A 139,016-nucleotide genomic window follows, 5' to 3' on the forward strand; every position below is an offset into this window, starting at 1 on the left:
TTAATTGAGTATTCATGCTGAGATTAATAATTAAAGATAGCTAATAGTAATTTGTTAATCGAAAATCAATGCTTTAGCTGCAAAATATATGGTTCATTAGTTTAATTAATTCTAATAACAAGGCAAAGAAAAAAAACATTAAAATTTTCGGTTTATTAGTGATTTTTTATGAAACAAAAGGAATTGTAAAAATGTGTTATGCAAACTTATTTGAGTTTTCATGCTTTATAAAAACAAATGTACAAACGGGTAATTAATCGCCTTTAGCGGTAAAAAATTAGAAACAGTGAAACACATTTTTAAAAAAATCCTAAAACATTCATAAATAAACTTAACCCCCGATTACAATTTACCTCACTTTTTCCGAGTTTAATGTTTCTACTTATTTTATTAAAGATAGTTAATAGTAGTTTGCTAATCAAAAATCAACGTTTTGGCTACAAAATGCATGGTTCTGTAGGTTTTTTTCGAACAACAAAAAAAAATATTAAAGTTTTAAAGTTCATTAATCATTTTTATAAAACAAAAGAAATTGTAAAAATGTGTTGTACACAACCTTAATTGAATTTTCATGCTTTATTTTAAAAACTGTACGAAAGGATAATAGTTGACTTTAGAAGGAAAAAGTTAGAATCTATAAAACGCATCAAAAAAATGCTAGAATATTCATAAATAAATTCAAACTGATTACACTTTACATCTCCTTTTTAGAGATCAATTTTATTAATGTGTATAGAGATTAAATTAATGTTATACTAGTTATAACTAAAATATAGATATATTTATAGATACATTTATAATAATTAAAATAAAGAGATTAATACTATTATTCTTGAAAGGAAAAATAAATGACTTGCATTTTTCATGCTGTTTTTGGTCTATGTATCTGATACGTTTATTCAAATGGCTATTGCTTTTCTGAATAATGTAATTAAGTGAAATCAAAGTTGAATGACAAACATAATGTAATTTTTGTTAAATTGAGCTATACACTCAAAATTTAAAGCATGGATTTTGATAGTAACTGGAGTGCGTAATCAGCGGTTTTATGACATGCGTGACTAACTTCAATTCATGAAGGAAATCTGAATATAATGTTATATAAAATACTTTTTTTGATCATGTAAGAACTTTTATGAATTTTGTATGTTTTACATTTTTAAAGCTTTAAATGTCATGAAGTGAGCTGTAAATGCAATTTATTAGATTTCGTTTTTTTTAAAAAATGGGATAAATGCCTGAACAGAATTTTTAATTCATTGAATGTTGATTTTATATTTCGTTTGACGTTCCTAAAAATGCTATCTTTGGCCTTCTTGCATATTCAGAAAAGTTTTAAAAACAATCATAATTAAGCATTAGTGATTGAAAAAATTATGTAAAAAATCATTAAATCTTTTTTTTTTTTTTCAATGTGCTCATCATTTTATTGTGCGACCTCAAAATGTTAAGTTTTCTTAATTTTAAATAATGATTGTTGCTTACAAAACATTTTATTTCTATGTCGTATTCTTAGCGATTCATGTAGATTTCAATGGCCAAACAACTATAAGCAAGTAATGTCAGCCTTGAAAATAAGAGAACTTCATCACATCAGCACTATAATTAGTATTTTAAAAATACTTTTCCACCATTTTCATTCCTCTATTTCGGTCGAATTAAAAAATACTGAAATGCCTGGAATTTAAAAAATGATCAATGTTTTTAATAAATTAAAAAGAAAAATAACTATGAATATAATTTTTTTCGCTGGGTTTATGGTGAAAAGTCAATCAAAAATATATTTTTGCTAATTTGCCAAAAGAAATTTTTAATGACTTAATTTTTGCCTGTAAAACATTCTTTCAAATAGTATGCAAGATTCAGAAATAATTTGTTTGATGAGCTATTTATTACAGTGGTTCGAAAAAATCGATTTTTTTATATTGGAATTGCGTTGTCTCTTAAAAGTTGTAGTTTGTTACAGTTCTAACCAGGGAATCAGACCAATAGGGTAACAATGCAAAAAGTTTTTTAAAAAAGTCGCAATCTAAAAAACATCTTGAGACACATTTTTGACGCAAAAAATATTTGCCCTCATCCGCATGGAAAAAGAGGTATAAAATCCTAAAGTCTGCCGAAATTTTAAGAAAAGCGCCAAACTTGAAAACTTGGCGAGAAATTGATCCCGCAATCTCACCGTCTGCATCCATCTACGAATCGTGTGCAAGACGCCTTCCATTTTGTAGAACAAAGTAAAATTAATTCTACCTTTTGGGAGAAGTCTGCCCTATTAAAACTGGCCATCCGTGCTTCTTCTACCTTATGGTAAAATATGTAGTATTTTTAAAAAATTATCCAAAACGGTCCAATCCGCGTAACGAATCTTCTGAATTCTTAAGCAAATGAAAGTGTATATTTTTCATGTAAATAAGAATATGCGACATTTTATATAAATGTGCTATTACTTTTTTTTTTTTTTTTTTGCATATATGGTTCCTGATACGTCATTCGGAGAAGATTCAGGTGTAGGTGAATGACGAAAAGAGAGGGTGAGCCCCAGTGATGGGGCGTCACCGCCATCGGTGATTTTCTAGCTCGGCACGCAAATCTCTAATCACTGAGCAGCATTTATAACCACGCGACATACATCATCCCGATGCTAAGTGGAGAAAAAAGAAGGCGGAAAACTCTCCAGAATGTGCCCATGAATATTTAGGAGACATGATTGCGGCCATTTTGACTTCAGCTTTTATTCGCCGCGAAATCAACTTTTTATTCCTTTTGAGCGGATTTACTGAAGGTATTTAATATTTAAGACGACTATCAGTTTTCAGAACATGTGTGTGTGTTTTTATGTGTGCATCTGCTAGTGTTTGCTTGTGTGTATATATGCTTTTGTGTGGGCGTCTGCATAGTGTGTGTGTTATTGCATGTACGTCTGCTAGTGGGTACATGTGTGTATTTGCATGAGCGTCTGCCGTATTACCCCGCATTATCCGGCATGCGGCAAAATTCGGAGGTCACCAGATTTTCAATAACACTTGCCTGGTCCTTTTCGGCATGCCGGAAAAATCGAGGTTAGGAACAAAATTAATACTATAAAATATATATGTTCAGTTTAAAAATGAATATCAGTTCTATACATATCCTTTTAGTATTAATAAACAGAGTCATTTTGTAAAAATATTTACTAACAATGTCATTTGTTATTTTAACAAGAAAAATATTGTTTGATAATGAAGAATTTTATAAAAATTAAATTAACACTAAGTAAGCAAACATTAAAGCAGTAAGTACCTAAAATAATTTATTTAAAAAAATATGAACAAATCGCAGTAACGATGATTGCTGCTGAATTGATTATTTTATTGGCATATCATTAGATCCATTAATAATGATCTACCATAATTAACAAGCACATATTATATGACATACTCATTTTATTTTGATAGAAGGTTATTTTCGGGATTTTTTTTTTCTCCTTCACAGTGGTTTGCTTTTTGATTGGAACTGAATGGGGAAATTTAATTTAGTTTTGTAGCAAAATAAACCTGGAAATTTCCGGCATGCTGGTCAACCTCGCTTCTTTACGGCATGCCGGATAATGCGTGGTAATACGGTACTAATGTGTGTGAGAGAGAGAGAGAGAGAGTGTGTGTGTGTGTGTGTGTGAGAGTGTGTGGGTCTGCTAGTATGTGTGTGTTTTTGTGTGTGTGTGTGTCTGCCAGTATGTGTATGTGCATCAGCTACTGTTTGTGTGTGTGTTTCTGCTAGTGTATATATGTGTGTATGTATGTGTATGCCTGTATTTATATATCGTTTATCTGTATATATATGGCAGAACTGTCCTCAGGAACCCTTGAAACTGGTAAACCCTAAAGTGGTAAGTACGGGGGATCCTAAAAATTATAACATTGTGTGAGAATGTGCGAGTGTGTGTGTGCCTAAATACACAGTGCGAAATATTTTCCTTTAAGTTCAAAAATTTAAGTAAAGTGCTCCTGATAAGCTACAATTTTCGTGCATTACTGTCGAAGAGGAACATTTTCTATATGAACAAGAAATATTATGACGCTTAGAATGTATCTTGAGAAACTTTAGATTTTTAAAACGGAATTAGATTGTTCATTAGGCTTACAGCAGGACGTTCATATAGTTTGAACGACGTCATATCTCCAAAATGGTTTAATTTTGCTTTGTATTTACGATTTGTTGAACATGATACTATCTTGAACTAATCAGATCTATATTGTGGTAACATAACCCATCAGGACACAAATTTTCAATGAAAATTTGCAGTTTTTCCTTCCTGTTAACGATTGCCATCAGGGGAACCACAGAAATAGTGTTTTAATGAAAAAGATTAAGGGGGTCCGGGACACATTTTGAAAAAATTTTATTGAACAAATTAGAGTTTTGAATTTTTTGCACTGATTCACCATTTATTTAATAAGCAAAATCATAACATAAATATTTAAAAAAAACGATTTAAATTAAATCAATTTTTTTAAAAAAAGAGGAGGGATAATTTAAATCGCTAAAATTCAAAATATTCTTGGTTAATTTTCAAATTATTTTCAAAATATTATGCAAAAATATCTAAGCTTTAATTTTAATTCGGAGAATCAAAAAATGATAATTCAGTTAAAAAAATATTTGAAAAAAAATTTTGAAAAATTCAAAAATACTTTTTTTAAACAACAAATCACATTTTTTGCAGTAAACGCTTTTTTTTTTTTTCTTTTTCAAATTTTCCGAACAAAAATTGAAGTAAACTGTTTGAAAGAGATATGCTCCAAATTTCATTCCTTTATCTCTATTAGTTCTTGACTTATAAGAAATTGAATGCAAAAAATTTTGAAAAATTGCATCATGGAGAAAAACGTGTTTAAAGTTTTAAAGTTAAATATAATATTAGTAAAATGCATGCAACGAAAATAATTATATCTTTCGTTCTAATTAAGATCGAAAAATATTCAAACGTCCTTTTAAGCAGAAAAAAAGAGAAGTTTTTTAAATGATTTTTAAAAAATTGCCGAATTTTTGTGTTTTGGACCCCTTTAAAATAGGGGAGGGTGGCCCAAAACAGATAGGTCGCACAAAACGGGTAGGCCTTCGTATGCCCCCCCCCCCTCCTCCATGGTGTGCAAACGAGATTGCCTACGCATGTCGTGTTTACATGAACACCCACGTGTTTTAATCAGTTCCAGCGAAGCAACATGGCTCAACCATGCTTAAAATAAAAGATACATTTCTTTAAAAAATGTAGTTTTTTGACTTGTGATTAGTCGAAGACCCGCCTAGTTTTTTTTTTTTTTTTTAAATTTATTGTCAATAAAATTACGTTATTGTGACATCATCCACCTACAAACTACGATAGTCATTTCGTTTGTTTCTTTTTTTTTAATTCAAGATTATAATTATTGAAATAAAAAACGTGCCTCCGGACAAATCGGGTATTGGATTTATTAATATATTTTTTTATAATTTCATGACTCGTGTGCTAACTTAGATTTTCTATTTCAATAGGATGAGTATAACTTTAAAAAGTTATGTTTAGGATGGCGATTAATTAGTCTATTAATTAAATCAGTTATTTCTTTATGTTTTATAAACAAATGTGCTGACTTGAAATTGGATAAGAATAACTTTTTATATATATATTTTTTAATAATGGCAGGTAGCTAGTCAATTACTTTAATCATTTATATCTTCATATTTCATTGGCAAATGTACCAAATCACAATTAGTTAAGCTTACCCGCTTTAGGCTCCCTGTTAGAGCAAAGCAGGCTTTTCAAATGTTTGTAAAGTTTGATAATAATTAAATATTGGGTTTGAAATAATACAAAAATCACTTTTTATTTTGTAGTTCAAGAGCCCTACTAGGAAATAAACCCAAAATTGTTGCGAAAATAATCCAAAAATTGCAGTTTTTGAGCGTTCTTCGAAAACCTACTCGCTTTGGGCCACCCTTCCCAAGGTGTCAATCGAAAGAGTAGTTTGAGATATTTTCTAACACAAAAATTATATGCCCCCGTGCTCTCATTATCGAGATTTAAAGTCTTAAATTCAGTCGAAATTTTAAGAAAAGCGCCAAATATTAAGACTTGGCGAGAAATTGAAGGTACCCGCGATTTCACCGTATGCATGTGAAAGAAATCTTTCTCACCTAAACTTTCTAAATTTGGAAACTTTTTTTTTAATTCTGGCTGAGTGAAATGTCTCATATTTGGGTAATGGGGACACGAAACCAAATAATTGATGCGCGCAAAAATATGTATTAATGTGTTTTTTTTTTTCTGCTACTTTTCATATTTTTTTTAATTGCTATACTATCGTATGCTTTGCTGGTCAAGTTAATGTCTCAGAAAAGCTTTTACTTAGTGTTTTAAGCTGGAGGCACTTAACAAAAAGTACATTATTAACTCACCTCTTATCACTGCACTGTAGAATAGCTCTATATTATTGAATCACGTTAACTGGTACTCAATAAGTGGAACGCTTCTTGAATCGGTAAAGAGAACACTAATTACATTTTTTATGTCAAAGTTCAAGAGAATGTCTCAACTTCAAAGAAGGGACATAATACGTATAATCTTTATTCTAGATAAAATACTGTACATAATGTAGATTTATATAGTAACAATGATCTCACACAGAACATGGTATAATTTCACGAAATTATTTATTCCTTTACGTGCATAACAAATACTACTTGCTTAGCATTAATTTTAATGTTTATTTCAATTTCTTCTCATTATTCATTGTGCGTGTTTTTCTAAGTGCACTAAATATTGAGCTTTTACTTTTTATTTAAGAAAAAAATATCTTTATGGCGCCTTAAAGAAAGTTTTTGTTAATTACAATCTATTTACAATTAAATTATGTGCTATATTCTCAAGAATATATTAACTGCTGAACTGCACGATAACACACGTTAAATACAGTTTTGAGTTTACTTACTGATTTTATAAATAGATTTAAGTGCACTTAAGGCATTAAAACATTTTAGACACTTTCTCTGTATTTTCATTGGGAGGTAAGAATAAAAAAGTATTTTTGGAAATACAGTTTTTTTTTTTTTTTTTAATAAGTGCGGCTTTTTTCTGTTTACTAAAAGATGTTTTCTGCTTACATGTTACTTAAAATATTTATAATTTCAGTAAAAAATTCAATAGTGATAAAGTGCTTCTATCCAAACATTTAATAAGTTGAAGTAATAAAATCTGAAACTATGAAATAACGCATACTCCAGAAGTCTGACTCTCTTCACAAACTGACTGTCTTTTCGAGCAGGCAGCAGAAGCAGTTACTTTTGCCACCATCTTAAAACTAACGGCAGTTCTACAGGACCTGACATTACCATCGCATCGACTCGGTAGATGCTTAAGTTTCGCTTTTGCGTCTTCATTGGATGAATCAGCCAATGCCAAGACGACAAAACTTCCGTCCACCCCTCCGACGACCACCGACAAGCCATCATGAGTGGTTGTCAAATCGCTTGCTTCAGCTGCCATTTTATAATTACCTATCATCTTGCAATCAGACATGCGAAAGAGTCGGATGGTGACTTTGCCACCATGATAGTATACGACGTAATCATTCGTACGGTTGAACCTCGCGGCCACAGCGAAGACACCTTCGCTTACAGGTGGTATGAGAATTTTAACTGTCTTCCCATTTCGAAGTTCAATGACTTCTAAGCCTCCTTGATTCGGTGCCACTAATCCGTACTTTCCATCAGTAGTGCAGATTCCATTCCAGCCTTTAAAAGCTCGAACTATTCTTTTCGTTTCGATGTCAATGATGCAAGATGCTTCTGAGCAAATCAATATAACAGCTGATGCCCTACCAGGGAACGATGCGATTCCACTGTAGCCTAGCATTGACACGTTCAGCAGGGGAATCTTGAACATGAAGCTGCCCTTCTTGAAATTGTGAACGAGGACAACTTTTTGGTTGGAATCCAAGCCCACTAGGGCTAGGTACACGTTGTTCTTCGTGATGCCTGCTGGTGCTGAGACATCGCAAGGGAAGTTGAAGGTATAAGCTAGGTCGCCGGAAGGAATTTGTCGAACGGTGCATTGGGATTCTTTATCGCTTTCGGCAGTGATGATGACGACGCACCTGTCGTCGCTCCCCAGCAGCAGTTGTTTGACATTTGGATGTCGCTCCCGAAAGGTGACGCATGCCTGTAAAAAAGTTTCAGTGATTTCATCATTTATTGATATTATTTTTTGAATGTTGAAAAATGACTTCATGCTATATGTTCATTGGTAAAGAATTGCTTCGCGTAACCTCAATTGAAGAATTGTATTAATGGTTTTAGTCAAACAAAATAATTAATTAAACATATTGTCTGCCCACGGTTGCTGTGGAATTGGCAGACGTCCAGTTAAGAAGAGTCTATCTGAATAAGAGGGAAAAGAAAAAAAAATTATGCGCGTGTTTCGCTCATTTTAATGTGGATCTGCTTGACTTAGAGGCTAACACAAAAGCTGATATGCCTGAAAACTAATAGATGCGTCCACTTCCGCCTGTGAACTGGAAGTTAGCATTTCCATCTCATCGATGGACTGTATCTTGTTCTATACGAAATGCCCATTGAAGTTACAAGAGAATTTTCAAATCCAAACCTATGTATATTATTGAGATAAAATGGAAATAGTAAAAACCGCATTTCTGTACTTGGACGTAAGAGGTAAAGGGGACTAAGTAAAAAAAAAAAAAAGTTAGCCCAGATAGGAGTTCAAAGTTTTACTTTAAGAAGTTTTTCTATAGTAAAAAAAAAAAAAAATTCTCAGTTACGCACTGACGAAGGGGACTATTGCCCTCGAAACATGTGTGCCCATTCTAACTGCTTTTATTTCCGCCTGTTGCACTTATCTTAACCTTTTCAGCGCGAAAAATTTTATTTTAACTTCAGTGAAAATCATACTTTCTGTAGATTCCACACGAGAAAATTTCCAGACTCTGAGCTGAGGACGTGTCTTCCATCCGCAGTAATAATCGCATGCGTCACAATGGCTCCCACCGGAGAATCAACCAGTTTGCTCCACAGTTTTCCAGACGACACGCTCCAAACGCCAACGCTGCTCCTAGTGACGGTCACGGCCAGCTCGTCATCGGCAGAAATCGACACCGAGTCGATAGCCATTTCCATACGATCGATTACGTACACTTTTTCAAAAATATTCTTCACGTTCCACACCTATAGAATATAGAACAAAATTTAAATCGTAAATGATTGCTCACTCAACCACTTATGCATCTTTAACAAAACTGCCGTGGACAGGTAAAAGCCAGTAACCGTAAATATTTCATTTTGTATTTTTGTCATCTGTTGTGCGTTAACGTTATTGTAAAAGCATGCTCATTTGGTTTCCGCTGAAAACAAAGGCGGGAAAAGTTGTCTAATTCCAACATTTCCCTTTTGTTAGCATTAATTCCAACACACATTTCTTCAAATATCTCGAAAAATCATTTCTGCAGATACTGCTGTTTGCCTGCCCACGTCAGAAAAGCCTTCCTAACTAAGCAAATTTCCATCAGCTCTTCGAAAATACTAATCGAACAAAAATAATTCGTTGAAAATTCAACATTTAATACTTTATTGCATTCAGAGAGAAGTGATAGCGGAAGTAAGCAAAGAGGTTTGCTGTTCGGTGCCAACATGTGCCACTTTCATGAATTACTTGTTATATTATCCATTCTGTTCATGAAAAACATTTCGCTTATGGGTCATTCCATGCGAAATGAGCAAATCAGCTGTGGCTGACATGTCACAGATTTCAATGAAAATTTTTATTTAGGTAAACCATGCATATCTATGAGGAAATGCAAAATATGGAAGTTTAAAAACTGTTTGTTGCTTTGTTATTGACATTAGAAGTTGATGCTTATGCTAAGCCTAAATTTTCGGAGTTCATTGCTGCCAGTCTGTGACTCAATAACTCCATATGTTATAAACGTACACTTAAAAAATAAATATTTCCGCATTCTACAAACAAATCTCTATTGAAAAAAAAGCAAAGTAAAATTTATTCGGATCTTTTTTTGAATCTGAGATACTAACAAATATTGAAATTTTGCCAATTTACTTCAGATTTCAAATCACTCTTCTAGTTCTTTTAATGAAAATATAAGAGTAAAAATGATTCAGATTGAAAAACTATCTATAACTAACTATCTGCTCTAATTTAGTTATTGTTTATGAATTTCTTGATGACGAAATCGTACTTTAAAAAATCGAAAATTTCATTTTTTCCTCTATTTCAGATTTTTTTTGAAGATGAGGGAATGCTCTAAATTTACTCAAGTTTTTTTATGTAATTTTTTGAAGTATCTTTTAGATGCTATTAAATTTTAATCATTGGTATCAGCGTATTTTTGTTACTAGAGTAATTTGAACTTAGGCAAAATTTCATTAGTTAGTTCTTTTAATTGTAAGTTTAGCAAAACTAACCATTTCTTTCGTATTTCATTTTATCAAAAGCATGTTTATGAAGTATTTGCTAAAATGTACATTTTTTTAAAATCGAAATAAATGTTAGATATACTTACTTTTGCATCATTGAGTCGTTTATCTAGTGTTTTGAATTCTCGTAATTTCACATAAGAGTCAATCCATACAGGTTCCATACAGTATAAACTATTCATTCATGTTCAAATAGTTCTAAGTTATAAAATTAAAATAATTATTTTGAAAATTACAATATGTTTTTTCAGTATAATGTATTATATAGGGCACAATATACGTAATTTAAGAAGGTGCTATGAAGTTTTCACACTTTTTATTTCTGTTTTAGTGTGTGAATTGACTAGCAAAATTGCTCAATTTCAAAGACCTGTATGTTTTTTACAAATCAAATACAAAAAACAATATGTATAACATGCATAGTACTTGAATGGAATATTCAATTGGCCACGAAATTTTATTTTGAATTCCATCCCCTTTTGGTTTACAGGAGTCTAAAAATGTCATTTTTGTCATTTTTCCGATTTTTGAGGGGCTGTAATCTATAAAGGGTGCACAAACACACAGCAACAGTTACATGTTCTTTTTAGCATAGTTCCAGTGATTTGTTTTTGCCGTATTTCATTTTGTGTTTCCGTCCCCTACGCGAGTTATCTCCCTTTGAAATGAGTAAAATTTTTACATTAGATCCTGAACTTTAACCTGCTGCCGTTATTTTAATTATTAACTTACAGCTACGTAACTCAGCATGTAAGACTATCAATTTATGCACTTTAACATCAAAGCGTTAAAGTAATTGTCATAAATGTAATTCAAATAGATTTTGGCCAAAATGCAAAGATCTAAAAGTACCATTTTTGACTACGACAAATCACTTTTGGTGACCTCTAAAAAATCAAAGGTCCAGTTGAGAGGAAAAATAAAAGTGGTTTTAAACATTTTTCATATCCAGCTTTTAGGGATATGAATTTCAAAAAAATTAAAAATGGTTGAGCGCACAAATCCATCAAACCTGTATGGATTGACCCATAAAACACAAAGAAAATGCTATTTTTCTGAATTTTATTTTACGTTTGGAAATCAAAAACCAATTTCGAGTTTCTTCAAGCAAATAGTAGAAATACAGCTCTATATTCTTGTAAAATTTTGAAGCTGTCTGAATTTTCCCTCATTTGAATTTTTGTGTGTATGTGAAGGGGAAAATCATCATTTTACAAAATGGCACTAAGTTTAAAACTGATTTTGAAGACAAAGGAGTTAAAATACAACTTCAAAAGTAAGGTATTTATTTTATGATACTTTAGCACATTATTGGGTATTAATTTCATCAAAGCTAATGCATTCCTTAAAGATTGAGATTAAAAAATAAAATGCTTGATAATGAGAAAATTGAAATATTTTCAGTTTTTGAAACTCGGTTAAAAGTTAACTATAATAACTTCGAAAATTTTACTGACATCAGATTAATTACCATACTCCATAGATTGCAACAACATATAACTTTTATGTTTTCATTAAATAGTTAATAAGATACAAGCCTTCAAAAATGCAACATTTAGCATTTATGAGAATGCTGTTCAATTTGACCAATTTTCAATCGCATGTAACTATTAAAATAAAAAATTTTAAGCAAAAATATTTTAGGTATTTTTATATAGGCATAAAAGGAACCTTTACCAAATTTCATAAAAATCTGTTACCATGTGGCCACCACTTTTTTGCGAATTTTGCTCATTTCGTATGGAATGACCCTTATGTGATGGGCGCTGTTTTTAAGATCCTCTTGCAAAGCAGACAACGGTATCGCCAAGTGTCACGTTGCTTTGTTTACTTCCGCAGTCGCTTCGCAATTAATGCACTATAGGACTAAAATTGAATAGACATTTTCTGAACATATTCCTGACATAAACGTTTCAGTTGAGTAGGCATCTCTTTTTTTATGAAGGTGGTAGCAGATTAAAAGTACATGAACACTTAAAAACTCAGAAACATTTTAGGGTAAATATTATCGTAAAATGAAGTGGGAACAAAACAGAGGAAATTTTAGAGCAAAAGGTATCAGAAAATGTATAGTGCATAATTAAACATATGCTTCGTGATTAAAAATTAAAATTTTGAATTACATGCATGAAAATTTTAATGTTTTGTAGCCTCTGCATATTCGTTTGAGGCGGCTGCCACTCAGCATGGTATTGGTAAAATTCGCTTCTGGATGAGATTTGATTTCTAAATTAAAATACAATACTTATTGAGTTTTTTCTACGAAAATTAACAAACTAATAGGAAAAAAATGCTGCCCAATTTGAACATTTTTTTTTTAAATAATTTAATATTTTGGCACAAAAGTGAAAAGTTTGAAGAGCGAATCTTCAATAAAAAAGAATTTTACACACAAGAAAATGTCTTACCTTTATGGTCTTATCTATGGATGAGGAGACAATTCCGTTGAAATCTTCAACGAACAATGACCTTATTTTCATAATTCGAGCAATATGAGCATCCACTTCTTTCAGGAGACGTCCATCTCTCATGTTCCAAATATACAAAGATTTTCTAACTCCACCGACGCCATATTGGTTGTGCTTCGTAAGTGCAAATGAGCTCTGCGAAGTAAATGGTTTTGTGGATATATTTTTCACATTATTCGGTAACAGAAGACAGACTTCCTTGTGATTATTCAAGCTCCAAACAGAAAATCCAGCTTGAGTGATTCCGATCAAATGCTGTCCATCTTGTGAGATTTCAAGGGACATTATTCTCGTCTGCTTGTGCCCGAATTCAGCAATTTTCGACCAATCATCGGTACTTGCTTTGAACAGACCCAATAGGTATCCATTATCACATAACTGAGTAACGAAAATTTCTTTAGTTTCTTTTATTACACAAAGCGCACTGTCGATGCTGAAGTCCGGCAACGAAAGGTTGTTTTGAACCATTCTAAATATGTGATGATCTCTCAGATTCTCCTTCCCTTTCTTATAGCTTGATAGTGATATCGCATAGTTGCTGTCGTCAAAATATTGAACATAGGAAATGAAATATTCAGGTTCGTCCACGGAATTAATGGATAACCTCACTCCATTAACAATCTTAAAAGTTACCCATTGTTTTGGCGTCCACGCTATGCCTATATCATCCGATATGGAGATACCAGATATGGGTCTAGATTCCAGTAAATCCCTAATAATCTCTGCATCCCCAGATAAAGCATTTAACAGGATAATCTCGTTGTGGTTCGTATAACTAATAGCGTATTTGTCATCTGAACTGAGCTCCAGAGCTTGCATGATTCCTGGTATGTCTGGGCTTACGTCGCACGTAATTTCTCCAGTCATCAAATCAAACATGAGAAACTTGTTAGAAACTGTAAGGACAAATCTTTGATCAGAAGTGAGGCAGAATCCAAATATTGCAAAAGGGTGCCCTTCTAAAGAATATTTTAGTGGGCCTCCTGGCGTATGTAGTATGTGAAATGCTGGAACTAATGCGCAGTGTTGAATACCTAGTTCGTCACACTGATCAATTAGACCTTTCACTCTTGGATAAATGTCTTTAACAGGCAACAGTCTTCCTGTAACTTGGGATGCAAGCATATCAGGATGCTGGGCCAAGACAACGCCGCCTAAACGCATTCCATCAGCTACAATGTTTAGTTGCTTGATAAGTTCACTGTCAGAAAGATGTGTTACCGCGTCTTCAAAGTCGGCAAGTATCGTCTGCAGAGGACAGCTACAGACTTTGCTATGTAGCCACATGTAATTGAAAAGGACGTTTTCAAAAAGATCTTCGAAGCGCTCTGAGCGAATTAGATGGAAAGGGAGCTCCCCGAATTTTCGTTTATTGTATCCTGCCACTCGACCATCGTTTGAATAAAATACCAATGGCTGCAAAGGAACTTTGCGATCAGCTGTTCCTTCTGCGTTTTTCAACCCAAATCGATACCGTTGCACTTCGGTGTATTTGAACGGCTTTGGTATCCCTCCTCCCCATGTTCCCAAATAGTATTCCGCTATTGAAGAATGGAAATACTTAACAAGTTCCGGTTTGACGAAATAACGCTCGATTGCCGCTTCTCTAAACTGCCTGTGATACCAATTTGCAACACTTAATCCATCTGCTTCACGTTCAGATAAATAATTTGGTAAATCTCTTCTTATTCTAGTCCACAACAATGGGGGTATTCGCCGTACTGGTGGCATATGATATTGATATACGTCATCAAGAACTATGTCATCTAAAGAAATCAAGTCCTCTAATTCGGTTTCACTTAAACCACTTTTAGAACAAGTTACATACGACAAAGCATGAGCTACTAAAGTACGACCATGCTTTTTTTCAATACGACCAAAAAGTTTCATAATGCTGTCCATTACGGTGTATGCTAAAACCGTGTCTGCTGCTTTTGAGTATGATTTCCACCTCATCACTTCAGCAAATATAAGCTTTATGAATATAGGCAAAGTGCATCTGTTAATGGCTTTTAGTACTACATTCCACTGATATTTGGTGCAGTCCCTACCATTCATTTCCAGCCATCGTCTGATAGTAATTTCTGCCAATTCTTCACCAAGTGGATGAACTTCAACGAACTGATTTTCATTGCCCAGTATTCTTTGTAATAACGTGTATTCTTTGGCCTCACCTTCTGACGTTGTTGAAATGACAATTTTCACATTGTTTGGAATCCTGTTCGGCAGCCAACTAAGCTTGTTAACATCGCTCAATTCATCAACAGAATCTAAGAACAAGTAAACGGGTTGTTCTTTCGTTATCTTGGTTAGTAATCTCTTTGTGAATGCAATCAGAGGGATCAAATCATCCGGTATACCTTCCCAGGGCATCATGTAATTATACATAATTTGATAGCATATGCTGGTCAGCATTGGGGCGACACTGGAACTATCTGGTGTAGTTCCTAGAAATCGAAGAATAAGTATTGGTTTGCTTCCCTTCGGACACCAAGCGCCTCCTATTATAACCATGCTGGCTGCTTTAGCCAATAGTGAGGTCTTTCCTGATCCTCCTTTGCCATGAAGAACAAAAGGCTGCACAGAATCGGATTGTATGTAGTGTTTTATCTTACTCAACTCTTCTTCTCGACCTTGGAACGTCGAAACAGAGCTTTTTCCTGCCTGTAGATGCTGTAAAATTTCAGTGACAATCTGACCTTGACTACTTAGATCTTCTTTTCTCATAGCTCTATCTATTAATTTGGTGATGTATTTATAGAAATGGGCAGTGAACTCCTTCAGATATTCTTCGTGATACTTTACAGCTAATCCTTCTTTTCCTGTCCAGTTTATCGTGTACCTTAATTAAAAAATAAACATCTAAATAAATGGTAATATGAGTTTGTAATAAACGTTTAAAACTCAATGTAAACATCTCTAGCTACTAAAAAACTAAATCACTTTGCCCTTTAAGTCTTTATATTAGTACAAAATCATTCAGATTTCTAATTGTACTGTTATGTATTATTCCCAAATTTGGTTTTAATGTTCCTGAGTTAATGTACTTATCTAGTCTTTTTTTACATACTGGGAAACCGCTGGAAAAATTTTTTAGTAAAAGCTATTTCGGTTACTTTACTTTTGTGGATTCAATTTTAACACATATGTGAAATAAATTGGCGTTTTTTTTCCCCTGCACAAGTGGTTTTAATTATTGAAAAAAAAATTCAAAAATGACAACAACTTATAAACAAATCAACAACTTTCGAACGCTGCTTTTTCTCTCACAAAAAGCTCGAAGAATCAATGAACAGAAAGCAATCTTTACACATAATAAAATAAGAAGTTCATATGTTTTAAGTTTATGGCACGCTTCTCGGTAAAACAATAATATATCGTAACATATAATTTCATACATTTACCGAAAAATGCATATTTTCAATGCCAAATGGTTTCTTCCAGCATCTTAGTTCCATTCCTAAACTAAATATTTCAGATCAGTAAACTAAATGGAAATAGATTTAAAAATCAAGTTTTCTTTTGATCACGAAAAATTGTCCCAGAATTACGAAGACTTAAAATTAAATATCCTGGAAAATGCTCGGTACATTGGCTGTAAACGTTACAATTCTAACATTATAAAGCATGAAAAGAGCAATGGTTTGTTCTTTAAAAAAATGCAAAAAAAAGTGAAAAATAATTTCTACATTTGCAACCTTCTCTTAAAGATACTCATCTTCATACTTTCTTCTATGTTCGAAGTGTTTATAAAGCCTTGCGTTCATAAAGAAAATTCATTAAGAAGAAAATAATTTGGACTTAAACAAAACATTCTGCTTTTTTCTGATCCTCATCTCAAAAAGCCATATTTTTACAACTAAATAACAAAACCAAATATATATATATACAGTGACTCCCAAAAGTGTTCGTACACTTTGAAATTTTTTAGTAAAACCAAAATAACGCGAAACTGAATTCGAATATGAAGTTCAATATTTTTTCACATCATTCCTATGTCATTCTAAATACAATCCAGTAGTTTTTTTTTTTTTTTTTTTTTTTTTTTTTTTAAATATTGACGTATCTTCTTTTTGAAATGGGTCAAAAAACGAAGAGATAGAGAAATAACACGCCACAAAAGTCATCGTACACTCAAATATTTTCGAATAAATTCATGATTAAAAGTATCATATGCTGTTTACTTAATATTTTGCAGTGTTGACCCTTAAAAGTCATTTGGCTTTAATTTTTTGTTTATTTATTCCTTAATACTGTGCTTATTACTTTAAAATGGCTGGTATTCGTAAAAAACAACAAACACCATTCGAAATTTGATTTTTTTCCACACGGTAGCGGTAAATTGGTTTAAAATATCTCAAAATTAGATAATGTATACCATTCCATAGTAAAGTGCTTGATAAAATGCTTTAAAGAAAAGAATCGGACCGAGAACAAGGTAAGAAAAGGTCAACTGGCAAAGTTAACAAAGCGTGATCGGAGGTTTAAAGTTAAAAAAAATTATGAAAAATGCACATTTCAGGGCTGTAAATGTTTCTGCAGAGTTAAATGAAAATTTTTACATTTAATTTTCATCTAAAATTGTTCACCAAGTTCTCTGATTAGCTGGATTAAATGGGACCTCTTCTCGCTGAAAATTTCTTGGTCGTGCGAAAAACAGAAAGCTTACGCTTTTCGTCGCAAAGTCAATGATAAATAAGCTCAAAACGTTTTACAATTACGTCTTACTTACAGATTAAAATGAATTCAACATTTTTGGTTAAAGTGTTGTATAATTGTAAGTAGAAGAAAAAATTTGGAACATAATCTTAAAAACTTAGTTGGATCAGTTAATCAGGACGGTGGAGGTGTTATAGTGTGAGGGTGCATATAACCATCAGGACTTGGTAGTTTGGAATTTTTTGATGAAATAATGAATCATGCCGTTCCTTTAAATATTTTAAAACCGAATTTTGAACTCTTAGCCAAAAATTTGGTTGTTGGAAACAACTTTGTTTTTTATCAAAACAACAATAAGAAGCACACGGTATCCAACGTTTGCGTATAGTGCCTCGAAAGTTGTCCTAAAGTTTAGAAAATACCACCTCAATCTCCAGATTTGAACTTAATGCAACATATTTAGAGATATTTGGTGGCTAGATTACGAAAATACGGCTTTGAAACGAAATTAGAGCTAGAAACAGTAAGACTCTAAGTGTTGTTAACACTTACTCAGAAATTACGCAAAAAAAGAAAGAAAAAAGAATGAAATTTATTCCTAGGCGTTTAAAAGGTGTTGTTGATACTGCATAATATTCTACTAAATAATAACTTAGTAAAAAGTTAGATTATTCAATAATATATAGACATTTTTTAAAGTGTACAAAGACTTTTGTGAAATAAAATTTCCGGCACTTTTTGTTTTTTTATTTTTAAAAAATTAAGTTTTAATATTTTTTAAAAACTTTCCATGTAGTTTTCTTAAAAATGGATCATAGATCTTATAATTAAATACCTGTTACGAAATAGTAATTCTAACCAATGGATAGGAGCCAATTTCGCTGAAAGTCGTAGGTGTACGAAGACTTTTGGGAGCCACTGTATATATATATATATATATATATATTAGGGTGCATCATTTGCCCGACTAGTCTAAAATTGTTTTGTCCCTAATTTAAAAATGTTCTCATACCACTCGATAGTATTCCTGTGAATTTTTATGAAAATCACAATTGATTTAGGTATCCCACCTCAAGCAAGAAGTTTCTTTTCTAAGGTAAATGATCAATTATAACATCAAAAGTGACTCAAAGTGCAATAATGGGAAATAATTTTTAAATTATTTAATTTACATTGTACCAGTATTAAATCCAACTCTGTTATCATTTTTTCAGTAACTTTCCATAACATCTTATGTAACTGTAAGTTTAGGTTCACTATTTGTTTTCAACTGTCTACCATTTTCTTCTATCATACAACTGCTAACGCCAGTTCTTTACGTTTTCTTCTTGTTATTCTATGCATATGTGTTGTAAACCACTTAAATAAGTTGATCTATACTATTTTAATTCATAAGGTCCATGAATTTTCAAAAGTAACATATTTTGAAATTTTTCAGTAAACATGAGTAAATCAGCTGCTGTTGAATCAGTGACATTTTCTCCACAAACAAAACCTTGTTCATCTGTACAAAAGGTAAAAGTCAAAACCAGACAATCTTCAATGTTATTTGGACTTGGAACAACTCAAGAGGACTCGGAATTTAAGGGCTCACGTTTACCCACTAGCTTGCAAGTGCTTCGCTGCTTGATGTATCATATTGAGAAAAGTGCCGACAGAATCTTACCGAATGGGAGTCTTCAAAACTTGTTTTGTCAAAAATATTTGATTTCTATGCAAAAGCAAACATCCCAATGATTACTGAAAGTAAAGCCTGTGAGAAATACTAAAACTTCATGAAGACAACACAAAATTAAAAGCAATTCCTCTTTAAAGAAGAAATACAACAAATTCCATTAATAAAGTAAAGAAAATGGAAGATTTAGCTAAAACATTTTCATTATGGCCTAAAAATGTAGAATGCCTTATAAAAAATCCAGAAGATTTAGCTTTTCTTCAATCTATAAAAAGTGATCATCTAGCAATCTTTGGCTCACACGATTAAATATTACACTGAAACATTAAGTGTCACGAAAATGAGTGAAATATCAAAAGCAGCATTTTGTGAAAAAATAGCCAAGGAAACAAGGAACATCAATACAAGTTTTAATTCAGCTATTATTGATGAAATTGGAAGAGATGAAAATAGTGATGTAAGCGATACAAGTGATGAGACATATCAGAGAGATCAGATTTATAATGCTCATAATACCAGAAATCATCACCGTACAATACGAACTGGTACATATGCTTTTATTCCACATTATATTATAAAACGACCTGATGTTATATCATTAGCAACACGTTTAAAATGACACCAGCACAGCAAGCTTCATACACTAAATTTCAGCATCATATGCAACAACAGACAGAGCAAGACGATCAAGTGTCAGAGACATTGTCAAAGCTTGTAAGGATCAATGGAATGGTTATGATTTTGCAACTTTGCACTGGGATTCTTAACTCTTACCAACTTTAACAAATCAAAATATTGAAGAAGAAAGGCTTGCAATTATAGTGCCTATATGTTGCTATTATAATATAGCATAATTCATATGAAGTTAAGCTTCTTGGTATACCAGCATATCTAATAGGAACAGGCAAAAAAAAAAAAAAAAAAAAAAAACGGAGATATCATTGCTAATTTAACAACTGATTTGCTAAATTCATGGAACTATTCTGTCTCAATAGTTAATAAGTCGTTTGTCACAACTGCTTCTAATACAGGACATATAACTGCAGCATATGTAGCTATTCAAGAGCGTTTGGGTAAAGCTCTCCTGTAGTCAGCTTGCCGTCACCACATTGGAGAAATTATATTGTCTCAAGTGTTTGACGATTTAAAAATTGAAGTATCGAATCCAAGAACTACCAACTGGAACAATGACTACACATCAACAAGTTTTAAAATGTAGAAATTTTGTTAGTTCTGTCACTTTGGTATATAGTTCATGGTGGATGATGTGTACTTCTGTCTTGGATGCACCATGGAATGACTTGCAATTCTTTCATTTACTTATAAAATATAGCATTATTAATTCAGAAATTTCAATGTGCAATTAATGCTTTTAAAAATCACCTTTGGTATCTGACAGAAGAAACTACCTCTAGCACTTTGGAGTGATTAAGTGCCTGAAGCAGACTGACGTGCTCTTGCTGACAGTATGTTAGCCGTTAGACCAGCTAATCTTTCTAATCCAAAACACAGATTTGGTATGGGATTTGGAAAACCAGTTTCCAACAGAAATTCATTTTTCTTCAACACTGTCTGATTTTGTTGGCATTGATTCCTGGTTTTTATTTTTAATTTTGAAGTTAGATTCAGAATTCATGGTGAAAGATGTTAAACATTGGCCAAATTGTATTTCATATCAGACTACTAATTGAAAGGAATAAATGTAGTAAACGATTGTGCTGAGCGAGGAATAAAGCTGACCAAGGACTTTTTAATATCAGCCAAAACTGAAGATACTTAGCAGAATATATTACAAGTAGTTGAGCATGATCGAAAACAACTGTTAAATCTTTGCAAAAGGAGGAAAATTGATTAAAAACTAACTTTTAAGCCAAACTTTAATATTTAACAAAGTAATATTTTGAAATATATAATAAATTAGTTTCAATAAATCAAATAATTCTTTCAATAATTAAATAAATGTAAAAAATTGTTTAGTGTGTTATTTTTCTGAGTTTTCATAACTTTCAATTGTCAGGTGGCACACATAGATATTGTTCAAAGTGGAAAAAATTTCACATAAATTATTAATTTTGTATGTAGAATAAAAGTAGCTAAGGGACAAAGCATTTGTAAACGAAAAAAAAATTGATGGGGCGTATGATGCACCCTAATATATATATATATATATATATATATATATATATATATATATATATATATATATATATATATATATATATATATATATATATATATATATATATATATATATATATATATATATACAGTGGCTCCCAATATATTGTACAAAATTGGGGGAGGAAGAGACTTAAAGAGAAAACGATCAAAATATAAAACGAATCATTCTATCTTAAATAAGTTCAATTAAATTTCCTTCATCATTTAAGACATTATATTTTTAAGCACCCTGTAGTTCTTTGCAATATTTTTATTTTTAGTCTTGGTTTAGTTAACTAAGAAAAGCTAAGAGTGTGAACTTCAACTAAGCAGGAAAATACTAACTTGACAAAATTGGACGCTTCGATTTTTGCCGGCAATCGAACATCTCTAAGATCAGTGAGAAGTCTCTGGGCCTCTATATCAACAGTTCTTCCAATAGTGTCGATGAACTTGCTGACTTCTTTAAGATTTGTCATGTCTACTGCATTTATTTGCCGAACGTATGCCAAGCAGTGATTTTTCGTATTCGGCACATTGAGGATTCCGTTTATAACTTCTCTTTCTGTCACTAGATGGCAACACAAAAAAAATATTCCATAGATAACTTGATGAGACTTTCGAATAAATAGATCCATATCACACATGCAGTAAATATTATTTAATTGTAATCAAGACCAAAAAAAAAAGTAACAATTCAACTTCCAAACTTTTCGTACCAATTTTTTAAAAAGTTTCAAATGGAAAGTAAATTTTTTTCAGTATATACACGACATTCATACATAGAAATAAAACTACAGAAAAAAAAATCATATTTTATGTCTCATCATTCAATTCTTTTCTCCCATCTCCACATAAAAATCATATCAATAAAAATCATATTTTATGTCTCATCATTCAATTCTTTTCTCCCATCTCCACATTCATCAATGACACAAGTCTACGATTTTTCTTTTTTTTTTTTACCGCTTGATGAAAAATACCTAATCTTTGTGTAAACTGATACGCTGAATTCAAATATATTGTTACAAATTCTTTAAATAGTAATTATTTTTATGATTAATTTGTTGTAATTTGGCTAAATTTGGCGTTTATTCCATTATTCTTCAAATTATTGTAGTAACTTAACCTGGAAACAGTTTCTTATAATGAATATACAACCCCTTTACATTCGAATGAAGTATACGATCTTCCCATTACTGAACGATAAGATTTATGAATAGTATAAAAAGAAAGTATGAGAAATTTGTAGAACTTTGTAGGATTTTCTAGATATTTCTTCGCTCGGTATAAAACGCCGGACGTCTTGTGAATCTGGCAGTCTGTTTGTTTTCTAACTGTAGAGTCTCGTTTTCAGCGTTCCGCTGGAAGTGTGTATTCGCCTTTGCGCTGCGTTTTTGCGTATTTTGATGTGAATACGTGTGAGACCGTTGAGTTTACGGTGTTAATTGATATTTGCCTATTTGCTATGGTTAATTTAGCAGTTGCTAAGGATATTTCTTGTACATAGTTGTAAATAAATTTCCTAAGTTTTCTCAAAAACTGTGTCGTCATTAAAGAATTTCTTGAAGTGGCTGAACTAATAGCAATACAAAGTTTTTCTCCGTCGATAAAGATTCTTTGTGACATGCAATTGAAGCTTGAAAGAAATGTATAATTTACAAACATGATTAATACAAAAAAAAAAACATTCAATAAAAATTGCGATTGTATATTTTTTTTCCTCTATTTGGCATTAGGAATATCCCTCTTAAATATACAACAATAACGCAGGCCTGCAATCAAAAAAAAAAAAGATTACAAATCAATAGCTCATTCTGATAGATTTTTGGACTTTGATTTAATGAAAAACAGTCAAAAAACTTCATCACACACCAATTTTTCCGAAATTGCAAATTTAGATTTTCGTTGCCCCACCAATAAATAGTGTCATGAAAGGGATCGGCATATAGTGTCATAAGCTGTTATATTGGCGAACGCTAAAGATTTTTCTTTCTCTGGGACGAAAAAAAAACGAAAAGATAAGCGATTTTTAAGTTAATTAATATGTCCAAAGAAGCTTTATGTCAACAGATTTGGGTTAACATAGCTCTAATTTGTGGAGCGAATATGTTAAATATCCTAATCAAAATTCGGGTTTTATCATTAAAGAAGAATTTCATAAGAATGGGTTCGACTGGAAATGACGACTCTTATACTTGAAGAATGATCCGGGAATCCCGCGGGATTGGCTCTTTACAATCCTGAAACCCCGTGGGATTCAATTCAGCTCGAGATTGGAAATCCTCTCAATTACAGAACAAAATAATTACAAATATATTGGCAGGTAAAAGGCAGCTAAGCGCTCAGCAAAATATTATTCAGTAGTTGTGGACTTAAAAAGAAAAAACTACTTATTTAAAAGACTTGTATCTACAGCCACTATATTAGACAGGCCGACGACGCATCAACTTAAGTTTTGCCATATTGGATCGGATTTTTCTTTGCTGCGGTGTTAGGGTTACCAGAGCAAAGTTTCCGGTTTTGCCAAATTGGTCATTAAAAATATTTTATTTAATCAAAAAGTCACGTGCATCAAAAATAGCTCGGAGTGAAAAATCACCGAACGCGTAGGGGCTTTAGTTGCATCCATTTTCTGCGTAGCTCGCAGGACATACCACGTGCGTAAAATTACTTCATTCGATGATTCTTTAACAAATAGAAATCTTTCAACGAATTGCTGCAAAGAGAAATCCAAAAACAGGCCTTGAAATCAAAATTATATTTCCTTTGCTTGAGTTGTTCGTATCGTAAGATACTATTACAAAAGCAGATGATGTGTATGATCCTTACCAGACATCAGGTAGTTATGCATGGCATCGTGGTCCATTCTTTTCTGGGCATATAAAGTACTGGCTGCTTTACGTAACATTTTCTGAAGCTTCTCCAGCGTGTCCCACCATGTAGCTTGGTCGACCTGTTGCAGCTTCGGCGCTCTCTAATCAAAAGTGAATGAAATATTTTTAAAAGATTATTTAATTGTAAAATTTAAGGTTTATATACAGTGAAATCCCGTTACAACGAACTTCAAGGGACCGAAAATTTTGTTCGTTGTAACGGGAATTTCGTTGTAATGGAATTCAAATAACGTAATGGGAGTTATATAGGGACTGAAAATGTAGTTCGTTGAAACGGAAATTTCGTTGTATTGGTATTCGTTGTAACGGAATTTCACTGTAGAATATATTCCATTTTTGTTATGAGCAAAATTTCAAATATTTCTGCATACTGTTACCGTAGAAATAGAAAAGAGTGGATAGATCTCCTTCCAACAATACACTACATTACTTTTCTGAGCATTTTCAAATAAGATAGCTTGGTAAGAAAATTAGTTGTTGCTCCAAATTTCGATCAGCTTCAAACTGAAAAGCAACAAAGAATTGAGATTCTATATTTATCTAGTTTTTGCACACAGATGAAGGTATGCTGGTTGGTTGAACTTCTATAAACTCCTTCCAGCAAATTATCATATTGCTTGCCACCAAATTTCGTCTATGGATAAAATACACTCAACACACATCAAGTTTAGCGACAATATGCTTATCATAACCGTTAATTAAAAGTTAAAAAAAAAAAAAAAAAACGAAAATGGACAAGACGCAATAATATCCGCCAGGTAGCTCTTTGAACAAAAATGCTGAAAACTTGACAAAAAAATGAATCACCCTATTATAGTCATAGGAATTAGGCTATTCATTTTGTTTCCCTTTAGCCACTAGTGTCAAGAACTTACCTTATTGTTAAAATTAACCAAAATGGTACTGATAGACTGCAATATGTAGACAGAAGGAACAGCGTTAGTGTCCTCTCTATACCAACGATCCATTAAAGAGTTGTCCAAGGATAATGCAGCCAGACAATCTCGAATCATGCGGTATTCTTTACCGTCAATGACTGTTGGGATCGGTCTGTATCCGTACTTCTGTCCAAGAAATGTCTGAAATAGAAATCAAGTTTATTTTACAAATGGATCAGTCAAACGATATCCCGTAGCAACAACTGACTCCACTCTACTTCTTTGAAAGCCTTTTCAGGAATTGAAGTTCTTAAAAAAACTTAATGCATTAGCCGTGTCAGAAACGGGCAATTGTTACCGCGAATTGCGTTGTTATATTTCTAATACCCGTGTGAGACCCGTTCCAGTAAAAATAAATAACATCTTCTTTACAATAAATGATGCTATTTATGCAGCACTTTACTTGTGTAAACTAGAACCCCTATAACTGGAGAGGCTGACGCATCCGCCGTTTTGTAGCAAGCGTACAACAGAGAAAGCTACCTTTATTGGCAATCATCCGCCAAATAGGGAACGAGAGAGTCAGAGAGCGAAGGTGAATATTGGCGAAATTTTGGAAACAGTTGGCGTCGTTTCCAGGCTACCAGTCACTTTGCGGGCTATTAATTATCCATTTATTTTTTCTTTCTGCATCTGCTGGATATCTAAAGAGCTGAAATCCTTTCTTGGAGCTGTTTGCACAATTAACAGTCGAACAAACACCCATTTGACTCAATTTAACACATGCTAAAGAAACGTAAACATCAGCAGCAATGCTATTGCTACGAAGCACAAGCACTGGGTTAAATTAGCTCCAAAATGGCGGATGCGTCGGCTCCTCCACTATAGGGTGTATTAAGGATGTTGGATGATACACTATTTAAATATAGAAGCCGTGGATTCTAAAAAAACTAAAAGATTAAGACAACATTGAGAGAGGTATCAACTTCGCATTTTGCCGTGTAAACCACGTCGTGCATTTGGATGGTATGCCATAAGCTTGTTGGGAATCCTTTGTTAATAAAGCAGTCACTTGGATTGTAAAAAGTAAGACGTATATCCAGTTTCATTGAATTTTTACCCATTGTATGCTTGTAAGCAGTGGCGGGTCTAACGGTACGCAAACTAAGCGGCCGCAGGGGGCCCCGTGATGCTGCAGGGCCCCGAAATTCAGCGATACAATAGGGACCAAAGCTCGACTGGAAACTGTTAAGCTCGAACAAATTGATTTCAAATATTACCAACTGTAACTAAACGAATGAGTTATTTTACAGTCGAGGCTTGGTTTATCAAAAGGCCCATTATAACTGGTTTAGGGGCCCCCACCCAAATTTTTGTTACCAACATTTTGAATTACGATGCCAATGCCATAGGGCCTCGAAGTTCGGCAAGAATCTAAAGCTCGAATACGTTGGTTTTAGAGTAAGTTCGAATACGTTGGTTTTAGATTTTACCAACTGAAACTGAATGAACGAGTTTTTTTTACAGCCGGGGCCTGATTTACCAATAGGCACATGAGTTCTACTTTACGGGCCTCCAAAATATGCTCTTTTTATGTCAAAAAATGACTCCCGAAATGACCCCTCTTTAACCAGATGCTGGATCTGCCCTTGACCAACAGGTCCGTGAGTCCCGATTAAGGGGCCCTAAAATTTTCTCCACTATGCCATAGGACCCCGAAATTTAAATGGAATGCAAAGGTCGAATATGTTGGTTTCAAATATTACTAACTGTAATTAAACGAACGGCCCGTGCAGATATGTCGAAACGAAAGTACTGTCCCAAACTTATTTTTATTTCGTGTGCGAACCATTCCCTAAATTTAATGGGAAAGTTCGATGCAGAAAGTTGTAGCACTGCAATGAAATATTTTATGTTTGTGCAGAAGCTGTTTACATTTTTCTCTGCATCAACTCATCGATGGAGCATTTTGGCTTCCAAGTGTACACAAAGAGTCAATCAGTTTCTGTAAAAAGAGTTTCTGACACAAGGTGGTCAGCTAGAGCAGATGCGGTATTGGCTATAAAACTTGGATTCTCACACATAATAGAGGCTGTGCAAGAAATTGGTACTGCAAAAGAAGAGAAAAAAGCGACAGTTCTAGAGGCGACAGCACTCTTAAAGAAGATGGTAAAATATGAAACTGCCTTAATGACTGTGATTTGGAATACTATTTTGCAATGAATAAATACAGTTAGCAAATCATTGCAATCAATAGAATGTGAATTCTTAAAAGGGTTCCGTTTAATGAAATCGCTAGAAAATTTCCTCATTAATTTTCGAAAAGAATTCGAAAGAGTAGAACAAGAAGCAACTGATATTTCAGTGTTAGCATTTAGTGAAGAGGATGTGCAAACTAGTAGACGTCGAAAGAGGAACTATTTTTTTGATGAAAATAAAGAACCAGAACACAAGTTCCCAACCAGAAACGATTTTAAAGTTAATTCTTTTTCTGTGATAAGTGAAAGCATAAACGCACAGTTATCTATTGTAAGAGCTCAGAAATATGAAGTTGCCTTTGAGCCATTTCGGATCTTCTTTGATCGAAGCATGTCTACAGAAGGAATAAAAGCATCACTCAAAAGTTTGAAGGAAATTTACAGAAATGATATTGATTTTTGCACTTTAGAAGATGAATTTTATCACTTTATTATGTTCTTAAAAGAAAACGCCTCTGAAACAACACCAGAAAATCCAGACACATTAGACTCACTTCCAGACTCTTGTTATCACATTTATCATGCAGCGAAAGAAATGTCTTACTGTACATTTCTGAACATGGAAACATTGCTGAAATTTTTTTTAACTATTCCATTGTCGAATGCGTCTGGCGAACGATCTTTTTCTGTTTTGAAGAGAGTGAAAAATTATTTAAGGAATAAAATGGGATTAGATAGATTAAATAACTTGACGATTTTATACATAGAGGAAGATATGTTAAATCGCATCGACACTAAAAGAATAATTGACGATTTTGCTGCCAGTAAAGCACGCCGAAAATTTATATAAGTTAGATACAAAAAATAAAAATTATTGTGTAACGATATTACTTAAAATTTTTGTTTATACCTTATTTTTATTTTTTTGGAACTTCTTTTTTTTTTACTTAAGAGGGGGCCCCAAAATTTTTACCGCTTAGGGCCCCCCTTTCAATTGATCCGCCTCTGCTTGTAAGTATGGCAGTTTGATTTAATTTAATTTTAATATTTTGCGAAATAAACATGTAATCGAATCGTTTACACATTGTTTATATACCATTTATTTAAAATTAACTGTTACCTCAACTCCTTAGTCACCCTCCTCCCCACACAACTGAAATTGCAAAAAATAAGTTACGAGTACACTATACATATATCGGTATTTATTTTCTGTCGAAAAAAATAGATCACTTTTTGACAATTTTTCCGAAAAAAATTCGTGCCTATCGCCTAGGAGTCAATCATTTTTTCAAACAATGGGTGCTTGTTGTATGACCCATATACGCACATTAAAAGTAATACTTCTTAATTTTATTTTTTCGTTACTTTCTTATCAGTTATTAAAAGTATGGCAAACATACAGAATGACACTTTCAATATAAAGAATTGTGATCTGAAATTGAGTTCACAAAAATTACTTGGAGCGTACAAACATCGTCGCCTTAGAGCAACAGTAAGGTATCTTAGTATTATTTCTGGGATTAGATATCTTACTGTTGCTCTGAGGCGATGACATATCTTAAATAGTGTCTTAAAGTGAACAAAAAACATTTTAGTATATAAAAAGACTTTTACATGGATATCGTTATGAATTTTCTGATCCTTACCACAAAATTCGGCCCCATGGACAAGCGCTGACAGTTTTGTATCTCCGTCATGCACAATTCTGTTGTGAGATGGTCATCTGTTGCTTCATCTGTCACACCCCACCGCATGTCAACCACCTGAAATGGATTTTAAATTAATTTTCTGTTGACGCGAGTACATTTATATCATAAATGCTGAAAGTAAATTACTTATAAAAATCATATTCAGTAAAAAAAAAAAAAAGATTCATTTTAAGTATTTATGCGGAATTGTGCATTGCATCAACAACAAACGATTCTTGATTAGATACATAAGCAGGAGCTCAATTTAAAAAAAAAAAAAAAAAAAAAACATTCATTCTACACCAATGGTGTCACAACTTTTTTTTTTTTACCCGAGGACCGCATCTGATGCTAAGATGAATCTCGCGGCCAGAACAAATATAAAATTAAAATTTGTTTTAAATACTTTTTCTAGATAACTGAAAAACGTGGAAAATGAAAAAAAATTACAAAATTCAACCAAAAACTATTGGTGTCATTACTACGTTTATGCATTAGGGTGTATCGAAAAAAAAAGTTTTTGATATCAAATTTCCAATAGTGCGGAAAAGTTGCCTTATGTTATTGTTAGTATGTATGAAAATTTTTATTGATCTGAGTTAATATCTTCAGTTGCCTCTGGGACCGTTCATTATGCAAAATTCACTAATTTTTATGTTTTTTTAATATTTTTTTTAAAAAACTAAGAGATTAATTTTTTAAGTTCCAAAAGTGCCAAATAATTGCCATATTACATCTTTAGAGCGTGTGCAAATTTTTATTAGCCTACTTTCCCAGTAAAAGTCAGAAAAAGGAGAAAAAAGCATGAAAGAAGGCTTAATGCATCTTAAAAATATCGTGAAAAACAAAAAAAAGTCAAAAATAAATAAAATAATTAAATAAATATTGAAAAATTAAAAATTGGAAAGTAGGGTATTGAGATGGGGAAAAATGTCTGTCGGTCTGTCTGTCGGTCTGTCTGTCTGTCTGTCTGTCGGTCTGTCTGTCTGTCCCCCCTAATAACTTTTGAATGAATAGTCCGATTCGAACAAACTTTTTTTGTTCGAAAGATCTCGGCGAGGACACCTCATTCCCATATTTCACTTTTTGATTTGAACTATTTTTTGTTCAATTTTGAACAGTTCAAAAAAACTTAACATTAGCGCCTACGGGGAAATTCAAAGCAATTCCGAACTGTGAGGCGAATTTGCTTCAAACAAGCTTTGTAGGAAAAAGTTTTTGATGAAAAACTTGTATATAAAATATCTTTTTGATTTGAACAATTTTCCGTTTAATTTTGAACAGTTCAAATCCCTTAACAATAGTGCCTACGGGGAAACTGAAAGTCAATGAAGATTCCGTACTTGAAGGCGGATTTACTTCAAACAAATTTTGTTGGAAATAACTCTTGACGTCAAACTCCAGACTTCGACTCCGAGAATTTAGGGGCACTTGACTCCGACTCCGACTCCTGTGCCCGACAATTAATCGGACTCCGACTCCCCGACTTTGACTCTGACTTCGTAGTTTTGGCAAAAATTTATACACGGTGGACAAATGACTGACTCCGATTCTTAAATATTCGACTCCGACTCCTTTATCTCAAAATGAGATTGACTCCGACTCCGCAGCTATGGTTTTAACTGTGAAATAATTATTGTTGATATGACTTGTTTTTATTTTACGCTAAAGTTTCAATTTAGGTACTCAGTTTTTGGCGAATAAACTCGAAGTCATTTATGTTTCTACATAAAGATATGCGCAGACGATTTTTTTTTTTTTTTTTTTTTTTTTTTTTTTGACAAAGAAAATTATTTCTTTAAGTTGACATTTTATTGTTTTTTTTTTTTTTTTTTGGTGCATTAATTCATTTAAAAAAATGTTTTTTGGCAACAGGGGAAAAGAAACGATTTTTTTTTGATATGATGTATTTATTTTAATGAGCTGATTAATTTTAATTATTATTTTCTCGTTTTGAAAGCTGTTAAAGATTTTTTTTTAATGGAAAAAAGTGTATTAGCTGCTTTGTTTAAAAGTTGCTGCTTTTTTTTTTTTTACGCATAAATTTTTTTTAGATGAGTGGGGATTATTTTATTCCTAGAAATCAGCTTAAAGTATTTTTAAAATATGTTTGAAAAAATTTGCGATTTTAGCTATTTTTGAGAATATTGATCAGGTACTAGAAAGTAGTATGGGTATACGGGAAAGTAGGCTCATCTAGTTCTAGACAGAACTTCTTGTTGATGATGGTTAATTGCTTCAGTTGCCTCTAGGGGTTGCTTATCTGGCCAAATTCGCTCATTTCAATGATTTTCCTTCAACACTTCTACGACTGTAATTCTTTTAATTAAGGTTATTTATTTTAGCATTTTTTTGGTCGAACAAATTGTAAAAATGTGCAACGCGTACATAATGAAACAGAATCCACAATTACTAATTTAACAAGTGTTTAATTAAAATGCAAACAATAGAATACAACTGAAGTATGTATCAAATACAGTTTAAAATGCATTCCCTTTAGTCTTGCTGAGTGTTATAATCAGATTTGGTATTGAAACTGGGTATTAGTTTCCGAGATGCTAGTTTAGATTGAATATAACCATCTCTAGTTTCAGTACTACACACCGCAGAGGATGCCTCTGTAACCAGTTTAATGTGTCTCTCTACCGTCTGAGTATGACATGGAAATTTTCAAACTCCATGAAGTTCACCTGTTTCAACCATGTTCTTTAGAGCTTCTTTAGAAATTTTTTTTTTTTTTTTTTTGTAATTGGTGGTTCAGTCAGCTTGCACGTTTGCCAATCTATCATATCTATGTAATCAGATGAATCAAAGTTTAGTAAAGGGATCTTGAATTTACGGATTTCTTCAGTGGATGAATTGGACTTCATTCCTCTAGCTTTCATTATACGAAGAATGCCTAGTTTCCTCACATGCGGACGTTTTTCAGAGATCATTGATAAAATAATATTCTCATGATGACCGTAAAAGCCGTTTCTCTGAAGTATTGGGTCAATAACTGCCTTAAGTTCGCTGGAGAGATAACGTGACAACTTTATTGTGTTTCACAAGTGGCGAGCACCATCTGTGCACAACGACTCAACTTTTATCTTAAACCACATTTTACAGTAGACTCTCATTATGTACTCTACTAATATTCGCAAATTTTCCGTTGGCTCACTACATCCCACATAGTAGCGTAATATTCTGTTGGCTGTGGTTAACCAACGTGCATGGGATAATTTTCCTGGATTCATTCTTGCCAAAGATTGGGAATAATTTCCGCTTGCTACTGCTTCGCATATATTAATCAGATACTTTTGATCAGTGCTAAGGCAGGCTGAGCGGTGCTCTTTGTCAACTTCGGGTAATTCCACTTCCACAGGAGTAAACTTTACTACCTCGAAATTCTCACAGAATTTTAATTGTTTTCCATTCGGACCAGTGAATCCATGAGATTCCTGAAGTCGGTCCGTCCAGGTGCTCAATCAGGTGTCGAAGAGGTAGTTCGTTGGAATGTAATAGACAAATTAACCATTGGACCTATCAAGTTCCTTTTCAATTAGAGCAATAACTCCATTACTTGCCCCAACGTTAACATTACTCCCATCGCATCCCACTGCTACAAGTTCTGAAGTTGATATGTCTTTGGAGTTCAGCCAACTGATAATGCTCGACTTAATAACGTGACCGTGCCCAGATGCAGGACTAATGTGTCTCATGTAACTTGAGCCCGGCTCACTTATTAAAACCACATGTTCTTCTTTTATAGTGCTTTTGCTACATTTGCCTTTGACTTTATCCATCACGATTGTGGTGTCTTTACGACCATCAAAGTACAAACCTTCAAGTACTGATGCTTTTTCTTTTTCTTGTACATTGATCTCTAATCGAAGTTTTTTCTTTTCTCTTTGTATTTTAGTTTTGTCTATTACTTTTGACTTATCTTCTTTTGTGATGATTTTTAAATCCTCCAAAACAGCGCTTGCTAATATTGCAGCCCCTCTGTTCGAAACCCCTGTCCTGTCACAGGAGATTGCTAATGACGGCAAAGATAGCCTCATTTGTTTTGAGTTAGCGTTATTCTTCCGTTTTCGGCTATGACGTACCTTGAGAAAATTTGGATCTTCAACTACACTTGTATCTGTAGCATAGTCGGCTTCAGAATCATCCGATTGCGAGGATGTTGTTAAGTTTTCCAGTTGCTCAAAATTTTGTTTATGTAAAGCAGCAGCACCGATTTCTTCGCCTTTAGAACAAATTACTTTGCTCTTTCTCTGTTCTCGTGCCTGGAGTTGTAGACCTGTTTTAATATCAATAGCACTGATGTACATTTTCCTGATGGTTCTCTGGTCTGTTAGACATTCCTGCTCATTTATAGGTATCTTTTTAATTTTCGGACAAATACGTCCAATAAAATCGGAACATTTACACGTAGAAATATCAAAAAGGGTTTTGGCTGCATTTTCTTTGAAAGCCTCTACCTTAGCTTTGAACACATCTGTCATCTTTGGTTTCATTTTTTTTACAAGGTTTCTATATTTACTGTGATAATCGTGAAACATTTTACGAATCCGCTCGTGAGACACACTGGGAATGGAAGCCTTTTTTCATAAGTCTTCAATATTTATTGATAACATTTCTGATATTTCTTTTAAAGAGGGTTGTTTGCCATTGTTATTTTCTCTAAACTTTTGCATAAAATAAAGGTAACACTTCATAACGTCCTGGTATGTTGGCAAGACATTACTTTTCAAGTCATTTGGAAATCCAAAGATAGGACAAGTAGACAGTTTTCTTGTCTTCCTTATGGTTTTGCTTGCCATTACTGTAAAGTCAAAATGGTACAGTAAGTTAAGGCAAATAATGCATATAGTATTATGAAATGTAGGGTAGGTAGTAGGAACCATTTCAGTCATGGCTCAGGCTACGCTTCGATCTTAGCAAAAAGGCAGCGGGCGAACACAAAGCACGTGGTCCCTATTGAAGCCGCCATCTTGAAACAACAAAATAGCTAAGAATAGAATCATTATAAAAAGTACTTACTTTGAATCTTTGCAATCTTTAGGATCCTTGTAATCTTTTGAATATTCGTCTATAATAACCATGAACGTTAATTTACAAGTTTTGACAACATAAATTCTTGGTCTGCTACACGAATACGAAGACAGCCAAACAACAACAAAAGTGGTGGTTTCCTAGCAGCGTAGCTGCACAGCACAGCGACATCTGATGACGATATTTTTAACAAATATTGAAAAAACGATAAAATTAGTGAATTTTGCATAATTAATGGTCCCAGAGGCAACTGAAAATATTACTTCAGATCAACAAAATTTTGCACACATACTAACAATAACATAAGGTAACTTTTCCGCTCTATTGGAAGTAAAGATTCCTATTTCTTTTTTTTTTTTAACAAACACTGAAAAAACGATATAATTGATGAATTTTGTATGATGAACGGCCCCAGAGGCAACTGAAGATATTAACTCAGATCAACAAAATTTTGCACACATACTAACAATAAACATAAGACAACTTCCCCGCACTATTGGAAATTCAGATTTAAAAAAAAAATTTAATTCGGCCTTTTTCGATATACCCTAATATGCATATTTTATTAATACGAAGTTTTGAAGTTGTCATCTGTTTTTAGAAACTAATTTCTAGCTATTTGGCTTCAAATTTGCAACAATCATTCGTAATACTGAATGGTGTCCCCTACTTTTGGTGACATTTGAAATTTCCTCCCCCCTATTTTTCAGTTTCAACTTCACCTTTTGATATATTTGAAGAGGGAGGAAATTTTAAAAGTCGAAGAAATGTAGGGTGAACCGAATGAAGATCATTTGTTATTTTGGAAAGTTTAAACGTAGTGAACGTAACAACGGGCCTCAAAGATCGGCTTCGCGGGCCATCTGCCTACACAGACGAAAAATATCTCACTCATATATCCCAAGCTCATAAAGAAGTTGAACGATCTATGTTTCAATAAAAATCTTTTTAATGGCGAGTGCAACCTTTATGCGATGCTTCTGTATGTGACAAATGTCTAACCCCCAAACTGGCTCTCATCGCTTGTATAAAACATTTTCTTAAAAATGTTGCACTGAAAACTTCATCTGTGTGCTTTCTGGGGAAAAAAATTACCTTCCCCAAAAACTGACAAGAAAGGATCTTGCAAGTACTGCCAAACTACGCTTGCCACAGAAAAGTGGTAATACAGCCAGTTCAGGCGAGTCCCTATGAATGGGTCCAACAAGGGAAAAGAAGAAACTTAATTCGCGTATTTCGTTCATTTCAAAGTGTTTCTTCTTCAAAGTCAATAAACTGGCTTCCCTGCAAGCTAATCTGTGTGTACATTTCTCACTATAAACCGAATGCTTCGCCCCCTTCTTGCCATCTGCGACGGCAGCTCGCCTGCTCCAACTGCAGTGGATTACTGTTCTAGTCCGTTTCCACGAAGTAACGAAGTATCGAATTATACCGTATAGTAAAGCGGCTCGTACGAGAAATGAGTGGTAACTTCACATTAGCCAAAACGCGATTTCCTACGAAGAAAGGAGGGAGAAAAAGGATTATATTAATATCTCCACTAATTAAAGTCGCAAAAAAACAAAACCTGCCTAAACATAATGTTCGAAAAATTAAGATTCTATCCATACCGGATTAGATTCTCAATTCTCCGGCGTTCTAGAGGAGTTCGGATGGCCAACATGCATGCATACATAGTACATACATACATGCATAGATAATATCGAATTTTAATATATGTTATAGATATGATGAGAAAGAACAACGAGGTATCGACAAGTTCACCAACTTTGTGACCCCGATCCAACTTGCATCTTTTTTTAACTTTTGGGCTACTTAGCGGCTATCGAAGTATAAATAAAGCTTCACAAAAATTTTACAGTGAAGCACTAGCTTGTAGAAAATCACATATGATATTTTAGCTTATAACCTTATTTTTCTGATGACAAACAATTTGAATGTGAATGCGGGGTTACACATTGCTTTTGAATTGTCGTGAGAGTCTCGTGCGAAACAATTATTTCTACTTATTTTTTAAATTCCTGGAAATGTTAATGTTGTGTTTCTATGTTACCAAAGTTTCATAGCCCGAACCGGCGACTGCACAAATTGTTTTGCTTCTGTGCTACGGCATGGTTACCTTAAAATAGACTTAGATGAGTTTAACATGCATTTTGAGTGAGAAAGTACAGTGGCATAAAAGTTGACGCATTCATTTATGCAACTTTGCCACATAAAAAAACCACCACGCCCTATACTTTAGCTGCGTTTTTTTTTAGCCATGGGATATTCCGTTTCTGAGATGTGTAATTATCTTGGGTAAAATTCCGGTCTCATTGTCTCAAATAAAATGGAAGATGCCCTTAAAAATCACCAAAAAGGCGCACTTGACGGTAAAACATGTTTTACTTGCGTTGCACTTACTTGAAACTCAAGACCGTGTTTTTCTCTGCAAAAGTCTTTTATTCTCGGATAAACTTCTTCCATTAGTGCATTTCTCTCCATCGACATATCTGAAATTGAGCACATAACATTTTACTTTTACTACAGAAATACTGCTAAAAGAAGTGCTGTAGTTGAGGGAACGCAGGAGGACGTCAGGAATATTTGATTTTATTTTGTAAAAAAAAAAAGTGTTGTGTGTGTGTGTGTTTCCCATTTTTCAAAAATATTTTTTTTTCTCTGATAGAGCATGGTCAAAAACAATGGGTGAGTTACTTGTTTTCTCAATTTTGACTTATTTTCTCTCTCAAACAAAACGACGTTCAGTCGTTGCTTTCATTTTTGCTGCTAACGTCACAAGTGATCAAGTCACTAGCGTTACCAAAATAAAGTTTCAGGACACTGTCAAACTTCGCCAAATGAATATTTTATTTAACTAACAGTTTTCGTTCTGCTAATAATTGCTGGCATTGAAATCATTGATACACGATATCTTGATAGAAAAGACAACCACGCGCTCTAATTCAAGATGGATTTCTTTACTTGTGACGTTGAAGTGAAGTTCTGGAAATAGAGTGATACATCAGACAGAGCAAGGTGTTTTTCTGTTTCTCTCATATTTAATTTTTTAACTAACTTTTTTAAAAGAAAAATAAAACTACTATTATTGAATAATAGCGATTGAAAATCCCTATTAACTGGTTTCCAGGGTAATCGCCATTCTTTATTCATTGCAGGACAAAATTTTCTCATGAATGACAAATAGTATTTCAAGCTCATTTTTTCATGCTTATCTGAAAGAACACTATCGGAAGAAGAACTATTTTTATAGGAAAAAATATATGTTCTTTGTAATGGCACCACTGAAAAAAAGTTGCAAGAAACTTGAACTACATGGCATTAAAAGAAGTTATTTTTCATGTGAACGATTTCGATAGCCACTTTGGATGACAACATCTTTTAGAAAATCAATATTTACACTCTGCAACTTTAACCCATTAAAAACATGTATATTGACGATTGAATTACAAGTTTTTGAATTATTTTGTGCAAAATTTATGGCAACGTAAAATCCAGGGGAAAAAAATCTCCACTGTTTTATCAAGACTTCGCACGCGTGATACACAAAAGTTAATGAACTCACACTCACAAATATACTACTGTCTGACCACGGATTGTATGAAAAGGCAAACATCCGTTTTACAGCCGGAAATGGACAAATCTATTATTTTTAGCGATGTCAGCTTTTGCAGAAGCAGAGTCTCATTCAAATGAGCGGAATACACGCATCAAATTTTTACTTTTCCCCCTCATTCAGATAGATTCGTCTCATCTAAACGTTTGAAAATTCCATACAATCCGTGGTTGGACAGTAGAACGTATTGACAAATAAAAGCACTCTAAGCTCCTAAAATATTCAGGCTTCTAGTGTGATAAAATTTTCAGAAACCTTAGCTTAAACACAGCAATTCGTTACGACAGGCAGAATTACGAGCTCATTTTTTCATCCTTATCTAAAAGAACACCATCAAAAAAAACTTATTTTGATAAGAAAAAAATATGTTCTTTTTAATAATATTAACCAAGAGATGATGCAAGGTGACCAACTTGAGCTACAGCGCTTTGAAAAGCTTTCTTTAGCTCCGAACTTGAATTGAGTTGAGCCTAGGACTTTTAGCTAAAATAGAAACCCGTTATATTTGCTGTTCTAATTTATGGAGAAAATTATAATAAGCTTCATTTGATGCAGAAAAAAAATCTCTTTCGAACGGCATATGATGTTCAGGGGTGTGATAAATCTTTCATCCCTTTAATGTGTAATTTGAAACTTCAATAAACTATACAGGCGCTGTATCCACTGTCTAATGGATGATGAAAAAGGTAAAACAAACAAATGCCGTAACTTATAACTTGCTTTGACGCTTAGTGAATGACAGTAATTTTTCATTGTGTTTGTGGGAAGCTTTCTTTTCTATTCTTCTGAAATTACATTACATCATAAACTGTCTGAAGCCCTGTAATTTTACCCCAAAGAAAACACGTGGAATAGAATGTTTTACCCTTTTCTTTAGTATTGTTAATCACCGCAAGGTAGCGTATTCGAGCTCTGGAGTTACTAATTTACGTGAAATTTTAGTTGAAAAATTTAATTACAAAAAAACTAATTCGAAAACCCCAGGGGAAATCCCCCGGGGCTCGAAGTAATTTTGTACCACATTTCAAGGCTGTAGAAGCTATGGAGTGTCCTGGGTGCTGACCCGAGACAAACTTCCTTTCACAATTTCTTTGACGTTATTTTTTTTTTTTTTTCAATGTGTAGAGATATCGTTTTGCACTTTGAGTAAAAGGTTGCAACCCACTATTTCATAAAAGTGAAGTGGTTACAATTGAGCATGAGTGTAGCCAGAAGGGGGCAGGGAAGGGCAACTTTCCCTGGAAGAAAACCTCCGATTCCCACGCATTTTCCAAATGTCACCAAAGCTAATTTAGAAATGCAATTTTAGGATTTCAGTTTCGAAACCTTTCTGGGGAAGAGTCACATAACTGCTTTTTCTGTCTTCATCTGACCAAAAATAGCATAAAATCCTTTTTTTTTTTAGAGAGAGAGGAGGACTAGAATTTGAAGCAATTTTCGAGATTCGTACTGGGGAAGGGGGGGGGGGAGTCAACTAAAAATCACTATCGTGTTTCGCCTATGCTTGCCCCTCCCTAACGGGAATGCTGGCCATGCCCATGCTAATGAAATTGTTATTATCATCCACTAGCGACTAAAGAATTTCCTTAATTTTGCGCTTAAAACTCGGGCATAGTTCTTATAGGTGAAGTTTTTTTTTTTTTTTAAATAATCACCTGCTACAATTACGGAGACTAGAACGTGAAGTTGAAAGAGACAACAATTACTTACCAGTGAAAGTTGAGCTCGTAAATATTCGTACAATTTTGGAACTGACAGGAGGTAAATTTTCTAGGGATCCCAGAAATATACCATCTATTACTCTGTCATCCATATTCGATCTAAATTAAAAAAACAAAAATGGTTAAAATTAAATTTTAAGGAGTGCTATTAAACGCCTAGTGCAGTTTCGCATCGAATAGAGACCTGGTGCCTCCATCTGATGGAAAACTGGGTATCAAAATTCTCGTGTTAATGGCACCCACCGATACTGGTGCTACATGAAAGAATGGATGCTATATTAGAAGATCGCACTAGATCTGTAAAAGTTAGTGCCTCTAGTTTGCCTCTAGGCACTAGCCTCTGAGTCTAGTTGGCCTCTAGGTCTAGTTAGTGCCCACTGGTTAGCCTCTAACGCAACCCCATTAGATGGATAGATAGTGAAATCAACCATGCATTAAACAACATTGAACCATCTATTACTCTGTCATCCATATTTCGTGGAATGCCTACAAGTTGGTTATTTTAACGTCGAGGTCCGTTTTGAGGAAAACTCCACAAATCAAATGTTTTTTCACGTTTTAAAGTTGATTGTAAAGATTTGATTTAAATGTTATTAAATTTCCATTTCTAAATTCTATTTAATCAATAGTGTTAATTAAATAAATAATTATGTCTTCTTTTGAACAAAAATTTTTACCAAAAGTGAAACATTTTATTTATTTTTTTTTCTTCCAAACCTGCATTTACCTTGTTGTAGTCTACTACTGTCTGACCATCGATTACATAGAAAGGCTAATATTCGGTTTATAGGCGGAAATGGACGTATCTATTAGTTTATAGGGATGTTATTTGGTTTGTTTCAGATGTGCACTTTTGCTTCTCTATTATTTAGCCTTAGTTTTGTAAGAATGAAAATTTGCTCACAGCAACATTTTTTAAACCTAAAGTATATTCGATCTATATTCTCACGGTAAAAATTAATTGATTTATTTATTTAGGGGAAACCCGGCTAAAGTGGATACCCCGGGTAAAGCGAATTTTGCCTATAACTCCCAAATAATTAGTTGGCCGGCAGCCGCGTTGTCATAGAAACGGTCGCCTGTTGCCGCTCCGTGTGCGGCAAACACGTCGGGGCGAGTTCGCGTCACGCGACGCCAGTGACCGAACAAAGTATGTTTTGGGGCAAACAATATTAGTTTACTGAGGTTAGTGTTTCATTCATAACTTCAATACTATTTGCTGCATGTTCTTTGTTATGAGTAGGATTTGATGTACGATTATATAGCTTTCAACTATCCGTAAACGACGAGTTTAGATGCTCTGGTTTTTTAGTAATTTTTAGTAACCTCAAAAATGTACCTGAAGGGCAAAGCGGATTGGGCAAAGTGGATACCATATTCACTATGCCCAGTCATGACAAATCACTTCATCCGAACCTGGAAGTCCTTCAATTTTAGAATCTCAATACAATGCTATCATTAAAGACCAACCTTATACTCTCTTGGGATCTGAAACAACAGAATAAGTCCAAGGCAATGATGTTCCCACCGCTTCACCCAAACCTAGATGTTCAAAGAACTACTACAGTCTTTCGGTTTTACCACCTATTCCTCAGACTGTTAAACCAATAACACACGCAAACGAAAGCTTCAGAGATCTACACTCCTGACAAGTACTCCAGTAAAGGACAATCAGAAAAAAAAATTGAAAAAAAAAATAAATAAATAAAAAACAGTCATGAAGTAACTAGATGACGTTTCGACTAAAGCTTCTTAAAAGATTGTTAAAAAGACCACTACCAAAAAGACTAAATCAAAAATCTCTGCTACAAAACATAGGACTGCATTTGATGATGTAAGGTGCATTTTCTGTGATGAAATGTTCATTGAAGAAGTTGATCAGCCAAAGGAAAATAGGATACAATGTCGTATTTGTACTCAATGGTGTCATAAAGAGTGTTCAGCATTCGAAAATGGAAATGATTTTGTTTGTGATAACTGCAATAATTAGTATTGTAGCAGAAAAATGTTTTTTTTAATATGTTCCTAAACTTTTTGGATGTTGACTTTTTTTAGTTTCATTTGTTTGCTATAATAAATTCTGCAATAATTAGTACTGCAGAAAAATGTTTTTTGATATGAGCCTGTAATTTTCGATGTTTATTTTATTTTTCAGTTCAATTTCTTTGTTTGTAATAATTACGATAATTAGCATTGTAGCAAAAGCTTTTTAATATGTTCCTCTAACTTTCGACGTTTACTTTATTTTGAAGTTCAATTTCTTTGTTTGTAATAAATTTAATAATTAGCATTGTAGCAATAAAATGTTTTCTGGATATGTTCCTTTAATTTTCGACGGTTATTTTATTTTTAATGTTTAGTTTCATGACAAATAATGTTGTTCCCTTTGCCCTAGAATCGAATCCACTTTACCCGGGGTGTTGGGCAAAGTGGATATTCATGCCATTGTTGAAAACTGTCCTTGTATCTAATAGTGTAATTAATATTAAGGACAACTGTTATTGCATTACGTAAGTTCATTAAATAAAGACTGATTATAAACATCTTTATATATTATTTCTGTAGCCTGTTTTTGGTTTCTATGCCAGATTTTCCTCAATTCTTGATCGATTGCTTTGACTTACGCCTTATTTTAAAGCTTATGGTGCTGGCTACTGACGGAAAATAGACCCACGGTCTAAAAATTGTTTTTTTCAGCCGAAAAACCTGTTTTAAAGAACCAGAATGAGGTTTTCGGCTAAACTTATAACTTTAATTTGCGCTATGACTGACAGAGCTGAATAGCTTGATCGGCAGCGCGTTCTCTTCGTAACCAGGAGAATGCGCGTTCGGGCCCACGTCCGGACAATCTGCAACAAAAAATTAGAGAAATATCGCGCATTACATGAACACTTAATTAAGTGAATAACAACTATTAAGGAATGGAATAAATGAGAAGGAAACGCTCCTTGCTGATATGAAAACTTGAAGCGACTTTGTGCTAAATTACTGCGGGATTGTACGTTCTTTTTAAGCTTTGGCTCTGGCAAGAAAATTAAAGCATAATGTAAGCGAAAATATAAGTAACAGGGTTAAGATTTCAGACTACAATAGAATTGTTTTTTGTTCAGAAAAAAATAATAAATCTTATATTGAAATATATATTCTTCTAATGAGTTTTTGACTCTTTGTACAAATAAAAAAATTACTACCTCAATTTGAAGGGTAAATTATATATTTTTTCTTCTTTTTGCAAAAAAACAAAAAGCTTATCACATTTTTACTACATTTGAAAAGCTACGCTTAAAAAAGAGCATAGTTCAATTTAGTTTGTATTTTAACCGTGCTGTTAAATGATGAACACGTGCTGCCATCTAAGTCATAACGCTTCAAGCAGCCAAATTGTAAAAATTTTCTAGAATAAAAAAATGTTTCTTCAATATCTTACCTTATATATTATTCCCTTCTCATTTTAAAACTTATCAGGCTGGCTAATGAAGAAAAATAGACTTACGATCGAAAAATTAAGTTTTCGAAAACGCCCCTTGCTGTTTCAAAACCTTGATGCTGCCTGTAGTTCTTATGCATTTTTTAAAAGCAAAGTTCTAATGCAGTTTTCCATTTTTTACGTCGCTTTCGGCAAAAAAAAAAAAAAAAAAAAAAGCTTTTCTGTGTGTTCATATTTTAATAAAGTTTAAAAGCACTGGACTTAGTTGTTCGGTTAAATTGATAAGTTTTTTTCGGTAGAGCGTTCGGCTATAAACTATCTGAACTTCGGGCAAGTTTGGGCTGTCCGAAAGAATATCAAATTTATATTTGTATTACGCATTACATGTACCCATAACATGCAAACGTAATAAAATAAATGCAGTGGGAATGCTACTTGGTGTTTCGACTCCTTTATGCAGGCTACAGTTTTCATTCGGATAAGTTGACTGTTAATCGAAGAGTGTTCTTCCTTTTTTTAAGCTTTGACTACATCCAGACCACTCAGCATAATGTAAGCATAAAAAGAATTAGATTTACCTAAAGAAAATCCTTTTTGTGCAGAAAAACATTTTCATTGTATGCTGAAATGTAGATGTTTCTAATAGCAGTGTTCGACCTTTTGTACAAATGAAAAAGTACTTCGCCAAATTAAAACTACGAATTTCACCCAGTAAACCTTTAATTTTTCATTCGCACGAATACGATATAAAGCATTAAAATTATTATCAACTTCATTAGCAAGAAATCTTTTTCTACTCCTCTGCTTTCTGCTGAAAAAAAAAACATTTTGTCTACGTTCGAAAAATTACAGTTAAAAAACGAACTCAGTTCAACTGGTTTTGGTTTTGAATTTTAAGTGTTCGATTAAAAGAGAAACATCTGCGGGCATTTAAGCCGTAACTCATAAAGCAACCTTCTATGTGAAATAGTTCAATATTCAAAGATAAAAACATTTATTTTCAATCTAATTTATTACTTCTCTAGAATTTTCGTTGCAATCGCTACGTGAGATCTTCGTCATTCTTGAATCAAATTCCATACTTTTCGAATAATTTTAAATCGTATCATGCTCGTTAATGACAAAACATAGAAGCATGATCGTATTTTTTTTCTTTTTTGGCAAAAAGCTTTTTTGCTGTTTTTTACTACGCATTTCTTCAATGAATAGCTTTCGAAAAGGAAGGCGCAATTGCTAGGTTTGTTGGGGTGTCGGGCTGTTAATCAGAATGGCGCCAATTCGAATCCGTGCCAATAAATATCTCTTTAATGTTTCTTTTTTTCCCGTCAGATGCTCACATGGGCAGGACTGTATTTGCCACAACCTGTTTTTTTACATGCACAATTACTGCTTTTTCACGAGTCACTACTCAGCCACACTTTTAATGATATTTATGTTTGAATTGAAAATATGTACGACCAAAAGGTGAGCGATGATCAAATTATCACAACGTTGTATTTAACGAGGTTTTGTTACTGATGTCTTTAAATTACATGTCTTCTCTTCTGCGTTTACTTTTTTTTTCGGTTCTTCTTCATATTGTTCATCCTTTGAAATTCTTAAAGAGCGAAATACCTTATGAAACGATTCGAAGCACAGTGCGGAGTTCCGCACGGGTCGACTAGTTTGTTTCAATTTCCAAAGTTATAACTAAACGACAAAAATAAAGAAAAGCTTAAGGTATTCACGTTGCCCGGGTTTCCCCTACAACAAAGTTTTGAGCTTAGCATTTTGCTTTTACGTTCCTGAACGAAATGAAAATATTTTCTTTTCTTTTTGTTGTTTAAATGGAAACTATTTTTGTTACCCCTTATTTTATTTTTGAAAATGCAATAAATGAATAAGGCACTACTGATATTATAAAACGCGTGCATCAAAATCCCATCGTTGTTTTCCCTTCTCTCCTGCTAGATTCATTCAGATGGAATCATAATTACTTGGCAGATTGCCAAATTACATACAATCCGTGGTCAAACAGTACTTGTAGTACGATTTGATCTAAATAAAAAATTTCAGTTAAAATGCAATTTTAAAAATTGTTTTTGTTGTTGAACTACAGTTGAAACTACAATTGATGTTGATGTTTTGATGTTGTTGATTTCATTTTAGCAAAACACCTCAACTTTAAAGCCCTGGTCTATAATTGAATTAGCAATGACGCTGAAAATTTTACTGAATAACATCAAATATTAATCTAATTTATGCGCATAATATTCGACCATAGAGTAAAGAAATATACATAGAGAGGCCCCGTCTATGGTAAAAAGGAGATGAAATTGAAGCCGGAATTATGGGATACAGCGGTGCAATGATGGGCGGGGTAATGATAACATGATCGCTTCGTAGTTTTCACCAATCTCGCAAAGGCACCAAATAAAGTAGCTGGCAGATTGGTTTGCATTTTAATTCATGTTTTATTGCAATTTCAGAAACGTGCTTCATAAACTTGCAACAAGATCTAAGTTTAAATTAACAACCAATTTAAATTCAGTAATGGAATGTTTTGAATCCCAATTTATCTCAAAATACTTAGCAAGAAGCTAAGGATCTTGGGATACAGTGGTGCAACTTCCGGCTTCAATTTCTTAGTATGGCAGGGCCTCTCTATGTATTTTCTTCACTCTGTGTATTCGACCATGGCCCCACTCAATAATGTAAGCGCCAGCGCCATTGAATGGGGCCATGATTCGACTTACTTTTTTTCAGAATTCGGCCGAGTTGCCATTTGGAGGAACAATTTACAAATTCAAAAAACTCTTTGACTCAAGTGAAATAATTTCTGAATAATAAACTTGTGAGGAATAATTAATCAACGAATCTAAATGAAAACTAAAATATAATGTGATCTGTATCTAGTTCAACTCTTCCACCGCGAAATATTTAAGTTACTCAATACATTTGCTCGCGGGTGGGGAATTTTACGCATATATTTACTAACGATTCCCGCAATTTTAAACCTTCCTTTAATTTGGGCAGATTCGAATGCAGCAAATACTCGTTTATCCGGCTCTTGACTATCCGGATCTACTGATTATCCGAATCAAATTTATATCTCCAAAACAATCACACAGTTTTGGCTCAGTCTGAAATCACGTATATTGAGTAGACCTGTACTGTGCAGCTACCTGACGGCCGGTTGTCAGTAGAACCCTAGTCCACTGCACTTGTTGTGACAGCAAAGTTATTCTCCCCATTTGCTTTTCAAAAATTCTTGTTTTGGTGAAACTTTCGCTTGTGTCTCAAGAACTGCGCACACCAAATTACATTCAAGTCTGTATACACATTAATAAATACCTACTCAAGTGATTGATATAAAATTAACCATGGTATTATAAGTTTTATGTTTTATAACCTGTACATGTTTATCAACTTTTTCTTAAACCTCAAACTTGACCCAAATCTACTCCAAAATCTGAAAATTTCAGTAGTGGCCATCTGACATTCTCCCACATCCGAAGTATTTTCATTATTTACTTTAAATTCAAATAACTGATGAATAAAATTGATTCAATATAATAGTTACATTAAGTATTAACAAAAAATCACATTATTATTGTTCCTTTCTTTCTTCAAAATACAAAAGTAAACTTGGAGTGGCCACATCTGAAGCAGTGGCCACTACTGGTGGTTTTTTACCTTATGTTTGTTTAGTAACATTTTAAAGCTTAGTTTGAAATAATATCTGTAATCTTGAGTTTTACCCATTAAGTAGAATGTATTGTTCTTAAGACTTGGTAAGTATAATATTCTCGGATTGATATAAACTCATTTCCCTAGTTGTTTCTAATGAAGATAATGCACCTACATAATAGTAGTGGAAGAGGGGAGCTCAAAAGTGGAGGGAGCAAAAAAATGAAGAAAATGAAAAAAAAAAACAACACATGGAACTTACAGCGGCAGCAAAAAATTTTAAAAAAGAGGAAAAAAGTACAAAATTTTGTTAGGGCTGGTTTTGCGAGCAGATAATTGGAAATTGATGTAAATCTACCAACTTAACTCACGTTTTTCTTCAGATTTTGATGAATTATGTACACAATAACTTCCCTCGAAGAAATTTAGACATGAATTCGACTTATATTATTTAAGTATTTTGAGATGTCACAACCACTCGGTAATAACTTCATTGAACAAACATGGCGAGTTTAAATAAAACAACTAATTTACTAATATCTAAACAATGAATAACATAAACTAAAAGTTACTGCTTGTGATAATTAATGTTTCGTAAACAGATGAACAAAGTAAAGCAAATAATTGTTTTCTGAAAATTTTGACATTTCTGCTTAAATGTAATTTTTAGTTTTGGTTCCTTCTTGCCCCCTCCTCCCCGAATCACCGCCACTGAGTAGTGTGATAACATTGGTACAAAGTCATGTGTCCTATTGTTTTTAATGAGGATAAGGATAATGCAATGTTCCAGTGTTACCGCAATCAATGACGTAAGATTGGGACAGATGAAACAAAAAATATGAAGTGCCATAGCAACTAGAGTTATTCTTTTGCTAGATCTTGTAAGTGGAATACTCAACTAACATGTAGTAAATTTTTTAAGCTTTTTTTACATTGAAAATAAAAATAGGAGCTGGGTAAAACTTTGAAAAGCGTCCCAAAGTTACTCCATCTTACGTTGCATAAACGTTTCTTACATTTGAATATATAAAAATTAACAACCTGAGCTAGAAAACCCAAGAATAAAGTGCAAATATATTCGTAAAAATGTCTTATCTGAGCAAATGTATTGAGCAAAGTATGAGACAGACAACGGGAAGGAAACTACTAAATTCCTTCATAATGACTTCTGCTCCTAATTTCAGTAAAAGTTTTTTAAAAAGTAAATTCTCAAAGAATTTTACATTTTCAACCAAGTGAAATATTTAAAACAGTCAAATTTACTATTTTCCATTACTTACTATTTTCTTTGAATAATTCTTGACTTTTCACTAAGAGAAACTTCTCCACACCATTGCTTTCGTCAGAAACTAGAAGATCGATTTTGTATTAGTATCCACTCAAACTCATCATGGCGCTAGCATGTCAAAAGAGCCGTGTTACTGAGGTCTCAAGATTGGAATTCTCACATTATTAGATCGAGTGAAATGAAATACAAAGAAAATTTCTGCTGTTGGCATAGAAACCTCAAGTCTCAATTCCAACATGATTGGTCAACGGTAACTGGTTTTGTAGCGAAGCTCTGATCATAATAATTACAGTACAGTTCTTCTTCATAAACATTTCTGGACAAAGCCTGTTTATTGAAATATTTTGTACTCCATCCTACTAGCATTGAAATATTGAAATACTCTATTCCCCCCCCCCTCTTAAAACTTTTCTCTAAGAAGGAAAAATGCAAAGAGGCGCGGATTTTTTTCTAAAAAATAAAATGCATTACTTGCTAAATCCTTCCTCACGCCTGAGATAGGTTTACATATAAATTTACACTTTATTCCGGGAATTTCAAACTTTTCTTTTTAATTTTTACATGGTGTTTGACCGTACAGTCACACCCTCAACACATTCAAATCATTGTTTTGTCATAACTGAAAACAATTTCAGAAGGTTGATACTTTATGTTATGATGCATGGTGGTTACTTATATTCCAATATGTAAAATTTAAAAAAGCCCAAGTTAAAAATTCCCAACTGCAATGTGTGCGTAAAAATGTCACACCTGCGTAAAAATGGTTTGTACTTACTATAACGGTAATTACTATAACGCCCAGACGTCCCTGTTTCACCGGGACAGTCCCGGTTTTTGAACAAAATCCCGATGTCCCGGCCCCTGTTTACTCCACGTCCCGGGAAAAGATAAATTGGATTACAAATGATCAAAAATTTCTAAAAATAATTAAGTGTGGATATTTTTTAGGATAATTACTGTATCATTTGTATCATTGACTTGTATTTTAATACTGGATTAGCTTGTGAGGACTTTTACAATGAGATTAAAACCAAAAAAGACTAAAGAAGTCCCTGCAAAATGAAAAGTGTATCTAAATATTGTTCAACTTTTTATTCCTCATTCAAAGTGTTTTTTTTTTCTAATTGTAATAAATTGTAAATATTTACAACTCGGAAGTGAAATGTTCAAATCTTATCTACCCGAAATGTTTTGTACCGTAAAACAGAAGGTTTTTTTTTTCTAATGTCAGGAAAGGAAAATAACAAAGTTTTTTTATTCTTAATTTTGTAAATATTAAACGAGTGAAAATTTGAAGAAATACAGAAAAAGCAATTCTAGTTCTCATTAGCTGCAAAGCATACTTGAAGTTTATACCCTTAATTAGGACTTCTTGCTCTTTCCAAATTCAATTCAGGGCCAAGGCAGGCCCCTTGTCAGTTTGGTAGACTTACCCTCCTCCAGGGGCGTGCACAGAAATTTCGGGGCCCGTTACAAATGACTTTGTTGGGCCCCCTTTATATTGTTTATCCCTATTTTTACCCCTAATTTTGAAAATATTGATCCCCCTGCACATCCCTGCCCTCCTTCCTCCCCCAAAAACTCTTATAAAACTTACACTGCACCGATTGCGAGCTGGGGACTCCCCAAGGGCCGGGCCCCTAGTTTCAGTTTAGACTAGTATCTGGTTACCAAGATGTGCCAAATTCAGCTTCTTGATACATTCAGAGTAAAAAATGCAAAAATCATGATTCTTGCGTTTTTGTAGCATATTTTTCAAGATAAATTTTTGTTACTGATATGTTCCATGTCTTCTCGTTTATTTTTAATACCGAATTCAGTATTTTGGAAGTTCTTTTGTTATTGCTTGTTTTTATCATACTTCTACTGCACACTGTTAATATCTTAAACATCAGGGGGGGAAATAACACTTACTCTACTCTATTCCGTTTTTTGCACTACTTGTGATTGAAAAAAAAAATTGTTTGACTTGAAAAATATTTCGTTTATACATTTATTTTTAACTTAAAACGGGTGTGTCTAACAAAGTTATAATCATTTTATAAGACTGTGCAATCAACTTTGAAAAAGTGCAGATAAAGTCTTTAAATAATTTCAACTGTTCTAGAGTCTTTGAAAATTATTTAAGTTTTTGAAATTCCTAGAAAAGTTCTTCATTTTTTTCTCTTATCAAGAAAATGAAGTATGAATTGTCCAAATGGCCAGAATATTACTCTTTCGTTCTTATTTTCTTATTAGTCTATGTATGGAAATGCCTCGGAAATATGACATGCATGTTCGAGGCGCCTGGGAACTCCGCCCCTTATCCTCAGATGTGAACTGCTAATGGAGAATTTCCCCGAGGGGAGACGTTGGCTGCTATTGGCAAGAATGGTAGCCGTTTGTTGATCCTGGTGGTTCCAAGGTATGGAAATGTGATCGGAAATATTATCTCAAAATGATTTAAAATTTTTAACTGTTGCCATATTACGTTTGTTAACAAATAAAATATTTGTAACTAATTCAAGGAAGTCTTTTAAATTAACTTTCAATTTTCGCTCTTTGCTGTGATTTTGCGATAATTCAGACATTCGCAACTCCAGAGCTCGAATACGCTACCTTGCGGTGATTAACAATAATAAAGAAAAAGGTAAAACATTCCGTTCCACGTGTTTTCTTTGGAGAAAAGTACAGGCTTCAGGAGTTTGTGGTGTAATGTAATTTCAGAGGAATAGAAAAGGAAGTTTCCCACAAACACGATGAAATATTACTGTCATTCATTAAGCTTCAAAGCAAGTTATAAGTTACGGCATCTGTTTGTTTTACCTTTTTCATTTGCCATTAGACAGTTGCTGCAGCGCCCGCTATAGTTTATTGGAGTTGCGAATTGGGAAATTGAGATAGTCGTCAAGTTTTTGCATGTGTAATTTTGTTTTTTTTTGGGGGGGGGATATTGCTTCCTCGTCAAGTATGGGGAAGGATCAGAATTATAAAGGAAGATATAGAAGAAAGTTTCGTGATAGCCACAACATACTAGTTTACTTTCTTCTATATCTGATATATGCAAATTTTCGAATTTCGAATTTTGACGGATTCGAACGTTTTGAGGCGTGCTGAGTCCATTTCGACCATTTTTGGAAAATGTCTGTCTGTGTGTGTTTGTGTGTGTGTGTGTGTGTGTGTGTGTGTGTGTGTGTTTGTGTTTGTGTGTGTGTGTGTGTGTGTGTGTGTGTGCGTGCGTCACTTACGTGTGTGACCAGTTTTTTGTGACCGCTCTACAGCAAAAACTACCGCATGAAGTGGAACGAAATTTGGTACACATATGTGCCCCCATGTGAACTTGTGCCCTTTGGTTTTTGGCGCGAATTCCTCCATGGGAGGTGGAGCAATGGGACGTTTCTTGAGTTATGCCTGCCTGCTGTTACCCTTGTCGGAATCAAACAAAATTTGGTCCATATGTTGCCCCTAACAGGTGCAGGTGTTCATTAAATTTTGGTGTCAATTGCTCAAACGGGGGTTGAGCTGTAGAACGTATTTTGTCGTCAATTATGACTGCTTTATCTCAAGAAATAATGAACGTATTCAAAGAAAAATTTATCGACAAGTAGCTCTTAGAGGGTATAAGAGCTGATTCTATTTTGGCGTCAACAGCTGAAAACGGGGTGGCACAATCTAACGTCCTTTTTTTTTTCATTGTGAGTGTCATATCTCAAGAAGTAATGCTACGTTCTGGATGAAATTTGGAATAAATGTGAATCCATTAAACAGACGTTGGTTCTGTTTTGGAGCCAATCGCTCAATGGGGTTTTGATATTTTTTTTTTTTTTTTTTTTTTTTTTTTGAGCAATCACGATTGCTAATTGTTTTCATTTGACCATCCTTGGCGTTTGGTTCCTTTTTCAACCCCACCGTCCTCTGAAGACGCGACTCCTCCGGTCTTGAGCACTGTCCCCGGTAGCCGCTTCTCCTGGTCGGTGGCGTCCATGTCCTACACACACGCACGCTAATACACAAACACACTTACACACATGCGCCTTTGCACACATGCACGCCAATATGCATTCACACAGGTCTACGCACACACGCAAACATACACATACACAACTAAACACACGTAACCACCTAAGAAGAGGGGCATGCTTGGGGGGACAGTAGCCATTTTCTAGACACAATAACTCCAGTCACTAGGGTTCTTCGCAGCTCATGATTGCGAAAAACTTTTTTTTTTTTTGAGCAATCACGATTGCTTATTGCTTTCATTTGACTGTTTTTGGCGTGCTATCATTTTATTTTCCCACCACCACCCTCCGCACCATCACCGTCGACCGGCTCCTCACGATGCTGATCCTATAGCGAAAGCCGTCTACAGGTTGCATCCATGTGCTACACACATGCGCATACATACACAACTACACACACACGCACACATACACCTACACACACATACACATATGCATACATACAGACACCTACACATACACACAAAAACACACACACACACAACTACCCACACATTCATGACTGCACACAGACACAAACACACATGTCTACACACACATACACATACTCCCTACACACAAACACACATACCCCCCACACACAAACACACATACCCCCCACTCACAAACACACACGCCTACATACACATACTCGTGATTGCGAAAAACATAATCTGAATTCAAGATGTCAAAATTCAAATTTTTTTTTTTTTTTTTTTTTTTTTTTTTGTGTGTGTGTGTGTGAGTGAATAAAAATAGCTTTATAATTACAACAATAAGAAAGATAAATCGTAATAGACTGTCGTCTGCGTATTTCGCGTGATTTTAATTGCTGGAAAATGACCAGAAAATCACGATGATTTAAACTTTTTAACTGTTGCCATCTTGTGTTTGTTAACAAATAAATGTTTGTAATTATTTTAAGCAAGGCTTTTAAAATAGTTTTCAATTTTCATATTTTGCTTTGCTTTTGAGATAAATTGGGAATAGGGATGGTCTTCAAGTTTTGGCGTGTGTAATTTTGTTTTGTTGGAAATATTGCTTCCTCGTCAAGCATGGGAAGGGATCAGAATTATAAGAAAGCTACAGAAGAAAGTTTCGTAATGGCCACAACATACTAGTACTACATTTTTTTTTTTTTTTTTGAAAGAAACACAAACAGTAGATTTTACTTCGGAAAACAGCAGAAAAATCTTAAGTTTTTAAACCAAAGGAGAAAAACAACATTTTGAACTGACAACAATTGACAACAATTTTTGTCTGAAAATATTTGCATTGCAAATATTTTCAGACTAACCTTTTTAAATTAAACTTTATTCGGTTCAGCATTGATTTTCGTGACATTTGAAAACTCACATTCAAAATAATCATATATTTTTGTTCTAAACATCTACAAGTTAAGGTTTTGATGAAAATAAAACAAATTTTATTCAGAGCCGACCGAAGAGAAGGGGGGGGGGCGAGCGGGCCAATCATCACGGGCGCCAAGGTATGAAGGGGCGTCATAAACTGAGCTTTTACTACATTTCATACATTTCAAATTCTTTTTAGCATTATTATTATTATTTTTTTTTTTTTAAAGTCTAACAAATAAGATTTCAGATTACATATGCTTAATTTTGTAATAAAAATTGATATAAAAATGTTCGACTTTTTCCACCATTCAGTGAGTGGGGAAAGGGAGTCAGATAATATTCGCTCCGGGAGCCGTCCGCTCTTGGGACGGCCCTGATTTTATTTACTGGTTTGTTTTAAACATCTCCAAGTTAAGATTTTGATGAAAATAAACACAAATTTCATTTGCTGGTCTTTTAACAAAGCTTAATATGATTAAAATTGAAAAAAAAAAGAAGAAGACAACCGATCTCTAAACCCAGATCCAAAATTATTACATTTTGGGTCATAGGGATTAAAACAAGAAACAAAAGAACTTTTTAATCAATAGAATAACTTTGGAACTGTATTTAAATATAGCCATGGTGAACAATATTAACAACTACATAGTCATAAGAGTTTTAGGATAAACTTAGAAAATAGTAGAAAGAAAAAAAATCGCTGATTTGGAATAATTTTTGCAATTTTTTATAATTTTTTGTTGTTTTTAACCTTTTGCTTTTTGCAGCAGTTTTTGAAAATATTTTTAGTTAAATTGCTTTAAGAAGTTGAAGAAAGAAATACTAAAGAGGAAGATCGATACACAGCTTAAAATGGCGGGGAGTAATTTTCATATAAAAATTCTAGTCCACACCACGAAGCGAATGTATCTCCACTTTTTTACTCGACTGGAGTAAAGCCTTGAATCTTTCTCCTAAGTAGCGACACGGGGAGTTGTCGGCCATGTTGGGGCCAAACACCGGTTGTCTTCCTATGGCTACTATATGAAATAGTGGTTTCTTAAAAACTCCTTGTTAATAAATGTTCTTAGATTCTTCGAGATAGTAAAAATTTGAATGCACATTAACTTTTTTAAATCTTTACTTGATAGGAAACTAATTTTGATATCAAAGCATTTTAATGTGCAAAGATGTTTTACAATAATTCTCGATCTTTTTGCAAAAAAAAATTTTACTCTCGTCCCCGAAAGCGTGGAAATAGGAATTTATGTTGAAAGAATAGATATTATGATTGTATTGATTATCAGAATAGCATAAATAATTAATCATCCATTGATTAATCGCAGCAGATATACTTTATTAACCAAAAAAAATAGATATTTTTTATTGTACAGACACAAAAATTAGGCTGTATGTTACAAGGGTTTTAACTACTGATTCTTTGAATTTTAAAGTAACATAACCAAGATATAAATATGAAACTTGCAGTTCCAGTTTGTACAGAATATAAGTTTTTATTATTAAACTGAAATGAAATTTCGAATTGAAAACAAATGTAGTATTTAAAAATAAAGCGGATTTCTTTTCATCCATAAAACTCATGGATTAAAACAAACTATCGCTATTTATTTCAAGGATTGAATTCTGCTTTGAAAACTTATAATTATATTTAATCATTTATTTAAAATACAAACAATCGTCTTCAGCATTAAAGTTTCACTACACAAATTGGATTTAAATAAAACTTGGAATGAGTAACGCAATAAATGCAAAGTAAGATTTTCTGCATTTTAATGAAATAAAATAAATGTTGTCAAAGTATCACATTCATTAAAAATAACACAGCAAAATACGATGAGTGTTTCAAGTTTTATATTGCAAAATTATTAAAATGTAAGATATTAGATTATTATCAATTTTTTTAAAGCATCAACTCTCTCAATAACATATCGTCCGTGAATAATTGATTGTTTTCTTTCTTTAATGTCAATGAACAAAAGGCGAAATTTATCATATGAACTCACAAAATCATAGTAAGGATGAATAAAAGTAATAAATTAGCTTAAGATTTTAAACAAAAATTTTGAAATACATAAAAAGAGATGAATTAATTACTCGTGTTATTGATTTTGTACTGCACATTAATGCATACTTACAATTCTGTTAAACATAAAAGTAATAGTTGCTTGTTTCAAAATGTTGCTTTTGTTTCACTGGCATTTTTCTCGAATTCACTAAACAAGCATTCAGATTACAGATCTCAGATAAATAGAAACATCGATGATAAAGTTTTAAATATTAACTGAGCTTAAATAATTTACATTTTAAATTTTGGCCAAATCTATCGATATTGTTGATGAAAAGTAAATACATAATTAAGGAACTGGCCATTTAATAAATGCATGTTTACACGGAAAAGTTACAGTAAATACTTTATGAAACATCAAAAATGGCTAAAAAATATCCTGTTAAAATAATCATAAAAGACGAAATGAACAAGAACTCACTGTAAAAAAGTACAAACTCAGGGAATGCAATATTTAAACTGCGATGCGTTGGGAAAAAAAAAAAACATGAGTTTGAATACTGAAACAAATATTAAAATTATATACAAAAGAAATTTAATTATACAGGGATGCACACCAGGGGGGGGGGGAGAGAGAGAGATAAAAGAAGTTAAGTCATCTCTGCCGATTCAATGCAACCAGATTTTACGTTTTTCTTTATTTCGTTTCCCTCTAGTTAAGCGATATAATTTGGTGCCCGATTCTGCAATATTCACGCACTTAACGGCACAGTAAGTAGATGCTAAAAAGAACGAAGAAATAATAATAATAATAATAATAATAATAATAATAATAATAATAATAATAATAATAATAATAATAATAATAATAATAATAATAATAATTTGAATTCTGAAATTTTTAATTCAAATTAAGTTTTTCGCAATCACGAACTGCGACAGGACCGTACTCACTGAAGTTATTGCAGGCACGTAGCTAGGATTTTGTTAAGGAGGGGGGGGGGGCAAGGTTGCACGAACTTTAAAAATGGAAGCATGCTAAATCACAAGCATTAACTGTTAATTGTATAAATTAATACTATTCCAATCAAAACTACAATTAATAAGTATGATAATTAGCTTAATTGAGTAATGATGTAATTTAAGTATGATAATTAAAGTTTTGCAATATACTTGCTTTCAAAAAAAAAACGCTCATATTTATTTTAACTACACTATCAACTGTCTAACTAAATAAATGCTCCATATTTCCCCACTCCTGACTGTTTTCGAATTGGATTTTGGACTGCATTTAATGCTTCTATTGACGAAAATATCGCCAAGGCTCATTAAAGAGAAGGTCAAAATGTTTTTTAATTCATTTAAATTTTTAGAATTCATTCAACAATAAGAAATGGAATGATGCTTCTAATCTTCATCTTTTTTTTTTATAGTATTTTCATGTAAATCTTAGGAAAACATTATTAAGGCTGTTCAAACAACTAAAATACATAGGAATTGTCGTTGCTCGTTAATAACTATTTTCTTGTGATGTACTGCTAAAATAGATATCTAAGGATCAGTTATGGTATTTACGATGAATTAAGTTAAACAATAAAATTTCTTTTTCAAAATTTTGAACAAAATTTGAATGATAATTTGTTTATAAATACTATTTTTTAGGCCATCAAAGATATCAAACATTTTTCTTGGACATTTTCTATTTAAGAAGTTTCGCATGCAGGGTCATTTAAGGGTGATAAGAGGAAGTATTACTTTTAGAACTTAGGAAAATGAATGAATGCACTTACGAACACGAACACATTGTATATACATAGTATTTTTATGTATAGTCTTTACCCCTCATCAGGAAAACAAATAAACTAAATCAAATCCGTAGTTCTGTTCATTAAGCTGATTTAAAACTACTTCTGTGCAAAAATGTTCCATTCTAAGTTTAAAATTTCAATTTAAGCAACAACTGTAGGGGAAACGACCGATACTAACAGTAATGAATCATCACAACAAAATTTGACACTCTAAACCTAGTTGTTTTACTAACAATATGGAAATATAAAAATTTTAAATTTCTACATTTGGCGGTAGTCATCCGATTTCGATCCTTTAGGAGGAAATCTTTGCCCTATTTGTGATAATACGGCAGCACCAAAATTAGATATTGCTCTAAAGAGCTAATCATATTTCGGTGACAAATGTAAAAGATTTATAAGTTTTGAAGACTCAATTAGCAAACATTTTGCTCTAAAAAAACTCTAAGAAAGGTTGTAAATTAAAAATCTAGATACGATTTAAATTGATATTTTGAAATTATATAACAACTAGAAAATCGCCCGTCAAGATATCTACTATACAGTGGCTCCCAAAAGTGTTCGTACACTTTGAAATTTTTTAGTAAAACAAAAATAACGCAAAACTGAATTCGAATATGAAGTTCAATGTTTTTTCACATCATTCCTATGATAATCTAAAAAAAAACCCTGTAATTTTTTCAAAATATTGCTGAATATTATTTTTGAAATGGGTCAAAAAACGAAGAGACAGAAAAATAATGCTCCACAAAAGTCATCGTACACTCAAATATTTTCGAATAAATTCATGATTGAAATTATCACATGTCGTTTTATTATTATTTTTGCATTGTATTGACCCTTAAAAGTCATTTGGCTTTCATTTTTGTTTATTTATTCCTTAATATTGTGATTATTACTTTAAAATGGCTGGTATTCGTAAAAAACTACAAACACCGTTCGAAATTTGAATTTTTTCCTCACAGTAGTGGTAAATTGGTTTGAAATGCCTCTAAATTAGTTAATTTATTCCATTCTATAGTAAAGTTCAAGATAAAATGCTTTAAAGAAAAGAATCGGACCGTAAACAAGGTAAGAAAAGGTCAACCGGCAAAGTTGACAAAGCGTGATCGGAGATTTACAGTTAAAAAAATTATGAAAAATACACATTTGAGTGCTGTAACAGCTTCTGCAGAGTTAAATGAAACTTTTTACATTTAATTTTCACCAAAAATTGTTCAACAAGTTCTTTGATTAGCCTGGATTAAATGGGACCTCTTCCCGCAAAAATTTTCTTGTTCGTGCGAAAAACAGAAAGCTTACGTTTCCGCCGTTAAACAAATGATAAATAAGCTCAAAACGTTCTGGAATAACGTCATACTTGCAAATGAAAATTAATTTAACATTTTTGGTTTAATTGTTGCATAATTGTTAATAGGAGAAAAAATGAGGAATTAAATCTTAAGAACTTAGTTGGATTAGTTGATCAGGACGTAGGAGGTGTTCTTGTGTGAGGGTGCATATCAGCATCAGGACTTGGTAGTTTGGAATTTTTTGATGTAATAATGAATCATGCTGTTCATTTAAATATTTTAAAAACCAATTTTAAACTCTTAGCCAAAAATTTGGTTATCGGAAACAATTTTGTTTTTTATCAAGATAACGATAAGAAGCACACGGTTTTCAACGTTTGCATCTAGTGCCTCAAAAATTGTCCTAAAAATTAGAAAATACCCCTTCAATCTCCAGATTTAAACTTTTAATGTGGTATATTTAGAGATATTTGGAGGCTAGATTACGAAAATACGGCCTTGGAACGAAAATGGAGCTAGAAACAGTAAGACTTGAAGTGTGGTTGAACTCATGGTCAGAAATTACGCAAAAAAAAGAAAGAAAATCTATTCCCAGACCTTTAAAAGGTGTTGTTGATACTGCATGATATTCTGTTAAATAATAACTTAATAAAAAGTTAGATTATTCGATAATATATAGACATTTTTTTAAATGTACGAAGACTTTTGTGAGATAAAATTTCCGGCACTTTTTGGTTTTTGATTTTTAAAAAATTAAGTTTTAATATATTTTTAAAAAATTCATGTAGTTTTGTTGAAAATTGATCATATATCTCGTAATTAAATACCTGTTCCAAAAAAATTAATTCTAACCAATGGATAATGTCCTATTTCATTGAAAGTCGTAGGTGTACGAACACTTTTGGGAGCCACTGTATATATAAAAATGAATGTTCGTATGTAATCCATGAACTCAAAAACTACCCGGCAGATTTGGCTGAAACTTTCACCGTTTGTTATTTTTGGTATTGGGAATGTTTATAGACCAGTTCAAAAAAAATCTGATCGATAGTTCCTTTTTTATTCCAATTTAAGTCACAATCCATTGGATAAATACGAATAAAATTATCGGCTGCAGAAATTAATTCGCGTGAAAGATCTCATTGATAAGAAATTAGCTGTTGCCATTTTTCTTGAGTTTGAACAAATAAATTCTTTCTTTATTGTTTTATGGCTTTTCATGCAACGGGGGGATTTAAAACTTTTTCTATTTGATATTTTTAGCGATTGATTGATCTTGCAAACTGCGTGAGTACAAAATTTGAGTATAGTCACGGCTTTACTTGATACGTGTTTCTATAAGACGCGATAAGACGCGTATCTAGTGAAGTCTTGGTATGGTAAGCTAATCGGGACTTTTAGACACGTGTCACATCAATATAATGATGTAAACTTCTGTCCCGTTCAACCGATTGTCATGAAAATCAGTATAATGATGTATTTTTTTGTTGGCGTAGCAACGCGCGTCGGGTGCAGCTAGTGATGGATGAAAATTGATTCCACATTTGAACAAAGAAATTGCCTGTTTGGTGACATTTTGATAGTTGACATTTTAAACTCTAACTCCAGTGGATTAACCCTAAGCTTCAGTAGATAACGTTCATTGTTGACTTTTTCGTTTCTTTAGTGCCCTGAAATGACAGTCTCGCCAGTAAAACAGTTAAACATCACCAAAACATGTTATCAAATTATCATGGAATGGAGCGAGTTTCATTGTTGATGAAGTCAAGAGCGTTACTCGATCATTGGCTATTATATATATGAGGATAAGAACAACAACTATTATTCTTGCATTCGGAGTCTACTGTGCTTTTTAACCTTCTGCATGGTCAAAGGTAAAATCAGTTACCCTTGCACGATCTTGGAGAAAAATCTTGCCACAAGATTCATTGGATGAAGAATCATCTTCAATTGCCGAAGATAATATCGATAACATCATTGAGGAAGTTAAAGAAATCGAAGATTTCGAATCAGTTGACGCTGAAAATGTCGAAGAGTGGTTTAAAAAGGACGAATGTGAATCAGGATTTCAATGTCTAACTGACGAAAATATCATTGAACTTGTTACTGAATCAAACGCAAGTGATGGCACCAAAAACGAAGATGAAGAACATGAAGAAAATACAATTTCACATTCTACTGCTCTACAATCCGTGGAATATTTATTGGATTACATGAGTGAAAGAGGTTACGATTACAGAGAAATAATTGCAGTGAGAAAAACTCATACGGACATACGCAACAATCAGGGCCGATCCTAGCAGGTGTGCAAGGTGTGCACCGCACAAGGGCGGCCAAAGCAAGGGGCGACCGCAGGCCGCCTCATATAGTTCTTTTAATCAAGCAAAATTTTTTCAAGAATTTCTCACAAGATAACTTATTATAAGTCAAATAAATATGCTAAATTTTAAATGTTCAATTATCATAGTAAGTGCCGATTTTCCGACAGCATAGCATAGTTTAAGAAAAATAGATTGTTAGGGAACATTGTGTTGGTTCATTGTCCATTAATATCTACTCTTTACACACATGCTTCATTTGGTTGCAAAATTTGTGACAGAAGCAGTAATCAGGCATGGATACAGGGGAGGGGAGATGAGGGAAATGACCCCCTCCTGAAGCATGAAAGGGTGCCTTCTAAAAGGAGCATTCAGGGCCCAGGGCGGCCACTAATGTTTATCCCCCAAGCTTTTATAGACCTAAACAATGAAGACATATTTTATATATAATATTTTTAAAAAAAGCTATACTGATTAGATACTCTCGCAAGCATTTCAAACAACAAATTCTGTTTTCAACAATCGCAAGTGCGTGGAGAGACAGTGGAAAATTGCGACTCCCCTGAGAGTCAAACATAGGAATGACGAACTAAAATTTTGTAATTTTCCCCCTTTACAGCATTTTTTTCGAATTAAAATCGCGAATGAACTGCCCGGTTTCAGATCAGGGCTCTTGCCTCGGGTAGTAAATTTAAACGTGGCTCCAAAATGATGCCATGACCTCCTTGACGAGACTAAAGAAGGCTTAAAATCGCGTTTTTAGGACTAATTTTGCTGTTTGAACCACCGATCTTAAGGACCCAATTAAATCTCTGATTCACTCCTTCCACCTTAACTTAATCAAACATAGCCTGAAAATGTTGGCTTTACAATCCAAAATGTGTTTTCAGAGGACAGCTCTTCTTAATGTCATCAAAATTTGCTTAATGATATTTTTCTTATTTCTTTTTCGAAATTTTTCCGATGGAGGGCCCCGAAATCCATTCCCAAACATTACTACCAAAGATAGTCTCAATTAGCGTCTTTAGAGAGGCCCCTATCCCACCCCCTCAGTTTTAAATTGACTTCAGTTTCAAAAAAAAGTTCGTGAGGGCACCCTGAACCCCAAGCTCTCTTTGTCCCATCGTTATCAAACAATGTGTAAAATACGATTTTCTAAAAAACTTCTGCCTGGCTTATGTAACTTTTCACGGTGCTAGGGCATATACCCATCAATCGTCGAAGTGAGATGGACAAAAGTCTATAGTTGTGTTTTTTAGATATTAATATCGAAAAATATCCGAAAGATCTGCCGAAGATTCTCAGTTTTGTTAACGTCACCAAAGATAGCATAAAATTGCGTTTTTAGAAATATCCACTTGGGAGCTTCAAAACCCTTCCTTCCCAAAAATAGCCTAGAATGGATTTTAGTTCCGCAAAATATTTTGGTTCGGAATGTTTTCACCTTTTCCCTATCGTTTTCAAACATAGCCAAAAATGGGTTTTTGAAACAATAGTGCAGAGAAATTACCGGAGGAAAGCCGCCAGATCCCCTACCGTCACCAAAGACAGCATAAATTTGCGTTTTAAACTTCAATTTCGAAAACTTTCGATAGGAAATGATCGAATCTCCCTCCCTCTAGCAGCGTCAACAAAAATAACGCAAAACTGCTTGGTTAAAACTTCAGTTTCGGAAAATTTTCGGGAAGAGCGCCGATCTTTCCTAAGCTACGGTCACAAAAAATAGCTTTGAACTGATTTCAATTTTGAAAGAATTTTAGGAGAGAACTCCAACATTACTTTTCCCCAGAAGTCTCGAAAAAGTTCCTAAAATTGTCGTAATAAACGTCAATTTCGAAAATTTCTCCGTGCACCTTCAATGTACCCGACTCTTTTCTCCTTGCAACCAAACACAACCAAAGATTACTAAAACAATTTTTCGTACGCTAATTTCGATAATTTTCTGGGAGCAATCCCCCTCCCCTGGTTCCCCCTCCTCCGTCCTTTCTCTGATGCCACCGAAGAAAGACTATAAAATGCGTTTTTACGATTAGTAAATTTTGGTATCTATTACTTTCTTCAAAGATATAAATTGTACCTAAGGAGTTTCTTACTATAAAACTTTTCTTCCTTTTTATAAGTTCATCATTCTTGTTTTTTTTTTTTTTTTTTTTTTTGTTTTTTTTTTTTTTTAAATTCCCCAGCAGCACAGCAGTATCGGCCAATGTCATAACCACGGTGTTTGGTAGATTGGCCAATATCGGGTAAAGTTGGGTCGGCCAGCGTAAAACGGCTAACTTTTTTACAGTATTGGGCAATACTCGTTGCCAGTATTGGCCAATACTGGCAAATCAAAGTTGGCTAATGTTGGCCGGTAATTTTTCCCCAGTATTGGCAGATACTCGGAGTGAGTTTTGGCCAATATCGGTTAAAGTTGGGTTGGCCAGCGTCGAACGGTTGACTTTTTAACAATATTGGGCAATACTTGATGCCAGCATTGGCCAGTACCGGCCGAACTAAATTGGCCAATACCGGGTAGCAATCTCTATTGCAGCATTGGCCGATACTCGAGCCAGTACTGGCCAATGGGGCCAGGTGACACTGGCCGATCATATATGTAGCTATTAGCCAGTGTTGGGCAATACTGCTAAAACAGAATTCAGTCTTTAAAAAAAATCGGCATACAGACTTCCATCCTACCAGTTTTAGGGTTTTGTTTTGCCTCTTTTAATTGAAGGATGGAAATCTGTGTGACGATTTTTTTTTAAAAACGGAATTCGTCTTTACTGAGAAGTGGTACCCATAGCTATGAAGCTTTGACACTGCACTAGAGGTATAAAACCCAGAACTGTGCGTTTGTGTTTTATTCCTAGCGCACTGGTCAAAGGTCCCTCGACCTTTCTGTCTTAAAACGATATAATTTACGGCCACAATAAGTAGACTAGAGGAAAATTGACGGTTTATCATTTATTTTATAATTAGATTACTGACAGTAATATCTTTCATTTTTTATGATTTTTATTGAGCAGCAAATTACTTTTTTTACGCCAAATGTTAAGATTGTGGGAAATTAAGATTCATTATTGTTAAGAATAAGGATCAGATTTAAGCATGATAGTTCTTCACACTGACAGTATTTCCATCAAATGTTTTTGTTCCCTCATTCGTTCATATAAATGATATAATCAAAATCCTTATTTTTTTCTTAAATTAATATTTTGGAACAATTTATATATTTACAAGTTCATTGGGAAAAATTTTTTTATTCATTTTTTTTACATATTATCAGCTAGGTAACATGTAAAAAACATACATATTATTTATAACATAAATATGTTTCATTAAAACATACATATATATTGTGTTTACATATTATCAGCTTTTTTGTCTTCGTTTCGACCATTCAGTGTCCTTTATTTGATACTGTGAGACCGATGATCCCAATCTACAGCTCCAGCAAGTATCTGCCGATTCTGCGGCTGATAGCATTTGTATTCGCAGCATCCCACTTAATTTTTACACTTGCTAAAGAGAGAGAGGAAAAAAGCAGTCACTTAAAAAATAATTACACTTTTTTTTAAACTCTGCAATGTGCAAAGCAAACACATAGTAAGGATTAGTACTTATAACCAACATGTAAATTGTAAACTACATACGATGGACTCTCGTTTTTTGCAGGGGTTACATTCCACAGAAACGTAAATGAAGACTTAACAGTAATGTTAAAATAGGTTATGTTATGCTCCATTGATAAAAAATATGTACTAATTCCAATACAAATACACAATGGATATGAAGAAAATATGAATTAACTTAGGGAATATGAATAAGAGCTGTTTATGATATTCCTTTGGCAGTCATTTTTCTATGCAGGGCTTTTCCTTTGTGGGGCATGAGCACATCCATGGTCACTTGCATCATTTCCATGATGGGATCTTCCTTTATAAACACAAATCAGAAAGATCCACTGTCAAAATATGGCTCAAAATTTAAATGTGGAAGCTTTCGGTGGAGTATCATCAATGTTGGTATTGTTGTTGGTTTTGTTCTTATTTGTCACTTCTAAAAGCTTTTTTTCAAGTGAGCTATGAATTGTGTGAGTTTAATAACATTACCTCTGAAAAGAGCTCTAAAAATGTCTCCAGTGGCTCAAGCTCCCTTATTATATAAGGGAGCATGAGCCACTGGAGACATTTTTAGCATGCCAAATATATATAAGCATGCCAAAATGCAGTTTTCATTTGTTATCTACAATCTTAGAAGTTTGAAATATGAAAATTTTGAAAAACTTTATGCATTTTAATGTTGCATCTGCATAAATCAAAACTCATCCATACATAATGAAATAACGGTGTCAAATCTTAAACTGTGTGTAGTGAAATCCGTGTAAAATGAGGGTATTGCTAATTAATTGGTAGTTAATCTGACATAAGTAGTGGTGCAACAAGAATGGTTTGAAGGTCAAACTCTCCCCAGAGTTCTTAGCTTCAACATATACTGCTAATTCTATTACTGTAGAAACTGTAGAGTTAGCAATTTGCTACCAATTAGATAAAATTAAACACATCAAGACTATAGACCTCCCCTCCCATTCAGGTAAAAATTCTTGCTGCTCCAGTGGAGATGATTAAAGACTATAAAATTATTTCACTGCTGATTATAACAGTAACGAAACATTTTCCAAATCATGTCTTACTCTTTGATAAGACTCTTTACTTTGGCAAATTTATATTTTCAAAAAATTTCTGGCAGATTCCTACATTTTTTTTTCTTTCTTTTTGGCTTGGGGGGAAGGAAAAGTTCTCAACTTGTACCCTTTCCCCAAAGGGTACAAGTTCTAAAGGGTACAAGTTGAAATGGAGATATTTTTTTTTACAACAATTATGTGTGATGAAATCATATGATTCCAAAAGTTTTCTTTGATAAATTTAATTTCAGCTACAAAAATGATGCTGTTCACCATCAACTAAAACGTTTGCAGATCACATGAAGATTGCTCGTGAACCACTGTGGGCTTTTAGTGGTAGCCCCCATTTACCTTTGCAATTATTAGACACTGTAAAATAACTTATACAAATACATTATCCCTCATATTATTTTAGCAAGTATTTTTAAATTACAAAATGAAAAAATTACGCATAACTTGATTTGCGGATATAAATGATTTTCTTTAAATGGTTGTGTACTTCTGTTGTTGTAAACAGAAAGAGTGAAGACTTATAGGTTCAATATCAAACAAATTTATGTAGTACAAACCTAAGCTAGGTAATTACAGCAGAAAATTTACAGGCGATAGTAATTCAATACAGATTAAATGTATAAGAAAATCACTTTGAAAAATTTTTTATTTTAGACTTAGCTTACCACCATTAAATTTAGATTGAATTAAATAGAAAAAATCTATTTTATCATTAAGTAGTTTATTCTGCATAAATTGTTAATTTTATTACTTTCAAAAATGATACTACTGTTCAGAGTATGGATTTTTGAGGATCAATACATTTCTTAAATTAAGATCAGATTCCATAAAACTTCTAATTTTTGCTCACAATTCTAATTGTTGTATTTTGCAAGCAAAAAGGAAAAGAAATTCTAGAGGCTATAGATGCTAATTCTTCTATTTTTTAAAAATAATTGTATTATTCTTTTACAGAAATATTTTTTATATTCTAAATAATATTTAGAATATAAAAACATATTTCTAGGCTTGAATAAGTTCAAAATACAATGAGTATTAAAGTAAGTCATCTATTTTCTTTGTCATTCAAATAAAGATACTTCACAATCAAAAGTTCTTAATCGTGCACTATTGTTGAATTTACTAAGACAATCTGGTACTAGTTTTACTATAAACACTATTTTTCATGAAAACAAAATCTCCTCAGGGCTACCACTGACTTCAGCTATTAAAATAATTGCTTCTAGTAGTCTATGATATAAAAGCCTTCAAAATAGTTGAGAGATGCAGAAATAAAAAGATGCGGAAAATAATTTTTGAAAAAGTCATCAGATGTAGAAAATAATTTCGGAATAGAGAACAAATTTAAATGTTCAATAATCGATAAAGAAACATACTGTTTTTGAATACATTGAAAGTTATAATTTGTACACAGTACAAAATTAATTCAGACTGTCAAAGTAATTTTAACGCAAAGGAAAATATTCAGATGTTAAATTTAAAACTTGTTTTTAATTCATAATTCTCGTGACCATATGCATCAGCCTTACGATTACAAACTCGTTTAAAATTGACAATAACCAGGAAAAAAAATTAATATGAACTAGAAATGAATATATATATATATATATATATATATGTCAATTCATTACAAATTAACATTAAATATAAAATATTCAGATTTGAAAAAAGGAAAATACTTGGCACTCTGCAACAAAGAGAGGACAAATTTACTAAAAATCTCATTGTTGTAGGTTAAGCAGGTCTTTAAGAAAGTAACATTAAGGTAAAAACCTGTTTCTTATTTTAAACACTACACTCTTCTTGAAATTAAAAAAAAAAAAAAAAAAAAAACTAGTGCTCTTTTTCATTAAAAATATTTTCCAAGTACCAAAACTGAACTTATATAATGATAACTCCAAAAGAGATAAAAATTCTTACAACAGAAATCTAAATAGAATTTAAGAGAAGAAAAATGTGCCTTTTAGTCCTCCTTTGTTTTGTTTATCTATCTGCGATAAAATTTGGTTGTAACCAAAGAAACATTTGCAATTTCTTAACTTAATTATGTTAAACAGACATATTTTTCATATAATTTAAAATACTGCATATTCTTTCAACCTAAATATGTTTTTTCTTTTAAAATTTAACTACATAGCAAGCTTAGAAACAATTAAGTCCTCTATGTTACTTTGTTGTCTCCTGTGTTACAAGATCAAGGTAACACAGGGGACAAAATTGTATTAAAAATTCCCCTTGTATTAATGGAAACAATGCAAAAGTATATGTTTTTTTTTCTTTTAAACTCAACCTGAAAGTTTTAACATGGGTTAAACAATAAAATAATTAAATCTTTCTATAATTTAATAGTAACACAGGGGACACATAAAAAAGACACTTATGTCTATATGTCTAAAGTTCTTTTTTCCTCACCTGGAACTCTTCAAAATAGCACATGCGAAAAAAATGGCTACTTTACATTAATAACTTGTAGGAGTACATAGCTATCGTTGACAATATTTAAGTAACACATTCTTATTATAATAATTAAAGAAGTAAGGAGGCAGTACCACAGGAGACAAAAGATTTTCTTCCATAAAATAAAAATAAATTTGAAATTTTATTTTAAAAACATGTTAGTATAATATGTTAATAATGAGTTGAAAAGAAAAGGTTTAAAAATAAATAAAGTGCTGTTGGGACATGGTTGTTTTATAGGACACAATTTCAATAACCCCATTCAAAAAGTAAAAAAAAATGTACTTAATTTTAGTAATGTATCAATGAAAAATATGTCAGACCTATCATTTTTAATGTTTACATTTAACTTTGGAGTAAAATTTGGGAAAAGGTTACAGGGCAGTTCTCAAAAGGGGAGCAAGCACAGACCTCAACTTTGAAGCTTCAACACAAAATAACTTTCATTTTAATTGACTCAAAAATTTTTGAGTTAAATAATAACTGTATAGAGGCAAGAATTATGGAAAAATAAAATTATGGAATATTAATGATAAATGGAAATAATTGTTAAATATATTAAAAATTAAGGAAAAAATGCTCTTCAAATACCCTTAAAAATATATTTTCATTGCTAAAAGGCACAATTTTGGACTTTCAAAAAGTTAACTGGGCAAATGTACCATCAAAAAAATTTTTTTTTAATTATTTCCAACCGTTTCAAAACAAAATTAAGGGTATAAATCTCAAACTGAAATTTTTTTGATAATATTTTCTACAAATTAAAAAATTAAAGACAGATTATTAATTGTGTAAAAAATTTTAAAAAAAGAAGGAAGGTGGAAGTTTCATGTATGTCCAAAAGTTACAATCTTGACAATGCTATTATTCGAGTACTAAATATATCATTTATATGTTTTAAAGGTATTTTTTGATCCTCAAAATCAATTGTTAATCATTTTAAAGTGTTTTCATATGTTTTTATGCAGTATCTTTGAAGTAAAATCACTTTTCTTAAACATATATGTGAGATGTCCAAATTGCGGATCTAGACGCCGATAATTCTGTTCATTTATTCAATATTATAATATGCTCTTCTGTCTTGTAACCTTACTAACTAAAGGCTATTATAATGTTAATTTCTTTAATCCATTGCTATTTTGAACAATTAATACGTTATGCATTAAACATTACATAAATAACAGTAGAAACTCAAGATATGATGTAACGAGTAGTAAACAAAGGCGGCAAAAATCGCCAAGCAAACCCCGATTGGCGACAACTCACAGCGTACAATATGCAAAGGGTTACCAGAGAGGAATTCAGGTTTTCGCCAACAGCGGCGGTTTTGGCGACTTGATCACCTGCGCTGGCAAAATGGATGTTTTTTTTTCGGATTATACAAAACCATAACAAAATTTTATTATTTTAAGACCAGTATATAAGGTCACTCATGTACTCCATAAATCCTCTATTTTTCATTGCAGAATTTAAAAATAGATAAAATTTTCATTGGAAAAGTTCAAAAACTGAAACTTTCATTATGATCAGGGCTGCAGAGTCAGAAGGAAAATGGCCGACTCCGACCCCGACTCCTGGATTTTGAAACGCCCGACTCCGACTCCTGATTTTATTATTATTATTTTTTTTAAATTGTACTTTTTCAATTCTCTTTTTTTCTTCAGGGGAAGAGGGAAAACCTCTAAACAGAGATTGAAATATTAATTCTTTTTTATGAAAATTTTGCATTTTGCTTTTTTATTGTAAACCCAAGACACATACAACGTTAGAAATTCAATTTAAAACTCAAATTTTCCAATAGTTACGAGTTTAAAAGTGAGATGACTTAAAAATCCCTTTAAAAAATTGAAAAGGATTAGCTGTAATTCTCCCCCCCCCCTTAATGTTTAACAAATAGATATTGATCAAATCGTGTGCTTTCAATTTTTGAAAGCTGTAACTTGAGAGAAAAAAAGCTTTTTTCCCAGCAAAGTTCTTGAGAGGGGGTGGTTTGGCCCGGGTGACACCCATCTGGTAGGTGACTTCCAAAGTTAATTTCAGAGTTTATAAAAAAATATAAATATTTCAATTCTGAAAATTTTCCCGGATATATTTTAAATTATACTTTATCAATAAAATTTCAACAAATATAGGGCCCATATACATCAGGAGCTAATTTTACACAAAATTCGGCGGTGTACAAATGTGTACGAATAGCTTTTACTATACCTATATTTCTTCTTCGCTAAATTTTTAATTTAAATTTTATTGGCTGCTTTAGAATTAACCTTCATATGAAGATTTTAAGATTAACTGTAATTATTGAGTGTTGTAACCAAGAAATGATTTACACTTATTTTGTTCCATACTTTTTAGTGAGAACTAAGCTTATAGAAATAGTCTTAATAAAGAACAAAAAATCGATTATTTCATTGGATCTTTTGGATTTGTGCATTTTCGCCAGAACTTATCCGAGTTTGCGGATCACTCTCAAAAGTTTCCACCTGAGCTACGGGCCTCGTCTAACTAAATTGTTATGTTCCTTTTACTATTTTATAACTGAGATTGAACAAAACACTATGTTTCTATTTTTATTTGAAAGTGATTACTTGACAATATTAGGCAACAAAACAGTCTGCTGACAGTTGCTATTAGTTAAGTTAAAAGGCAAGAAAACTAGGGGACGGCTACAGAAAGTTCGGTAAGCACTCAAGCTAGCTGATTGCCATAATGGCAATTATTTTCTCTTTAGTAGCTTTTTATACATGTAATCGAACCAATTGGTAGTCAGTTTTTAAAAAATGCAAGGAGAGTCAGTGAAAATGAAAGAAAAAAAGAGCCCCGGAGTCGGCATGGTTTCTAACAACTCTGACTCCGACTCCTTTACCCAAAATTAGTCCGACTCCGACTCCACAGCCCTGATTATGATGATGTCCAGAATCTGTTACATACCGGACAACTATATGCCCAAAATCTGTTATCTACAGACCGATCATTAAATTTGCTATTTATTAAATTGCATAAATACCTGCTGCCTTTTTATGTTTGTGTATGATGTTCTAGGTATACATGCTATGCAGTAAAAGCAAAATTGATTTCAAATTCCAAAATTTTAAAAATGGCTCAAAAGCAATGTTTTTGTTCTCACCTTTTGAGAACTACACTACAACTTAAAGTCTTGGACATTAAATGTTGCATTAACTTTGGAATGACCCAAATCATGTATCAGGAAAGAAATTATCAATTTAGATGTGTTGTTTAAGCTTAATAATTTTTCTAAACATAGATAAATTTACTATGTTACATGGAAATGCTTTAACATTTCCAAAAACAGATAAATGTTTTCTATTTTAAAAAATTAGAAAGCTATTTTAATTTATTATTGCCAACCAAGAAGTAAATTTGCAAAAAAATGTTAGCACAGATTCTGCTATAAGTGAAATTGTATCCAAAAACCAAAAAAAAAAAAAAAGTAAAGACTACACATTTTTCTCAATATTGGACAAGAGTCTATTTTTTAACAATATGTGTACATTTTAGTCATTGCTCTAATTTTATGTTTTCCCAACTGGAAGGTTTTTATCACTGGTCCGACAGAAAATTAAAAAAATCGCGGTACAAAAACTTTTTATAATTGGCTTTATTAGTGAGCAAACTTACCAAATCATGGATCAGTGAAGTGGACTAAAGGGTTGCGGGTTCGAAGCCAGACGGTCGAAGACCCTCTGTTGTGTGGACAAACAGGTATCATTCATCTCTAAAATCTGATGAGAGAGGATTCCTGCTGAAAAGATCAAGAGGTCATACGTGCGGCACAACTTGAACCTCTGGCAGGGAAAATCACATAGATATTAAAAAAGGCAGTAATTAAACAAACCTAAATAATAAACATTACTGTTATGTTTCAAGTATGCATTTTATTTTTTACCAAATTACAGTGCATTCTATCCTAGTTCCAAAAATAAATATGAAAAATATCATATATAGATTTACCTATACCAGCGTACCATGGCAACATACAACTGAAAGTCTTACTTTCTTAACTGATGTCAAGTGCCAACTACTGTTAAGTGCACCAGAAAAAAAAAACAGCGTCAGAGAGCATAAATTTACTACAACCCTCTTTTGCTACGGTACCTATCCATTTCCTGAGTTTGGATTTCCCTGAAAAGTAATATGTTATATGCACTTGAAATATTGAAAATATTTGTGAATTCATGTTCAAAAAAAAATGTTTGTAAAGAATCAAAGTTTCCATCTTTTTTCCTCGAAGCCTCAAAATGTTCAGAAATTGTACATATCTGATTCAAAACTGAATTGTTAAATATATTAACTGGTTGTTGACATAAATTAAATACTTATATTGCCTCACAAATAAGCGTTATACTTGACAGTAAATGACAATTATTCTAACTATATTCTAACTTATTTTTTCAAGAGCACGGGAAGAATTTTCAAGGGGAAAAAAAAGAATATTTTATATGTTTTTATCTTGCTCGATGCTTGAAAACAGCTAAAGTGCAATTTCCCTGTACTATATGAAATCTCTGCAAGATAAGAAAATATAAAACAAAGCAAAATAGCTGTAACATATAGAACTAAACAGTTCGGCGTCTTTTTTTTTTTTTTTTTTTTTGTAAGTGTTAGCGATAACGTTAATATAGCTCGATTCTCAAAACGTGAAAAGGAACAATTTATAATAAAGGATAGCACATGCTAAAATGTTTTAATTGAAATGCCTCCCCCCCCCCACGCTATTGACATCATAAAACAATAACAAACACAGCACAAGCAAATTTGGAAGGTTTTTCGGGTATTCAGAACACTATGTGTATTGAACAAAGAGTGAATGCAAAAAGTATAACACATTTCAAATTCTAGTTTAAAGAAATTTGCAATTCTATTCAATATACAAAACGATTTCAAACTTACCCACAAAACGAGTAACAACAGCAACGGCGTCCTTCGACGGAGCGGAGCGAGAGAACTCCCGCACTCCCGGCTCTGCGCATGCGTCATCAAAGAGCGCTGGATGTACAGCACAATATCGAATGGAATCGGCTAATGTCGGCAAAAGCGAAACTCCATACATTTCTTTATCGGGGACAATAGATTCCTAAATTATTTCAGAATAATTTTTCTCAATTTTATCCACTTATTAGAAGCAGCAAACATCCAATAGGAAAACTATTTTAAAGGTAATTCTCTAATTCAGAATACCAATACAGCACAGTATCGGATGCGATCGGCTAATGTCGGCAGAAGATAAAAACGCCGTACATTTCAGTATCGTGTATTATAGATCGATAAATTACTGTAAAATGACTTTTTTTTAATCCTACCTACGTATTAAAATTCAAAATGTCTTGCAAAAAGTCTGTTTTAAAAGTAATTTTCTAATTCAGAATGTCAATACAGCATAGTATTGGATGCGATCGGCCAATGTCGACAGAAGTGGAACGCCGTACATTGTATCGTGGATTATATAAGTCGATAAATTATTGTAAAATGACTTTTTCTGATTGAACCTACACCTTAAAATTCAAAATGCCTTTCAACAAATATGTTTTAAAAGTAATTTTCTAAAATTCAGACTGTCAATACAGCACAGTATCGGATGCGATCGGCTAATGTCAGCAGAAGATAAACGCTGTACATTTCGGTATCGTGTATTATAGATCGATAAATTATTGTAAAATGACTTTTTTTCATTGTACCTACGTATAAAAATTTATAATGTCTTGCAAAAAATCTGTTTTAAAAGTAATTTTCTAATTCAGAATACCAATACAGCGCAGCATCCGATGCGATCGGCCAATGTCGGCAGAACCGAACCTCCATACGTTTCGTTTTTGTGGATAATAGATTCCTAAATTATTTCAGTATAATTTTTCCCAGTATTATTATTATTTAGTATGTTCTGTAGTCCCATTACAGAACAAAATATTCACTAAAAAAACTATTTTAAAAGTAATATTTTAATTCAGAATGCCAATACTGCATAGAATTGGATAAGATCGGCAAATGTTGGATGAAGCGAAAACCGTAGATTACTTTATCGTGGATGATAGGTTCCGAAGTTATTGGAAAATAACTTCTCCCAATTGTACCCACGCATTGAATATCAAAATGCTTTGCAAGAAAACTGTTTTGAATGCACTTTAATAATTGAGATGACCAATGTTGCTGAGTATCGGACAGCATTGGACATTAGACAGGAAGCGTTAATTTCCAAATATATTTTTGCAGTGCTAAATTTCGTCAAAATGTCTGGTATTCATGTTATTCTTTTGGGAAGAAATTGCGAAATGTTATGAAAAGTAACCGTTGATTAAGTTTTTCTGATTTGACCAGTATCAGTTGGCCAAGCCTATACAGTATTGGACTAGATCGGCCAATAGCGAGGTCTGTCAATTTCTTTAATCAGGAGTTTCAAATACCAAATCTACTGGAAAAAGTCTCAGGACAGTTCTACCTTTATGTTAAACACAGAATTTCTTTTTAAAAAACGTTTTATAAAGCCTTTTCACTTTTTCAGTATCGGGATGCCAATACTGCCCAGTATTGGCCAAAATCGGGTAAAATCGTCCGACATACGACGACGCACGCCATGTTTGGCCAATACTCGACCGATATTGGCCAAAATTGTTGTGCTACTGGGGTTAGAACTTGATATAGAAATCTGAAGAAATATTTATATAAACGTCAAAGATTAGTCAAAATATGCAAATTTCTCTTGAGGGGCGGCATATTAGATCTTTGCACACGGGCGGCCGACACCCTAGGATCGGCCCTGGCAACAATTTAAACAAACAAAGAAAACAAAAATGCATCACCAATTTTTTTAAGCAATAAATTTCGAAGAAAAGTTTCTGGTTTGTGTGAGTATATATATATATATATATATATATATATATATATATATATATATATATATATATATATATATATATATATATATATATATATATATATATTATATATATTATTTCTAATTTCCCCTTAAATAGTTACCCTGCATATTCCTTAAATGATTTTTCGGATTATCCGTGTTTTTCGATTATCCGTGCTACGCCGACCGGTGATTAGCACGGATAATCGGGAGTATACTGTAGTATTTTATTCGAAAAATTTAACTAGAAGATAGAAGAAAATATATATTTTCAGTTAAACTAATTAATAACTTTTCCTTTTGACCTCGTGAACACAATTCAGTTAGTATTTTAAAATAATGATTTAAAATAATTTCATAGTGAAATATATATGTAACTTTAAACTTATACATCTTTACACATTGTTAATCATTCCAAACTTAAAACTAAAAAAACCAAACGCATCCAATTTTTTTAAAATTCAATTTTTTTGTTTTTTCAAACTTTGATATCACTGAAATCAATTTTGTTACATTAGTATTAACCTTTATTTATTCATCTTTTTTTTACTACCTCCAGATACAGATTTTTTTTCCTTTTCTGTAAATCATATATAAAATCGCAAGAGATAAAACATTCGCAAAAATTCTAGTTCTTTTCGGTACATTTTTGCTCAGAAAGAGTGAAAGAAAACAAAATCTCTGTTATCTTGTGATGGAAATGAACTAATATTCAGAACGAATTTCCAAACATTAGTTTCATGGTTGTAAAAAGGCAATCTACAACCATGTTGCAGAAAGGAATTAGCAACTTTTCTTACAATTTTTACAAGAGATTTGTTTTCTTTTAAACCTTTAGATTATAACATCTGAGGACTTAGAGCAAAATGTTTGCTAATTGAGGCTTCAAATTACCAATAAACCTTTTATATTTGTCACCGAAAGATGATTAGCTTTTTGCAGTATATCTAATTTTGGTTCTGCCGTATTATCACTAATAGGGCAAAGATTAGCTCCTAAAGGATCGAAATCGGATGACTACCGCCAAATGTAGAAATTTAAAATTTTTATATTTCCATATTGTTAGTAAAATAACTAGGTTTAGAGTGTTAGATGAATGCTAAAAGTTGCGAGCTTCCGGGACAAAATGATATAAGTAATTCTTCATTGTTACGAATGAAAATAATAAGTGAAATGAATCGATTGGTTAAAAAATGAAATGATATTCGCTGCTATTTTTGTCTGAACAAAATGTTAAATAAATGAGAAAACAATGCATAAAATTGCTCCTATTGTTAAAAAAAAGAAAAGAAACACATTTTTAAAAAAACTGCGATACAACTTACCCAGTGCGGGTTGGTCTAATTTTTTGTTATGTGTTTAATGTTTTACTCCTGATTTTTCCCTTTAACTTTGGAGGAAAACATTGGTGCAAGCGATCCATACTAATGGCAGTGATAGAGAAAGTGAATGTGCGACCTCTGCACTATCCACGAATAGAAGCCTTAGGTACCTTCTAAAAAGACGGCTCTATATTACAAGGGCGGCTGACCCTACCGGACCCCACGACTGTCCAATAAAAAGCAGAGGGGGATCTGCTCTATTTCTGATTAAACTCAGTATCACATCTCAAGTGTCGCTTTCCTCTTTGTATGACTTCCCGCAAAAACATTCCTACAAAGTTCCTGTTTCCGACATTTTCATCATTGATGACTCTCATCAATCTTTCGTTGACTCGCACTAAGATAGTCCCCTTTTCGGATAGCTGCTGGCGATTTTCTTGCGGGGCAGAGGACTAAGATAATGTCTCCTTTGGGCAGATCTGCGACGCGTACCACGGGTTGAAGACTTCTGCCCCCCCCCCCACCACCACCACCACCACTCCCAGAGGTTCTGTTGTTCTGAACTAAACTGAACGTGAGAAAGTTGTCAATGAATAAAAATATTCAGAAGAAAATAATTTTTTTTTTTGGAAAATTCTGTTTATGTAAGTGCAGGGGGACACTGACCTATCAGGAAGGTGGGGAGGGGTTCCCGATCCCATGGATCCCCCCTCCTTGGCTACGTCCCTGGTTATTGTTTCTAGAAACGACTCCTATCTCCCAAAGCCTGCCCCTCCTCCTAGGCAGTATTGCCAGATTGTCAAATCCAGATTTCCCCAATTCCCTTCCAATTTTTCCCCAAAAAGCGATCTTTTCTACCAAAATTCCCCAAGTTCAAAAATTATTTTTCCACTAATATTTTCAGAAAATGAATCGACTTCCTCCAATACTTTTGTCTCTTGAAAAAAAAAAAAATCCCTCAAATAGCCAAATTTTCTTATAAATTTCCGCAACTTTTTTTTCTTCCTATTTTTGCTTGTTTTTTTTTTTTTTTTTTTTTTTCCTCTCTCTCTCTCTTCTTTATCTTTATCTTTCTTTATCTGTACTAATAATAAAGCTGAAAATCTCTCTGTCTGGATATCTCTGTCTATCAGGATCTCTGTGACGCGCATAGCGCCTAGATCGTTCGGCCGACTTTCATGAAATTTGGAAAAATATTAGTTTGTAGCATGGGGATGTGCACCTTCAAGCGATTTTTCGAAAATTCGATTTTGTTCTTCTTTATTCCAATTTTAAGAACATTTTTCCGAGCAAAATTATCATAAGATGGACGAGTAAATTACCAAGCTATCATAACGTGAAACCGTAACGTGGGCAAGCCAATTGGCGAGAAATTCATCACGCATTATTTGTAAATATACAGGGGAACTAAAAGACCTTTTAATTTTCTACTACAGGCAAAGCCATGCGGGTGCCACTGCTATCTTTACACTTTAATGTGCTATAAAAACTTCCGCAATTATTCCTTACTAAGTATTTTATGTTTTTATAATATAATTAGAAGCATGAATTTAAAAAAAATAAGTCAAGTATTACGCAAAACGAAGAAATTTTCATTTTTTAAATTAAATTGCGAGTACTATTAATATCTTTATATGAATTTCCGATCAAGGTCTGCTTTAAGAAAATATTCTTAGACTGGAAAACTAATCAGTCTTGAAGAATAACAGAAATAATTAAAGAATGAAATTTAATTTTCGAGTTTGAAATGAAAATAATACAAATAAATAAACAGATAAAACACCTTGGAAACGTACCGATTTCATACTGTCATGTCAATGTATCCTTACATTGTCCTGTCATATCAATACGTATGCAAGATTACAAAAGCAAGATCATCTTCCCTAGACCTTGATTTTATGCTGTCATGATAACATCTTGACATTATCCTGTCATATCAATACGTATGCAGCATTACAAAAGCAGTCTACTTTGATATTTTCCTGATATGCTACATACACCTTGTCAGGCAATATTGTGGCAGCCTCCTGACAGCATAAATGGAGTAACATAACAACATTGAGGCAGCATCAATGCAAGATGATTTTTCTTGCATGTCAACCTTTATGCAATACGGAGGCAAGATATTTTGCTTACTGGGTCAGTATTGCATGAAGGTTGACATGCAAGAAAAATCATCTTACATTAATGCTGCCTCATTATTGTTATGTTGCTCCATTTATGCTGTCAGCAGGCTGCCACAATATTGACTGGCAAGGTGTATGCAGCATAATATCAGGAAAATATCAAGGTAGGCTGCTTTTGTAATATTGCATACGTATTGATATGACAGGATAATATCAAAATGTTGTCATAACAGCATGAAATCAAGGTCTAGGCAAGATGATCTTGTTTTTGTAATCTTGCATACGTATTGATATGACAGGATAATATCAAGATGTTGTCATGACAGCATGAAATCAAGGTCTAGGGAAGATGATCTGTAATATTGCATACGTATTGATATGACAGTAAAATGTCAGGATACATTGACATGACAGTATGAAATCAGCACGTTTGCAACGTGTTTTATCCATTTATTCATTTGTATTATTTTCGCTTTAAACTCGAGAATTAAATTTGATTCTTAAATTATTTCTGTTATTCTTCAAGATAGTTCTCTAACCTAAGAATATTTTCTTAAAGCTGACATCTGATCGGAAATTCATATAAAGCTATTAATAGTACTCGCAATTTAATTTAAAAAATGAAAGTTTCTTCGTGTTGCGTAATACTTGACTTATTTTTTAAATTCATGCTTCTAATTGTATTATAAAGACATATAATGCCTAGTTAGGAATAATTGCGGAAGTTTTTATAGCACATTTAAGAGTAAAGATAGCAAAATAATAAATAAATAAATACAATAAAGTACATTTTCAAATGGATGTCAGCATTAAAAATATCCCATGGACAAAACATATGAATTTATCTTAAAGAATAACATAAATAATCATTTAATAAAATTAATCTTACGTGAGATTGAAGTGATAATACGAAATTCTGGGCTTCATGTCCTTTGTTTCAAAGCCTAGGGACGAAAAAAGTTATTTTCGGCCATTTCTAACATTGATCGCACATCGTCTGCGATATGACTTGTTTAGTACTATTTTAATAAACAAATGCAGTTATCAATCATTCATAAGTTTTCCTAAAACAATACTATTCCACACTAATAACTAAGCAACTAACTTAATGAAGCCTAAAGAATGCAACGCCACGTGCAGCTCCTCTGAACCGACTGAATCGAAGGTCGAAGCAGGAAGATGTGCCAGCAATGCGAGGGACGCTGGGTAGAAAGAACTGTGCGCATGCGCAAGTATCAACGAAGGTCCACCTGCTCTATTGTGTACTAATTACCTTGATAGCGACAGCATGAAATCAATATCATCTTGACGGCGTCAACATCCCAAGTAACATAAATCACGTTACATCACGTTGCTCTGAAGCGTTGACATCACGTTACTGGTAACGTTGATAGAGCGAAAATATGTCTCGTTGCAAAACGCAAATGCAACGGTTTTAGTAACGTTACATCAACCTTTATTTATCACGTTATATCACGTTGCTTTTAAACGTTGTATTAAACTTTTTTTTTTTTTTTTTTTTCACAGCTTGAATAAAGTTTTTTTTCTCCTTGGTGACAAGGAAGGTGGGTTCATTGAACCCTTAATTTTTGATAAAGTAAGTATTCTGCATTTTTGTTAATGCAATTACTGTTAATATACTTTATAAAATCTTTACATTTTTTTTTTAACTTATAAAATGTCTCATGCCGTTTAAAGGCGTTCGAGTATTCTCACACTGTTGCTTCGTTTACAATATTTTGTAAGAGCATTCCTGATATTTAAAAATAAACAGATCATAACATAGCATAGCCGAATTTACATCAAGTGGAGCTCTATTAATAGTCAAAATTAACGATATTACTACAAATTGAATAAAAAATTCTTTCATAAATAAATCCTTGAAAACATTATTATTATTATTACTAAAGAACTATAGAAATATTTTTCGGAAAGCATGAAAGTTTTGAAAAAATCCTCTTAGATCAGTGCTTGAACAAAAATTTGCATAAAGATAATTTTAGTTACATTACAAAAAAATTTTCAAAAAATTGCTACAATTATTTCGTCAAAATCATTCTGCAAAAAGCCGATTAAATGAGTAAAAAATGATATCATTTATCGCTTTTATAGCTTATTAATGGAACATATCTCCAAGCTTCAGCATCTTTTTAAGAAATCAATGAATAAATAATCAAATAAAAACATCTGACATTATTCTTTCAAACAATATTATAAATAAAAGTACGGTGGGGAAAATACTCAAACTCCGACCAACGGCGGTTCATTAACTTCATAAAAATATGTAATAACACTTTTTTTAAATTAAATAAGTATATCAACAATAATACACTAACAATAATACAAAGTACTTACCGCTAAAAGTGATGAGAGATCGCGATTTGCGAAGCTGCAAAACAATGGCGGCATAGCAAGCCAGAAGTTGTTTACTGAAAATGGCCACTAGGATTCGGACGTTGCCGAAGACGAGGCAAGGTACAACGAAAAGTAACAATAAGTAACGTTTCTTTTGCAACTGTTTGTCAACGTTACAAATTTAAGAAAATTGCAACGTGATGTAACGTTTCAAAGTTACGCTTTTTGTAACGAATCGATAAAGCAACGTGATATTACGTTGCGTAGGAAACGGTAACGATGTTTCAACTAATTGCAACGTCATGTAACGATGACGTAACGTTTCAGTGTTACTTGGGATGTATGCAATGTTGTTATTGTAGGGTAACATCAATATTGATATTTTAAGATGAATGCAATGTTGCATACGTGTTGTTATTGTAATATTGCTTTTTAATCTTTATGCATGCTTTATGCAGTATGAAACATGTCAATATTGACGCCGTCAGTATAATATCAAGATCTGTCAAGGTTGATGCAAGAAATTTTGCTAGTAGAGCGGAGGAGCCGTGCCTGCAGAGGCCTCCTGGTCCAAGCTGAAAAAGGAACCGGACATCAAAGACGGTCAAGTGAAGACAATAAGCAATCGTGATTGCTCAATAAACAAACAAAAATAAATATGAGCAAGAATAGCGAGAATGCAATGTCAAAAGATCGATAAGCACTCAGATTTTGGCCCCATGATGTCAAATGATTACCCACGTGATCGGTCACATCCAATAAGAATTGGAAACGGCACCAGACAATAGGGGAAAACGATGTCGCTTTTCTTATTCTCCGATCGAGGGCTTTAGACTGGACCCCACGGAGCCTTATTCCTCCATGCGACACGTTTTTAAAAAATCCATCACTCAAATCAAAATGTAAAAAGGAGAAAAGATAAAAATCTCATTCTCTAATTCTCAATAAAAAAAAATAATAATAAATATCGTATTCGCAACTCCAATAAACTATAGGGAGCGCTGCAACAACTGTCTAATGGCGATCCCCATTAACGAGGTAAAACAAACAAATGTAATTTACCTCAAAGAAAACATGCGGAACGGAATGTTTTACCTTTTTCGGTAGTGTTGTTAATCACCGCATTCGAGCTCTGGAGCTGCGAATTTAAACGTTTAAAGTTAAAAAATAAAAGTAGAGCAGTATAATTTTTAAAAAATGCAAAACTGAATATACTACCTTGTGGTGATTAACAATACTAAAAAAAAGGTAAACAATCCATTCCACATGTTTTCTTTGGGGTAAATTACAGTTTTCAGACAGTTTGTGGTGTAATGTAATTTCAGAAGAATAGAAAAGAAAGCTTCCCACAAACAGGATGAAAAATTACTGTCATTCACTAAGCGTCAAAGCGTTATAAGTTACAGCATTTGTTTGTTTTGCATTTTTCATCCACCATTAGACAGTGGCAGCAGCGCCCCCTTAGTTTATTGGAGTTGCGAATTTATTTCAAATTCAAGTACTTAGCAGTTTTGGAAGAAATTTTTAATTTGGAACAGATGGGAACTGAGTGAAATTGGGGACTGCTCAAACACTGTTCCCACAAAATGGAGGCATTTAGACGCCTAACTTTTAACTGCTGTGTCTTAACCGCCATTTTTATTTTTATTTTACTTTTTGTTATTACACATTTTGGCAACATATTTGAAATTCGTTTCGTAGTTTCGTCGTTATGACATTGTTTTGAATTTTTTGAAATATTTTCGCATAATTCTGATTTTAGTTTTTGCATTATTCAATGATTACCAATGAATGTAATTTGAATATTTTCGCATAATTCTTATTTAAGTTTTCGCCTTATACAATGATTACCAATAAATGTAATATAAATGGCATTTCAAAAAATGACTACTCAATCGCGTTCATTTTAGACAGATCATTTACTGAATTCATTGTAAACAGAATTTAATCGCTTGTCAGGTAAGTTTCCTGTGAACAAATTTTTCAAATTTAATGCCTCTACGAAAATGTGTACAATGTTCTAAACTATGTTTTTCTCTCAAAAATTGTTTTTTATTATTATTATTTTATTCCTTGATAAATATTTTACTAGAGATGGAATGAAGCTTCTACCCTTCCGAATCATGAGGTTTGATTCCGTCTTTTATAACATGTGTTGAGATTATTCATTTTTCAATGATAAGTATATAAATTATTGTCCTCTAAGTTATGCACAGGTGTATCATATGGTAAAACACAGGAAAAATGTTAGATACTTAATTGAAAAAAAATTTCCTTCATGCCAGAAACTGACCAATACTTGTTCAGTATTGAGTGTAAATGACTGTAGGGGTAAAGTTCCCAAACCTTCCAGTTTTGTCCTAAAATTCCAAAAATTTTCATTATTTCATTCCATACTTGAGCAGGAAAAAAAAATTCAACCCATATTGGGAACTTTTCGTGATGATATGCCTTTATTTTAGGATAAAATGAGCTTACTAGACCCTAGGAAATTTTCTCTAAAAAAGAAAAACCCTGTGTTGCTGCTGCCTTTTTTCTGGAGAAGAGGGGGGAGATGCATTTAACCATAACATATGCTCAATATAAAGCTGTTTGTTTATCTATACTTAATAACTCTTGCAGTCATTCTTTTTCTGCAGAAAATATATAAAAATAAAATAATAAAAAAAATAAGAACAGCTGTGCAGTAGCAGACGTCTCAGAAAAAGAGTTTGGAGAGGGGAATAGGATCTGACATATTTGATTTTTTTCCCCCTTGAAAAGAAATGAAAAATATGTAATCATGTTAGCTGAGATACCGCTCCCTGATCTGGATAGCATAGGAACCTATTATTGGCTTATTGTGCACATAATGCTATGTGGGTCGTTCCACGTCAAATCAACCACAAAAATGGGATTTTAACACCCACCGTCTCGGAATTTGATCAAACTTGGTATACTTCATCCCTTTATGGTTACAAGCAACCCCCTAATGTTTTTTCTTTCAGTATCAATGCGTTTTGATTTTACAGCCTTTTGAAATTTGGCGATTTTACATTTTTTGTCATTTTCCAGACACTCAAACTGAGATGTTGTTGTTTACGAAAAAAATTATTTCTTGGTAACTAATGTTATAATCTTTTTGAAAATTTTTACACAAAATAGGAAGACTTTGAACATGTTGATAAAAAATATTTCAATAATCTTAGTTTGCACAAATTTTTTTTAAAAAATTAGAAAATTGAAAATTTTGAATTTTTTTTTCAAAAAAAGATGTTGGCAAAAAACTGAATTTCAACAAAAGGGTCAGTTTTAAAAATCATGATTTTTTTTAAAAATGATCACGAATATGTACTCTAACTTATCAAATGAAAAACATTAGGGGACTTTAAGGGATTCTGCCCCCCCCCCCCCCCCCCCCCCCGATTCTGGAAAAAAAGCATAAAACATCATACAATCTCTTCCATATTCTTAAAAACAGAATTGTCAACAATTATGACAAAAATTCAAATATAATGTGTTGAATATGGAATTCAAATATAAAAAAAATATACTTAAGCTTCTATTTTATTTGAAATAGTTTAAAATTTGTCAAATCAACCACAAAAATGGGATTTCAACACCTACCATCTAGATTTTGATGAAACTTGGTATACTTCCTTATTTTGTGGTTAAAAGCAACCCCCTAGTTTCTTTTGTTTCAATCTCAATGTATTTTAATTTTATAGACTTTTGAAATTTTTCGATTTTGCATTTTTTTGTCATTTTCAAAGACACTAACTGAGCTGTTGTTAATGGGGGAAAAAATGTTTCTCAGCAACTAATGATATTACCTTCTTGAAAATTTTCATAAAAAATGTTAAGACTTTAAATATTTTTATAAAAAATATTATAATAATCTTAGTTTATACCAAGAATTTTTTAAAAATCAGAAAGTTAAACATTTGGTTTTTTTTTGGTCAAAAAAACCATTGTTGAAATTCTAAATTTTTAACATCAGGGTCAGTTTTAAAAATCATGATTTAAAGAAAAAATGATCATAAGTATGTGCTTTAACTTTTCCTATGAAAAAAGTTATGGGTCTTTTAGGGATTCTGCCCCCTCCGCCCTAGAAACAACAAAAGCATCATAGAGAAAAGTTTTTCCATGTCTTTGAAACAAGAGTTCCCAGAAATTATTTAAAAAATTTAAATATGAAGTGTGTTAAATATTGAACTCAAACATATAAATTTAATATTCAAGCTATTTTTTTATTTGAAATAGTTAAAAATTATTACAATTATATTAAATATAGACACTCTGAAAATAAGATATCATGAAATTCAAAAGTTGCAAACAACAATATCTGCATATGGATTACTGTATTTTAGCCCAGACAAGTTAAAACAAAAGTAAAGTCTTAACACCAATTCATAATCATGCAGTTTCTAGTACTTTCAGGATCCCCCCCCCCCCCCCCACGTTTGAGAAAAATTGCTATCGTGGAACTGCTTTTCCATTATAGTTTTACTGCTATACAATGACAAATTCATCCTTTTAATTTCTTGAAATTACATTTAACACCCCTTAAAAATTAATGGCCTGATTGTTTAGTAATAATATGACTAAATAAAGTAAATTACCTTTCCCCCTCCCCTCAAAGCAAATGAAGAAATAAATTAGTATTTATGCATCTCTCGTATTCAATGGATTTTTATATTTTTTAATGACAATTGGAAAACAAATTATTATTTGCATGGAATTTTTTTTTGTCCAGATTCCCCTCCCCCCCCAGTTTAATGACATAACTCGCAACTTTTCCTCAACTTACTGGGGTTCCAAAATTTTGTATCACTTATGCTTATTAATGCTTAACATTCACATTATAAAAATTAATTCCAGCAAATGAATTTTCTATTATTTTTGTTTTCTTTCTTTTTAAAAACAATAATAGATTTGAATATCTTGTGAGGAATAAATACATAATTGTTGAAAAGAGGTAAAAGATTCTTGTTAGTGAGGTCTGCTAAAAAAAACAAGTCCTGCTCACACTTGTTTAGAAAACAAGTAATGGTGCCTTCTTTCTCTACACCCCTCCCATGGAGTACATTTTATCCTACCCTATCAAAATTGCACTAACAGCACAGAGTGGTTGCTGACTCCCCTGGATAAAAGATAGAATTCTCAGAAAGAACTTTTCTAAAATTTTGAGAAAAGGTCAATATGAAAGAATGAATTGAACTAGAATAACTAGAGTAACAGAATAATTGACTTATAGGAGTTCTAGCAAAATGTGTGTCAAGCTAGAAAGCTTTTCAACCATTGAAGTTAGCATTGGGCAGACCCTAAGAAAAATAAATGTTGAGTTACCTGGATTATCAGTGTGTCCAGTTACTGAAGTTTCACTGTATTTAAACTGGAATATATATAAGGTTTATAAATCATTTGTAGAAAATAAAAAATGGCTTAAAAGAACATACTGCCCTTGATAAAACTAATGCAGCAGTTGAAAGAGGGATCAAGAAAAAGAAAGTGTATTTTAAATAAAAAGTAGTTACCAATCTCACAGTCATAATATAAACAACTAACTATAAACGTAAACCATACAGCTTGCTGATCAGCCGTCATCTAATACCAGCTGTTCCTTTTTGGGGGCTAGTAAAGCAACCAAAGTTAGGGAGGTGACAGGCAAATATATTAAAAAGAAAACAAAACATCTAAAAAAATTACTAATGAAGTGTAAAGTAAAAATACCTGTCATTTGTACAAATGCCAGGTTATTAGGATCCATTTATGATCATAGAAACACTCAAGATAACAAAACACACTTTTAGGGTCAAATGAGATCATGGGCGCCCATATGCAAAGTCGCAAGGGGGGGCTCAAATATTTTCCCGTGGTTTAGCTGGATATTTTCCCTGTAGAAAACAATTTTAGGACAGATTAGAGTCATTAAAATTAGACATTTTTAATAACTTATTCATTAAAAGGGGTGGAGAAGAAATATTTTTACATTTGTGCGAAGAAAAAAGTACTAAAAGCAAGGAAGTTCTAATTTGAAAAGGGGGGCTCGAGCCCCCCCCCCCCTTGCCCCCCTATATGGGCGTCCTTGAATGAGATTGTTGCAAAGCCTTAATTATAAACATTTTGGGCAATGGTAACCATTTTAAACTCATACCCAATAAATTGCTATGTTAAACCAAATCCAAGTTTCAGTTTGATATTGCATTCGATTAATGAATCAAGTTAAAAGCTCTGAGCTGGTATTTATAAGATTTTTAATACTTTGTATAAACTGCCTAATTATAAATTAGAATTAAATAAAAAGTTTTAATTTCTATGTTGCCCTAAGTTTAACAATAATTTTTAGCATGCATAAATTGTTGTAGGAAAATTTCGAATTTTGCGATATCTTATTTTTACTGTTTATTATTAATTAATTTAATTAATTATTTACAATTCAAAAAATCTTGAGTATTTAAATGTTTACATTTAAGTTCACACACCAATGTATTTCAATATTGAAATTTTCTTTAATGCAATTATTAACTTAGCTTGTAATATTGTGATCAACTTTTTTTCATTAATCAAAATAAGGGGCAGGGGGGCAGAATCCCTCAAAGTCCCCTAAAGATTTTCATTTTATATGTTAGCACACATGTTAATGATCATTAAAAAAAATATATAAATTATTTTAATTTAGACCCTCATGCCAAAATTTTAAAATTTTAACTATCATTTTTTTATTGAAAAAATTAAAAAAATTTCAGTTTGTTAATTTTTTTTAATTGCTGAATATAAATTTAGTTTTTTGACATATTTTTTTCTGAAATACTTGAAATCTTAATATTTAATATAAAAAATTTCCAATTTTTTTTATCTTTAGTTATTGAGAAATAATTTTTTTTGCAAACAGCTGCTGTTCATTCTCAGAGAACTGTAAGTGACAACTAACGCAAAATCGCAAAACTTTGAAGGGCCAAAAAATAAAAACTATTTTTAATAGAGAAGAAATACTTTAGGAGGTTACTTAGGACTATGAAAAGTAGAAGTATACAAAGTTTAATTGGAATCTGAGATGGTGGGTGTTGGGGTGTGGTTGAACTGACATGGAATGACCCATGTGCAAGGGAACTTTTGCTATACACATAGATAATTTTGCCGCAGTGGTGGCTCGTGGGAGGGAGCCTGGGCCCCCTCACTTTTTTCAGACAATAATTTATAACTTTTTATTTATTTTCCTTTTTTTTTTTTTTTTTTTTTTTTTTTTTTTTTTTTTTTTTTTGAGTGTGCTTGAAATCTAAAAAATCTTTTTAAAGATTAACTTAGTTACATTTCCCCTCTGAAATGTGTAATCCTAATATTCTTACCTTTTCCTTCAAGAAAGATCAGCGCGAAGCCGGCTGATCGCTAACACAAGGCATTTGTCCCAGAACCTGTCTGTTCTCCCCTTTTTTCCAGACCATTTTTAGGAAGTATTCATCCAACAGATCTGTAGGTCGGAGACGATATTGTTTTCAACGGCAGTATTGTTTTATGTCCTTTAGAATTTCCTCTTCCAAGAAAAATATTTTTAAAAAGTGTGTTTTTCCGGTTCCTTTTTCTACACTTATAAAGGTTATCGCAAAAAATCATGTTCGTGACCATTCGAAGCTCTGAATTTGAACAAGTTTGAACCCTTCAACTAGGGTTAAAAACTACTGCTTCCATTTTCGTACAAAGACTTTTCTTGGCCAGTTGAAATTTTTAAATAACTATTCATTTTTAAAATCAAAAAAAGTAATCTATAAGTACCTTTAAAACTCGAAAAGGGTCAAATTTACCTGTAATTTTGAAGACTGCTGTATCTTTTTTCAAGAACATGAACATTGGGCAGATTTTACTCTTCTTTCCGATGTTTTTGTATGCATTCTGCTACACCTGCTTCTAGTCATAGAGCATTTTGCTCTTTGAAACTTCTAAAAATGTATCTGAGAAATACAATAGGGCTGAAAAGATTTTAATTTGAAAAAATTAATAATGTTAGGGTAAATGTTAACTTCTTTTAAAAAGACATCTTTGGATGGAAAATGTTCAATAGTTACAGCTAAATTGATCAGCTAGTGCCCCCCTCCCCCCACCTCCGTTCTATTTCTTCTTTCTTTTTTCAAGTTCATTTGAAAATAAAAGAGCCTCTCCTCCAAATCCCCCCTACCTCCAAAAACATTACGGAACATCTCAACTTTCTTTTCCTGCTCTTCAATTTTGCTGTCCCCAATGTTACCAAATATGGTCCTACAATCGAGTTTCTAAGACTTCTTTTTCAGAAAATATTCGGGCAAGGGCCTTAGAACCGCCTTCCTTTCATATCCTCAAAAGATAGGTTTTTTAAACTTATGAAAAATTTAAGTGGAATTAGTGATGTGGATCAGGTAAATACCCAGTGGGTAGGTAAATATTTTTTGGGTATTTACCCGGGTATTTACCCAAGGCCTGGGTAAATACCCAAAAACTGGGTATTTTACAAAAAAATGCAAAAAGTGAATGAGAATTTTTTTTTTAAATCTAAATATGAAATAATTGGTAAAACTGATATACATACATATGTATTACACAGTTTATAATATTTTTTATCAAAAGACTTAATGAAATTATGAAAGAAACATATCACGTACCAAAGAATCTTTCTTTTCAATGCCATAATTGAAGAAGATGTTTGCTTTTTTTTTTTTTTTTTTTTGTAACCAGTTAAGCTTTTTACTTCTTGTAAAATTGCTTTTTATATGTGAAATTTGGCTATCAACATTGATTAGGCATATCCAACACATTTAATGTGACTATCATATTAGATTGCTGAGTTGTTTCACACAATAATTCTTTAAATATGTGATCAAAATACAAATTTTAGGGAAAAATTTATTGTTTTGTATATACAGTCGGACCTCCATATATCGAAGTAGCAAATTTTCGGAAAAAAATTCGATACATAGAAATTTCGATAAATAGAAACGATCTTATTTTATCGTACAAATCTTCTAAATCACTAAAATTACAGCTAATTTTCGTGCATAAAACCCAGTTTCTAATTTATACGATCAACGGATTAAATGAAAGTTGAAAAATAAAAAAAATAACAGAAATTACATTTTTGCGCCTTCAGACATTTTCATTCTTCTGCAATTAACTTGATACTCAACATTAGGGGGGTTTCGTTTTGACAGTGTAATCGAAGGAAAAGTGAAAAATCAATTTACTTCACTTGAATGATTTTTACTGAAGATAAAAATCTAGGAATGATCATCAACAGGCAAAAGGGATAACTTGAAACTGATTTTACAGTGTTACTGGTTACAACTTAGATTTGAAATAAACTTGAAGGAATTTAAGAACTCCAGAACGGAGCAACGACCTATCTACACAGCCCTCAACCCCAGATTACTTATGAGTTTCGTAGCAACCTTTAGTGAACATAATTTTCATTTTTCATGAGACAAACAGTCTGAAGTGGAAAAAAAATTTACGAATGTCTCGAAAAAAATTTCGATATATAGAGATTTTTTCGATATATATAAACAATTTTTCTATGTAATGAACATAAAAATTTGCTGAAATTTCGATATATAGAAAATTTCGATATGTGGAAGTTCGATATATGGAGGTTCGACTGTAAGTAGTTGGTTATACAAGGTGTTTCGTTTTAACCTGCAAGACCTTTATTTTTGCAACCGTTAGTCCTAGATGCTTACTTCCAATTGCAAAAATATTCAGATGCAGAGTAAAGATATTGGAAGTTTGAAGCAAAAATAAAAATGAGTCAAAAACTACAAAATTTAACTTTTTATACGGCTCTAGGTCCCCTAACTTATATTTAGAAAAATGATCTGAATTTAAAACTTACTGACACAAAAAAACTTGACATTTGTGCAATGAAAACTCAAGGAGATATTCCATTTGAAAGTTTTAAGGGACCATGCAGAAGATGAGATTAGAACTTATTACCCTTTCAGAATAATGACAGGTTGGCAAAGTAAAAAACACAAGGTATTACATTTTTCATTTCTACTCAAAAATTCATGCAAATGTTATGCCGTGATACGCAAAACACGCTGCAAAACCTTGAACAATTTGAAAAATCACTCTGCACACATATAATTTTATATAAACACTCATTAACTGCTATATTTTCCCCCAAAAGATGTTACTGACGGCGAGTGTAAAATGGTGTAAGTTACAAAACGCTGCGTTTCATATCTGAGTGAATATTGGTCGTACTAATGACAAACTTTTTTTGTAATTGTATTTCAGTGGAAATTATTTCCCTAAATATCAATAAGTCAGAGGATCTGGGGCCCGTGTAAAAAGTTAAAATTTGTATTTTTTTACTCATTTTTATTTTTACTTCAAATTTCCAATATCTTAAGTCTGCATCTGATTTTGAACATTTTTGCAACTGTAAGTATGCATCTAGGACTAACGGTTGCAAAAATAGAGGTCTTGAAGGTTAAAACAAAACACTCTGTATATATACATAGTGGAATACATACAGAAAAGTATTTTAGTTGAATATAAATTTTTGAAATAAATACCCGGGTAAATACCCTGGGTATTTACCATTTATTTTTAGGGGTAAATACCCTGGGTATTTACCCCTAAAAATAAATACCCGGGTATTTTACATCACTAAGTGGAATAGTCTCTGAAACCCTCCTCATATTGTCATAGAATATTGCTCTTAAGTTTTTATAACTTCAATTTTTGAAAAAAATTCCGGAGAGCTCCAGAACCCCGTCCAACAATTGCGTTTTAGGAAACTGCAATTTCGAAAAATTGGACAGGAAAATAGGAATTGATTTCTATTTATTTTCCAAAAAAAGGAGAAAAGTTCGCTTTGTTAAGAGATGAACAAATACTTTCTCCTTTTATTTTTATCGAAGACATGAAATCTAGATGTTTTTAACGAAATTCTTAGATTTTTAAGAGTTTCAAAGAGTTAAATGCTCAACCACTGCTTAATTTTTCTTCTTTTTTATCAATTATTTTAAGGAAATTAATAATTTAAACGGAAAAAAGAAAAAATTCACAAAAACACCCATTTTGAAAGTTTACCCCCCCACCCCACGCAAAATTATTTGCTTTTTCACAGAATGAATTGATTTTTCATAAAAAAAGGACCCTGTATTTTGGGCTCAGTTTGGGGGGGGGGAGGAGTCTTGATCTTGAGAGGGAAGTGCTTCATAGAATTATACGAGATGCACCATCGTCTTGGGGGAAGGAGGTACGTCCTGCCTTATTTCAAATATTATTCAAAAAAAAGACTCGTTTATTTTTTTTTTTATTTATTGAAACCACGCTCGAAGTTTTGCAGACAGATTATGAAGTTCTAAAAGCTTGTTGCAGACAGCTACAAAACTTTCTGCCACTGGGAATTTTACCAAAATTGTGTCCTTAAGTTTTTTAAATCACCATTCCAACCCCTGTGACTGGTTATGGACAGGTTTATTTTGTATTGTCAATACCAAGGGGGGGGGGGGGGGTTATAAGTAATATCCCAGGAACACTTCTGGTTAATGAATAAGTTAAAGACTGGAGCATAATGGTCAAGATTCTTACAAAAAAAAATTTACTTAATCCATTTTTGACCCCCTCTTTTTAACCGCTGTATCAAGTGTTCATCTTACAGATCTGTACTGGTTCCAGAAAAATTTATGATAAATTAAAATGAAACTAAACCTTCTGATTATTTTTTGAAACAGATTATTTGATGCCATCCTGTCTTCACTGAAAAATCTCTTTTTCACTGCTACTAAATTTTGGGAGGAGTGCGTCAAAAAAGTATTATTCTTGCTAGAGATGTACTGAGTAGCACTTTGGCCGAGTACCGAGTACTCGGCCTTTCACTACTTGGCCGAGTTACCAAGTACCAATTATGTTTTAAGAAGAACCACCGACACACATGTGATGAATTTTGAACTTATTGGAATAGTAGTATAGACCTTCTTGTCCATATAATAGTTTTTAAAACTAAATTCCTGCTGAAATTTAATTATGCATTATATAAACAATTTTGTTTGTGTCAAAAATTTTACAAAAAAATTATTTTTAAAATAAAAAATAAATAAATAAAAGGTATGATTAATCAAGTTGGAAAAAACAAATTACAGTAAAATCTCTCTAATGCGGACACTAACAGGACAATTTTTTTTTGTCCGCATTACAGGGGTTTAATAATGTTATTTGCATTGGAACTGGTGAATTAAAAATTGTCCGCATAAGAGGAGTGTTCGCCTTTGAGGGGTGTCCATTAGGATGGGTTTCACTGTATACCAATCAATTATAGTTCTAGTCCGCCAAACATAAATAATTTTTAAAAGCAGATAAAACAAATGTGCAGGAACACTGCAGACATGTGATTCTGCTCCCCCCCCCCCCCCCCCCCCCCCCCGCCCTGTTACAAGGAACGTCTTTTTCAGTGCATAACATGTGAGCTAAAGAATGTAAAGACATTCGACACAATGCCTTTAAATCCACGAGCTCCCATTTTGTGCATTGAAAAAGGAATTCCTTGTAACGCAAACACACGTGTCTGCAGTGTTCCTGCACTGTGCTTTTAACGTTGTTTTATTTCCTTTTATTTTTTAAGCAAAGGTATTTTTATATTTTTTATAACTAATTTTTGTTTGTAGCAAAAATTTATTTTTAATATAAAAATTCTATATTTTCTATACTTACCTTTTTTACATAATTTTTAATAAATAAGTTTTATTAACTTTGGGAACATTAAAATAAAGATTTATTCCATTGAAGCATTACAAACTTCATTATTCTCAAAATTTAAATTTGACATATACATTTTAATTCTAAATGATTGCAAAATATAATGCTTGCTCTTTTTTTAATATAAATTTTAGTATCTGTCTTGGACAATATTCAATTTTTTGCAACTACTCGGTATTGGCCGAGTATCTGATCAGAATTTGGCCGAGTACCGAGTAGTTACCAAGTACTCGGTACGTCTCTAATTCTTGCATCTTACTATTTCTTATTGAATAATTATAAATATTTTTGTTTCCTCCAAAAATTTCATTTATAAAAGAAAAAACCCACCCAAAAATTTTTGATGGCGCAACTTGCACCATAATCCCCCTCTGTGGGCACCCCTGATAATGATTGCTTCTGAATTGAAAACTTTATTGGCATATAATTAAATTCGTTAATGACCTACAATAAATAACTAGCACATCTTATATGCAATAAACAATTGGAACTAAATGGGGGGAGGGGGGGTTGCTTTTGTTTTACTGTAAAATAAACCTCAAATTATCCAGCATGCCAGAAAATTCGAATTTCCCGGCATGCTTGTCAACCTTGCTTTTTTCCGGCATGTCGGATATTGGGGAGAAATACAGTATTAATGTAACTCCATGTTAAACAAAGAAAATTCGATCAGCCTTTTCGTGTTCATGTGAGAAAATTCCGAAGTACACTGAAGAAATCCTCCTATCATCGATGATATCCTAAGAGAACTAATTTCTGTTTATAAAATTAAAGCTGAAATTAATGAAGTCCCAAGATGCTCCACCTTCCCCTACTACATGAATGGTTTGCTATCTTACCTGTATATGAACTGCGGTCATTTAAAAAAAATACTTTTCCGAATCGGAATATCCTGTGGCACAGCCAAAGTGGAGGGTTGGAGTCAAAACCCTTTTATTTTCATATACAGTAGGCGCCGCTTAATGTGATCACGGTTAATGTTATCATTCGCTTAATGTTATCAGAATTACGAAGTCCCAGAACACTTGTATGTTAATACACTTTAAAAAAAGTTGGATATTGTAATCAGTGTCTTCGTTTTTTGTTATCACTTTTTCATAAACTTTCAATTTTTTTACCCGTTTTTGTTCCTCAATTAACAAAATACATAGGCAAACCCTGAGGAGACTAACTTTCTGTGTAGCATTTTGTGGTTTTCAATAGCAGTTCAAAATTTTTCTAGGAATGAAGCTAGAAAAAGTTTGCCTCAGTGACCACAGGCAAAACTTTCTTTTTCACCTGATAAAATTCAATTGCTGGACATGTTGCTGGCATTGATGTAGGAACTCCATTGTTGTCATTACTTTGTAAGCTGTTAAAGAATTGTGTTGAGATTGAAAACAAAGCGAAGTTAAATTAAATTTTAAACAACAAGCAAAACCATGCTGGAAAAGATTTTTTACGAATGTCAGGGAAAACGGTCATATTTTACTTCACCTATTATTATGTGATTAAAAATTGCTTAATTTAGCTCCAACTTTTTATAATTCAGATATTTCCACTCTGTTAATTTAATAATTTATAATTTAAAACTGTGTTTAGTTAAATCATTGTGATTTTAATTTGAGGTTGCCAAAATTAATACACCTTAATTGGAAAAAATTCATAATTTTGTGTCCTGGATTCTTTTCGGTTATTGTTATTAGTCGGTTATCATTATCAAATTATATTTGTCCCAAAGTGATCACATTAAGCGGCGCCTACTGTAGTAAAATATTTTTTAAATGAACATTTCAGAAAAAAATATTCATTAATTAAAACTTATTAATATTTATATTTATGCATTACAAAAATTGCAGTAAATACGAATTAATTAGGATATGCCCCTTTAGCTTTAGCATACTTTTGGATAATTTAAAACAGTTTTGGGACGGTAAAAACCATCTGTCCTGTACTAAACCACTTTTGGATAGCCCAAAACCAACTCTATCTGTTATTATTTAAAAAATAATTAAAATACCTGCTTTAATTATTCCTTTATATTTCAGATTTTAACAATGAATGAAAGAAGACCTAAACATACATTACGAAGAAGTAGAAGATTGAGTCAGATTTTATCAGCAAAATCTCCTTCAAAAAAGTACATTACTCCAAAAAGTTCAAATAAAAAACGTTTGAAGGCTAAAAGACAATCCAACAGTCCGCACAAGAATTCAGATGATGCTGACATTTTGCTTGGAAATGGTATTACCAAGCAACTGATGGTAATTCTCCCAAAACTTAATCCTAAATCAATATTATCACACAAATCGGAGAAAAGGTCATCTTTGAGCTCAGCAGCAAAATTTTATTCCAAGCTTGATAGGACAAAAAAAGATGAAACTGTCTCCAGAAATACAATGAATCTTATGAAATCTGATAAGGAAAGAGGATCCAAGAAAGAAAGTGTGAAAAGTGCTAAAAAAGATAATGTGAGCGTGAGATTTTTTTTAATTTTTGGCAATATATTATCAGGGACTAAAATTCCTGCCAAAATTTTTCGGATTCTCTCCTTCAAAAAAGTGTGAGCTGAAGTTTCCTGCTGAGGGGTGTAGAAAATTACTTAAGCTCTATATTTCTCCAAAGCATAAAATATTTGCCCAAAATTTCCTTGACTATTTGCACTATTTAAAAAAAGGACCTATTGTCGGTGGCAACTTAGCAATCTGATATGTTATTAAGCTTAACTGTTTGATGTACGTAATTAGGCTTGCTAGATCTCTGATATGTTGAACCAGGACACCGTAATACTCCCCCCCCCCCCCTTGTCAGCGTAGCTAGTATTCAAATAAGTACACACCCCTGGTTGGTTTTTAGAAGTAGTTCATACTGAGTGCTATGGATAAATAGTTACTAATTATGATCCGAAACCAGCGGTAATAAATTATACATGACGCAAGCAGATACACATTTGAACTTTTTATTTCCTACATGTTAATATTTTTAAGCTACTTTAGTGAGAAGAAAAACTTTGAATGGTTAATAAAAAATTAAACAATATTTACATGTTCTATTTAATCTTGTTGTTAAGCTAATCCCATATTAATTTTACTAGTCAATGTTAATAATCTGTACCTCGGAGCCAAACTAACATAAGTCACATAATTGCTACTTTACAGGAGATAAGAAAAACATTTGTCTGGTGCATGCAAAGGATAGGACAAGCACTCTTTTTAACACTGGTAAATAATTACGCAGGGGTTTTTTTTTTTAGAATTACTTTTGCACCCGGTAGCAGAAACTGCGAGACGGTAGCAGAAACTGCGAGACGTGCGTCGCAGATTTTTCAGCGGCCTGCAGACAATTTTAACAAAAGAACAAAGAGAAAGAAAGAATAAATAAATAAAATTAAAAAAAAAAAAAAAGAAAAAAATATAACTTGGCAAAGATTGTTAAGAAATCATTTTTAGACCAGAAAGTCGATCGATGCTTTCAGCGTATCAGGTGAAACATAGTCGCCATATTTGGTCATTCACAAGATCGAAGTAGATAAGATGCTTAAGTGCCTTAGTTTTCAAAAACGAAGCAGAATTGGATGTTTTATTTAACAGCAAACTAATGAAAAAATAACTTAAAATGTGCAGCAAATCGTTTTTTTTTTCCTTTAAAGTAATTTTCTTGAGAAATGAAAAGTTTTAGATTTAAAAATTCACCTTATCCTTATTGCTTTGGACGCAAAAGCGCAAAAAACTTTTCCACTAAAGTGTAATCTCATGAAGATTCTTATTTTTAAATTATTTTTTTTGCACCAAATTCAAAAATTTATATCTTAATTTTCGGCGTAGTCGCCATGTTAGGTCATTCCTAAAATGTTGGTAAGCAAGACATGGTAATTGCCTACGTTTTCATAACATAATTGAATGTTTATTGCAATGCAAACTGCTGAAAATTATGCAAAATGTGCCATTTTTCGGATAATTCTTGATTACTGTCTTAAAAAATGCAAAATTTTATCTTCAGAATGTAATTTTATCTTCATTGCTTTAGAGGCTAATGTGCTAAAAACTGACTATTTCATCTAAGTTGTAACTTTTTAGGGTTTTTGAATTTTTTTCCACTTTTGTTACAAATTCAAAAATCTATTTAGAATCATGCATTTTCGCGTTGACGCCATGTTTGGTCATTTGCAAGATGGAAATAGACGAGAGTATTACTTCCCTAAGTTTCCAAAAACAGAATTTGATGTTTACCTCAATACAAACTATTGAAGATTACATGTGATGTACAATAAATCATGTTTCTTTTTAAATGATTTTCATAAAAAAATGTGAATTATTACCTGCACAATTGTATTTGCATTGTAAGCTTTGCTACAAACTGAAACATTCATCTAAAATGCAGTTTCCTGCCAACTTCTCATTTACTAATTTATTTATTAATTCATTTTCTGAAAAAAAATTCGAAAACCTATTTTAACTTAAATTTTCCACATTTAAATAAATAGGTGTTGAATAATTGCTTTTCATAGTGCGCAGAGTTCTATTTATTTTTATGAAGGTAGTAAAAACTGTCCCCCCCCCCTCTTTTTTTATACCTTAAAACGCGGCGACAGTGGTGGCCACTAAGTTTTTCAGGTCTAGGGGCCACTGGCCAGTTAGAAAATTTCTGAGTCTTGACCTTTATGTGTATTTTATGAAAACTTAAAATGATTAAAACTGATAATAATGCTGCAGATTATTTTCAACTGCCCAAAATAGTGTCGCAGACTGGCTAGAAAGTTTCTGCTACTGGGCTTTTGCATGGCTCAATGTGGACTAGGATTCTACATACAGTGCAGTGATAAACAGAATATCGGTATTTTTGGACTTACGTCAGTCTTGCTCTGAGGTAGAGAAATGACAGAGTTATTATTTTAACTAATCCTTCACAGTTAAATATTTTTTTAGACTTTTTTGGTTATCTGTAATCAAAGTTATCTTTTACTGGGATGTGAAGTAAACCGGCCGGGACATCGGGATTTTGTGTGAAAACCGGGACTGTCCGTGTCAAACTGGGACATCTGGCAAGCATATGCATGATCAATGTCAGTTGCTGCATTTCTTACATACAAAGCAAAAAGCGGAGCTACAAAAATTTAAAGGCTAAAATTGTTATATAAAAAATTATAAATCTAGTTAATAATTTCTAGTTTTTAAAAACCGAGATTTTTTTTTCTGCAGAAATTTTTCCCAAACCTAGTTTTGGCGTTTGTACATATTCTGTACCCCTGCTCCCACCCAAGGAGAAAATTAAATAATTTTCGGTGGAATTGGATTGTTTGTTATTGCAATACAGAGAAAATAATTTAAAAAAATTACAAATTTTACAATGAGGAAATGCACGGCAGGCTGTGCTATTCAAATATATATTGCTGATTTTTCTCCCTGCCAAATTAATCCTCTCCAAACTTAAAGCTTACAGGAAATTTCACATCCATTTAAAAAATTGAATTTCAGTCGCTGATTGTGTAAGAAAATGCATGCAACACATTCAGCTTGCTTTAGCTTATATGAATCTTTTGCTGTTCATCCAGCCTATTTTCAAGGAGAGAATCAGAATGTTCAATAGGAAACGCACCCTGAGTTTCAATCCCTGATACAAAATATAAGTGATGTCTTGAATTCCTGATAGTAAACTAAAAACATAAAGAGTACCATATATACTTGCGTATAAGTTGGAAATTTAGTACAAAAAATGAGGTTAAAAGTTAGGAGGTCAACTTATACACGGGGCAAAACTTCCAAAAAAATTTCATGTAGAATTCTTGGAAAAAAAACACTGGAATACGTGAAAATTTTCCGGATTTTAGTCCAACCCGTTTAAGCAGATGCTATAGAAAGAAGTAAATGCTTACTCATTCTGCTAAAACTTTACATGGTCTAACTGAAATAAAGACTAAATAATTACAGTAAACAGCCGAGTAGGCAAAAAAATCTGGAATTGCTGTATTTACGATTTTTTTTTTTTAAGTTATGTAATATGGCCACAGTGCAGAATTTTATTGGTATTTATTCAAAATACAAGCAACAAGTAACAAAAATTGTAACAGCAAAATCAGGGTTGGTGATTTTGCTGGCAAAAAGGTATTTTTGCCGGTGGATACACACTATTTTGCTCTAAAAATGTTACTCAAAGATAAACCTCGGGGGAAAAATCATTTTAAATGATTGTTTTAAGTATTTTGGGAGAATACCGTGCTAAATCTCCCTTGCTACAAATATTCGTGTTTTGGAATGCTTCATCTACTGAGTGTCATCAATGAACACTGCTATTGTTTATTTATATAATATTTAAAAAGTCATTTAGGTTTAAAAGGTTCATTTATGTTTCAGATTTTAACAATGAGTGAAGGAAAAACCAACTGTAAACCTAGAAGAAGTGCAAGATTGAGCCAGATTTTTTCAGCAAAATCTCCTTCAAAAAAGAGCACTACACCTAAAAGTTTAAACAAAAGAAAAAAATTGAAAGCTAAAAGGCGTCCCCTTGGTAGACGAAAGAATTTAGTCGAATTTGACGTTTTGCTTGGTTCTGGAATTTGCCCACCTGGTCTCAAACCCCAGCAATCAGTTGGCGTATCAAGAAAAAGGAAAATAAGTTGTAACGAATCTATTTTGGATAGAAAAGCATCTTTAAGAAGCAAAAGGTTGTGTTCTGAGCTTAAAACATCACAAAAAGATAGAAATGTATCCAAAAGTGCTCTGAAACCTGCAATACCTAATAAAAAAAGAGGCTCCAAAAAAAGCCAAAAGCCTAGAACAAATGAATTGGTTAACAACTCAATTATATCTTCACCTGACAGTGCCATGCCTGTTAGCTAGTGTCCTGCCAACTCCCGTTCGGCGGAGTGGAAAAAGGTCTAACAATGTGGATGGCATTCCTTTAGATGATTTGCTTTTTGTGTCAAGCTCTCGTAAAAAGAAATCTAAGGATATTACTTTAAGTTCAGGAATTTGTAGTGTACATAGCTCCTTTGTATCATCATTTAACGCTTCTAACAACCTAAGCAAAGCTGATGATTTTGGTTTCACTTCATCCTCAACTGTGGCTAGTACAAATAGTTCATTTAAAATTCCAGCAAGTAAGTTGATTTTTGTTATATTTTTGTAGATGTTTTATGTATCATGTCCCCTAATGCCTCACTCTTTAACCCAAATCCTGATTATACATATGATCAGAGTGTTTTGCGGATTTGCAATTTTCCACATTATTTAGATTATGTTGCTTGTCACAATGATCTAAGTCAAGTGTTTTTACATGCAGTCATAGTAAATTTATGACTGTTTATAGCTAGTGCTGTAGTTAGGAAAATTTATATGGGAAAGCTCAGAAAATGAAAAGATTGTTTGAACTTTTTTTTTAGAGTAAAACACCAAACATTTTGGGGAACGGCATTCCCCCAGCTACAGCAGTGGCTAAAACGTATTGTTTTGTCATAAATTAATGGTTATAGTTTGTGAATGTTTTTTTTATTCCTTTAATTTCAATACAATTAGGCACAATTGCATGAGTAGATGCTATTGTGAAAGATCAAAATTTGAGAATGTTGACTTTCCACGGTGGTTCACCACAAATATTAGGTTTTTTGCCCAAGATTGGCAAGTTTTTGACAGTCAAGAGGTTGTATCGTGGTGGTTTTTACCATCATGTCAAAAAATCCTCATGGCTTTTGACAAAAATGTCAAAAACCTAAATTCCTCTCCAAAACTTGTCTTAAATTTGATATTGATCACAAAAATAAATACATCAACAAATGAATTGTAGTTTTTTAATTTTTGATTTCAGACACTATATAGTAAACTTTTGAGGTTTTAGATTTTTTAAATAATGTGCCATAAACAATCCCAAGCATAATTTTTATTTTACTAGCTGCTTGTCCGTTGAGAAAAAACGAAAAAGAGCTACTATTAGGTGGTATTATAAATTGTAGTGTACGTAGGCTGTTAAATAAGTAATAAGACTAATTTCTGTGGCATGAAAAATGTCTGTTGTCAGTATTAACACAAAAGCTACTGATAGTTGGTGCGTAGACTCATGTTCCTGAGTATCACGTTATTGAATTGAAGCCTGTTGGCAGGAGCTTATAAGAAATAAGACTAATTTTGCTGCCGCGAACCTACTCATCGAAATGCTAATTTCAGTGGCATGAAAAATGTATCTTGTCTGTATGATTATCACATGATTGAATTGAAGCCTGTTGGCGGGCGCCTACAAGATGCAGCTAGTTGCCAAAATGGAAGCATCGTTGGAACTAAGTTATGCGATTAAAGTTTGTTTTCATCTGCAAAAATCAGCATCTGAGATCTTTAATATGATACATGAAGTTTACAACGATGAAGCAATTTTTGGAGTTAGTACTTTTTGCTGGAATAAAGCTTTTAAGGGAGGCAGGCAAAATATGGAAGATATTGAACATGAGGGACAACCTTCAACTTCCATCACCAGGGGCGGATGGGGCCGGCGGGCAGCCAGGCATTTGCCCGGTGGGCTGCCTCTGTTTGGGCCGCATTGAATTTTACAATTGAATGGCTCAAAAGAGAAATGAAAAAAATAATTTGAATTTTGACATCTTGAATACAAATTATGTTTTTCGCAATCACGAGTGTGTGTGATCTGTATGTAGGCGTGTGTGTTTGTGTCTGTGTGCAGGCATGAGTGTGTAGGTGTGTGCGTGTGTGTGTAGGATATGGACGCAACCTGGAGACAGTTTTCGCTAAAGGAGCAGCATCGGGAGGGACCGGTCGACGGTAATGCTGCAGAGGAAGGCGGGGGGGGGGGGAAATAAAATCATAGGACGCCAAAAACAGTCAAATGAGAACAATAAGCAATGTGATTGCTCAACAAAAAAGATTTTACTTTCCCCCCCCCCTTCTTTCTTTCTTTTGAAAAAAATAAATGCCTAGGGTAATATCAAAAAATCTACTACACTTCTCAATGACTTAAGAAAATCACTGATAGAAAAGTAATGGTTACAAAATTTAAAAAAATATATAAAAAAGTACAAACTCATGTTGTGTGCAATAATATGTTTTCCTGTGTGTCTGTAAATTCATCGGCTGATAAGCTAATTTTTTTTTTTTTTTTTTTTTTACATAACTGCCCAGGACCTTGTAAGACCCTAACAGTTGCTTCTAGTTCGTAGGGGACAATAAACATGACAAGGTAGGGCCGTCGCCAGGCTAATTTGATTTAGTGATGAACAAAAAAGGAAAGAAAGAAAGAAAATGGTCTCTGTATTAAAAAATTGAAGTACATATTAATAGTAAAAATGAAGAAAATGCAAGGTTTGAAAATTAAGCTATTAAACCTTTGAACATAATGAAGAACAAGTTGTTTTCTACAACATACCTAACTGAATTTCGTTGAATTGAATGTTTCGAATACTTGTTTTAACGAAAAAAAAGTATTCAGTACATTGTACAAGAAACCCACGTCATCCTTCAGCTTATTACCAAAAATGAATAGATAAATAACAGTTGCATAGGGACTGCCCCGCCGAAGCATGATTTAAATAGAAAAAAAACTAGCCTTCCATTACAAGCTTTGCCTTCAATTTATGAGTTGAACCGCACCATACTATATGGACACTTGCTGGTGAGATCAATTTACTTGATCTGTCAGTTTGTTGGAGCTCTCAGCTACAATGAGATGACATCTGCCTCCAGCTCGGTTATTCACTGTCCCAGACTGATGAGTTCTAACAAGAACGTATTTTAGTATCTGCAGTCTCTAGATGTGATAACCGGCCGTCTGGTATATTGCAAGTACTCACACAGGTAGTTCCAAAAGTTTGAATGTTTAAAACACAAGTAAAACAAAAGTTTGTCTAGATATTCTGGGGGTACAAGGCCGTAGCCAGATGGGGGGGGGAGAGGGTCAGAAACCGCCCCTTCCAAGACTTGTGAGTAATAATGTACTGGGAAAATTTTAGCTTCCTATTTTAACTGAAAGAGGGTGCTCAACCCCTCCCCCAAACTTCGTAAAAGGGGGTTCAAAAGTGCATTGAATTGAAAAAGCAATGCTACATATTATAATATAAATGAGTAATATGCATACACATTGCAACAAAATAATTATTTAAAAAAAAATTAGTTGGGGAAATTAAATGTTTCTAAATCTGTGGCATTTCCTATGCTACGGCTAATGTTAAATTGAGGGGTCATTGAGCACCCCTTAAAATTTGAGCAGGAAGCTAAAACTTTTACAGCATAATTATTAGAAAGTCTAAAAAAAATATGAGGAGTCCTGGACTCTAGATGAAAAAAAGTTCTTTTGAACCACCCCTAATGTATCCCCCCCCCCCCCACCCAATACCACCAAAAATCGTCTAAACTTTCATTTTAAGGGCTTCAGTTTGGAAAAAAACTTTCGTTGAAGCACCCCGAAAGTTACCGAAGAAGGGCCTCCCAAACCTCTCCCCCCACCAACATTACCGAAGATGTTCTAAAACTGGCGTTTTAATGCTGAGATCAAAATATTTTGGAGGAATGTCTCTCTGCCTACCCCCCCCCCCCTTGTCCAGCCAAAATCATTAAAGGTTGTCTTTAATTTAGTTTTCATGGCTTAAATTTCGAAAATTTTCCCGAGAGGAGAGCTTTTGAAAACTTTCTTCCTCTAACATCATTGAAAATCAACCGAAATTATGTTTTTGGAGCTTCAATTGGGAAAGTTTACCAATCACCTTAACGTTACCAAAGATGGTCTTACAGTTGCATTCTGAAGATTTGTTTCAAAAAAAAATTCCCGGTTGGATTGACACTGAATCTCTCTTTCTTCCCCCTAACATTACCAAAGATCGTTTAAAACTGCTTTTTTGGAACTATAATTTCGAAAATCCCCGAATCTCCCCTTCCAATAGCATAATAGGTGATAATCAAAAATTTGGAATTTAAAGGATACAATTTCCAAAAAGAACAGGGGGAGCGCCCCTGAACCTCTCTTTGCATACCAAAAGTTGTCTAAAATACTTTTTTAAAGCTACAAATCAAGAAAATTTGTGGGGTCGGGTCATGGAATCTCTCCTCCCCTTCACATCACCAAAAATCTTCTAAAACTGAGTTTTTAGAGCTACAAATTAAAAAAAATTGGTTGGCGAGCTCCCGAACCGCCTTTTTATTAACATAATTAGAGATATAACAATTGCAGTTTTACAATTACCCTCAAACCTCTTCTCCCTCGAACATTACCAAAGATCGTCAAAAATGCATTTTCAAGACTACAAATCCTTAAATTTTCTGTGCAGAAGCCCCTGTATTTGAGACCCATTTGATATAAAAAAGAAGCCTTCCAATTCATACACCTCCTTTTTTTTTTTTTAACTTTAGAATGGCCCTGAGAGTCGGATCATGCCGCGGCAGCAACTTCTGGCACTTATCACTGATTCAAAAGAGGGTTTTAACTTTTTTGACAAGACCAAAGACAGTCCAAAATTAGGTTTTTAGGCTCTTAATTTTGGAAAATTTTCTGATCAAAGTCCCCAATCCCAGCTATCCTCCCTAATAGCACTAAAGGTAATTTAAAATTGCATTTTCAGAATTTTGATTTCGAAAATTTACTGGAGGACAACAGCTGCTTACCCGCTCAACTATCATCAAGGGGAATCGCCGAATTATTTTACATAAGTGATTTCTGGCTGTTTCCTCAACTTAAAAAAAAACATTACAAGGCAAACATTCACCAAGGCACATCACCTCAGTTTTCAAATAAAAAGACACATACCCAAAATTAAAATGGCAATATCTCCTTGATTTTTCGATATGAATTTCTTACTGTGAAATATAATCTGTCATGTCTTTGTACTCAATTATGTACCTAGGAAATAGGTTAAAATGATTTTGCAGTTAATCTAATTCGTTTTTTTTTTTTTTTTTTTTTTTTTTTTTTTTTTTTTTTTTTAATTTGAGCAATCACGATTGCTTATTGCTTTTATTTGACTGTTTTTGGCGTGCTATCATTTTATTTTCCTACCAGCACCCTTTGCAGCATCACCGTCGACTGGCCGCCTCACGATGCTGCTCCTCTAGCGAAAACTGTCTCCAGGTTGCGTCAATATCCTACACACACCGTAAATGTGATTCATTGTTTTGGCGATTTGTTTTGAAAGAAAAACTTTTGAGTTGTTTTTATCCTAGTGAAATGTATGACATTTTGTTGGATGTAATTTGAGGTTAATGGCCTACAGCTGAAAATTAGGCAACTCATTTCCAACTAAAAATTTGAGGGAGTGGTCTGCCCGAAGAAAATAAAACATGAATCATTCTTTACACTGAAAAACATTTATTTAACATATATTGAGAAAATGATTACAACACAATGATTTGGTTCTCCGAGGAAAAATTAAAAAAAAAAGATCTTACATAAGTCCATGCAGGTATCAAGAGTCCTGTCGATGTTCCATAGTGACACCTCACCGGTAGATGGACGGCATAGCAATTTCCACCAGAATTGCAGGCTGGTCAGTTCATACCACGTGAGCAAAGTTCACCACATCAGGAGAAAAAAACATATCGAAGATGGACACGATCCTCCTTCCCCGGAGAACAAACGACCCACATCAGGGAAAATTATAACTTTTCACTTTGATAGACGTCATCACAGCACGCGTTTTCCAAACTGAAGACATCAGCAGTGCACTATTAAGGAAAGATCAGACCTCACCTGAGAGGCCAGTAGCGAAAAATTTATGATGACATTGACAAACACATTCACAAAACACCAACAACACAAGACGAGGAGACGAGTAAATGAAAAGTAGCCATCGAACTACGGCAGGTCAGAGTATTTGTAGCCAGATCCGACCTTGCACGTAACAATGTGACGTTACATTATTTGCATATTGCCAGAACAACACAACCCGGAGAAAACACAGCTTGCAGGTTGCACAATTCTTATTTAATTTGACATTCAGCACTTAACACCTCAACATGGTTTCCTCATGTGATCGACATGTGCTCTGTCGGAAGTTTACCGACGTCTGCCGAATGACGGCAACCAATCATAGCGTGCCACATGTTTTTCCGAACACTTCCGATTCAAACTCGGACATTTGAGTGTCGGTGGCAGGTGGATGGGATTTCCCGCGCCGTTTTTCCTCCCGGAATGGCAGAAGGCAAGTCACAAAATGTTTTTTTTTTTAAACAATATTGGTGAAATCCTTCAAGAAACAAAAATAAAGGCATTTAGCCCAACACATTTCCTTTTTCTTTCTGACGGGGATTTTTGAATGTTCCACAAGATGTTTTTTTTTTTCGTTAGACGGATGGATTATGCGTGGTTGCTGGGAAAGTTTGGCAATAAACAATAGAGTTGCTGAATTATTTTTACATTTGAAAGATATTATTTGATGTCTTTTTTTCGTTTATTTAGTGTAATATTTTAAATTGCAGTAAAAACCTCTTCACTTGCTAAATAGAGTTTTGAACAAACTGTAAATCTAATTTAATAATTTGATGAAAAGTTTTAAATTCCAAAGAAACTTTAATAGGTTTTTTTTTTTTTTTTGAATGTATGCATTTTATACAAAAAAAAATGATCCTTTCACATCAGAGGAGGAGGGGCGTCAAGTTTTTTTATTCAACGGATTTTGATTAAATTTTTAGCATGAGCATCTCTGTGCGGGTACTGCTAGTATATATATATGGATAATGTATGGCCTGTGTCACTCTGTAATTATGTAGCTTTCAGATAATGAAAGAATTTTTTTCAAAATAATCCAGTAGTGTCTAAGATTACCCAGAACATATAAGCATACAAAATCTGCTCTCGCTCTTTCTCTTTATATAATATTAGTATGGATGTCTTTGAAACGGATTTCTGGGAAACTCATTTTGTTAAAGCAAGATATTTTTAATGGTACACTAATGGCAATTAAATTGTGAATGAAAATTTATTTTGTTACAATAGGTATTTCAAATGTGTACTTAAAACTTGTATTAATAACTTAAGTATGTATGTGTGTGTGTCAATATATTATTTTTTTTCCCCACATTAGCTAAGAAGTCCAGAAAGAGATCTTTAAAGCACAGAAGACTAGTTCTTAATGAGTTAAATAAGCGCAATGCAGGCCATGAGGATGACTTATTGGAGAATATAAAACTCACTCCTTTAAAAAGAATATTTGATGTGAGTATTTTTCGGTCTCACTTTCTTCTCTCCCCTCCCTCCCCCTCAGAATAAAATAATATTATTCATCTGGGCAGTTCTCAAAAGGTGGGAGCAAACACAGACTTCAACTTTGAATCTTCAACACCAAATAACTTTCATTTTAATTAACTCTAAAATTTTTGAGGTAAATTATAATGCTGTGTAGAGACAAGAATTGACATAAATTATGGAAAAAAAGCTCTTCAAATGCACTTAAAAAATATTTTCTTTGCTAAATGGCACAATTTTGGACATACCAAAACGTTAACTGAGCAAATGTACCAGTAAAAAAAATTTTTTTTTAATTATTTCCATACGTTTCAAAAAAAAAATTAAAGGCATGAATCTTACACTGAATAATATTTTGTTAATATTTTACACAAATAACGAAAGTAAAGACAGATTATTTAATTTGTAAACGATTTTAGAAAAAAGTAAGTTTGAAATTTGATGCATGTCCAAAAGTTACGATCTTTACAATGCTATTATTTGAGAACTAAGTATATGATGTTTTCGTTTTAAAGGTATTTATCGATCCTCAGAATCAGTTTTTAATTGTTTAAAAGTGTTTTCATAAGCTTTTATGCAGTATCTTAGAAGAAAAATAATTTTTTTTAAACGTACATGTGAGATGTCCAAATGGCGTTACGATCTTGACGCCGATAATTCTGTCCATTTATTCATAATTTTTGATGATCTACTGTCTTCTAACCTCAATAAAAAACGTTATTATAATGTTATCTTCTTTAATCCATTGGTATTTTGCATAATTAATACGTTACACATTGAATAATACATAAATTACAGTAGAAACATGGCTTGTTATGATCGAACGAAAGCCATTTTGCGCGAAAATCGCCAAGCAAACCTCCGTTGGCGACAACACAGTATACGATAAGCTAAAGGTTACCAGAGGGGGATTCCATTTTGACAAATGTAGTTAATCGTCAGCTGCACCAGTTTTGGCGCCTTTATCACCTGCGCTAGCATTTTTTTTTCCCGCCGCTTTTATTATTTTAGAATTTTTTTTTCTCTTCTTTCTTTTAAACATAATTTAACGATATCCGAAAAGAAATACTAATTTCTTTTTTCAATAATTTTTTTTAGACATCGTTTTAATTCTTATGACATTAGAAAAAATATTCATTATTAAAATTCATGTCACTTTTTACATTCTTTCTTAAAGCATATTTTGTTTATTTTTCCTTTAAAAATATATATGTCGTATTTGTCTCTATTTTTATTCCTTATTTGTCCCAATAAATCAAACTATAAGTTTGTATAATTATTTCCATGAAGCTTTTTTCTACCTTTCATCAACTTCTTCAAAATCATTCCAAAACTTTATTATATGTAAAGAGCAGTATGTATAGCCATTCAAGTAGTTCATTAATATCCTCTTTATCATTAAATTGCAAAATTCAAAAAGCAGTAAATAAAATTTTCATTGGAAAAGTTAAAAATCAGATTAACAGTTGTCAAAAATGGTGAAACTTACATTATGATGATGTCCAAAATCCGTTACCTACAGGACAACAATGTCCAAAATGTGTTACCTACAGACTGCTAATTTAATTTGCTAATTAACAATTTTTACAAATACCTGCTGTCTTTTCATGTTCATATATTGTGTTCTAGGTATGCATACTATAGAATAAAAGCAAAATTGATATCAAATTCGAAAATTTTTGAAATTGTTCAAAGTTAACTTTTTTGTTCCCACCTTTTGAGAACTGCCCATCTATATTGTACATGTACAGGTTTTTAAAGTAAAAAAAGCACTCCATAAAGGGTGCTTCATCACTGACATTTTAATCCTTTGAATGAAACAGTAGAGATCCATTTCTTCTATTATTGCCACTATTCCTATGAAAATGAAAAAAACCTACTCTTCCCATATTACTATGAAAGTGCTAATTTTTGCAAGGCTTCAGTTTTTGTGAATTTCATGAGCTCGTCACAATTATTTTTAGCCTTGCGAAATTTTCAGCTGGCAAAACCATTGATATATTCATTTTCATAAAAATTACAGCTCGCAAAAATAAGCTCTTGTACAGTTATATATTTTTACCTCCATAGTTTACTAATATTATCTTTCATCAGCACTTATTTTTTGTAACTGTTTTCGATTATTGATCCTGATCTCGAAAATTAAATCGCTTTTAATAATGCTTCAGCCTTGTTCCAAATGTTAGAGAACTACTTTTTTTCCGCTTTTCCAAGTGTAGTGTCCCTTTTCCTCTTTCCTTTGTTTCATGCTCATGTTGCTTACGAGTTTACTTTCTGAGAGCATCACAGGGATGAAAGTTTTCAGTCTTTTGACAGATTTCCCTCTTTAAAAAAAATCGAAGCAGAGTCGGACAGAACGAGATAAATGTTTAAAAGCAATGAAAAAATCAGCGAATGAAATAAAACTGAGAAGTTGAAAAAAAAATACTTAAGAGAAATAACCACTCGTTACCTGATGATAAAAAAATTTCTGATAATTTTAATTCCTAAAAAATCATAAGTTTTTGGTGATTGTTATTAATTTCCATTTTTGATCATTTTTGTCAAAAAAGGTTTTTTTTTTAATCTTAAATGTTATTTTCAATCTTTTTACTTGTTTAAAAACTAAATTTAGGTCACATTCCTTTCTGTTCAAAAAATTTCTGTTTGAGAATTTTTGCTGCTTACACCCCTGGAGTTTCAATTGTCGTTGCAATCCTGCTTATTAACTGAGGAAAAGAAGCATGCAAAGCCAATAAAATACTTTTTTTTTTTTGTAGCTAATAAGGTAATGTTGGCGCAGACTGTCACAAAATAATTTCATTTATACTTTTATCATAGAGTGGAAAAAGTCAGACAATTGAATGAAAAATTTAAATCTCCTAGTTCCAATTTCTAATTTACATTACTTTTGTGTGTTAAGTGATTGACTTTTGAGCACCACAAAATATTCAATCAAATATAAAATTCATACCATATGATTTTAACGGACCAGCATTGAAAATTACTTTTTTTCTAAGTTTTTTTTTTTTTAACTTACAGCTGGACAATGAATCTGAGGCATCCTGGAACATTGCAACTCCAAAATGTGGATTTCAGTTATCTCCCTTCTTACCCAAAAGAACTCCTGTTTTCAAGGATTGTTTTAGTCCAACTGAGCTACGAATTTCAAGGTAAGAAATGAAATTTAATCATTTACATACTTTGTGATAACTTAACTTTTCTGCATTTGGAACTCATTACCGGGAAAAAAGTGAATACAAACTTCTTACCCTTTCTTAAAAACTGGATGAGATTTCTAAAATTTATTGCTATAGTAGAAAGTGTTTTTGTTATTGTTATACAAATTGTCAGGTCTGGTTTTTATTCTATTTAAGTCAGCAAATTGGATGAGTTTACTTCAATGTTTCTCAACCTTTTACACGTCACAACTCCTTTTTTAACCAATTAAACAGCCCATGACCCCTTTAATATATGTATGGAGGGAAGGTGTTTCAGACATTTTACTAATGCATAATAATAATGCATGTGACACAATTATTGTAGAAATCAGAAAAATTGCTACTATAATTTTTAACATGTATTTGACACCTTCAAAACTCTTGTACTCAAATATTGATTTTTCTGTTCATCATTTTTCATAAATTTACAAAACAAAACGCATAGCAATATTTATTACTTGTAATAAATATTGCTTGATGGCAACTTGATGGTAACGTTTTGAAAAAAAAAAAAACTTGAAATACCTTTCTTTTATTCATAGAAAGAACCATGATTAATCGAGCTACCAAAAAGAAAAAAAGGATTGAAATAGTGCTTTTTTTTTTAATGTAATACTTTTTAACTGGGCAATGTGACACTTTCAAAAGTGGGAATACATGAAAAATGCTTCACAACCCCATTTGGAGCTGCAACCCATAGATTGAGAGCCTCTAGTTTACTTAAATATAGTGAATTGTAAAGTACCTAATAGTTTTGATTTCTATGCAGTTGATCTCTTTTGCGGTTGATTTGTACAAGTCGGGCCTGTGTGTGGAAGCTGCAAGCCCCTACAATGAAATCCACAACCCCCCCCCCCCTGCCCCGAAAAGAAAAAAACATTTCAAATATTATTTTTAATTGAAAGTTATTCCCACTTGTACTACTTTAGGTAAACTTTTTTTTTATTATTTTAGTTACTATAATGTTTTTGTTTTTAATGATTTGATTAAACACTACATTTTATACCTCCCATGGACATGTCATCAAATATTTACAGAGCTTGCCAAAAAAAAAAAGAAAAAAAAACATGAACATTTTCAGGCATATGAAATGATATTTTCAGTTTCATACTTCAACATTAATTTATTTTTACAGTGCAAGTGCTATTATCATTTTGCTACAGTCAAAGTTTCTGATTTTTCTTATTTGCTTTCTCAGTTATTCTCTATCGTCAATACTTTTGAGTAAATATTTATGCTTTGTATTTACAAAGAAAAAAGAAAGAATGCTGATAATTTTTCAACTAGCTAAATCTAGCCCTGATTTAAAAAAAATAATACTAATAAATATAAATTAAAAATATGATAGAATAACATAAAATCAGGGTTTGTATTCTCCTTCAAAACTCCTTCTTTTTTAGTTCAACACTACATAATCTTCCTCTATGACAGTAACTTAAAATGCTTCGATCGACAACTTAACTTTGTCACAAGGGCGAAGGTATAAGAGCGATTTCTATGTAGTAATTTCGTATATTTATTTTTTTCATCAAGATGTGATTTACAAATTAGTCACAGAAATTATAAAGGTTGAAGGTAAGAATAATATTAGATGGCTAAGAGATATTTCATAAGTGAAGTAAAAATGCTTAAGTGTGTTTGGTTATTTTTCAAGTTTTATTATTATTGCTTTTCCCTCCACCACACTCGCAGCAGCGAAAGTCAGTTTGTCTAATTATTATTTAAAAATACATAAGTGGATGAACTATATTAAGTGATTGTGTTGAAAAAAAAATTGTTTAGTAAATCGCAGTTATAATATTGTAAAAAGGGTCGTCCACAAGTGATGACATGCCTTGAGGGGGAGATGGGTTCATGAAAGTGTGACAAGGCGAAGAGAGTGGGTGACAAAAGTGACATCATACAGCTAGTATAACAATATATTTATGAAAAATATGGCATGTGATAAGAGGATGAGTCAGGTGAAGTGTGACACTTTGTGACAAAGGAGGAAGGTGGTCAAATATGTAAAAAATATGTGTCACATCAATCATGCATTTAAGGACAGCCCATTAGTACTCCTTCAAAATCTCATTTTACTCCTTCAAAAATCCTTTATTTTATTTCTGAAATTGAGTAGAAACCAGTGGTGGTACTAGGAAAGGCCCGACGGGGAGGCAAGCTTACCCGACAAAGGGACATAGATATATTTTTTAAATTTATAATCCCCCCCCCTTTCAGTTTTTATGATAAATAAAAATTAATCATTCTTACCACTAACAAAACAAATAAAGATTTTGCATTTGCAACCTATTTTCATATAAAAGTAAACAATATTTATTGAAACTATTAGATTAAATGATAAAAATGTACCTACTTAAATTTTAGTTTCTATAACGACAGTAGAGATACACTAAACGAAAATATTAAATTATAAATGAAATTAAAAATGCGAAAATGGACTTTTGCGATAAAGGCAGAGTTTTCACAAGGTCATGAAACTGCAAAGCGAGGGGGGGGGGGCGAAGAACTGTGCTATTTTTTGCGGAAAACAAGAAACAGCAGCAAAATGAACCTATTCGACGGATCTGGGGCCTCTAACTTTTAATTTTCGAAATTGTTGTTTTGGTGGTGTAGGGTAAGGGAACATTCAAGGCAACTTCCCTGGAAATTTCTCAAAATTGGAAAGTCATAAACATGTGACTATTGGTCATCTTTGGTAACTTTTAGAAAAGAGAACGCGTTTCAATCAAACTCCGCGAGTAAGTTTTTTTAAATATAAGTTCCAAAAATGCAATTTTAATCAATTTTCAATGGTGCAAGTGGATTTGGGGAGTCTCCCCTGCTATTTTTTCGAAATTTGGGACCAGAAACTGGAGTTTAGAAGATTTTAAATTATATTTCATGGGGAAATGCAATTCGCTTTCTTGGAGGTATTTCGAAATTTAAGTTAAATTTAAGTGCAATTTAAAGCGATCATCAATGTTGTTAAAGAGGGGAAATTGGGAGCTCTCCTCACATTTTTTTTTTCAAAACTGAGGTCTTAACATGGTTTTAGGTTGACAAATTGCTTTTGGTCACCTTTTAGTTACTTTTTTGTCACCTTTTAGGCACCTTTATTTTCAAATTTGTCACCTTGCTCACTTTTTTCAAAGGCCAACAACACTCCTCGGCCTGAACTCTGAAATATTTGAATTATAAATAACATTACTTAAATTATTTGTATTCGATACCTTATGAAATAAATTTTGTACTAAGGGAACTACATATTCTTCATCATCCTTTAAAAGTTTAAGCCTAGTAAAATCTGATAAATCATCCAAAATTCATTCACTTTTTTAGTTCATATTCATTTGTATCATGATATGAATCAGCAAACCCTGTTGCCTAATAAAGGTCGTGGTTAAGAATCCATAATTTTTGTATTAGATATTTGGAAATTTTCTTTCATTCATTCATATTACTCATATTCAAAACTTTTTTTTTTAATTTCATTTAGGAAAAGGGCTGAAGAGTACATGCATAGAAATAAAAATAAGAAACCACTTCTTACATCTCCTAAGGTAAATAAAATGTATTGTTATTGTTTGTTAATGCATTGTTGCTTTTTTTTTCTTGTTATTAATCTGGACATTGAAAATATGTATGCTCCTTTTTTGTGCTGTCATCAAGTTACACATCGATGTGTGCAGCCGACAGGCAATGGACTTTTCAATTTTAATGAATGTTGGTTTTAGGACTTTCACAGGCTTTTTTAACATCATTTTTACAGATGGATGATGCAATTAGGGTTTTGCGGTACTGACGTCCTTATTTTAGTGCCAACACTGGGGAATTTCGTTGTTTCTAATATATATATATATATATATACATATATATATATATATATATATATATATATATATATATATATATATATATACATATATATATATATATACATATATATATATACATATATATATATATATACATATATATATATACATATATATATATATATATATATATATATATATATATATATATATATATATATATATATATATATATATATGACCTATTTTTATTAAGATTTTGGAACTATTCCAGAAGAGATTCTTAAACAGCAGCCAAAGTTATTTGAAAACTTTACCGTGATGATATCTGAGATTTTCAAACACTGATGTCCTTATTTTTATCTGGAATAGAGGAAGTAATTTTCTTTTTTTAATGTTGAATTTTCAATTGTATTATCCTCTTCAAATGATAATGTTTAGCGACTGCTGTCCTTACTCTTATGAACATTTTTAACAGGACCAAAAGTTGTTAATTTCCGAAAAACAGCTTTAAGTAAAAAATATTCAAACTGACATTGACAAAAACATTTCATTGTAATGAATTTTTGAAAAAATTTGTTTCATTATAACAAGTTTTTTAATACAGTATCTTAAGGGTGTTTTAAAATGCGACTGAACGTTATCTTCGTTCTGACAGATATTTCGTTGTATCTGTATTCATAGTTATGGGATTTCACTATGGATTTTTATTTTATTTATTTATTTATTTATTAACGTATGGAATCACAGATATGTATGCTAGTGCTTAAAAATGTATTCAATTCTTTTTTTTTTTTTTTCTTTTTGTTAAGGCGTTGATTATGATTTGCACTTATTGCTTCAGACTGTTTCATCATTAAAAAACACTGCAAATCAGTTCAGCATTTTTTATTATTATTTATTTATTTTTATGTTACAGTCGACTCTCGCTAACTCAAAAATTGAAGGGAAGATGTAAAAAATTCGAGTTATCGAAAGTCTTACAAAAAATCATTTTGTTTAATATAAGTATACTATATTAGTACTGTGCAATTAGACATAAACCTCAACATCCAAAGTAAAAGTTTTCCGTCGACTCCAAATTGTTGTATACTGTCCACATATTGTTTGATAAAAAGTTACGCCGTTTTCAGCGTCGTGTTTTGAGGGGGAAGGGAAGAAATTGGTAAATTAGTAGCTTTTATCAGTTTTTTTTTTAAATATTTTTAAAAACAACTATGGCGTTTAGCGCAAAAAGTGCAATACACAAAATAATCTACACTAAATTATGAACAAAATGGTCCTGAGCATTATTTTGTTAAGTGAACGGTTCCAGAGTTACGGCAGGTGTAAAAGTAGAAAATTTTCACATTTTTATGATTTTTTTTTTGGAAACTAAAATTCTAACTACTACGTAAACAGACATAACTGAACAATTTTATTAAAAAGTAATATTGTACAATCGTATTCTAGTTTAAAAGAAACTAAGAGGCACCACAAATACCCAAAAAATATTTACCTACCCGCTGGGTTTTTACCCGATCCACATCACTAATGTCGACAAAGGCTCGAAATTTTGTTACAAAATCTAGCTGACAAGCTTTCGACACTGAACTTTATTCCTCGTCAACTGTTTCCTCAGTTTCCTTTTCTTTTTCTTCCTCTTCTAGGTGGATTTCCTCAGCAGATGCTTTATGGAAGCCTACCTTTCTGAAGCAGTTTGCTATTGTTCTTTGTTCAACCCAATTATAGGTTTTACAACCATTTTTATTGTCTGCAACACATTTACAGAAATGTTGCTTCCTTCGTCAATCTCAGCAATGCATTTTTTACGACTTGATGACGATATTTCAGTTTGAAATTTTGGATGATTCCTTGATCTAATGGCTGTAGTTTTGAATTGGTATTGAGCGAAAGGAACTACAGTTTTACAGATTTTAATTTCATCGTAATTGAGCTTGGATGGGCTGTACTGTTGTCAACAAATAGGACAATCTAGCTGTTTTGACCAGACATTTTACAGTCTAAATTTTTTAGCCATTTTTCAAACAATTCGGCTGTCATCCATGATTTTGTGTTAGCTACATAATCCACAGGAAATGATTTGACTCCAGCGAAACATCTTGGCTTTTTTTGATTATCCTATCATTACTGGCTTCATTTTTTCTGATCCATCCATGTTGGTGCACAGCTCTTTCCTTGCTTCTTTTTCCGCCATGGCAAGCGTCCCCTTTCGCAGCCATTTTTTTTTTTGTCAGGAAGACCTTTAAAAAATAGACCTGTTTCATCGGCATTGAATACATCTTTGTTGTCATACTCTTTTAGAATTAAAGACTGATCCCTTCCATTCTTCGCAGACTTCTAGACTTACACTGCTACTTTCTCCACAAGTTTTGTAAAAAGTGATGTGGATTCTTTTCTTGAAATTTTCGAACCAACCACTGCTTGCTTTTAAATCTGTAAAGCCAAGTTGCTTCCCAAAATCCTCCACCTTTTCTCTCAATATGTTTCCACCGAGTGGAATGTTCTGTGTCCGGCACTGTGTAATCCATTTTATCAAACATTTTTCTACTTCCGGATATTCCACAATCTTCAATTTTTTTTCGATTCCCTTGATTTACAGGGCAACAAAAAAAAAAAAAAAATTCTTTGGTGCTCAGAGTTTGAGAACTGATTTTAGATATGTTTGGGGCTCTGAATCGAAAGATGAAATTAATTTTTCTCTAGCAGCTCTACTTTTTTAAGTGCTGCTGTTTTACCCAAAATTTGTAGTTTTAACTATATTTTGCGCACTTCTAAAGCAAGTGTAAGCTTCTTAAACAAGGATTGCTTCTGGCATATTTACCCTATTGTCATCCTGCAGTCTTGTAACTTAAAGGAAAATTCACCAGATGCAGTAAAAGTTTGACAAGTTTATTAATAACTAGTGTTCCCGCTAGGTCGTTTTTGAAGGGCGCAGCGCCCTGCCCTTTTCCATATCAGCAGAATGCGCCCTGCCCTTCTTTTAGGTCGTGAAATGCGCCCCTCCCTTTTCAAAAATAAGAAATTGCACCCTGTGTTTTTAAAAAGATGCCTCAAGCATCCTTTGGACCTGCCGCGAGATCGGGGCAATTTTATTTGTCTAACGATCGTCTGCAAAAACGCCCATGTCTTATCATTGTTCCCAGAATTTCACTCTGAAAACGGCCCCATAATCAAAAGGGGAAGCAAATACCTAGGCAAAGAGGGGATGAGATTCTCAGAATTCAAACAGGCTTATCAGTAGAAAACAAAGGCATGTTCTTTCTTCTACTGAGGGTGGGTTTTTGAAAGGTTGTAGGAAGGAGTAGGGTCCTCTGTTAATGGAGCGATCATTGTTTCATTCCTTCCCATTCTTGGTCTTCTGAGAATCAACAATGAGAGAGGGAATAGGACATTTTCCTAACATTTCAGCCCTTTGTGTCCGTTTTTTTTGTATGCACATGGAAATTAGGCTTAGCTAATTTTAGCGCATTGCTATTGATTGTGTAGCAATCTTTTCACATCTGTTTCTGGAAAGTTAACTTTCTGATTGTTTCCTAGGAAGAACATAGTACAAAGCTTACTGAGCTAAAAGGCAAAGGTATTTTTTAAATATCTTAAATTTTTTACCCCTGCCCCCTCCCCCCAAATAGTGTTTGATGTGGAAACATATTGCTTTGACAGGGCGTTCATACAATTCTTTCCTTTTTGCTAAGCATTTTTATTATCTTTGTATGTGTGTGTGTGTGTGATTCATATAACAAATTATTTAAAACACTTATTGACATAATAAAAAGCATACTTTTGACATGCTTGTGCTTTTTCCAACTAAAATGATCTTGCACTGCTTCTTTTTCTTTTATAAATATTATAAAATTGATTTTTAAAGAAATCACAAAATTAAAATGCCGGTATATTAAATTTTCATAAAATATTGTCTGAGATAAAAATCTTTCCTTGGCCCAAGCTGCTTATGCCGTTGCATTTAGCAACGCATACATCCGCAAACACATTTGTGTTATGAAATTGAACGACTCCAAGACTAGGAAATAGAACTCTAATAAAGTCTTTTTTGTTTTGCACCTTGCTACAACTGCATTTATGAAGCACTGCACACAGTATTTTAATTTAATTATTCTATTTGAAGTGTAATATATTTAAAGAAAGAGAAATTACACTCATAATGATTTTGATGTCTACTAAAATAATTAATGGCACAATGCACATTACTAGGCAGTTTCTTAGGTAGGAAGGGGTGATCAGGATAATTAAATACTGTTCTTCTTAAATTAAAATTCAAAGGGTTTTGAAATGCCTAGATTTTTTTTACTCTTATAGGTAGTTAAAATTATGGCCTAAAAAGTATTGGAAAACATCTAAAGCCTGGTAGTCAAAATTATGGCCTGAAAAGTGTTAAAAAACACCAAAAGCCAAGTTTCAGCATAAGCTAAATGTTCCTATGGAGTGTGGAAAATGTGCTTAGCTTAGTTGGCATTTGTGTGGGGGGGGGGAGTGGGGGAGCTAACCCTATTCTGAAGACAAGTGCGTTTTCTGGATAAAGTCATATTTAATACTAAAGTCAGTGGTGACGGCGATTGAGGGGGAGGGTGTATGGTGCAGACTAGACTGTTTGAATTTTTGCAAGGTGTTTTAAGTGTTATTTCTCCTTTTTTTTAGGGGGGAGGGCTCAGTGCTTTTTGAGTGGTGCATCATTGGTCTTGGGTGGGGGGACACCACGTTGAAATAGTGCCCCTTTTTAAAAAATAGTGCCCCTTTCAAATGCCAGCACCCTGCCCTTTTTTTTTTCTAGAGTGAACACTATTAATAACATGTCAACAATTTAAGGTCAATTTGTAAGTTCTTGGCTTGCATATATTCACTTCCTGCGATGTGTGATAAGCTGGATTTTTGTATACAATATTTTTCTGGGCCTGATTAATATAGCGGATGACTTGAAATAAACATTTTTTCGGGGGGGTCCTCTGAAGTCAAGCCTTATAAACATAAACATTAATGAAAAGCCACCATTTCAGGGGTGTTGAGGTGTTTTACCACTCATTTAAAATATTTCTTGGGAGGCAGAGTATCCCACACTCAAGTACACATAAAAAAAGGTAAATAAATATAGGAGAAAACTTAAGAAAATTAAGGTAAAGTTTTCTTAAGTATGACTACTATAATTTTAGTCATTTTGAGGCTCTTAAAAATTAGGGACCCATGGCCAAGAGCCTAATTGGACTATTTGGTAATCAATCTCTTATTATTTGTACAATACAATAGGAATAAAAAATCCCTGTTTTATGTTTTATTTGATCTATAGATGTAACTTAAACCTGTTTTACGTATATTTAACTGTTATATCTTAGAAATTAGAGCCTCTGGGCAAAAACTGATGTCGTATTTGAACTCAGGGTACCAAATTCATACACAATCAGTTCCAAAAACCTCAGCACCATTATCGTTTTTAAGAATTGTCTCTTTATTTTTGAGAATGGTTGACAGTGTGCTGTTTGGAATGCCAAATTCCTTCTCAATATCAATCTTTTTCTTTTCACCCTTTTTCAACCGCATCAATCACCTGTTTTTTCTTTGCAATTGAAAGTAGTGCATTTTTGTTTTGTAGCCATAATTCGAGGAAAAATAAACCTGAGCTCTTTTGCAGCACTAATAAATAAAATAGGAAGACGAAGACCAGAACGAGAAAGAGTTTATGTTCGGGGAACTGGTCATTCAGGTTGAGAGAACATTTTTCTAGAAACTAGACCATTGTCCACTGCTGGCAGAAAACCTGGCAGTTGAAACATGCCTCCCCTCCCACATACCTATGATGAACACAACTGTGAAAATCGCTAACAAAAGAGAGAGCCCAAGGACACGTTTTTCTTCTCTAGAGCGCGTAAATGCGGGAGAAAAGGCATAGCTGTTTGAAAATCCGAGTTTTGAGGAATTGAGTTTTTTGAGTGAATGGAGAAAAAAATCGAGTTATCGAGAAGAGTGGAAATAATTTGAGTTAAAGGGATAAAATTTCATTAAAAACGCAATAAAGGTGCAGGGAAATACTTTTTTTTTTCAAGATATCGAAAAATTCGAGATATCGAAATTTGAGTTATGGCGAGTTGACTGTATTCTGTTTGTAATTACTTTTGTTGACGGTCTCATTTGATATTTCTGATATATATTAATGAAGTTAACCGATTTACTTCATAGTCTGCCATTTCTGAATTTTCTGCACAATTTATGTAATCATTAAATTCTTGTGTTCTTATAAAATTAATTTAACTGATTTTCAATCAAAGTCAATAATCATGTACCTAGTTTCTCCTTTTATTACAATATTTCTGTTTAGAATGATGGTGTGTGTTTATACTGTTAATATCCCCCCAGGATCTGCCCCAACGCAAACGTCCAGCAGATAAGAGTGACGCATTGGCAATTATTTCAAAACTTTCACAAGAGCAAAAAAATATTGAACGGTCATTGAGAGATGAATTTTTGTCTGATGAAGAGCAAGAAGATGGCTATAATTCCGAAGAAGGAGAACTTATCTTGAATAATTCAGTTACATTTTGAATTTCATACATAAAGAGATATAACAACTTTACTTTGTTTTCTCCATTTGATTCATTTGTATTTATAAATAAATTTTCTACATCATTTAACAGGTGTGTTTGAATATTAAGATTTCACATCTAAAAAATTGGAGTATTTAAATATGTACTCCAATAGCAACAACAAAAGAAAAAATCATCATTCTGTGATGTGTATGCTGTACTTTTTAATAAATATTATTGTGGATGAACTTCAAAATAAATATGAGGCAGTGAGAAGCAAAGGAATCTAAGTGGACTTCGTTTCGAATAAAACCTGTTTAAAGTTCAAATCCTAGGTAGGCTTTCATTAATTTTTTTTTCTAAATCATGCTGTATAACAGCATCTAACCAGAGCTACTAGCAGAGCCGTGTCAAAGGGTAGTTTTTTAGAAGTTAAATCCCTCCCATTAAGGAAAAATTAAGTCAAATGAAGAAAATGTATACTTTGCTTAAATTAACTTTAATGTGACAGTTTGCGTTCAGCGTTTTTTCTCTCTGAAGTTTTCTGCCATTTGCAACTGTTAGAGCTTTACCAATTAAAATAATATTTTTGAAAAACTATGGCAGGAAACCGCTGAATGATCTGCCAATGCAAAGCATTAATATTGCTAATTGTCAGGAGGTTATGATGAATTTGTCATTTGTTGCAGCTATGAAAATGTAGTAGTTATTGTGTTCGGTAATGTAATTTGCATCTGCTAAAAGCTCTTTCTTGCTTAGTTTTTTAAGCATTATTTCAGAACATAAAACCTGATGTACATTCTTCATAACAAAAGAATTTGTGGCGAGTTTTTAAAACTTGCAATGTACTGCGTAGTAAACAGATTTAATTAAAAAGAAAAACACGGTTTGATTAAAGTTAACCTGTAAAATGAAGGAATACTTTGGTCACTTGTGCAACCAGATTATCCTTCTAGGATGTTTAGGGGTGGGGGGGAGGTACAGCAGTCCTTACAGGTGTATAAATGCGATACTGGAATCGGCAATTTGTCGTAAAACTAAAAGTTGTGAGAGGTTGAATCCCCCCCCCCACCTACTGGTAAGATTAAAAACCCCTCCCTTTCTAAAAACCTGGACACAGGCCTGGCTACTAGTATCTTCTTTTGCCTTAAAACAGAGGATCTGTTTCCCTGCCATTGTACTGATTATCCTGAAATTTTAAATTTTTGGCACTTACACACTGAAGCATCGCTTAAATATCACTCACAAGACTAGTGTATGAAATGAAAGAAGAAGAACAAATAAAAGTCTTAAAACAGACCTGTAGCTGAATCAAAATTCAGCAAACACCTAATGAGACTGCCGTGAATGTCTCAAGGTTCGACTAATAATGACTAAGGTGTTCCAACATATGAGCAGAAAACACTTCACTATCACATAAGGTGTGAGTTGTAAAGGAGAGTAATGCAACAAGATCTATCAAAACATATATTAAAAGCAATTATGGATCAATCAAATTTAGCTCTTTTGAGCATATCCTTCCATGTTGTTAAACTTCAGTCCAGATTGCTCCCTCACCCTACCATCCCACTTTCCAAAAAACAACTGCAAATGTGTGTGGCTCTATTTGTCTTTAAGCTTTCCCAACTTGTAATTTTATGACCCCCCCCCCCCCCCATTTATAAGCCTTAGTCACTACAGATGTTTGGCAGTATCTCAGTTTGTTATGATTATTACTCTTACGTACCAGGGGTTTGTTTGTCTTTTTTTTCCTATTTTGAAAACAGTTTTGAGAAGAGGGGGGGGGGGGCTTACCAATCTACAAGTTCATGACAGTTCATTTAAAGAGTAATCGTGTTTAATTACTACTTACTAGACCATCACCAGTAAGAGAACCCCATATTTAATTAAATATAATTTGATATACAGAGTTTGTACACTCCTCCAATACTCCTTCATTTAGGAAAATTTTTTGAAAGGCCCTTCAAACTCCTTCATTTAGGTTTTAACCCCTTCAAAACTCCTTCTTTTTTAGTTCAAGACTACATAATCTTCCTCTATGACAGAAACTTAAAATATTCCAATTACAACTTTGCCTTAAGGGCGATTTTCTAGTAATTTCGTGTATTCAGTTTCATAAAGATGATCATGATTTACAAATTGATCATACAAGTCGTAAAAGTTGAAGGTGAAAACATTAATAGATAACTAACACATTTCATAAGTAAAGTAAGACATGCTTTAATGGTGCTTGGCTATTTTTTCAAGTTTTATTATTATTGTTTTTCCCTCCACCACACTCTCAGCGGCAAAAGTCGGTTTATCTAATTAGTCAATACCAAAAATGCATCCGGCTCAAAAATAGCTATTGAAGTATTTTGCCTCGCTAAACACGAAAACCGCCATAAAAGGTTGAGATTAGCTCTAGTTTTCACGATACAGAGCCAACTAGGATAGGGTTGGGATAAAAAATCTCACTATGTAAAACCGAAATGGACTTCAAGAAATTTAAATTCTGGGAAGAGAAATGCCCAAAATCAGAATCTAGTAGATCCGCCTATTTCTGCTTCCACCCATGCAAATTCTGCTGGGGATAATGAAGAACTTCGTGAAAGTTGCGAACATTACAAGGAAATTACCAAGATAAATTGAAGCTAACATTAAGGAGAGACTTTTTAACGGCCATTCAAATACGCGCAATTGTGAAAATCACTGGTTTTGAAGGAAGAAAAAAACACTCAGGAAGCTTTTAAGGGTTGTAAAAGTGGCATCACACACTTATTATGACAATATGATTATAAAAAGTATGACATGTGACAAGAGGATCAGTAAAGTGAAGTGTGAGACTTTGTGAAAGGGGGAAGGTGGTCAAATATGTTGAAAAAAAGTTTGGCATCGTTTATATAAAGACAGTCCATTAGTACTCCTTCAAAATCTCATTTTACTCCTTCATTTTATTTCTAAAACTGTTGTACGAACCCTGTGAGAAGTATCATTGTTTCTTAAGTCACATTTTATTCAAAAATGCATAAAAATAAGATCCCAACTTGAAATTTTGGACTAGCAAAAATAAAATACAAAATGTTTTGAGAATTTGTAAGAAAAAAATCGTATGCTTTCAAAAAAATTTAAATTTCATTTTTTTAAATGAAAATTTATTATACTAGTCATGTAGTGTATCATATTAAACAGCAACTAATGTACTTTAAAATGCGTTTTACTAGATCTTTCTATCTATATTTGGTGCTGAGCATTTTTTTTTCTTCCTTTCGAAAAAGGACTCGTTTTTTGATGAAGATTTTTTTCAAACTTGGCTCTTGAATTACTTGTGGTTTTGTTGCAAACTTTGTTTTAACAAGTTCGTCAAGAGCTAAGCGAGCCTACATTCCCGTATGTAGACTTGGATTTTCTAATAATAGTTATTTGTCTCAGGATCCGAATAAATTCAAACATACCTTTTAGTAACTTGACTAACAATAATAAATCACTTCGAAATTTATTGAAATGAATTTTTGAAAAAAATGTGAGAAATTCCCAGTTCCAGTGCTTAATTTTAGTGATGTTAAGCAGGTTATGTTTCGCACCCCCATCCCTGCGTCATTAAAATTTTATGAGGGGTGAGGATGTTTTAGAAAGTATTTTTCTCTTTCATTGGGGGGGGGGGGAGGGCGATAGACACCCCCGGAAATTTTCGAATTTGAAGCCGTAAAAACGCGATTGCTGTCCATCTTTGGTATCAATTCCAAAAGAGAAGGAATCAAGTTCAAGGAATCGCCCTTAACAATTTTCAAAATTGTAGTCTGAAAACGCACTTTTGAGGCGGACCATCCTTTGGTTACATCGGTTAGAGCAGCGGTTCCCAAACTTTTAGGCCACGGAACCCTTATTAATGCTTTACTTTTATTTCAAGGAACCCCATTATTGTTCGTGACTGCGAGACGAAATATTTGCGATCTTTAAGTTAAATGTTAAAACACGGTTGTGGAAAATCTCAGACAGCGTAAGTTGAATGGGAAATTTTTCAAAATTGAAATCTTAAATACGCAATAGTAAGAAATCGTAGATGGCATCAGAAAGGTTGGGGTTCGGGAACTTATCCCCGAAAGTTTGTTGATATTACAGTTTTAAAAACGAATGTAAGGACACTTTTTTGATAATTCTGGCGCTATGTTGGGGTTGGAGGCGCTCCTCCCGGAATGTTCTTGAGAATAATGTACGAGAAACAAAATTTTATACGAGTTTCAATGATGTGGGAGATAAGTTTAGTTTACAAGTTTTCCTCTATAAATGCTTTCTAATTAAAGTCATAAAACCGTCACTGTATCTTCTTCATGATTTTACAGGAAAGGATGTAGATCGGGCGTTCTCTTCCGAAAATGTTTCGAAATTGAAATTCTAAAACTGAAAAAAAAATATATATATATATATATGATGACGGGGAGAAAGATAAAGTCGGAGATATACCCCGTAATTTTTCCGAAGTTGAGATCTCAAATACTCCTTCCATCTTTGATAACGTTACAGGAAAAGGAGTGATGTTCGGGACGTTCCGTTTTTTTTTTTTTTTTTTTTTTTTTTTTTTTTTTTTTTTTTTTCAAAATTAATGTTTCAAGTACGCAATAGTATAGTGCCTAGAATGAGTAGTGTTCCGATCGGCCAATGTCCGTATGTTACAAATATCGCAGTCTAATGGCGGATGAAAAAACTAAAACAAACGCACGCTGTAACGTATAAATTGCTTCTAAACTTAGGAAATGACAGAAAATTTTGTTCGCATGCATGATTTTTTGTTCTTTATTCATTTGAAAAGATTTTTCAAAGTCTTTTGGTTATTCTGACCCTTGTAAAAAGAGATTAGAAATCATTATTACGAAAGTAAAAAATTAATGCAGAACACACAGTAAGTTGTTCTGAAGCAGCCATTTTCACGATGTTGAATCCGGTATTCATAAATTTTTGGTTCGCTTCGAACAGCATTTTCATTTTGTACTGTTTTTTCTATACATTAGTACATATTATGTCCAATTTCGTGACATTTCCGGCATTTGTAGACATTTTTGTGACATTTCCGGCATTTGTTGACATTTTTGTCACATAGTTCACATACGTGACAGACTGTCAAGAGTAACATTTAACACTAGATAATTTATATCTATGACTATATGATTGGATATCAAAAGAAATCATCATGCATTTAATTCATTCGTCATGGAAATGATTTAACTGATAAGCGAAATCTTGTCAAGATATATTATTCTTTCACACAATACTAAAACCATAACCCTATAAACAGATTTTTGGCGAAACTCTTCCACCGATAATGACAGTTTTTGCAGAGCAATTAAGTAAAGTTGGCCTGATATTTTAGCGATAAAAATTCCAAGCTTTTATTTTTTATTGTTTAAATTCTTAACGTTCTTTCTGGATTTTTCAATCTGTTCTGTGATAAATATTTTCAAGAAAATGTGTTTGCATACTGTACATTTCAGTTGGATGCTATAGTAACAAGGTTATTTAAATCATTTATGTGGAATTAGGTTAAGGAAAAGCAGTAATTTTTCAGCATGACCCTAGTGTCTAGTCAATGTTGTCAAGTCCGCTTTTTTTCATTGAATTGAAAAACTGATATTTATTCAAATTCACTCAGAACAAGATAAATAAAATGTGTACTCACAGTTTATATCAGATATTTTTGATGTTACGCTGTTGCGAATGACGATTTCAAATGATGAATTACGCAAATAAAAAATACACATAACAAACAGTTTGTTTTGCCCAAAATGAATACGTGGAACGCAAAATGTTTAAGTTTTTTCGGCAGTTTTGTAAATCACCGCAAGGTAGCGTATTCGAGCTCTGGAGTTGCGAATAGAGAATTGAAATTGTTTGTAAATAGCTACAAATAGTAAAAAGAAAAAGTGCGATAGGTCATGCTTTGTTCCTGTATACAAGTGGCTACAGTGGTTAAAATATTTTCCGTTTAATTTATAGATGATTCTATCACTTGTTTCAAATGTCATGGCTACAATGAACTTTAAAAAGAAAATCACAATTATTTAACTTTCCATTGTATCAAATTCATTTTCATTATAAAAAAGGGGTATGGCTCCAAATCAGAGGCGGCGATTGGGGCTCATAAGTGGGGAAAGGGAGGGGGGCGCAAAAATAAATAAATAAATAAATTAAAATTAAAAAACAGAAAAAGTACAATATTTTGTTTGGGCTTGTTTTGAGAGCAGATAAGTGGAAATTGATGAAAATCTAACAACTTGATTCACCTTTTTCTTAGGGATTTGATGAATTATGTACACAATAACTTCCCTCGAAGAAACTTAGATATGAATTACTCTTACATTATTTATCCCGATATACAAAGTAAAATAAATAATTATGTTCTGAAAATTTTGATATTTCTGCTTTTTTGCAATTTCTAGTTTTGGTTCCTAAATTGGAAAAGAAAATAAATTTCCCATGAAAAGTGTTTGTGTGTGGGGGGGGGGATGTTTCGTAAACAGATGTACAAAGTAAAAGAAATAATTATGTTCTGAAAATTTTGACGTTTCTGCTTTTTTGTAATTTTTAGTTTTGGTTCTTTAGTTGGAAAATAAAATAAATTTCTCATAAAAAGTGGGGGGGAGGGGCGTTTCCCCCCGGATCGCCGCTACTCTTCAACTTTGTATATATATGCAAGTGTGGCATAATATTAATTGTTCATGAAATGTTAGTTCCAAGAGAAGTCTGGCTCTCTTATACTACAAACAGTTTTTATATTTTAGCTTTGTATACTCACTTTTTTAATTGTGAATTACACAAGGCAACCAAATGTGCTTTCAAGATTAAAGTAAAAATGTTTTCAACAAGTTAGAGAATAATGTAAATGTGCTAATTATTTATTTTAAAAGAGGTTTTAGCAATTTGTATTAAATGTGTAAAAAAAATCATTTTAATGTATAAATTTCAGTTCTTTTTTTTCTGAGTAAAGTTCATTTCTTCCCTCTGCATTCATCTATAATTGTTCAAATTTTACTTTTAAAAAAATGTTTCATTTTTATCGTATTCAAACATCGAGATATTTACTTTGTAAAATAGTTTTTCACTAAAATAATATGCATCTACTGTATCACCTTGTACTGATACAAATAATTTGTCTCATTTGTAAAATAATAAAACTTATTATTTTTTTCCTGGGAATGTTGTGAGCAATGAGTCTTGTTCATTCCAAATGTTTGAATATTTTGTTTAAATGCATGCAAGTTCTATTTGTTTTTATTAACGCTTTTGCTGCAGAAAATAGTTTCATTTTTTGTGTATATTGTTTTTTTCTAGTAACTAGGTTATTTAATAAGCTATTCAAAATTAATTTGTGTTTTATGTTTGATGTGAAAAAAAAAGGAGCAAAACTGAATAACTGCTATATAAATCATAATATAGTTAACTTATTATCAAAAAATATGTTTTATTTTTTGCTTGAAAACAATTTGGGGCACTAATTAAGAGGTTTTCCATCTCCAACTCAGTCACTTTTCTATGCCGGGCTGATGGGTGCTAATAAGCACGAAACTGCAGTCCTCGGCTGGAAATGACTGAGCTGGCGGTGTATTTCACGTATTTCTGCTTTAGCCCTGGCTAATGGGCGGTAATTTACTGAATATACTTTGCCTCGCGTTCAATCTTCGAGTTGAACCGAACCATTGCTTCAGTCACTCGTCTGGTCTGCGAATTCTATATTAACTACCAGTTTGTTTCGAAACTCTTGGCTTCCTTAAGAGGTTTTCCATCTCCAGCTCAGTCACTTTCCTATGCCGGGCTGATGAGTGCTAATAAGCACGAAACTGCAGTCCTCGGCTGGAAATGACTGAGCTGGCGGTGTATTTCACGTATTTCTGCTTTAGCCCTGGCTAATGGGCAGTAATTTACTGAATATACCTTGCCTTGCGTTCAATCTTCGAGTTGAACCGAACCATTGCTTCGGTCACTCGTCTGGTCTGCTAATTCTATATTAGCTACCAGTTTGTTTCGCACTCTTGGATTCCTTAAAAGGTTTTCCATCTCCAGCTCAGTCACTTTACCCTCCCTCACACTGCCCCTTCACGCCAGCTCGATTACTGATCATTTCTCTTCGTTCATACCGTGTAACCTTAGTTCTGGCGCAGTGCACTCTCCCGATCTGTATCTGTATCTCAGTCACTTTCCTATGCCTGGCTGATGAGTGCTAATAAGCACGAAACTGCAGTCCTCGGCTGGAAATGACTGAGCTGGCGGTGTATTTCACGTATTTCTGCTTTAGCCCTGGCTAATGGGCAGTAATTTACTGAATATTCCTTGCCTTGCGTTCAATCTTCTAGTTGAACCGAACCATTGCTTCGGTCACTCGTCTGGTCTGCTAATTCTATATTAGCTACCAGTTTGTTTCGCACTCTTGGATTCCTTAAAAGGTTTTCCATCTCCAGCTCAGTCACTTTACCCTCCCTCACACTGCCCCTTCACGCCAGCTCGATTACTGATCATTTCTCTTCATTCATACCGCGTAACCTTAGTTCTGGCGCAGTGCACTCTCCCAATCTGTATCTCTGTATCTCAGTCACTTTCCTATGCCTGGCTGATGAGTGCTAATAAGCACGAAACTGCAGTCCTCGGCTGGAAATGACTGAGCTGGCGGTGTATTTCACGTATTTCTGCTTTAGCCCTGACTAATGGGCGGTAATTTACTGAATATACCTTTCCTCGCGTTCAATCTTCGAGTTCAGGGGTGCCCACAGGGGATGATGGCGCAAGTTGCGCCATCAAAAATTGGGGGGGGGGGATTTTATTTCCAGAAGTTTTGATTATCTTTAGAACATGAAATTTTTGATTTTTGGAAGGAAAAAAAATTAAATTTATTCAACAAGAAATAGATGCATAAGTAAAACTTTTTTCACGTACTCTTTCCAAAATTTAATACCCGTGCCTCTTTTCAATAAAGGGAACATCATAGACGGGATGGAGTTGGTGCCCGTTTCGAAGCTTGATCAGACGATTTGATTTCTATTTAATTTATTATAAATCTTCCGGAAGTAGCACAATTCTGCATGATGAATACGTGTGACAGTGATGAGAGGGAGAGTGATCGAAAATGACTAAAATAAAAAGTTTCCCCCTCTCCTTAATTTATTGTTTGTAATGATTCTGACTAACCACTATGCACTGGTCTTTCATTGATTCATTTGCGCCTTGGCAATCGTTATAAGAACTAGTTTTGAAGTTTGCGAATAACATATTTTTAATCCCTCTAATCGACAATTACGATAGTTTTTCCATAAACTAGCTGAAGTTTATGTAGAATTTTTCATTTCACTTTACTATCATTTTCTCTATTATTTTTAAAATGATTGGTTCAATTTATCATAAGATAATTTTTATTAAAACTTTTTATTAAAACTTAATGTTGGTTTTCGCTGATGGAAGCATAAAAGGTATCTGATATGCATAGAAGGATATTTGATTCGTTAAAATTCTCGAGTTCTGATTTTCCATGTGTGCTGAACAGCTGAATCCATTTTTAAATAAGGATTTCCGAAGAATATCTGTCACAGGGTATCTGTGTGCTATCCATCCTTTTTGACTATGTAACTTCAATTTTGGAAAACTTTCAGGAGAACGTCCCTCACTATACGCCCGAATAACACCATCTTTATCATCAAGAGTCATCTAAAACTACATTTCTAGAACTGCAATTTTGAAAAATTTATAAGAGAGAGCCCCTGACTCCCCCCCCCCCCTCCTCCTTAACACAATCAAAGACAATCCTAGATTTGCGTTTTTGGAGTATCTATTTCGAAAAACTGCCGGTTGAATGGTACCGAAACTCACCTCCCACTAACATTATCAAGATCAGGGCCGACATGCCAAAGGGGGAAGTTGCTACAACCCCCCCCCCCCAGGTTTTTCATAAGTGGGGCCGCCAATTTCCTTTTGGCGATGTAACAAACGAAGAAAAAGGGAAACTTTTCGTTGTTTTAAAAAATTAAAATAGTAAATATAAAAGAACAACTGAAATAATAGTGACAAAAAGTATTTTTCAGTAAAATTTGAATGGAAAATGCAATGTTACAATACAATTTAGGAATATCCATGATTCTCTTTTATCAAGATTATCAAAGTAAGGGCCACGGAAATGTGCGCTTCAAATATTTTTAAAGCAAAAAATAGTATTCAGTGCACTATTCACTACTCCGCAGAGTGGGTATGTCTGCCTAGTCGGAAACTATGGGCCTGGCTCAAACCAAAGTATTGTGCATGAGTAAAATTAGCATAATAAGAGGGAGAACCAGCGACAAAACTAACATGGTGCACGCCTTGTCTCTCGGCGCCCTGGTTATACAAAACCATGCTTCGTGGTTCTTCGGTTTGAAAAAAAAAATAGATAAATAAATAGAATAACTTCATAGGGATCGCCGAAACATTCCCATATGTAATTTTTTTGATGAAAAATATTGTTCTGAAAATCGTTGCTAAGTGGAGAAAAATGCCTGGGTCGTCGAAATATATTTGAAACAAAGAGAGAGAGAGAGAGAGAAATAAAAACAGTTTAACGCTAAGAGAGATTCAAAGTATTGTGATGAATGATCACACCAGAAGTTCTAAATGTTTGAACGTAAAAATCGTAAGTAAATCAAAGCTTAATCAAGAGATGCAGGAGGAACATTTAAAATAAAACGAAGTGGAATAAATAAGACCTAAGGTATCACACAAAATTGCCACATTCGTTCAAAATGTTAAAAGTTCTTTTTCTGGGGCCGCAGTCGCTTGTATTTCAAGAAAACAAAAATATTAGGCTGGAAATTGACAATTTTACTATGGAAAGTCCAAGCAAATAATCGTGTTTGGCAAAGGAAAATTGGTAGAAAGTATTATCACAATATGTTTATCAAAAATTAAAATTTAAAATGATGACAGGAACGTATCCAAACTGAGGTGGAGAACTCCAATTCCTTCTTTTTACTTCCCCAAAGCTGGTCAGGAATTGAGTTTTTCAAACTTAGGCCTTGAAAAAAATCCGGGAAAACGTTCTCAAACCCCATTCCTTGCCCTCACGTCATTAAAGATGGCCTGCACATGAGTATCTAGGGCTGCAGTTTCGAAAATCATGGGAGTGTTCCCAACGTAACCCCCGAGAAATGCCCTCTCAATTAATCAATCATCATCATTCACGGCTGAATAAGTTTCGTCTTTTGGACTTTAATTAAAAAAAACCTTCCTGAGGTGAGGTGTCCCCAACCTGTCTTCCTCCTAATATTACCAAAGATCTTCAAAAATGTTATTGTTAAGGCTTCAGAAAATTTTTCGAGGGAGATCTCCCAAGCCCCCCACCCCTCTAACAGTATTTAAAATCGCCTACGATTGCGTTAATTGAATTTCAATTTTGAAAATTTTTCAGGGGAGGACTCCGAATCTCTCCACCTATTAACATTAGCATTATCAAAAATCTTCTAAAACTGCGTTTTCTACAGATCGGAAATTTTTCGAGGGAATACTCCCCTCTCTCTGTCTCGCCAACATCACCGAAAAACGTCTTAAATCCCGTTTTTAGTGCTTCAATTTCGAAACATTTCTGTTCGCGAGCCCTTTCAAGACTCCCCCCCTCCTTCTCCTTCAGTGAAGTAAATGAAGTAAATTCAGTGAAGCTTAAATTACGTTTTCGGAGCTTTAATTTCAAGAAACTGTCGGTGCACTCAATTTTAACAAAATAGTCAATAACCACATTTTAAAGCTTTCATTTTCAAAAACTTTTGGAGGGATGGGCGTTCGCATCTCTATTCTCCGTAATATCCCTGTAAACCGTCTAAAACTGCATTTTTTGAACTACGATTTTCCAATTTTTCCCCGGGGGAGAGCCTCCGGACCCCCCTTCACCTGACACAATCAGAAATAATTCACAATTGCGTGCTTGGAGTTTGAAAATGTATCAGGAGATGACACCGAGTCTCTTTCTCCTGTAACATCACCATAGATCGTCTAAATTCGAGTTTTTCAACTAACAGTCTTGAAAATTTACCGGGGGAGAGCCCTCGGACCCCCTCTCATAATCAAATATAACGTACGATTGTGTTTTGGAAACCTAAATTTGGGTAAAAATTATCGGGAGGGGATATATTGGACTTCCTCTCCAACTTAAAATATAGTCTAAAGCTGCGTTTTTATATCTTCAATTTCGAAAAAATGCCAGGAGGTAGCCCTCTGACACGCCCTATTTCTGACTGAATATTCTCCTTACAATTAAATTTATATTGCTAGTATTAAGGTCCAGTAAAATGACTATCCCTGCTAAACCAGAAGCTAAATCTCTCTCTGCATAGTGGAACATGCGTTTGAAACAATTAAGGGGCCGCCAAATGCGTATCTCGCCGAACCCGCCCCTCTCCCTAACACAACGGTAGACTATTTACAATTGCGTTTTTGAAGTTTCAATATTGAAAAATTACCGGAAAGATGCCATCGGACCTTTTATCCCCCAAACATCACCAGAGATCGTCTAAAACTGATTTTGAAACTACAATTTCGAAAATTTTTCGGAGGAGACACCCCCCGGACCCCCTAGCTAAGTGACTATTATATTTCCGTTTCAAGGTTCATATTGCATACATCTAATAATGACTCCATCCCTAAACAGAAAGTTGAATGCACTCGCCCTGTAATTATTCATACGTTTGAAAGAAAAAAAAAAAAGGTGCAGCAAAACTCAAGGTCCACGTTTTAAATTTTGGGAAGGCGAGGCGGAACAATCCAACAATATTTAAGTTCAAATAGTATTTGCTAGCGCTATTCCCCCCCCCCCCTCTTCCGTGAATTCGACTGGAAATAAAACACTTTAAAAACTTACGAGTATGTTTAACCTGATTCGAAAGCGAGAAAAAAATTTTTAGGGGGGGGGGCGGATTTGCGCCATTGAGCTTGGGGGAGATGGGCACCCCTGTTCGAGTTGAACCGAACCATTGCTTCGGTCACTCCGTCTGGTCTGCGAATTCTATATTAGCTACCAGTTTGTTTCGCACTCTTGGCTTTCTTAAGAGGTTTTCCATCTCCAGCTCAGTCACTTTCCTATGCCGGGATGATGAGTGCTAATAAGCACGAAACTGCAGTCCTCGGCCGGAAATGACTGAGCTGGCGGTGTATTTCACGTATTTGCTTTAGCCCTGGCTAATGGGCGGTAATTTACTGAATATACCTTGCCTCGCGTTCAATCTTCGAGTTGAACCGAACCATTGCTTCGGTCACTCGTCTGGTCTGCTAGTTCTATATTAGCTACCAGTTTGTTTCGCACTCTTGGCTTCCTTAAGAGGTTTTCCATCTCCAGCACTTTCCTATGTCGGGCTGATGAGTGCTAATAAGCACGAAACTGCAGTCATCGACTGGGAATGATTGAGCTGGCGGTGTATTTCACGTATTTCTGCTTTAGCCCTGGCTAATGGGCGGTAATTTACTGAATATAAACTTAAAACAGTTCTATTCTATTCAGAGTCACAACTGACTTCAACTGTATTTATGTCGAGGACTGCATACTAAGTGCCTTGCCTCCTTTATTTTATATACCGATAGGTGGCAGCACCATCACCGGATCGAACAGTTAATGAGAATTTAGAACTAGTCCAAGAGCTAATAGCTACCTGGTGCTAGCACCCCCAGAGGTATCGTTTCACTTGGAGGACATTGAGACCACGAGCATATTTAACGTCGCCCAGTCCCCTTTAATGACGACGGTGGGTCTTCGACCAGCAAGGATCGAACCCGAGACCCTCCGGCCCCGAGTCCAATGCCTTACCGATCAGGCTACCACGGCCCTCTTAAAACAGTTACCGGTTGATCATAGAACATTGCGGTTAGTAACCGATTAGTTACTGGTCGATCGGTTGAGTTCGTCGAACGCATTCTTTGGAAATCGCTGGATTAGAGAAAAGGGAGGTCAACCACTGAACTCAATAGAACTCGAAGGCTTACACGCCGCCGCCGCTCGTGGAGGAAATGTAGGCCAGCAACCCCCCCCCCCTAGAGGAAACGCCCCTACCCCACCCGAGCGGGACACTCTTGACCATGGAGTCCTATGGAATTTTGCTCGACTTTAAATGCGGGCAGAACGTTTATTTTAATCTTTTCGAAAGTTACAAACGCGATAAGTGATTGAAAATTCTTCATTTTCTGAGCTACCAGGATTGATTTTTTTCTGTGGCCAACGAATTCTTTTAAGTACTTTACAAAACGTTGCTCAATCTTGAAGATATTTTTGTCGCCAAGTTTTGTTTCTTCGTTTGCCGCGTCGCGAAGAGCGAAATTAAGTTTCGTTTTTCTTTTTTTTGTTGAAAATAGACTATGAAAAATAATTTTCTGTAACCTGTTACAACATAATGTATCGACTAAATATTTTTTAATGACATAACGGATAAATTTTTTTTTAATGACACAGGTATAACATTCTTTTCATATACGAATGCCATGAAAGTTGATTTTTTTTAATAAAATTGGTATTATCACGCATTTCGATTTATATATATTTTGATATATTTTTATCACGCATTTTGCAAGTGATTTTCTAATTATTTTAATTATATTTTCTTACATTAATTTTTGGGATAAATTAATAGTTTAGTTATTAAAATTAATTTATGATTTTAAACTAATAAAAAATAATTAATAATATAACAATAAAAACATATTTTTAATAATATCAATTTTTTTTTTTTGATTTTAAGAATTATTTGAAGTAGAATGCAAAGGGATTGATTTCATTTCTTAAAAGCAATATGAAGTTTAAGATTTAAAAAAAACCTATAATTTTCGTAAAAAACATATTAAAAAAATTAAAATTTAAATCAAATTAAAAAAAATTTGAATTAAATATACAATTTAAATCTGCGCACTTTGTATATTTTCATTTTTAGCTTACTTTCCCACTAAAAGTCAGAGAAAGAAGAAAATATCATCAAAGGCTTTCTGCAATTTAAAAAATACATTGCGAAAAACAAAAAAAAAAAAAAAAAGTCAAAAATAAATAAAATAGATAAATTAATATCGAAAAATTAAAAATTTCAAAGTAGGGTATTGAGATGGGGGAAAATGTCTGTCTGTTCTGTAACCCCCCCTATTACTTTTGAGTGAACGGTCCAATTTGAACATTTTTTTTTTTTTTTTGATCAAAAGAGGACATTTCATTCCCACATTTTATTTTTTCTTTGAACAATTTTTCGTTCAGTTTTGAACAGTTCAAAAAAAACTTCAAGGCAAATATAAATTTTGAACTTAGAGGCGAATTAGCTTCAATAAAACTTTGTAAGAAAGAGCTTTTGATGAGAAATAGATAATGTGTTTTGATTTAAACAATTTTAAGTTCTATTTTCAAACAGCTGTAAAACAAATTTTTCTTGAAAAAATAAAAACCTAAAAAAAAAAAAAAAAGTTTGTGAGTGTTTCAGGGGGAATTAACTTTGCATAATTTTGGGAATTATCTTTGCATATATTTTCTAGTCATACGTGAAATGCTTCATGTTCTATTGTTAATATGATAACTATGATAACTACTTAAAACACACACATGAGTTATGAATTTTGATTTAAATCCACCTCAAGATGAAATCACCCAATTAAAAGTCCAAACTATAAAAGTGGTTACCGCTTACCTTTACCTGAAAAAAAAACGTAAATCAGTTATCCATTAAACAGCATTCATTATCTTTTTTTTTTTTAATACATGGGTATGAAATAAAATTTAGTTTAAACTATTTATTAACAAAAGCTTCAAACAATTCAACGTGTTTCTTCCGAAAACTTAGCAGGAAAAAATATCTACAAACCAAAATGATTCTCATACTCACAGATCAGTAGCGGATTATGGAAGAGTAAGGGGGGGGGGCAGAGCCTCCCCCCCCCAAAAAAAAAGGATAAATTAATTCATTAATTATTTTTAATTGACTTCTGTATAACATAATTTTTTTTTGCTTAAAAAGACCACCAAACATACACAGCATATTTTGAATAAAAGCATTTTTACTCGCTTCGAATTCAAGGGAACGTAATACCACGATTCGTCCATTAATTCTTCTTTGATGGAATTAATAATTTTTTTTAAAAATATGTAGACGTTCTTAAAACAGTCGTTTCTATCAAGAAGCTATTTTCAAAATAATAGATTTCTTTTTCAGCTCATAAAAATGCAAAATGAAAGAACTCACATGGTAGTTTCTTTGTAAAACAATTATATTAATAGAAACAGCAGGTAGTTTCAAAAAGTCACCTCAACTGCATCATGGCTTTAAAAACAAATCTGTAACTGCTTTGAAATTCGCAAAGAAATAGTTTTTGCCGACCCGGATCTGAAAATTTTGAGCCCTCCTGCAAAAAAATCAGCAATGCTCGTAATAGCCTACGGGATTGCTCACCTCCACCTCCCCCCCCCCCCTAATAATGAAAAGAGTGATTGTTGTATATTTTTAACTGCTTTAATATTTCTACCTCCTAGGTAGTTATGTGGGCTTTTTAAACCCGATTTTATGAATTATGTCAGCAAAGAAACAAGTCTCAAATAAATTAACATTGCTCCCCTCTCCCGAAATTCAAAAATTCTTGTAATTTCAATGTCGGCTCCTATTAGTTAAGATTCGCTTTTGTTCTTGATGCGTAGTATGCGTTTAATTTTCCTGAATTTTTTACTAAAACATTACAAAAATATTTAAATCCTTTAAAATTTGTGTGAAGATTTCTTTTATTTTTTGATTTTTTCTTGGTTTCTTGGGCCGTCTGCCTTTTAGTGTTGTGGGGCCTGCGGTATGACCGTATCCAGAATTTTTTTCGGGAGGGGCTCGTTATCGCTCTTTTCGAACATTGCCCTAGCACACACACACACACACACACATTTTTAATGCTCCCCGCTGTTTTTATTTTAATTTCTTATTATCTTTAATTCACCTGATAACAGGAGAGTGGCCCTTTAAATGGGATGTAGAACATGCATAATTTCAGGGTTTCCTTGGGTTTCTCCCCCGGGAAAATTTTCGTAAAAGAGATATAAAAATCTGTATTTTGAGGCCTTATATGCATAGGCGGATTTAGGACTGAGTTCTTGGGGGGGCAGGATTTTTTTTTTCTTTTTTAGCAACATTTTTACTGCCCCCCACTCTCATATTTTTGTTTGTTTCCTGTGATGCATAAGTCCATGCTTTGCTTTTTACTTTCTTCTATATCTAATATATAGAAGAAAGTATTGGATTCGTGCAAATTTTCGAATTTCGAATTTTGACGGATTCGAACGTTTTAAGGTGTGCTGAGTCCATTTCGACTATTTTTGGAAAATGTTTGTCTGTCTGTGTGTGTGTGTGTGTATGTGTGTGTGTGTGTGTGTGTGTGTGTGTGTGTGTGTGTGTGTGTCACGTCTGTGTGTGACCAGTTTTTTGTGGCCGCTCTACAGCAAAAACTACCGCATGAAATCGAAAGAAACTTGGTACACATATGTGCCCCTATGTGAACTTGTGCCCATTGGTTTTTGGCGCGAATTCCTCCAAGGGGGTGGAGCAATGGGACGTTTTTTGAGTTACGCGTGATTGCTATTCCTCAGGAAGTAACTGGCGGAATCAAACAAAATTTGGTCCATATGTTGCCATTAACAAGAACAGGTGCTGATTCAATTTTGGTGTCAATAACTCAAACGGGGGTTGAGCTATAGAACGTTTTTCGTCGTCAATTGTGCCTGCTGTATCTCAAGAAATAATGAACGGAATGAAAGAAAAATTTATCGGCAAGTAGCCCTTAGTGGGTATAAGAGCTGATTTTATTTTGGTGTCAACAGCTAAAAAGGGGGGTAGCGCAATCGCCCGTTCTTTTTTTCCATTGTGAGTGCCCTATCTCAAGAAGTAATGCTACGTTCTGGTTGAAATTTGGAATATATGTGAATCTATATGTAAACAGGCTTTGGTTCAACTTTGGCGCCAATCGCGCCAAGAGGTGCTGATTTATTTTTATTATCATTATTTTTTAGCGAATAAAAATATTTTTATTAATGCAACAATAAGAAAGATAAATCGTAATAGATTGTCGTCTGCGTATTTCTCGTGATTTTAATTGTATGGAAATGATCGGAAATATTATCTCAATGATTTAAAATTTTTAACTGTTGCCATCTTATGTTTATTAATAAATAAAATATTTGTAATTAATTTAAGCAAGGCTTTTAAAATAACTTTCATTTTTCGCTTTTTGCTTTGCTTTTGCAATAATTCAGACATTGG

The 139,016-nt window shown here is 33.1% G+C and overlaps 2 protein-coding genes across 3 annotated transcripts; one reads left to right on the plus strand and one right to left on the minus strand.

The window, feature by feature from the left end:
• Positions 1-2,651: 2,651 nt before the first annotated feature.
• On the plus strand, positions 2,652-120,885 carry LOC129224069 (uncharacterized). 2 transcript variants are annotated; one of them, XM_054858471.1, is made up of 8 exons: positions 2,652-2,782; positions 50,081-50,246; positions 95,145-95,360; positions 99,447-100,192; positions 107,102-107,232; positions 110,284-110,414; positions 113,941-114,004; positions 120,623-120,885. In XM_054858471.1, exons 4-8 carry the CDS (start codon positions 99,874-99,876, stop codon positions 120,806-120,808), a joined length of 831 nt encoding a protein of 276 aa, XP_054714446.1. In that variant the 5' UTR covers positions 2,652-2,782; positions 50,081-50,246; positions 95,145-95,360; positions 99,447-99,873; the 3' UTR covers positions 120,809-120,885. The 2 variants fall into 2 exon arrangements, with proteins under 2 accessions (XP_054714446.1, XP_054714445.1); XM_054858470.1 differs by lacking the exons at positions 2,652-2,782; positions 50,081-50,246 and adding an exon at positions 82,120-82,365.
• LOC129224068 (NACHT and WD repeat domain-containing protein 2-like) lies at positions 7,155-39,550 on the minus strand. The gene is made up of 9 exons (XM_054858469.1): positions 39,448-39,550; positions 36,525-36,613; positions 29,043-29,159; positions 25,196-25,399; positions 24,256-24,400; positions 21,769-21,994; positions 12,870-15,771; positions 8,923-9,195; positions 7,155-8,176 (listed from the first exon to the last, which is right to left on the minus strand). The coding sequence occupies exons 1-9, from the start codon at positions 39,548-39,550 to the stop codon at positions 7,217-7,219; spliced, it is 5,019 nt and encodes a 1,672-aa protein (XP_054714444.1). The 3' UTR covers positions 7,155-7,216.
• Positions 120,886-139,016: the final 18,131 nt, after the last annotated feature.

The sequence above is a fragment of the Uloborus diversus genome, chromosome 6, assembly GCF_026930045.1.
Source record: "Uloborus diversus isolate 005 chromosome 6, Udiv.v.3.1, whole genome shotgun sequence".
NCBI lineage: Eukaryota > Metazoa > Arthropoda > Arachnida > Araneae > Uloboridae > Uloborus > Uloborus diversus.

Excerpts from the sequence above, each read along its gene's own strand:
- LOC129224068 (XM_054858469.1), bottom strand. The coding sequence starts at position 39,550 with ATGGATGACAGAGTAATAGATGGTATATTTCTGGGATCCCTAGAAAAT. Across the intron at positions 29,160-36,524 it reads AACACGGTCTTGAGTTTCAA|GTGGTTGACATGCGGTGGGG; the intron begins GTAAGTGCAACG and ends AATCCATTTCAG. Across the intron at positions 15,772-21,768 it reads GAAGCGTCCAATTTTGTCAA|GTACACGATAAACTGGACAG; the intron begins GTTAGTATTTTC and ends TTTTTAATTAAG.
- LOC129224069 (XM_054858471.1), top strand. The coding sequence starts at position 99,874 with ATGAATTGGTTAACAACTCAATTATATCTTCACCTGACAGTGCCATGC. Across the intron at positions 100,193-107,101 it reads TTCATTTAAAATTCCAGCAA|CTAAGAAGTCCAGAAAGAGA; the intron begins GTAAGTTGATTT and ends TCCCCACATTAG. Across the intron at positions 110,415-113,940 it reads ACTGAGCTACGAATTTCAAG|GAAAAGGGCTGAAGAGTACA; the intron begins GTAAGAAATGAA and ends AATTTCATTTAG.